The sequence below is a fragment of the Saccostrea echinata genome, unplaced genomic scaffold (assembly GCF_033153115.1).
Source record: "Saccostrea echinata isolate AGI-Se365-2 ecotype Australia unplaced genomic scaffold, CSIRO_AGI_Sech_v1 ptg000009l, whole genome shotgun sequence".
NCBI classification, from domain to species: domain Eukaryota; kingdom Metazoa; phylum Mollusca; class Bivalvia; order Ostreida; family Ostreidae; genus Saccostrea; species Saccostrea echinata.
The window spans coordinates 40,339,187-40,483,365 of record NW_026889758.1 but is presented as its reverse complement, the minus strand read 5'-3'; the positions used below and the strand labels follow the sequence as shown (position 1 = coordinate 40,483,365).

Genomic DNA, 144,179 nt, shown 5'->3' with positions numbered 1-144,179 from the left:
CATTCAGTAATGTCAATATGTCATAAGATACCAAAACTTCTCCTCTGCTTTTAAGGGCTTGGAACCTTCTGCTTGAAAAAACATGCAAATATGTTAATTCAAGCAGGCAGCATTAAAAGTTTTGTGCCTTTTTGTTTTGCTCCTTTATATATATTTTTTTCTTTCAAATCTGTTTTTCTTTGTTTTCTTTCTTTTTTTTTTTTTTTTTTTTTGTTTTTTTTTGTTTTTTGTTTTTTTACTATGTTTTTTTTTCTTTTCTTTTCTTTCTTTCTTTCTTTTTTTTTTTTTTTTTTTGTCTTTTCTTGTTTTTTTTTTCCTGGCTTTTTTTTTTGTTTGTTTTGTTTTCTTTTTTTGCACAATGAAATCAGACATTAAATTCACAAACGTTCACAAATCACTATTTTACATAAACAAATCATTGACAGGTACAATTTGACATTCAAAAATCACAATTTGACATTCAAAAATCACAATTTAACATTAACAGATCACAATTTAACATGTTCAGATCCAATTACTTTACATTATTAAATACAAATCATAATTTCACATCAAAATTTATAATCAATTACTTTTACTGAAGATTTAGTCAGTATATAATGCATTCAATTTCACAATAAGCTAATAATCAGAGTTGACTATACAAATTATTACTGGTACAGTAGCTGACAGAATTTGTACATTCCAGGAATACTAATTTAATATTTAACAATCATTATATCTGCAACATATATGATTCTTTGATTTTAGATAAAATGAAAACAGATTATTAAAGACAAAGCAGCCTACAACTAGTTGCGTTTTCAACCCCTCCTCCCCAGGCCAGCCTGGCAACCGTAGCGGCCAAGGATCCACGAAGTTCCAACCAGTAATGCCCCAGGGTATCGACAAGGTCTACTTAACAACTAGCTTTCAACTACTTCATCTAAACATTTTATATAAAATATAACAAACTAAGTAAAATAACATCAGAGCAAAACAATAGATAAAGATATTTACATTGGCACAGAGAAAAAGAATGGGGTCAGTGTGGGAGGAAACCGGAGCCCCCGGAGAAAACCCACGTGTCTGAGTGGGTGACCCCATACCCTCTTACAACTCAGACACCCATTTCCAAAACAAATGTTTCAAAAAAAAATTGTTTTGGATTATAACAGTGTAAACTGGATGTGCTTGTGTATGCAAAATAATCTGGCTTTCTACATGGTCATCTATCTTTGTCTTTCTCCACATGCGATCACAAGGATATGCCTCTTCAATACTTCTATTTTCTGTCAGTGAATGAGAAAAAAAGGTAATTAACCAATAGGATCAATGAAGTAAAATGAAGAACAGAGACTTACAGAATGGCATACTTGGGTGACTTAAATTATTTCCATACCTGAGGGCTCCTTGTCATTCATAATGTCAAGCACATCCACATGGCTTTATTTGAGTCTCCTACTGGATATTGTCATCAAAGCACACTATAACATAGAAGTTAATACTTCAGCATCTAAGTATAAACAGAAATTAATAAAAGAATATTAACAGACATATATCTAAGTAAAATATTATAATGCTCTAAGATAATATCTTTTTGCTGTACATACTTTTTTAAAAAAAAGATGTTGGATCATTGATTATGTCACATACCTGATCAGTGACAGTTCTCCACAGGGATAAGTCTTCCTGTTGGGAAGGTCATCATCCATCAGTTTTGTCTTTTCTAGTTGCTTCCACCAATTCCTGTCTGACTGTGGCTGTTCATTTCCACATCTTAGAGGGTCAACATCCATCAGACTTGTCTTTCCCAAGTTTTTCCACCAATTCCTGTCTGGTGTAGAAGCTCATTTCCACATTATAGAGGGTCAAATCCATCAGTCTGGGTATAGTCCACTAATACATTTAATTCCTATAGGTGACAATGTCAATGTTTTCTCACACAGCTTCTCCCCTAATTTTCATTGAAGGATGGGACACCCCTTAAGTGAAAGCTCATCAATTTTTCTCTATCTGGTTAAAATCTCAAGGTGCACATGGCATATGTCAGATTCGTTTTCCAGCAAAATGCACATTCGCAAAAACAACTGAAAATGAAAGTAAAAGTAAGGTAATTCCCAAAGTCAGGGTATGCATTCATGCACATATCAAACAATTCAGTTCTTTTTCTTTCAAAGTTACACAAAAATTAAAATGGTTTTGAACGTGGGATTTCTTCTACTTTCATACATATATCAAGCATCTTTAGTTCCAGGTTAGATTGACAAGGACAGTAGTAAACACTGAATTTCATATTGTACAAATGTAGCATTGAATTGTTTAAAATTTCATGTAGCCCAACCTGCCAAATGGACAGTTAGTGTATCTGGTCATACTTGTTCAAATGAAGTGATCAAATTCATGTGTAATGCTTGGTATCTTATTGAACATGAACATCCTAAAAATTAATATTTATCACTTGCGGTGTTGTCGCTGCATGTTAATTCTTATGCACGAGGAATGTTTTTACCGTTCATTCTGACTTTGTGAGCAATACTTAAATGTAAATAAGTTGCTGGTCATCCTAACATGTTTCCGCAATAAGTGAAATGATGAATAAAGTTACATTTTGCATCTATGTCACCTTTTAGATCTTGCATATTCTAAATGTAAATTTATTAATACTCGTTTGTTAACGTGTATGATTACGATCAACATACGAAGTTGAAGTCATAAATAACGCCATAAACACAACATTTTGGCAATGTAAAAGCAACTTTGAAATTATTTAGCAAAAAACTAGCGAGAAGACGTATTGATTTTTTCATCTCAATAGTTTTAATTTTACCTCGATCATCTTGACATTTTGAAATTCCTAATTCGTCTACATCTTTAAAAAGTTATCCAACCTTTTTTAAAGAAACTCTTTTTGCAAAATTAGCCTGAAAAAGTCATTTTTCTATATATTTCAATAGTAAAACGTAAAAAGAGTAGTAAAAACTATTCCACGTTTACAGTTACATAACAATAAAACTACGTAGGCAAATTTAATAAAAATTACACTTCATATGCTGTAAATTCTAAGGAACATATTGCATTATATCAAATTTTCAGGATATGTTTTCAGTAAACCCGCGACCTAGCTACCTTAAAATTCAAAACCTTTTTTCTTTGTAATAATACTATGAACATATATTCTAATGCTATCTTAAAAATGGTACTCATTTGCCACTTAAAATGATTTCTTTTTGATTTTCATAAGAGTAGTACTGGCTTAATGAAAAATCTAGATGTTTTTTGTTGACATTTTTAACAAGAATTAAGGATATACTTTTCTGTCATTGATTGCATTTGTGTATCTATACATATATCTATTCATGTATGTCAAAAGTAATAACTTGTATTTAAGATATTTTTCTTAGATCTAAACATCAATACACCAGTGTGCAATTTTTGTTTTCATTATTTTCAAAACATATTCAATGTATCCATTATGTATGTAAGACATCATGTATGTCAAAGAGTTTAGACAGTATTTGATGTAACTATTAATAGAATACTCAATATTCAATGTGAACATGGAACATTGTCTTTGGTATATAATCTTTCAATTTCAGCCATATAAAATGAAAAAGAAGTTGTACAGTTTTTCCAGTGACCAAGTAAATATTATGCACTATAACGACAAAAACCTCATGTAGCTGTTTAATAGTAAACACATAGTAGACTGTCATATGCTTTGCAACGTAACACATTCAATTGATTGGAGAATGGGTTTGACGAGAATATCGTCATGTGATGAAAAATACCTTCCATTAGAGGTAGTGTACTCGACCTGATTATAAGCTTCGAAGAAATTATATGTTCCTGAACCCTCTGGCATTCCCACTGTGGGAATTCCACATGAAATAATATGAAAAATTGTTTCCTCACATGTCTGACAGAAGCTACACATTTTATGCCCTGCTCACACAGGTGATTTAATTCCAATAAAATGCAAGTTACTGCGAATTCAACTTGAACCACATTCACTCGGAAAATTTAATGTGAATTAGTTTAATTCAAATTAACGGCCTATCAAATTATTTTGCATTAGCTCCATGTAAATGCTAAGCAAAGCTAATTCGAATTAAATTCTGATGCTTTGTTCAGTAAAACTCATTTAGTGCGTACATGGATGTAGTGGATTCACGTATATAGCAAAGTTTTTTGGAATCCCCAGCGAAATTCTTAACAAATCCTAGGAAAATATTACGGTTAGCTAAGATATGTTAATTTATTCTAAATTGTAGCCGTTGTAATTTGGAACTTTTTATTAATAAGATACTAGTAATCTAGTGGATCATGGATCATGATTATGTTACATACCTGATCAGTGTCAGTTATCTGCTGTGAAATGTCTTGAAAAGGGGGGGGGGGGGTAACATCCATCAGGCTTGTCCTCCTCCATTTGTTTCCACCAAGTCCTGTTGGCCATAGCTGCTGTTTCCACATCTTGGAAAGTCAATGTCCATCAGGCACGTCTCCTCCAGTTGTTTCCACCAAGTCCTGTTGGCCACAGCTGCTGTTTCCACATCTTGGAAAGTCTACGTCCATCAGGCATGTCTCCTCCAGTTGTTTCCACCAAGTCCTGTTGGATGCAGCTGCTGTTTCCACATCTTGGGAAATCAGCTGCTATTTCCACATCTTGGGAAATCAATGTCCATCAGGCATGTCTCCTCCAGTTGTTTCCATCAAGTCCTGTTGGTTCCAGCTGCTGTTTCCACATCTTGGAGATTGATTGTCCATCAGACATGCATATTCCATTTCCACCATGTCCTGTTGTCTTTTTCAATCAAAACTGAAATGTAGATATCACTGCAAAATACAACAAAGAACATTAGAAACATGCTTAATACTGATACCATCAACAAATAACTAATACTGATATACATACCAATAACAAATAACTAATAACCAATAACAAATACCTAATACTTACATACCAATAACAAATACCTTAATTATACTGACATAACAAATAACTAAAACTCATAACAAATAACTAAAACTCATAACAATAACAAATAGCTTAAACTCATAACAATTAAAACACAATAACAAATACCTAATACTGATATACCAATAACAAATAACTAGGACTCATAATAATAACAAATAACTAAAACTCATAGCAATAACAAATAACATAATCATAACAACAACAAAAAGATTATACTAATAACAATTATAACAAAATACTTAACTTACCAAATCAACATAACAAAGTACAAACAAAACTTGAATTAACAAATGTCTAACAAAAAAAAACACTTAATGTAACAAATAACTAATATAATGAACAAAACTAACAAAATAAACATTAGATAAATAATATTATCTAAAAATAAACAAATAACTAACAACTAACAACAGTAACAAAGAAAGAACTATAACAACTAAGATAACATAAACAACTTAACATTAACATAACAAAACAAAACAACATAACAAAAACATCCATTCCAGCGTTGTTGGGATGCTGTTCCAATCCAATGTGCCCAGCCGCCTCCAAGTCCTTATCCACCATCTCCAACGATGAGGTCCCGGCAAAGAGAAAACAGAGAAGATTAGACAAATCAAAAACAACACAACAAAAAAAAAAATATTACTGTACAAAAGATGTGCTGAGAGTGGGGGAGGGAAGGGAAATGTTAGTACTTAGTAGGGAGTGCCAAATTAATAATGAAACGATCTTACCTCTGCTATTTCTTAGTGACTAAGAAATACCTCCATTCCAGCGTTGTTGGGATGCTGTTCCAATCCAATGTGCCCAGCCGCCTCCAAGTCCTTATTCCACCATCTCCAACGATGAGGTCCCGGCAAAGAGAAAACAGAGAAGATTAGACAAATCAAAAACAACACAACAAAAAACTATTACTGTACAAAGGATGTGCTGAGAGTGGGGGAGGGAAGGGAAATATTAGTACTTAGTAGGGGGTGCCAAAATAATAATGAAACGATCTTACCTCTGCTATTTCTTAGTGACTAAGAAATACCTCCATTCCAGCGTTGTTGGGATGCTGTTCCAATCCAATGTGCCCAGCCGCCTCCAAGTCCTAATTCCACCATCTCCAACGATGAGGTCCCAGCAAAGAGAAAACAGAGAAGATTAGACACATCAAAAACAACACAACAAAAAACTATTACTGTTCAAAAGATGCTGAGAGTGGGGGAGGGAAGGGAAATGTTAGTACTTAGTAGGGGTGCCAAAATAATAATGAAACGATCTTACCTCTGCTATTTCTTAGTGACTAAGAAATACCTCCATTCCAGCGTTGCTGGGATGCTGTTCCAATCCAATGTGCCCAGCCGCCTCCAAGTCCTAATTCCACCATCTCCAACGACGAGGTCCCAGCAAAGAGAAAACAGAGAAGATTAGACAAATCAAAAACAACACAACAAAAAACTATTACTGTACAAAAGATGCTGAGAGTGGGGGAGGGAAGGGAATTGTTAGTACTTAGTAGGGGTGCCAAAATAATAATGAAACGATCTTACCTCTGCTATTTCTTAGTGACTAAGAAATACCTCCAATCCAGCGTTGCTGGGATGCTGTTCCAATCCAATGTGCCCAGCCGCCTCCAAGTCCTAATTCCACCATCTCCAACGATGAGGTCCCAGCAAAGAGAAAACAGAGAAGATTAGACAAATCAAAAACAACACAACAAAAAACTATTACTGTACAAAAGATGTGCTGAGAGTGGGGGAGGGAAGGGAAATGTTAGTACTTAGTAGGGGTGCCAAAATAATAATGAAACGATCTTACCTCTGCTATTTCTTAGTAACTAAGAAATACCTCCATTCCAGCATTGTTGGGATGCTGTTCCAATCCAATGTGCCCAGCCGCCTCCAAGTCCTTATTCCACCATCTCAAATTCAATGTGCCCAGCCGCCTCCAAGTCCTTATTCCACCATCTCCAACGATGAGGTCCCGGCAAAGAGAAAACAAAGAAGATTAGACAAATCAAAAACAACACAACAAAAAACTATTACTGTACAAAAGATGTGCTGAGAGTGGGGGAGGGAAGGGAAATGTTAGTACTTAGTAGGAGGTGCCAAAATAATAATGAAACGATCTTACCTCTGCTATTTCTTAGTGACTAAGAAATACCTACATTCCAGCGTTGTTGGGATGCTGTTCCAATCCAATGTGCCCAGCCGCCTCCAAGTCCTTATTCCACCATCTCCAACGATGAGGTCCCGGCAAAGAGAAAACAGAGAAGATTAGACAAATCAAAAACAACACAACAAAAAACTATTACTGTACAAAAGATGTGCTGAGAGTGGGGGAGGGAAGGGAAATGTTAGTACTTAGTAGGGGTGCCAAAATAATAATGAAACGATCTTACCTCTGCTATTTCTTAGTGACTAAGAAATACCTACATTCCAGCGTTGTTGGGATGCTGTTCCAATCCAATGTGCCCAGCCGCCTCCAAGTCCTTATTCCACCATCTCCAACGATGAGGTCCCGGCAAAGAGAAAACAGAGAAGATTAGACAAATCAAAAACAACACAACAAAAAACTATTACTGTACAAAGGATGTGCTGAGAGTGGGGGAGGGAAGGGAAATATTAGTACTTAGTAGGGGGTGCCAAAATAATAATGAAACGATCTTACCTCTGCTATTTCTTAGTAACTAACTAAGAAATACCTCCATTCCAGCGTTGTTGGGATGCTGTTCCAATCCAATGTGCCCAGCCGCCTCCAAGTCCTAATTCCACCATCTCCAACGATGAGGTCCCAGCAAAGAGAAAACAGAGAAGATTAGACACATCAAAAACAACACAACAAAAAACTATTACTGTACAAAAGATGCTGAGAGTGGGGGAGGGAAGGGAAATGTTAGTACTTAGTAGGGGTGCCAAAATAATAATGAAACGATCTTACCTCTGCTATTTCTTAGTGACGAAGAAATACCTCCATTCCAGCGTTGTTGGGATGCTGTTCCAATCCTAAGTGCCCAGCCACCTCCAAGTTTTTATTCCACCATCTCCAACGTTGAGGTCCCGGCAAAGAGAGAACAGAGAAGATTAGACACATCAAAAACAACACAACAAAAAACTATTACTGTACAAAAGATGTGCTGAGAGTGGGGGAGGGAAGGGAAATGTTAGTACCGGTACTTAGTAGGGGGTGTCAAAATAATAATGAAACAATCTTACCTCTGCTATTTCTTAGTGACTAAGAAATACCTCCATTCCAGCGTTGTTGGGATGCTGTTCCAATCCAATGTGCCCAGCCGCCTCCAAGTCATTATTCCATCATCTCCAACGATGAGATCCCAGCAAAAATGGCGGAGAGAAGATTTCAAATATTAAGTAGGAAACTGAAAATAAACAGTACTTTATTAGATGCCTGATATATGACTCTATGTTGTGGATGATTTACGTACTAGTTTAATTATGAATTGGCTTATGGATTTTAACATACTAAATTTTACATTTAAAGAATACAGGTGTTTGTATGAATTTAGGTTAATTGATGATCTAGCATATCTCACCATCACCACTACTACTAACCACACCACCACTACTAACCACCCCAACCCAACTTCTGCCCTTCTGCCAAGGACTGAATTATAAATATTTAAACCATGCATACAATTATCTCATTTTCAACTCCATGAACTAATTTTAATTTCATCACAATAAATGTTATCAAACTTCAAGCAAATTAAGTCTTACACCAATTACAAGAATATTCTGGTATATGTGCATGGGTTATTCCATAGATGCAAATCCATGCAAATGTTGTCTTTGTAGGTTTTATGGTTTATCTTGGGAATGGTCCTGCTAAAAAATTTTTGTTTTGGTTACCAGGAAAATGTATATCAGTTTATCCAGATAAGTCAGATGCTGCATCTGATGCATGTCTGGTTAATGTGCATCCCTACATAGGTCATGTATGTAGGTTCATCCATCATACAAGTGTGGTTAAGGTAGGATTTAATTTATAGTTATAATTTGCAATAAACCTACTCAAAAACTTTTAACCTGGTCACTTATCTTGACATGTAGGTCAGGTCTAGCCTGTATTGAGTATCCTATGATGCATCAGCTATATTCAGTCTTGCAAATTTGGATACAATTGTCCTTTTAGTTATTTAAAGAATGAACCTGCTCCAAAATTTTTGTTCAATCAATATCTTGTTATGTCAGACCCAGCATCGGAAGCAAATCTGGTAAGCTTCTTCCTCATTGCAAGTTCAGTCACAGTAGGGGTTGAAGTAACTGGAGAATACTAGTAGATCTGCTCCAAATAAACTTTAACCTGGCCACTCATCCTAAAATTTAGGTCAGTGCCAGCATCCCAAGCATCTCTAATAGATCATCATCCATGCAAGCCTGGTCACCTTGTGGCAATTTAGTTTGGTACATGAAGGGCTTATAGCTACTTGGATTTGAACTTTGTTACTACTATAACTTTAACCAGAACCCCAATGTCAATGCTGGCGTAAAGCAATGCTCATCTCAACTTTGTTGTGGTAAAAGAAATGAAATGTACTTACACTCATACTTAGATTTCAAATGTTAGCCTTTTCCTCTCTTTTTGTACAAGTCATTATTTTAGAGCATCATGTTTTAGCTAGTAGCTTGCATGTAACATTTTATTTGACTGAAAATGAAGGACTGTTCCTTTACTTCAGACATTAAAAATGTTATGCTTTAAGACATTCAGTAAATATGTGCTTAGTTTTAATATGACAATTTATAATCCTGGGGCCCGTTTTGTGAAAGAACTTACGACTATAAGACCAAAATTTAATTCTCCTAGTAACTTTCTAATTTACATTAAATAGAAAATGGTTTTAGGTCTTTTTAAAGGTATGTAGAAAGATACTTTTAAACTAGCAATTTTAAACAGAATCATTAATTTTGCAAAATTTACCATCAACTGAAGTTTTTGGTCTTAGTTGTAAGTTCTTTTGTAAAACGGGCCACTGTAAAACAACCAGAAGTTTCTGATGAGACTGTAGCTTTACTGATTTGTATCTAACAAAGGGAGAGAAAAGTAGCACTTGCATTGGACTTGCTACTATGCAACAGTAATAAATAGTATAATGTTGCTTGGTTTAGTTTTTTGGGGCAGGATTTATTGCAATTAGACTAAAACTGTAGGTGGGAGTAGCATTTTGAAAGTATTCCACAGAAGTTCCTATTTTAGTAACAATGGCAATGTTTAAGACTGTTCATCAAAATCTGATATAAAGAATTATGTATTTAAGTGTAGTCTACTTGTGTGCCAAGTTATAATGAAATCGAACCAAAACTAAAGAAAGAGGAGTCAAGTTTCGAAGTATTTCACAGAAATTTCTTTTTTTAGTAATCATGGTAACACAATTTTTTAAAATCAAAAACCGAACACAGAATTATTATCTTAGTATTCTTATGCGCAAAGTTATACTAAAATCAGACCTAAAGTGTAGAAGTGTTTTGGAAGTATTTCACAGAAATTTTTATTTTTAATAACCATAACAACACCATTCATCAAAATCAAAAACTGATATATAAAATGGTCTACTTATGTCCCAAGATACTGAAATCAGATCAGAACTGTTTGAGGAGTGGCATTTTAAAAAATTGCTAACAGACATACAGACAGCTAGACAGACAGATGGACAACAGACACCTTACTATCACATAAGCTCTTCTGATCCCTGACCAATAGAGCTCTACACATGTATAACAAGCAAATTCAGAGAATTCTGCTCCCTCAATTCTGGGTCTTATTAGTTAGGATGTTATCATTTGGAGCTTAATATAACTGTCTCTGTCCTGGCTTGTCTGCACATCATGCACAAAAATGTTTTATATTTTGGAAAAAAAATAAAATAAAATGTTCTATTGCAAGATATGGCCAAGAATAGTTATTGGAAGTTATTACTTGAACTGGTCTATGTCATGAGGACAAAATATCATAGTATTTCTGAAATGTCTTTTCACAAGTAATGGTTATTATGGAAAAATATGAGTATCTTAACTTCTCAATTGCCTCTGTCTTAATTGCCTCTTCAGATGCAAGTCAAAGCTAAGGTAATTTTTGAAACATAGGTCTAATTTCAAGGTCATTAGGTCAAAAAATCAATATCCATGTCACTGACTGCTGGCATGCAAAGATATGAAAGCAATATGCCTCTTTAGGTGCAACCATAGTCAAAGTAAACAAAAATTTAAAAGTATTTCAAACTTAATTAAGGGTCATGAGGTTAAAAATGGTTTTACTTCTTGGAAGTGATTTTCTTACGGGCCATCTGAAATCAATGGCCACTATAGTAAAGTATATATAATTACTGGCCTGCTCTGAACTTTCATCACATCTTGTCTATTAAAATGAAATATAAATAGTATCTGATAAAGCATTAAGGTCTGGCGACACGTTGCTCGAATATCTGTTTTGTCATCTCTTTGTAATATTCAACAAATTGATCATAATTATCATTATCTTGTGATTCTTAAACTGTTTTCAAAATGTCTAGGTAGAGAAATTAAGACACCAAAAATTGTTATATTGACAATTCAAATGATTTCTAGGATTGTATAGTAAATACTGAGGCCCTATGTTCCACCAGGAACCAAAAGGAACCATGATGATGATAGTAAATACCATCCTCTAGTATCTTGAACAAATGCCTGGTAAAGTACCTTAATTTTTTGTGAGGAAACTTGTTAAAGCAGCATTGTACTTCAGTGAGAAATTCTTGGTCCTTAGATGCATCATCCATGTAAATTTGGTCCAGATAAGGCTTGAATTATATATAATTGAGAATGGACTTGCTTCTAAAGCTTTGATATCTATGCTTAAGCTGATGCTAATGCCAATGCTGGGGGTATAGCATATAGTGACATGAGATTTAGAGCTTTCTTAACTTTGTTGCAAAAGAACAGCAGTGATTTTGATAACTACAAGGTAATAATGATACTAAATATTTTGTGGGAAATGTTCAACACCTTTAATCCCTATGTTTTGTTAACCAAGCACAGTCAGTCACACATACGTTATTGATTCCAGTGTTTTGAGAGAGAAAAATGGTGTTTCTGGTAAACAATTTGATCAAAATAAAGGACAAATGTTCATTTTCCATGAAATTTAATGTCCAGTCTGTGAATAAAGGCCAAAATTACACATTTTTTGTATAGCTGGTACAAATCAAGTACATGTCTGAGAAAAATGAATAAGATTAAATGTTCTCATGCTTTTGCAAACACATTTTGGTAATGCCAGAGAAACCCAAGAAAAAAACAATATTGTGATTATCTGTGTTCAATAAAAAATTTTCCATTCATTATAATTTCATCTACATCTACATCAGTATAAATTATTGATTAGTAAATTGAATATATTGAGAAATTTTTCAAAGTATAATAACAGAATTAAAACAGTATTTTTTGTTGGCATGAGAGGCAAGAAAAATATTCAACAAGAGGCCCATGGGCCACATTGCCCACCTAAGTACTATGGTGCTATGTTCTCTATCTGCAGATTATTTCTTTTTAAAACTTTTTTCATATATTGTAGCCCCACCCTATTCCCAGGAGTCATGGATTAAACAAATTTGAATCTACATCTATATAAGTATGTCTAATCATGGATAATTTGTTGCTCTTGTGTAAAACTAGATACAACATGAATGCCCCCTCCCCCCTTTTGACAAGCAAGTTTAAAAAATGTGAAAGTAACAATAGGTGGAAATTGCACAAACAAAACATGACAATAATAAATATTATTCTGTTGCTTTTGTTTTCTGGAATCAAAATTTCTATACCATAACATAAACTGCTTGAAATTGTGAGCATTTACAAGACAGGCAAAAAAAAGTCAATAATTAGAAATTTTCTTAGAAGAGAGCAAAACAGCCTTATTTTTCATTACCCCTAATTCTTTACTTTGAACACTGCACTGAAACTCAATGCAAAAAAAATAAAAAGAAAAAGATTTCCACAAAATATAAATATACTGTAATTTTACCATCAACAAATTAATTTGAATTTAAAACAACAAAATATAGAAGCTATATTATAATGATCAAAATTCCAACTTTCCTTAAATTTAGGGCACTCTAATTTATGGCCTTAAGAAATTTTTTAAAGATTTTCCATACATACATTTCAATGTAAAACTTTGATGATATGATCCCCTATTGTCCCCCTCCCCCATGTTTTGAACACTTTAGAATTTACACTACCTCAGAAAGCTTCCACATTTCATCTTTTCTTGTCAATTAATACTAATTCTTGTGAAGATTTTTGATTACCTCATCCCTATGGAAGGGGGATTGGTCCTTCATTTGAACAAATTATAATCCCCTTTAACCAAAAATGTTTTCTGTCAATTTTTGTTAAATTGACCCAGTGATTCTTGAGAAAAGGTCAAAATTGTGAAATGTTTACAGAAGGAAGGGCAGACAGACAGACAGAAGGACAGACACTGGACAACTGGTGATCAGAAAAGCTTACTTGAGATTCCAGCTCAGGTGAGCTAAAAAAATACTCTTGGATGTTATTGTAATTTGAAAATAAGATATTCTTGGTGTACTTCTGTTGCATCCTGTCTACACTTTCAAAGTATTTGCAATCTAAGTTTTATAAGTTTTTGGGCTTTATTGAGTAGTTGCTTAATGAAATTACTAGGTTTTCTATGTTGTTTCACAAGATAATTGACTGAACAGAAATAAATTAAAAATAAACAATGTGAAGTATTAATAAAACTTATTCACACCTCACTGCACACATGGTGAACAGTTACTCAGTGGAAATTTACATCTTTTCCTTAAAGTGTTAAAAGACAAATAGTTTTAAAATATCTTAATGTTTTTGGTTCAGGGCTTTTTGAAAGTCCTAACTAAAAATATTAATTAGTAGTCATACTCTTGCAAATTTTTGCCAATTACAAAAAGTATAATTTGTGAAAAACTCATTAAAATAGCTAAATGAAGCTTTTTGTATAGCTGAATAAAGCTATATAGCTAAATTCAAGCTTGATGTAGCTAAATCTAATGATTGTAATCAGGTAATGGACCTCTTAAACAGAGTTCAATTGTATTATCATCTCAATTACTGTTTATTGACTTCATATTTCAGTAAGTAACTGCTCCAGAATTACTAATATAGTTCGAAGTTTTAAGGCTAAGAAACTATTTTGTAATTGCCTTGCACTTCCATGGAACTTACCTGTTGAGGACATTACATATAGGACTATTGAGAAGCATTCCTCCAGAGACTGCCATTCGATTAAAGACCTTCAAAGTGAGGACTGTTCCACTGAGCATTTCCCATTTCACCACATCATCCTGGACGTACATCTGCTGAACAAGGAAAAATCATTGAAAATTGTTTTGTGTTAATATTTCTGGTTAACTCAGTATATCAAATTAACCACAGTGACACTTTAAAATGTCAAACTTGTGCTATACCATTGAATAAAATACATTTAGAGACGACTGACCTGGACTAAGAATTAATAAAAATCCATGTATTATTTAGAACACATCAAATGATTCAACTGGATATACCTCACACACACATTCAGCAAGGCAACTTTCAAGGCGGCAATATGAACAAAAGAACAGCAGAAAATTCCCACCAAAATAAACACGTGACTAAAGATCAAAGTGCATCCAATGAAAAACAAGTTCACTAACCTATATATTCTATTTATAACATAAAAGCATTTGTATGTAGCGACCTTAAACTATTATATAACAAGCCTATCTTTTAAAAAGATTGGTGAGCTAGCGCTGTAGCATAATAAAATACAGAAGAAGATATCTGAACCATTTGTTAAATTTGCTGAATCGATTAATTATTAATAGGAAGGCAGACTGGTGCACTGGGGGTTGAGTTGGGGGGAGGGGTCACAATTCAGAATGGTGAATCTAAGAGCGTGCTTCACGTCGGCTATGTCATAACTCCTAACTGTGCTTTAAGCATTCTGTATTTTACTGTAATTTCAATTTCGAGATGAAAATTAAAAGGTCAGTAGAACCAATAAGCACCTTCGGGCCTTTCCGGTGTCGCATAATATTTGGTCCGCCTCGTTTAAAGGTCCGGGGGGACCTAATACGATAACATATAAGGTCCGGCCTGCCTCTATAATAAAAGGTCCGCCTTCGGTTTAATATGCAGATTTTTCTCCTTTATTGATTCGAAATTAATTTGCTTTATTAATCTTTTTAAATTATTTAAGGTATAGTTGTTATAAAAGTGTCCCTCCCAGCAAAATGGAGTTCCAGGGACGTACATGTATGTACATTGTATATATACTAAAAGGATTAAGTCTTGCGATATCTCGCTAGTTGCTGGATTTCGTTAGCCAATTTTAATTAATTATATTTCTAATACTAGGATATATCTCAGTACAAAACCTCAAATTATCTATCAAAAATTTTTTCAAAATTTGATGTTAGCACTGATTAACTGTTAGCTCCTTATCGTAGTACATACCTCCCAGGTAGTGCACAAAACAAAAAATATAAAGATGCAAAGATCTGTTGATCGAGTTACCTTATATGAAAATCATGTACGACATGTGTCTTTTATAGTTTGAGTGATATCAATATTATCATTGCAAAATAAAAAAAAAAAATACATATATATAATACGCATACCTTCACTGGCACAATGTTCAGTATATGGTGTTCGTAAGTCCAACAATGATCATTTCATTACAGTCTATTTCCTAACAACGTTCGACTTCCACTTCCCAAAAAGAATTTTCATATCTTTCGAAATATATTTCATTATATCATTAATAATAATTATGCATAATTCTTACGATTCATATTTGTACCTAACTATAAAATCATTGGAGGGTCACTTTGACAGGGACTTGTGTTACGGTGTACTAGCCTGTCCCGTTGTTGTTAAAACTAATGTCTGTGCTTTGGGGGGTAGGCCTATTGTCTCACCTGATGAAACTTGAAGTCGCATATCCCCCGTGTTTTTATAACCATCGTTTCTTGTCCAGTTAAAGACTAACGATTATTTCATTCTACTTGATATTACCCCAGGGTTAACACTGGTTAAGGAAGATGTGCATTAATTGGCAAAATCAAACCAAAGTCAATCGAGTTGAACATTTTAAGCAATAAAACACCCCCTCCCCAAAAAAAGGAAAAGATTATAAATGGTGTTGTTGTATTTTTGGTGGGTGGGGTATAGCAAAATTATGCTGATACATGTCAAATAGTTTAAAAAGTACTGATGTTGTAGACTTTCCTACCGCATTAATATTTTTCCCGGAAAAACGAGCTTGGGTTTAAAGACCCCTCCCCTTCTGGAAAATGAGCCTAGCATAGGATTTTATTTCCGGAATTTTTTTAAAAATATTGTTTATTTCATTCCCTACATTTTGTAGTTTTCATTTCTGACGTTTTAAAATTTTCATCTCTGACATTTATCATCATAAAGTACTTTTTCGGCAATGACAACAAAATTGAAATTTCCCTTATAAAAAAATTAAAGAATAAATCAAGAATAATTCATTGATTTCCAAATAATAAGTTCTGCTTATATTTAAAAGAATCTTATGACGATTTTATCCTCGGACACATGTAAGTGTAAGTTGTGAATTTTTGTTCATCTTTTCAAATCAAGATAATCAGACTGAATTTGAGATCAGAAAGGTTTAGATAGAATTTATGACATACAGAAACTATGTTTGACGGAATAAAGTAATCAAAGTTGAGGAGATTCTGTTTTTCGGTGCTTTCAAACACATATAATTCAGTGGGCATTAAAATTTGGTGATCAAAAATTGCATGTTTTATTATTGAAATTATTGCGTTTTATTACTAAACTTTGTATTTTTACTAGACTTAGTGTTGATTGTATTGTAAAATGAAAACTAAAAATGTCGGAAATGCAATGCAAAATTTCGGAAATGACATGCAGCGAGCTTGGAAGAAACAACCCCGGCTTTATTATCCACCATAGGAAATACTCAGTACGCTTCAGTACAGAATTTTCTCCTTTTCCACCTTCTTACTAGGGAGAATCTTATCCACCCATACTATTTACAGAGCAACTTGACATGTATTTCCCCCTAAAATAAAAAGGAAAGTGTCTGTTGAGATCGTGGCTGATATAAAAATTCATAAAACACCACCAAGTCGTGTTCTTTTGTTAATATTTTTTATATTTATTTTGATTTTGGTTTAAATTAGATTTTCTACGACTTTAAGCGGCTATTTCTTTTTTATTTATGTGTGTGTGATGGGGGTGGGGGGTGGGGGTGGGGGGGTTATAGTTCTCTTGTTGCACGTCATCAACATTACTAATTAAATAATAATGTATATCCTTGGTCCCTTCAGACAGATGTTTATGGTTGCATATAGATATACAATACAGTAGACACATCTCCTGCAAACGTACATAGAGTGGATAATTAATTGACATTAAAGTTTTGTCTTTTTGTCAGCATATTAAATGAAAAAAAGTACACTACTACATGTAGTATATATGCAATTCTTATGCACAATTAGGCCATTCCAAGAGTTTTCTAAGTTAATTTAGCGTCCATCCTAAAATTAAAAACCTAATTATCTTTTTACCCTGGAAAAACACACGAACCAACAAAGAAAAAAAAACAATAGGAACTTACAGCATTTCCATAATTTTTGCTTTGTAAGTGAGATACATGTATGTGGGAAAAAAGAAAAACAGAGGGCGGACCTTTTATTATACTGCGTTTTAAGGTCCGCCCTGCCATTTAAACGAGTTTTTTTTTAAGCTACGATAACTTTTAATAAACTCTGTTCAAAATATTCGCCTTGTAATAGTAAGATATCTGAAATACAGAGGGCGGACCTTTTATTATACTGCGTTTTAAGGTCCGCCCTGCCTCTTTCTCTAGTTTGTATGCTACGAAAATAAACCCTGTTCAAAATTTTCGCCTTGTAATAGTAAGATATCTGAAATTACGAAAGCCTATTAGGATCAAACTACGGTAAGAAAAATTTAAAAGGCGTTATAACGCCTTTTTAAAAGGCGTTATAACGCGAAAAAAGGCGTAATAACGCAAATAAAGGCGTAATTACGCCTTTCCAAAAGGCGTTATAACGCGAAAAAAGGCGTTATTACGCCTTTCTAAAAGGCGTTATTACGCCTTTCTAAAAGGCGTTATTACGCCTTTCTAAAAGGCGTTATTACGCCTTTTAAAAAGGTGTTATTACGCCTTTCCAAAAGGCGTTATTACGCCTTTCTAAAAGGCGTTATTACGCCTTTCCAAAAGGCGTTATTACGCCTTTTAAAAAGGTGTTATTACGCCTTTCCAAAAGGCGTTATTACGCCTTTCTAAAAGGCGTTATTACGCCTTTCTAAAAGGCGTTATTACGCCTTTCCAAAAGGCGTTATAACACCTTTCTAAAAGGCGTTATTACGCCTTTCCAAAAGGCGTTTTAACGCCTTTTAAAAAGGTGTTGTTACGCCTTTCCAAAAGGCGTTATTACGCCTTTCCAAAAGGCGTTATTACGCCTTTTAAAAAGGCGTTATTACGCCTTTTAAAAAGGCGTTATTACGCCTCTTTTTTTTAATACATGACTTACTTAGCCCACCCTGGGGGCTGATTATAATTAGATTTCTAGGAAAAAAGATTTTTAAATATGTAAGATATTTTCAGTGTTAAACCAACTTAGTCCTTCTCTGATGCCAGACGCTTCTACCAAGGTGGATGGATTTCAGAAATTTTGTTGAAGGCTAATTGCTCATTATACCTATGCAAATACTTTCCCTGTTTTTTACCAAGAGGAAAGAAAAATATTTTCAAATTTAACATGAATTTTTAATACGTGGCTAGCAAAGCCCAAAGCTGGTTCTGCCTATATCCTGGATTTTCAAAAGTAGAGTGATGACTTCTCTTAAAATGCATGCAAAATGCAAACAACTGTCTGCGAGATGTGCAGGAATATAGATAATACTATAATTTATAATAGTAAAACTATAATCTAAATATTGCATTAATAAAGATGGCTTTGGTTCAATCTTTCATATATTTACTATTTTAAAATAACGCCTTTCCATTTTTGGATACAACTCCTTTTCAAACAGGCCGGTAGTACGAATGTGAGGGGGGGGGGGTTCCCCCCACTTTTTGGGAGAATAGTCTTGCTATAGTTTAAATATAAAAAATCATTTATTGATTGCTTGGTCCCTTAACATTTTGTTGCAGTATGGTTAAACTCGGTCAAGTCATTGCATTTAAAAAAAGTTTTACCGAAAAATTAGAAAAAGTTTCCCCTCAAGTTTAGGCAGTTTATTTTTTTCGGGGGGTGGGGGGGTGGGGGGGGTTCTTGTTTTTTTGTTTGCTTGTCAATTTTATGGGACCCCCCCCCCCCACCTTAAAAGCACGGGCTTGTCAAAAACATAATAATGGCACTTCAAAAGGCATAATAACGCCTTTTGAAAAGGCGTAATAACGCCTTTTGGAAAGGCGTTATAACGCCTTTTGGAAAGGCGTAATAACGCCTTTTGGAAAGGCGTTATAACGCCTTTTGGAAAGGCGTAATAACGCCTTTTTTCGCGTTATAACGCCTTTTGGAAAGGCGTAATTACGCATTTATTTGCGTTATTACGCCTTTTGGAAAGGCGTAATTACGCCTTTATTTGCGTTATTACGCCTTTTCCGCGTTATAACGCCTTTTCAAAAGGCGTTATTACGCCTTTTTTCGCGTTATAACGCCTTTCGAAAAGGCGTTATAACGCCTTTTAATTTTTTTTTTACCGTAGTTTGATCCTAATAGGCTTTCGTATGAAATATAGAGGGCGGACCTTTTATTATACTGCGTTTTAAGGTCCGCCCTATCTCTAGTTTGTATGCTACGAAAATAAACCCTGTTCAAAATTTTCGCCTTGTAATGGTACGATATCTGAAAAACAGAGGGCAGACCTTTTATTATACTGCGTTTTAAGGTCCGCCCTGCCATTCTGACTATTTTTTATGTTACGGAAATAAACCTTGTCCAAAATGTTTTCTTTCTAACAGTAAGACATCTGAATTATAGATGGCGGACCTTTAAATATACTGCGTTTTAAGGTCCGCCCTGCCTCTTTCTCTAGTTTGTATGCTACGAAAATAAACCCTGTTCAAAATTTTCGCCTTGTAATAGTAAGATATCTGAAATATAGAGGGCGGACCTTTTATTATACTGCGTTTTAAGGTCCGCCCTGTCTCTTTCTCTAGTTTGTATGCTACGAAAATAAACCCTGTTCAAAATTTTCGCCTTGTAATAGTAAGATATCTGAAATATAGAGGGCGGACCTTTTATTATATTGCGTTTTAAGGTCCGCCCTGTCTCTTTCTCTAGTTTGTATGCTACGAAAATAAACCCTGTTCAAAATTTTCGCCTTGTAATAGTAAGATATCTGAAAAACAGAGGGCGGACCTTTTATTATACTGCGTTTTAAGGTCCGCCCTGTCATTTTGACTAGTTTTTATGTTACGGAAATAAACCCTGTCCAAAATGTTTGCTTTCTAATGGTAAAATATCTGAAAAACAGAGGGCGGACCTTTTATTTTACTGCGTTTTAAGGTCCGCCCTGCCTCTTTCTCTAGTTTTTATGCTATGAAAATAAACCTGTTCAAAGTTATCGCCTAGTAATAGTACGATATCTGAAATACAGAAGGCGGGGCTTTTATTATACTGCGTTTTAAGGTCCGCCCTGCCCCTTTCTCTATTTTTCATGCTACAGAAAAAAAACCTGTCTATAATTTTCTCTTTGTAATAGATAGATCAAAAAGGGGGATTAAGGTTTTACATAGGAATATCTAGGAAAAAAAATTCAAAAATCTTCTTCTTAAGAACAACGTCATGATTAGTCATATTAATATGGAAGCATCATCAGTTAGTGTAGATGTACGTTTGTTCAAATCATGACCCCCGGGGTAGGGTGGGGTCACAATGGGGGATCAAAGTTTTACATAGGATATATATATATCGAAAAATTTTCTCCACAAGAACAGCGAAGCCATCTTTAGTCAGATTGATATGGAAACATCCTCAGGTATTGTAGATTCAAATTTGTTTAAACCATGATAACAGGTCATATAAAATTAATTTTCCGCCGGAATATGGCTGAAATATAGCCGACTCGGCGTTAAACCCTAATCAATCAATCAATCAAACCATGACCCCCTAGGGGTAGGATGGGCCACAATGCACTATCAGGGTTTAGCATGTGAATGTATAGGAAAAAAATTCTAAAACCTTTTTTTCAGGAACAACAAAGCCATGTCTAGTCACATTGATATAGAAGTATATTGAGGTAGTGGAAATTCAAGTTTGTTTAAATCATGACCCCGAGGGGTAGGGTGGGGCTAGCGCTATATCTATAAAAATCATGACACCTGGGGTAGGGTGGGGTCACAATAGTGATTAATGTTTTATATTGGAAGATATGTTAGAATAAATTTGCTGATGAAAAACAGCAGGGCCTTATTGACTCAGGTGAGCGTTGTGGCCCATGGGCCTCTTATTTTATGTCAAGGTCTTGGAAAATCGTAGGACGATTCTTTTATAAAAGGCAGTGACGAATCTGAATGTATAATGGTAGTACAATGTATATTTATCTAGAATATATTCACCACATACAATCAAAAGATACGTTCAGATTTATTATCCATGTATATCACAAAAATGTTATGTTAGAATGATCATTAGTTGTACTGTATCCGTATCTATAGACTTTGATTCATATAGCATGAAAAAAGAGGGAGTATTTGTTTCTGTATTCATACAATGAATTGGGAAAATAATCACCTTAAAAATAAGAAAGGGGTTCATCAACACTACGTACATAATGTATGTGGTAAATGCGTTGTGTAACAAGTAAAAAGAAATCTGTAATACACCAGGTGGTGTTTATTTTCTACGTACTTGATACGCAAGGAGCAGATGGAAATTTAAAGAAGGTGTTATTGCCACCCCTCCCCCTCTTCCTCACCTGAGATGCAATGTATTACTGGAAATTTCTCCAGCCACTACCGAAATTATTCATATAACATGCGCAGATCTGGGGGGGGGGGAGTCGGGGGGACCCCCCCATCTGGAATTTGCAGAGTTATTAAAAGTATATACTGAAGTAATGACTTTGGGCCCCCTTAGAAAACGTGGACCCTACCATCACCACCACGAAATAGGTGTTTTTCACGTTTTGGAAATTGAAATGGAATTGGATTTTACGTTTTTTTTTTCTTCCTTGACAAGAAATTTTTGGGTTAGAAATTTTTTTGACTGGGATGCCCCCCCCCCCCCCCTGGAAAAATTCTTGATCCGCGCCTGTATAATCATTATTCAAAACTGTTAGGTAATATCCGAAACAACATATGTGCAATGTATAGCATTTATGAAAATCGAACTTCAAATATTCTGTCATGACTACATGAGACCGATTGTATTATTTCCTCCATGGTTACCACGGAGAATGACTAAGGACTTCGAAAAGGATAATTTAAGGAGATTGGCAAAGTTCCCAGCTTTCGCAAAGAATTTTTCAAAAACTCTTGAGCAGGTGTAGTGGTACTAAACAATACACTTTATTGGTTTTCACCGCGTAGAAAATTCTACACGGGAGATCACTCTCAATCAAGCTCCAGACAGCTCAGTATTACTCCATATCATTATTCGTATGGAAAGAAGTCCCGGAGAGTATGGAGTATGACTCTCAGTCATACTCCATACAGTGTCAATATTTAATTCTCCGGGACTACTTGGTATGGAGTTGTAGCGTAACGTAATACTGAGCTGTCTGCAGCTTTGACTCTCATGATGGAAAACCCCATGAATTACCTTTTCTCTCCGGATAACCGTGAGTTGCCACTTTCCATAAATGAATAAAATAAATAATCATAAATAATCAGCGTTTTATAAAAGAAGTATATTTTTGATTTAAAATTAGACTGAAACGCTTCTAGTCGATATCACGAAAATGTACATATCATGTAGCTTGAAATGGGAAATATGACGCACGCTTGACAACGTCCCCAGAAACAATCAGTCAGTATATTTCTGGGTGCATTTGGGGGGGGGGGGGGTTATAGCACAAATTAATGTAGAAAATAGAAATTCCTTGATACGCAAAAAAAAAAAAGGGAAGAGGATCAACTGATGTTCCCTCCCCCTTCCCCCGTTCATACAGACGTGAGATACATAAATGACTTGTATATAGAACTGGACATTCAACTTTGCCCAAAATTCTTCATGTCGGTAAAAAAAGAAAATATTTTACAATAATGATTTCAAATTTTAATCGGTCATGCAATACAGCCTGCTGGATTATCCCACAGTCTGTCTATTATAGTCACAGTAAAATGTGTAATTTCTTTTTCATTCTTTTTCTTTGGCAAAAAAAAAAAAAAAAAAAAAAAAAAAAAAATACAAAAATGAAATATTATTTCATATGTAGTTCATTATGACGAGGAAGAGTGATATTTTTATAAGAAAGAATTAAATCCAAACCATGATTATACTTTAAATCTGATGTGTATATTTTAATATTGAATTACCTGTTTTAAGCTTTAACATTACATGTATTTTGTTTCTGCAGTAAATACAGATCGAATACAACATTAGGCTATATATTACCCTATCCACAAATAAAGGGCAAAATATTATTATAAACTGAAAACAAGTTAATTGTTAAAACTAAAGGGAAACATATACATACTTTTATTTTTTATCGGTCTTAGTATTAAACTCTACACTTGGAATAAGAAATTTCTTTAAATATTGTAATAAAAATAGACTAAATATAATTAAATAATTATATCACATTTTTGATGTGTACGCATGAATATCATAATAGTATTATAATTTGTTCTTCAGCATAATGTATTAAAATAGAGAATTCATATCTATTGATTTAAAGCAAACACATGACCATTACATTGTCATTGCTCTCTGCCGCGGGCTCTACCTGCGGGTACCTGTCAGGTATACGAATACTTCACACCCCCATTGTTTTATTGCCTATACACACCGGCAGATTTCACACCTTTAATCGTCCTAATTTACACAAAGCAAATGCTGGGGGAAAACAAACACAAGCCCAATAAATGCGACATTTTATTTTTAAATCATTGCCCTAAACGGTATTGCTAAAAGCACACTAAACATGGAGTACCCCGGTAGCAATTCCTGCCCTAAGAGATATGTTGTACAAAAAAATTAACACAACAGCTAGGGTAAATCCTTAATCTTTCTTCATATGATGTAAACAAACTCTCTTTAATTTTATGTGTTTAAGTCAAGATTAAAACATTTTGCACCACCCGGACCTTTAAACTTCGGCGGACCTTTTCTTATACGGGCCGGACCTTTTCTTATAAAAGGCGGACCTTATATGTTATCGTATTAGGTCCCCCCGGACCTTTAAACGAGGCGGACCAAATATTATGCGACAGGCAAGCTCGGAAAACATATCCGATGTTGCCGCGGTTTTCCGAGCTTGCCGGAAAGATATCCTTGAAGGTAGATTAGAAAAGCTATGTATTCATTGCAACTTTAGAAATAACAGTCTTGGTTTTATAAGACCCGAGTTACTGTTACTTTTTGTTCATTTACGTGCAGGTTAGACAACAAAACACGAAACTTCAGATCATATGTATTTTCAGATGATAAACACTAAATTGACATGTCTTTCCGACATACTCTGAAAAAGATTTTTTTTGTTGTTGTTTTTTTCCGAGCTTGCCGGAATTATCCACTAAGGTGGTAAAACTGTAAGGAAAGCTAGATGTCTAGAATCTTGGCATTATATGGCCAAATTTTTTCTTGTACTTTTATGTGTAGGTTAGACAATAAATTAAAAAAAAAATTATAATCCGGATCTAGACTGGTACTTAGTCAGCCCGGTCTCTAACCTAGGAAATGTATATCGCGCATCAGACAGGAAAGGCCAGTGTTATTTCTATTTTTGTATGACAAAACGAAATTGTTATCGTACATTCTATCTACAGTAGTTTTCCCAGAATCCCCGACCGTGAAGTCGAGCATGCGTATTTCAGAAATATAGACTAACGTAGTTGCTAGCGCTCGAGAGTGCTAGCAATAAAGATTAATAATATCATGAATTTTTCCATCGTTAACTAATTTCTAAGAAAAAAAATTCAGTCCAGAAATTTATCATTTAAAGAAAAAGGTCAACCCTCTTCCCAAACCTGCTGTTTAAAGCTATTTCGAAGGGGGGGGGGGGGGGAGTTGTGCATATTTTTACCTCTCTTCGGAGCTTTCATTCTCATCTTGAAAAAGTTATGAACTTGCAACAATAAAATAATATGGGGGGAGGGGGGCAACTTCCCAGAATTATCTGACAAGCAAAAGAAAAAAAAGCTAATTTGCTGTCCAAATCCTGGAATTTGCTAGTGCTCGTCCTTACAACATCATAAGGGGGGGGGGGAGGAGGGGGCAACCAGCATCTAAAGAGAAATTTTATATAGCAAAGTACTATACTCAGAAAAAAGGGACCCCCCCCCCACGTTCTCCGGGCCTGCATGAAAGTCGAACACTTAAACCTTCTAAAGATCACCAAACTACTTGCAAAGAAATCCAGTCTAGTCTAGCTTAAATTGGGAACAAACTCGATAAATGTGGAGTTGACGCTAATTAATGATCTGATGATGGTTTGAGATGGCAGCAACTTTGAGCGATGGATCTTAAGTTTTACAGCTTTTGCAGAAACCCCTTTTTTTAACATTAATATTATTTATAGTCAGTAGACAGTTCGAATTAATTTTCAGCTTCAAGCTGTCTTTAAAAAAAACAAAAACATATTTGAATAAAACGTATGTAAGGTTTACATGCGCGGATCTAGAGAGAGGGTCGAGGGGGTCGCTCCCCCCCCCCCCCCGGAAATTGAAGAGTTGTTAAATGTATATACATGTATACTAAAGCAACTAAAAGGACACCCCCACCCCCCGAAAAGGCGGACCCCTATATAAAGTTGATGGGAAAAGTTATAAATATGGAGTGTCTAATCCCCCCCCCCCCCAGAGAGAGACGTTTTTTTTTAAACAGTTATATAAATCCTATGATAACAAAAATCAAAGTACTGAAAGCTGGGCTTTCCTAGTTTTCTTCTTTGCTGTTCGCGAGGAGAACGAAATTTTCATCCGTCTCCGACTAACTATAAATCCCTTAATTTTCAAAAATGTCAGTTTAGGCTAGCTGTCAAATTTTGGTGACTCATTTGTTTAACTATTAAATACACCACAGGCCTTTAGATCGCTTTAATCCGACTTACAAAAATTGGGGTTTCAAACAAAATAAAGGTATGGAACTCCTTACATAGGGTACCCACCTTGCCAATAAAATACTTTTAAATCAAATGATCTAAAACTTTACTTTCTATACATTTCTATTCACATATAAACAATCTACATCACTACCAAACTTCCTTCCGAAATTCCATTTTTTTTTTGTAAAATCAACTATTTCCAGAGGAATAATTTGACAAGAAGCATCGATAAGCTATAGAGTCACCTATACCTTATGAGTTTTTGTTGATGACGCCATATTGAATCCACGTCACAGTACGCTGATGTCACAGAGGATGCGAACCACTCTTGTTGTATAGCAAAAGTGAACACACCAGTGAAAACCTTTTGAGCACACACTGAATATTCTTCTAGAATGGAAAAGCTGGGAAAGTCAACCTTTGAGCAGCGTTTAAGATCAAATCTACTACAGTACTTATCTGTTACAAACACACGGACAATGACTCCAGTGGTGAGTTTCTAAATGCTATATGTTATAAAAGCATTGGTTATTATTGTCTTCTAATCGATTTAAGAGAGGGGAAGGGGGTATTTTAATTCAGTGCTTAAATGAACCGATTACCCACTAAGTAAGGAAATATGTAGAGAAATAATATTTATTTTTGCATTATTTATTCCGTTATTTTATTTTCTAGAGACAAAACATTCTTCAACTTTTGATTTTCCTGTATGGAAAAGAAACTGCAAACAAAAGCACAGGATTTTCATATTCCGAAAAGAAAGAGGTCGCTGGTAAGACACATACATGGTTTTTACTTACCATCTCTAGATTTAATTAAGTACTGTGAAACACGTATATGAAACATATTAGTATCTTTCTAATGAATTTTGTCTGTTTATTTCCAGATCAACAGAAAAAGTATGTATTATATGCATACTTATTCACGGAGGCCCTGAAATCCAGAACTGTGACGGCTACTGATTTAAGTACTCTAAATAGGATGTGGGCACATCATTTGCTGTATTTGGTCAAAAACGGTAAGTTACTAGTATTTACTTATAATAATTATTTGAAATTCATATAGGTACATGTACATTATTTTTTTGAAGTTGTTCACTCCCCAGTAAATTGGTCGGGTTTAATGTCTCTCTGATAACTTTAAAAGGAATACATGTACATGTATATAATTATTTGGAACAAAATTATTTTCTCGTTCTCGTTTTTTGAACGTAGTTTTATTGTTGAAATTCGATAGAGTAAATCCTTAAAGAAAAAAAATCAGAAAAATTTGGAGATATGAAGACCATTATAATCATTTAAATTATTTTAATCGGAACTGTACTTTTTTGTTCAGGAAAAGAAAAGGCTGCTCGGAATTATGTCAGAATTCTGGAGGACAGCGATGAAACTATTTTCAATGTAAGTTTACCCAGCAAGGATATGATGAAGATAATTTTTTCCAGTATTTGTCATGAACCATCCATTGCTACAACATTCAAAGATTCGCGGTAAAAGTTTTTTTTTCAATTCTTTCATTACAGATAAAAAGATTTCAAAACCAATTACAGAAGACCAGAGCTGTCTTGTCAAAGAACAAGGATTGTATATCACAGGAATTGGTTTCATCTTTCTGCTTTCGAAAGCCAAGTTTTGTTGAGAGGATGTCGATGAATTTACGGAAGTTGTTTGGTCAGCGGGACCCTGATGACTTTTTTATGATAAAGTTTCAGGATGTCAACTAAAACAGAGATGCAAGCTTCCCAACGACATTCTGATTAAACAGAGACTTCAAGTCTAGAGCTGTCATTCTTGACCATTTTTGAGGAAAAATCATTATTGTAATCATCATCATTATCATCATCGTCTTCGATCGTCATCATCAGTGCCACCATCGTTATTCTCATTATCATCATTGTATTATCAATATCATCATCATCATCATCTTTTTTTTTATTCATTGGTGCATATATTGTTGTAAATATTTCATACATACATACATGTACATTCTTAGTCAACACCATTCAGCATTTTCATCTTTCGGATTAAACATATATCATGCCAAGTGTTGATTTCATTTTGTTTCTGTAATAAATAATTGAGCAATTGCAGCATTTTAGTTTTAAGAACTGATATCTACCGAAAGAAAACTCTGCAGTAAACTATTCAGTGTAAAAAAAAGGGGGGGGGGGCTAACAATTAGAAACTGAAGATGTCAGTCAGCGTTCGACTTAATGATAGATTGTATTTGCTGACAAGGTCATTGTATCGACCATGGAACTTGCAAAATATTGACTTCAATTGAGACTGTTGATATCCTTGTTTTATCACCCTGTTTGTCAATAGCTTGCCTCGTTTTAGAAATTCTTCGTACGCAGAGAATGTTCTTGCGTATAGAATCAACTGGGAGACATAAACGCCATAATATATATGCAGATGACAAGGGTATAATGTTACATGAATAAGGGAAGCTGACGATAGAAAAGTTGAAATCATCACGTTTATCATCAAGTTTTGTTGTTAGGTTACCATTAAGGTTTTTTTCCTAGTAAAATATCCAAATATGAAACAGATGTATCGGGTCTAAATTTGCAACCTTCCACCGGCAAGTGGTGGTGTCTCATTATGAGTGAACAATTCTAGAAGGGACGTTAAACAAACAAACAAATAAACATAAATCTATGTTCAGAGGCATTATAAGTTACTAGTATATTAATATGCAAGCATCCTCAGGTAGTGCAGATTCGTTTGTCCAAAGCATGACCCAAGAGTGCGGGATGGGGTCACAATATGGGGTCAAAAAAGTTTATAAGAATGTATATTAGGAAAATCTTCTCAAGAACAGCAGAGCCAATGTGTCTCAGGTAAGTATTGTGGCCCATGGGCTCTTGTTTATGTGTTCAATATTATAAACATTGAACAAAACTAATTCTAAACCTCAATTTGTTTTTGTTTATATACGATAATTAAACCAAAAGCTGAAGAAATAATATCGGCGCTTCATGAAGATTATAGCAGCTAACCTAACCGTTAGGTGCTGGATATCTAACTCTATTGAAAGTAACCCCACCTCGCTACTGGATACAAATACCATAGTGTTAATTAATATTCCATACAAAGAGAGCCACAATCAAGGGAAAATACTGTAAGTCACTTTTTTATTCGTGAGAACTTTATTTTAACGTAATTACGCGACATTGGCTGCTGAAGAAATAATTCTTTCGTATATTTGTATTAGGCCTACTAAAGATTATATAAAACAATATCCAAATTTTACGAAAATACCACATGACCCTCTCACGAAAATAAGATCTTGCAAAAGTTTGGTGATCTACAGCATTTGATTCCCTACATAATATTATAGAATCTTCCATGATGTGAGGTGTAGTGCATATTAAGTTCTGTTTGTTAAACAAACAAGAGGCCCAAGGGCCTTAACGGTAACCTGAGTTTAATGTAACACTATAATGAATCCATAGATTGAAAATAAAATAAAACAAAATAAGCTGATAAATGAACCTATATTGCCCTAAAGCAAGAGAAATAACATGATCAGGTATCGGCAAAATGATTTAATTAGAGCTCAATAACAAATTTTAAAGAAGGTCTATTTATATGCTTGTATTTTTCCCCATTGTCACTATCCCCATGCAGACTAAACAAAACCAAAGTTCTTGAGCACTTTTAGTAAAGCCATCTCATTCCCTTTCATACTAGCCTCTCTTAGTCTTTGGAGAACATTTAATGTACAAAGGTAAGGTATTCTTGTCACACTTTTATTTATCTATTATTCAAAAGCTACTTGACCATTAAAAAATACATGTATGAAGGTACTTTTTGTATTAAATATTAAAATATTCTTATATAATTCTGTTATTCAATTGACCTTTCAATTCCATTATTAATTATCATAGGTGAAAAGCAAAGGGGAATAGCTTCTTTCAGTAAAATACAAATTAATAAATCGAGCAAGTGGTGCAGAACTTCAAAAATCTGGTAAAAATACCCTTGCTTATTACTACTTTATATACTCTGTGTTCCTCCTAGATGCCCAGCAAAGATTTCCTAAAAATAATACATCTCCACTATAGATTCAACAAAGCCTGATCCTAATACCAGAGCCCCTGGCCCAAGGGCGAAGAAATTCACAATTTTGAAAGAACACCCTTGCTCATCATAACCATGCACTTAGTATGATTGCTAAATATCCATGGGCAAAGATAAAGATTTCAGAGAAATAATTCATTTTTACTATACATTCAACAGAGCCCCACCCTAACACCAAAATCCCTAATCCAGGGGTTATGAATTTCATACTTTTTTAAAAGCATTCTTGCTCATCATGCCCATACAATTAGATGTTTGACTAAATACCCAGGGGCAAAGAGGAGGATTTTCAAAGAAATAATGCATTTTCACCATATAATTAATAGAGCTCTGTCCTAACACCAGAACCCCTTACCCGACAGCCATGAAATTAACAATTTTGAAAGTACCCTTGCTTATCACTATCCACATTAATTTGTTTAATTAATACCCAGTAGCAGAGGAGATTTTCAAACAAATAATGCACTTTCATTATAATCAATAGAGTGCCCCCCCCCCCATCCTGGGGCCACAAACTCACAATTTTACAAGAGGCACTCTTAATAATCATAACCATGCACTAACAGTTTATCCACTTAACCCAGGAGCAGAGAAGATTTTCAAAGAATTCATGCATTTTTACAACTGAGGTATATAATCAATAAAGCCTTGCCCAAACATCAAATTCCCTGACCCAGAAAACATGAAATTCACAATTTTGGAAGAAGTACCCTTATTCATCATAACTATGCACTTAGTTTATCTGCAAAATAACCAGGAGAAGAGAAGATTTTCAAAGAAATAATGCATTTTCACTATATATTCAACAGCCCCCCTTGAAACCCTGATCCTGAAGGCCACAAATTTCACAATTTTGGAAGAAGCACTCTTGATCATCATAACCATGCACTTCATCTGCTAAATACCTAAGAGCAGAGAAGAAGATTTTGAAAGAATTAGTGTATTTTCACTATATAAAATCAATAGATCCTCGCCCTAACACCAGAAACCCTGACCCAGGGGCCATGAAATTCACAATTTTGGAAGAGGCACCCTTCCTCATCATAACTATATACTTAGTTTGTTTGCTTAATACACAGGAGCAGAGAAGAAGATTTTCAAAGAAATAATGCACTTTCACCATATGATCTATATAGCCCTGCCTAGGCATCAGAATCTCTGACCCTGGGGCCATGAATTTCACAATTTTGGTATGCTCAATTATAAACATGCCAACAGTTTGATTTCTTAATGTCCAAGATTAAAGAAGACTTTTAAAGATTGCATTAATTTTGATAGATTAAGCCCCACCCCTCAGGCCCAAAAGGATGCAGGGACCATGAAATTAAACCTTTTAGTTACCCTTCACTCATAGATGTTCTCTGCCAAAATTGGTTGAAATTGGTTCAGCAGTCCCAAAGAAGATGCTGAAAATGTTCAAATGCTAAAGCAAGATAGATGAAAACAGATAGCAACAACAATAGGTCACCTGAGTGACCCAATTGACCTTAAAATTGAAGAGCAACAAAAATATGTTTTGCATATCATTTTTTTTTTACTTTTCAAATATATAATGTATCATATATTATACAATATGTTGTTCATGTTTTGAGACAAACTATATTATATTCTTCATTGATTTGGTCTGACAAGATGCAGTTATATAGCTACCAATCTTTTGATTGCAGGATAAGTTCCATTTGGAATTCAATCTTCATCAATGTTTCATTCAGCACTATAATTTCCAAGTTTCTGATTTCACATGTCTGACAAAAAGAGTGAATTTTATTAACGAGGTAGTCATTAAATGCCCTGTGCATGCTCTGCACATGAAATCTAGCCCTGATAATGTTAGTTTTCTTCATTAAAATCCTAAAGCAGGGTAAAGATTTGATGTATACAGACATAGACTGATTTCACATATAATTTTTCTACATAGTTATTTTTCTTTCAATAGCCAATAGCCATTCAAAACAATTTACTATTTAAAAAAAGAAAATTAAATTAAGATGCTAACTAAAATGTTTTTTTCTTACTTTGTATGAATTATCTGTACTCATGTTTATCAGGCAATGGTTGACATTTAGAAACTCTAAGCAGAGAAAAACAAATCACTCATCTGGAACTGTCCTGATACAAACATATTGGTAGACAATGAATATAATTTACAAAGGGAAAGAAAGAAATTTGAACAATATGGAGTCTATGCATATTATTTTCTACAAAAGAAAATTACATATATTGCCAACTTATTTCAGATGATACATTACAGTGGTTGCACAGATTTGATGAATCATAAAACAGAGTACATTTGTAAAACAGAAAAATCAATCAACAATGCAACATAATATATCCACTAATCCTAGCATTACCAAGGGGCTATCAATTTAAAAATGCTCTTTGTAATAAATTTACACTGAGTGCAAAATTATTCACACTACTAAACATAACTGGCCTGAATTCTGAATACCATCTTACAACAAACATTTCAAAATCCCTCAAAATTGTTTTTCTTTCTTTATGAACATGGTATGATTTAAGATTCAAGTTCAATATCATTTTTTTTTCAATGTGAACATGTATGTTGTAGGCAGAATTTTGTGGCCTTTCAGCATCCTATAAAAGCACTTTTATTGTATAATGAGAAGAGCAGGTAAATCTGACAGACCTATCCACAGCAGTTTCTTTTCCATACAAAATGTCTGATGGTAATTTTTCAACAACTATAGAATGATAAATATATATACATCTTCAACAATGATCTATTAACCATTATATACAAAAGAAAACTGAAGAGATTCCATCACATGCAGGGTCAATGTTAAATTCTGTTTGCATCTACTGTATACAGGGAAAATTTGGCCCCCTTTTTATTTTCGCCCTTTTGCCCCAGTCACAAGTGGTGACTTTAAAAGAGCCATCATTTTAGAAAACCCGTGTGTGGGTGAATTTATAATGGGGCAAAATCGTTTTCGAGTGTGATAGGATGAACATAACAAGGGGCGAAAATAACCCTATATACAGCCCAGGGGCAGGTAACGAAAAAAAAAATCTGCTGATAAAGGGGTTTACTTTAAAATTTTATGCAGTCATTACATTACATCTAATTACAAGCTACAAAGAAACTAACCAATTTGTTTTGTTTTTTTTACTGAAATGTCTCATTTTTCCTTGTGGTTTTAATTTTTCCTATATTTATGGCAATGAAAATGATAAAATAGTGAAATTAATCTATGTATTCACAGAAGGGAAAGAAAATCTTTAGCTTTGAAATGGAGCAAAAACATATTTTGGTCAGAAAAATGAAAATCACCAGGAGAAAAATTTATACATTACTTAAACAAAGTATCTTCATACATCTTCATGAAATAAAATGATTTTTCCCCATTTTCCACTCTTTGAAATACAATTTTTTGAGAAATATAGCACTTCATTAATGAGAAATATGATCATGATATTAGACATTTCGTCTCACTCTTTTATCCTATACCCTATACGTATACTCTGCTCATTTTTTCAACTTCAAGTTTTGAATTTCAACCTCACAGTTACATTCGAACATTCTGATGAAAAAGGAAATATTGCTTTTCAACATTACCAGATGCTTACGTAGTCTGAGAATATATTTTTTGCATATCTGCGTATTTCAAGTTTGCATATAATGATCTTAATGGTTTTACTAAATAACCTGTACGAAATGTTCCACCTGGAATATAGGGGGAATAGAGGCATACTTGGAGAAGGGATTCCGGGCGTCAGTTTGTCTCAATACATATATGGTGATATACAGGTTCCGGGCGTAACCCAAGAGGAAACCAAGAGGAATTATATAGGAATTTGAGGCGAAAAATGCAAATGAGCTACGCCCGGAAAAATAAATGACGCCCGGAAAAAATTTACGCCTGGAAACTAAAATGACGCCTGAAGCAGAATTACGCCTGGAAAGTCCTTATTATTATATAATACTATGTGACCTAAAAACCTATATAACCAAGAAAAACATTTAGGTTATGATTTACAATGTTAAAGTTAAAAATTTAGCCTTTTGAACTGTAAAAAAACATAATAACAGGTCATTAACATAGTATAGAAATATAATTTATAAAAGCTGTTTCAATTTTTTGTGTAAGGGACACTGAGAACACCACCATGAGTGTAAAATAATGTTTAAGAATTCAATGAACTTTTTAAAATACCTTTTTTCCCTTCAATAATCATGACACTGAAACAAGTTACTACATGCAGTTCTTCATTTACTCAATACTTAACAGTTCGAGAGCTCTATCAGACTATGTTATTTCTCAGAAGGTTTGCAAGGAAACTCAAAATATCTATAGTAAAGAGTCATTAAGTTATAACTATCATTGTAAATAATAATTGTCAAAGGATTTACTGAAATAGGTACCAGATATTAATTATCACACCTACCAGCAGATACTGTGTCATCCAGAACAAGTGTAAAAGCCTTAACATTGATATATCTATATTTCCTATTGCACTCACACTAAACTACCTCCTTCCTGATAAATTCAAACTTAACCTCCTATCTGAAATGACCTTCAATTGATATTTAAATTGACCAATCAAGGCTTTTACTCCTCCTGAAAGTTCCAGGCGTAATTTTTGTTTCTATTTTCCTGCCATTTTACGCCAGGACAATCTTAACTTACAAGATGACGCCCGGAAAGTAGAAATGACGCATGGAAGACGCCTCTTCTACTCAGGCGCAACTATTCAAAAACTCCGTCTCCGCCTCAAGTACGCCCGGAATTTCCCAATTCCTGCTAGATTCCACCCATATTCCAGGTGGAATACGCCTTTAAAATTCACACAGGAAAGATGAGTCTTTTTCTCCAAAAACACAGGCACATTTCAAAAATATGGCTTTTTGTCTCCTCCAAAGACATGCTAATATTCAACCTTATAAAAATCCATGTTAATAAAAAACAAGAGGCCCATGAGCCACAACGCTCACCTGAGTCAATATGGCCCTGCTGTTCTTCGTCAGCAGATTTCTTCTCTATATTTCTCCTATATATTCATGTATAAAGCTTTGATTGCCTGTTCTAGGCATACCCTACCCCAAGGTGCCATGTTTTGAATGAAATTGAATATAAACCTTCCGAGGATGCTTCTATCTTCATATAACTAATCATGATTTTGCTGTTCTTTAAAACAGAATTTTAAATACGTCTAACACCCTACCCTGGGGGGGGGGGGGGGGTGTTCATGATTTGAACAAACTTGAATGTACACTACCTGAGGATGCTTCCGTATCAATATGACTGATCATGGCTTTGTTGTTCTTGAGATTGAAGAAGATTTTTAAAGATATTTCCTGTTTAAGTTCTTTTGTAAAACTTTGATCCCCCATTATGGCCCCACCCTACTTCTGGAGGATGCCTTGAACAAGCTTGAATCTACAATATTTGGGGATGATTCCATATCAATATGACTAACTGTGGCTTTGTTGTTCTTGAGAAGAAGATTTTTTAAAGAATATTCCTATATATTCCTATGTAAGAATCTGATCCCCCATTGTGGCCCCACCCTACCCCCGGGGGTCATGATTTGAACAAACTTGAATCTACACTACCTGAGGATGATTCCATATCAATATGACTAATTGTGCCTTTTTTGTTCTTGAGAAGAAGATTTTTAAAGATTTTCCCTATATATTCCTATGTAAAACTTTGATCCCCCATTGTGGCCCCACCCTACCCCCGGGGGTCATGATTTGAACAAATTTGAATCTACACTATGTAATGAAGGTTTCACTTATGTATAAACTTTTCTGGCTCAATGGTTCTTGAGAAGAAGATTTTTAAAAGATGACACCAAATTTTCACCAATTCTTAATTATCTCCCCTTGGAAGAGGGCGTGGCCCTTCATTTGAACAAATTTGAATCCCCGTCACCCAAGGATGCTTTGTGGCAAGTTTGGTTGAAATTGCCCCAGTGGTTCTGGAGAAGAAGTCGAAAATGTGAAAAGTTTACAGACGGACGGACAGACAGACAGACAGATGGACTACAGACAAAATGTGATCAGAAGAGCTCAGGTGAGCTAAAAAACATACCAAACCTACCGGTATATACATAAACTCTACTTATGTATATAGGTGTGGTACTTTTTTTTAAACATGGTAGTTCTTGTCTGAAAGTGTCAGAATCTTATTGTAACAACTTTTAAGTGTATCTAAAGTAGATTCAAAATTTTATTGATTCATTTTACATTTAACAATCCGGAAAACAAGCCCCTACATGTCTGTATACGTCAAGGGAAGTTCAGTATTTTCAAGGTCAAGGTACTACGGAAATTTTTTTTAAAAAATTTCTTTTACAAAAGAGATCTTCCTTTTAAAATTTGGTATTTTTTCTACTTCAAACTAAGTCTCTGATCAGAATTTAACTCTACTGGTTTACTTATGATAGTACTGCCAAAAAGTTGCACCTGGACTTGACATTAATTTACATTACAAAATTTTGTATTTTGATGTATTTTTTATTAAAATCAAAACCCAAACAATGTTTGGAGAGAATCTTCTACAAGTATTTGAATTTTTCCAGTATAAAACCTTTTAAACTAAATGTATCCTTGCGTAGTCTGATTTTTTTTCAATGAAATCGGACACAAAACTGTAGGAGTAGCGTTTGAAAGAATTTCACAAATAATTCTATTTTTATGTCACCATGGCAACAAAATCGTCGAAATGGAAAACTGATACACATAATCATGCATCTTATTGTAGTCTATGTACCAAATGTTACTGAAACCAAAAGTAGAAGGAGTAGGACTTTTGGTTACAGGAAAAAAGACACACGGACAATAGGCACCATACCAATGCAAAAGCTTTTCTGGTCTTTGCTCATTGGAGCTAAAAGTGAGAATTTAAGGGATGTAATGAATTTCAAAAATCTTAATATAGAGGTGTTATTTCGGAAAAGTTGCCAGCTTGCTTCCATTATCTTCTTTCAGAATAATACATCAAAATAACACATCAGAAATAGTATTTAAATTACCGTAAACAAAAACATTTGTATTGATTAATTCTATGGTCCTAGGTCAAGTTCCTTATGTAAAACCTTGCTTTATTGGGCTTTAGTTCTTGATGGAAGTTTTTAAATCAAATAAAGAATTATCCACACTATTAGCATACTTACATGTAACATCATAAACGTTTAGGGTTAATAGTATAAATTTTCAAAGACTTGCAGATCAAAGGCCAAGGTCATTGAAACATTTTTTTTTTGGTTCAAATGGCAAGAGTCAAAAGAACGGACTTCACCACTGGTATATCTTAGATAATTTATAAATTACATGTATGTGGAAAAAGTGAATCAATTTTTGCATTGCAACATGGTGTTCTTAAATTAAAATTATTGATTATTTCAATCCCTATTTTTAACACCAAATAAAAAGACTTCACATGAAGACTTGACACATATTCAGTGTCATAACTGAAAATACTTCCTCAAAACATAAACTAAGAGAAAAATTAAATAAAATTTTTTAATTAATGTTTGGCAATAAATAATTGGTTACAAAATTTAATAACTGACAGCTTTTCACTGTAAAAAAAAAGCATGTGATGAACGAGTTCAATAAATTAAAAAATAATCAAACAAAATAGACCTATATATTTGTATAAAAATCATCCTCAGAAGTCACTGTAAAATCAGTAAGTGAAACAATATATAATGGTATATTCAAGGCAAAGAACAATACACTAACAGTTCATAAACACTGGGACATTGTCTGAAGAGACTAAGCAATGAGATCTTAAGGAAGATTTCTGAAAATTCATATATATTTATATATATATAAATATATATATATATATATATATATATATATATATATATATATATATATATATATATATATATATATATATATATATATATATATATATATATAATGAATATTATGAAGTATATATATACTTGTAGTGTACTTACAATTTTAAATAGCATTTGTTTTAACAAAAAAAAACAAAAACAAAAAGGCACAAAATTAGACATCCGTTAAAATAACTGCAGATACATGTCTATTGGAAGCATCATTTGATTGTATATCAGGGGAATCAAATTCCAAAGAAAAATATACAAATATCAGAAAGAAAAATCTTACTTTCTCTTTTGTTCATACAAACTGACTTATATTAAGTTATCTGTAATAATAGTTGTACTTTCATCACATGAAAAAAATTAACTATACTGTTTGTATATGAGCAATAGTCATATGAACTATATATACGAGGGGTTATCAAAAAGTTCGTGGACTAGTGTCATAAAATTAAAACCGCTTTAGGTACATCAATGAATTTTTACACATTTAGTTAGCATCATCTTTTCTATCTATAGAATAAACCATAAATCATAATTTTTATTTTTTAATAAATTGTTAGTGTTTTTGTAAGCAAAGGTATGTCCAGGCGGCGCAACCTCTAATATGACGTTTTTTCTACCTGAGTGTAACTGAGAAAAACTCTTTAGATATATGAGTATTTGTCATCATAAAAATCTCGTTAATTCAGGCATGTAGTACGACACATTTGTTTAGTAAAATTTGCAATTTTTACCCCATTCTGTAATTTCTATGAAATTTTATCGTAAATTTTATATGGAGTGTCCAAACAATTATGGGCTTGAAAATAACGTCAACAAGGGGGAGGGGTTTCTTTTTCAAACACTCTACAGAGTTTCGCTCCTGGAAAAACTGGTATTGACCTAAGGAATGTTTAAACTGGCTACAGAAAAATAAAATGTATCCAGAGTACTTGTTTTTTAATGCCCAAAAAGATTCAGAGAGATGAAATATGCACAGTTAGTGTCGATTTGTAGTCAGGGTGTCAAAAGTCAGTCACGTCGAAAAGTGACGTTGATCATGTGTGGTAGAAATTGAACTCCAACAAGCTAAGTATTCTGGAATAATCAAGTGAGGATCTTTCCCCATATAAAGATCCATTTACAATATTATATGCATTGAAAACAGCTGCTCATGACATTGTAAATTCATATAAGTAAGACGGGTTTAAGTCCTTACTTAACTCCAGGTAATCTCATCAAGATAAGTGTATGAGGTAGAGAGAGCGGACATTAAGAAACAATGACGTAAAGCGGACGTCATGACACTAAACGGCGACAGCGCCGGGTGATCACATAAAGTCTTTTTAATTTTAGAATAATTTGGCAAACTATCAACGTATCAAACTAAAATTTTCAACATTTCTTAAACTTTCGTTGTTTTATGTTCCGCTTAAATTTTGTAAGCACAGACTACATATTATTAATTTTATCGCGTCAGTCCACGAACTTTTTGATAACCCCTCGTATATATATCGGAATATTCAGTTACTGTCTTTAAATACGATTATCAAGGCACTAGTTTCAGGTTAGGGTTCCAGACCGTGGCAACACCAATGGCAGAGGAAATGATTCCTAGAAAACCTTGGACCCCAGCACTGGCGTCAACTTTTCCTAATGTATTTAGTGGCAATATAAGGTCTGATGCATTCTTCACCAAGTCTAAAAATACAGGCTTATTGTCACAAACACATCTCTGGACAATCGACAAAGGACCAGGACTTTGGCTTTTCCTGCTGGACATATCTCCGTTGCTGTACTGAACTTCATTTTCCTTTTTATCTTGCTTGCTCATTTCTAATTTAGCAATATTTGCAATATCATAAAAATTACGGGCTAAATTCAAAACAAGACTAAAGAACCAAAACTCAGCAGAAACTTTGGACCATTTGGCCTTGTCCGTTTTTATCACACCAAGGTTATGGAAATAAATAATATGATCAAAGAACAGAAAAATGGATTGACTAATTTTTGACAAGGTCACTGTCCATCGAATGACATCATCGGTGATGTGAAGGGATTTCAGTGCCGCCTGAATGAAGTCCAGACTCTTTCCCAAACGCAGCACTGAAAAAAAATAGAATAATGGGTTTACATCAGACTTGTAAGTAACAATTTACAAATTGTTCTTTTATTATACCGAAGGAGACTATACGTAACATCACTGCAGCACACACAAATTCTCATCTTTTAAACTGTGAAATTCTCATATACCAGTAATACATGTATGTTTTTTTTTCATAAGCAAGACAATATGTAGAATTGATCAATAAGTTTAGTTGGCTTACATTTACGAGTCATGCTCATTGATGATTCGATCTTCTTAAGTCTCTCCACCACATCTTCTTTGTTTCTCAGATTCCACCAAATCAGCTTTACTGAATACTGAACCAGTCTATTAAAATTTCAAATAAAAGTAATAATCTAGCAAATAAAATTTTACTTCTGGGTTAATAAACAAGGATACTGTATTGTGACTTTTTTGGTAATATTTAAGTGTGTAATAGTCAGCTAGGATTTCATCCTGGGCCCCCCAAACTTTACACAGATGTTCTACAAAGTACCAACTGAGCTTCAATTCTGACCACTGGCGAACAAACCTGGTGATCCCTGACCAACCCAAGTGCATTTAGCAAACTTATTTGAATTCATTCAGTATCCTTCTTATTGAATTTTTTTTTTTTAAGAAACATTTAATGATTTTTAAATACAAATTCTAGAATGCTTCAGTTCATGATCAGACTATTATCCTGATTATTTTGTTATATATAAGTTAACTATGTCAAATTTTGAAAGAACCAAGGATTGCTTGATTATTTCGTGGACAGAAGAGCCAAAAACATAATATATATATACTCATCATGCTCATGTTAATCAATCTTGCAGGCAAAGTATTTCATGTAATAAAATTTTGCCAAAATCATAATGTTAATTTTTACACTGTCTATCTAAAAGCTGGATATAATTATATCCAAACTGAAATATATTCAGAACATTTGTAAACTTAGTCAGTTAGTGTCACTATCTAGAATATTCTGTGACACAGAGGTCATTAACTAGGGATATACGTAACATTACAGGATATTGAGGTCGTCTTTTCACTTGGTGATAAGAGAATGTTATGAGAACATTGTAAACCATCATCTGTAAAATATTTCAAATTGTACTGTACTAAATTCAGACTAAATGGAAGTTAATCAAAGAAGGCATAAATAATCCATAATGTTCTTTTGATTAGATTATTTTGTTTTTTTTTAAAGAAAAAATAAATGCAAAGCCCTCTCAATTCAAATTCTGTTTACATGCACTAGTAAGACAAAATTGAAATGAATTTATTTACTGATACTGACATAGAAAGCCAATTCCAAGAGAAGTTGTCATATATAATAAGATTTGTACATGCAGCTCCATTTTGTAACAGGACTGGCATTTTAATGAAATTTAGCATATTCTAAAATCTATTTATAATAGTAACCATGGTAAATTGGTAACAATTTAGTGTGTATCTCAATTGAAAACTGTAAAACTTATTGATAGAATTATGCAACAAGATTAAATGAAACCACACCAAAACTGTAAAAGAGTAGTGTTTTGAAAAATTGTTTACACTTTACAGACAAATACACATGTAGATATAGTGTATATAAAAAGCTAGATGACTAAGCATTTCCCATCTTTGACCAATAAAGGTAAAAAAAAAAAAAACAAAAAAAAAAAACAGATCTCTGATACTATGGATTCAGTTTTATGTTCAGCATGTTCGAGGGTTAAATTTTGCTAAAACATGTTAAATGTTAATAATAAATAATAATAAATGAAGAAAAAACAATCTGCAAGTCATTCCCAGATTGCTTTCCAAAACACAGTAATGGAAAATGATGCCTTACACTGTGAAAAAAGGAGCGATGTTGTAACTTGTCAATTGTATATTAGTTTAAAAGTAAAAATTTTGTCGCTATGCAGTCATCATTTTTTGTTTTTTTGTTTTGTTTTTATTTTTAACCATGTGATAAAACAATTAAAGATGTCTGAGGTTGTTAATATGGTTTGATTTTGACCTGAAAAATATCAATATCATCTCAGTTCATATGGTTTGATTTTGACCTGAAAAATATCAATATCACCTCAACTTCCCTCAAATGTTGATTTGTTATGACTGTATAATATTAATATGGCAATAATTTTTAAGGCATTGTATTATCATAACTTTTTACTCTGACAAATAACAAATAGCCTACTTAATACATATTTATATATTCAGTCTCTGACTTGCAAAATTGAATGCTTTGACTTAACATGCTTCAATGATAACAAAAATCCAATATGAATTTGAAATCAAAGGTTTGAATGGTGCTTAGACATCTCATATGGTTTTCTTGATCAATAGGCCATTTTAAGAAAATAAAAGAATCCCCACTATAATATCAATTTTTTCTTCTTTTTTTTAATTAGCTGAATATATTCTTTTTAACTTTCGATAATATGCATTCCAAATTAATAAAATTAAAAAGCTTAGCTTAGAGTCATTAATCTACACTGTCTAATACTTGTGACAATCAGTGATTTTTTTATGCTCCTGTAATCAAAGATTTGGGGGTCTATAGTTTTTGCTCTGTCTGTCCATCTGTCTTGCTGTATGTCTGCTTGTCCACAAAAACTTTAACCTTGCCCATAACTTTTGATTGGTTGGAGCTATGGCTGTCATATTTCATGCATATTTCTTGTGACAGTACCCTTCTTTGGGTACCATACATCACAAGTGTATTCCATGTGACAAGACCCTTCCTAGGGTACCAACAATTTTGACCCTTTGACCTTGACCTTTGAGTTTGATCTGGTTTTGGAAAAATTTAAACCTTGGTCATAACTTTTGAAAAGTTGGTACTAGCTAGGGCTTTCATATTTCACAGGTGTATTCCTTGTGACAAAATTTTCCCTTGGCTACCACAATTTTGAATCTTTGATCTTGACCTTTGAGTTTGAACTTCTTTTGAAAAACTTTTAAACTTAGCCAATTTTTTAATAGTAGGTGCTTAGGCTTTCATATTTCACAGTTGTATTCCTTGTGACAACTGACAAGATCTTTCTTTGAGTTCCATGAATTTAGACCCTTTGACCTTAATATTTGACCCACTTTTGAAAAACTTAACTTTGGTCATAACTTTTCAATGGTTGGTGCTATGGGTTTTCATATTTCACTGGTGTACTTCTTCTGACAAGATCTTTGTTTGGGTACCAATATTTTTTATTTTTTGTCCTTGACCTTGAAGTTTGACTTGCATTTGAGAAACTTTAGCCTTTGCCATGAGCTGCCATACAGGAGTATCAGTTTTTCACAAGCACATCTTCTTTTATTTCTTTGCATTTTTTATATAACAATGTTAGTATACCTTAACTGGGGCTGTGTTCAATATCCTGGCATCTTACCATGATATCTCGGTCTACTGAATACAACAGCACTGTATAAATTAATGCTTGTCATCCCTTCATAGCTGCTAGGCTAGCATACATCATTCAAGATTGTAGCTCCACATAGAGCTACATCGCTGCAACGGTCATGAATGCTGCCCTGCACTTCATGCTTTTGGTGGTACATAGTATTTATGACTGAGGGGAAAATGTCACAAAAACAGTTTGGGTATGAATCAAAATTTCAACAGATAATTTTTGCATTTAATTAACACTTATAACTTTTAATTTAACTTACAATAGGTATTTAAGGTTTTTTAAATTACACTAATCAGTTTCTGGGGTTCGTGTAAACTCAGCAAGATCCGTAGAGACTAAAAATTTTGGTCTGGTGTCTCTACGTAGAGACACCAGACCAAAATTTTTAGTCTCTACGGATCTCGCTGAGATTAGGGTTCGTGTTTTATGCCCTGTTCACATATTTATATTTTCCTGATTTTTTTTAACTCGATCACTGTTCGTTATCTTCACCTTTTTCATTAAAATAATAATTATCATGACTATATACTGAAAACAGAGATTTCGTAATCTATCATTTCTCCAGTTCTGTACAATTCCTTGCTTACTCTACATCATGTTATATAATATAGCTTAACTATTCAGAATAATTTGATCTCTACACAAAATAGACAAAAGATCGCAAATATGTGATTAAGAAATGGAGAGAGAGAGAGAGAGAGAGAATTCGGATTAGCCATGTAGTGTAGTTTTTTACGTTTATTACCTGAAAAATTTGTCTCTGCCATTTGTCAGGCCACCAAATTTAATTATCCCTGATACTATATCACTGCTCATACTTATAATAATTACGTACTATACTCAAAAACTTCCAGAACAAACGTCAAATCATTATTTGGGCTGAGATCAAAGTTCAGAATTTGTGTCGTGTTTCATTTATAACGATCCCGATAAGATTTCCAACAAATGACATTTTTCTCTCTTTAAAAAAAAATAAATTACGCCTAAAATGGAATTTATTTTAAAATGTATAAAAATCAATGAATATACATATTTTTGGCAAATTTTTTGAAGGATAAAAATCTTTTCATTTTAGAAATTATCTTCGTGTTCGTAATGCCACTTATTCTAAAACTTTGTTTTCATTTCCGGTAGATTGTTGTGGCTTAGAAACGAAAAAAATTAACTGTAATGACTTGAATAAGGGAACCAAAAGCGTGACTATACAATCAAGATTTTTTTTGCATAACACTACATTACTGAGATGCCTGTTTACATTAGAAAGAACGTTAATTTTACTCCGCCATCAATCGACAAGTTCCCTTTGGAGGATGACGAGGACTACATCACAGATCCCGATCAACTGGTCGATAGACTTCCACAGCCATATCGTATGATAGACAAGGTTCTTACACAGTGGTATGATGAAGTATGGGAAATCATAGAGAAGCGTGAAAATGAGCGTTTAGAGGAGAGCCGCAGAATCCGCCCGCCACAGTATGACTGTTCAAATCAAATGAAGGTGTCAATGTTTTAAACGTTACTGTACAGTTGCTGAGTGTATTGACAGTGTTGAATGCATATATTTTTGTTGTTATCTTTGATTTAGCTTAACAGATTTTGTCCGATGTTATTTTCTTTTTCAAACTGTCACTTTTTTCTTAATTTTAAAATAGATCTAGTGAATATATAAAATAGATCTAGTGAATATATTAATATGAAAAAAATACGTATACATTTATTCAGGCTTAAATTTAAATTCTTCACAAAATATTAATTTGTTTTTTTTTTAAGACATCAGAATTAGTTGTAGGAATGATTATTTGCAATCAAAATGGGTAAAGTAGTACTGATCTGTAATTATATTTATATAGACTGTTTTAAAAACTGTAATATTAAGGAGGATTGTTTAAAAAGTATGCTAAAAATGAATGTTCATTTGTAGAAAAACCTCATATACTTAAATTTCACTGGTGTTAACCACTTAACCAGTTGATCCTTTGACCTCCACAGAGTCATGGAAGGGCCTGCTGTATATGTGACAGTGTTGATGGACGATACATTTTCATTGGACTTCCCCGAGGATTGGCAGCAGTGGATTCATTGACACAAGAAAGAATAGCCACTTGGGAGGAAGAGAGTGTTGATATACACTATGTGAAGGCTTATTTAATTGGTGTTCAGGTCTATCTAGTTACCACCATCGATGATATGGGTATATATACAAGTCATTAATATTGAGACAGAATGTGTTGATTATTAAGGTAAAGAATTGTGTTGGTTTCATAATCTTATCAATAAATCTTGAATTGCAACATGTAATACAAACAGATTTATACCACATTTGAATTTAGTCCTGAACATTAAAAACATCAATAGATTAAGTAACATTACAGTTACCAAAATGTTAAATATATATTTTACTTGCTGACACATTTTATTTTGATTACAGGTTTTGCACGATTGTTCATATTTGGGGGTGACAAATTTTACTTCGTAAAGATTTTGAACGAGTTTCAGGTAAGAAAGTGTTCAATTAATATTTGACTCAGAGGTAGAATGATGAATTGAAACAGTTATCCTGTCTTTTATATTATGACCAATTTTATTTCATATTTTATCTACATCATTATTTTGTACAAAAAAAAATGTTTCTTTGTAATTCGAGTTCTTGAATACAAAAACTAGCTGGAATTTGATTTGATACATGTAGTATATATATATTTCCTGATTTGATTTGATTTCATTTGAGAGAGAGAGGGAGAGAGAGATGCTCATACATGTACAATTGTTTACAATTTCTACCCATTCTTATAGTCAGATGATTTTGGAAGTGAATTACAGGTATCCAGCAATGTCTGTGACTCAAAACTTGCTAATCAACAATTAAGATAAAAGTACTGCTTAACAAAAGAGCTGAAAGGAGAAAAGGCTTGAATAAAAAAGACTAATTAAAGATATGTCAGAAAACAACATAGTTTTTCATGTCAATAATAACTTTTAACATGACTTGTAAAAATGTGCAGTGAATAATGGTTAAAAGAAGTTGCTGAGTTCAAAAAAGATCATATTATCATGATTATGAAAAGAAATATTTATCATATCACTTACCTATATCTGTAAATGTTTTGATAAAAACATAACACTGCTTTATTATTGGGGGGGGGGGGGGTGCATGCTTTAAAAGTTAAAATGTAATAGATTTAGTTTAGATAGATATGCTCAATGAGAGCCTACTTGGGTACAATGCAGTTGAAAATGGAAATTAAGTGCATGTGTAGTACATGTATTACTATGATCTTTGGGTTATTATGTGTAGTGCATGTGTAGTACATGTATTACTATGATCTTTGGGTTATTATGAGTAGTGCATGTGTAGTAAATGTATGACTATGATCTGGGGGCTTTGTGTGTAGTGCATGTTGCAATTTATTGTAGATTTAGACAGAAGTTTACTCACAGTAGTGAAATGAGTTTAGTACTGTTATATGACAAGCTCAACTGACTTTTAAGCACTTACTCTAACTAACAATTTTGCATTCCTTCATTAATATTGACAGAGAGGTAGAGGCGGGGCACATAGGCCTATTTTCTCTAACCCCGCTCATGCAGTGAGTAATGTGTGTAAAGAAGAAGCTAGATAGAATCTGCAAGTTTGATGTGAAGAAATTTAAAGATGTATAAATTACTGATTGGCAACAATAAATTTGTTACATACATATTTCCAACATTTAATGATAGTGTATACTAGTACATATTTAAAAATGAACTTGAAGTAAATTCTTATGAAGTATTTTCCCAATTGTGATATATGTATAATAAAATATTATCATTAGTCTGTACACAAATTTTCTTCTTGTGATATATGTGTATAAACATTTACATACTGTAATCATACTTTTTTTCCATGTGGTCATAATTCTGCAGAATTAGAATTTTGGTTTAATCCATGTGTGAAAAAATAAATAAGCAAATACCCTGTATGCTAAAAAAGATTATGTTATCATGATTTAAGTACACTATGACAAATTTCCCTTGAAAAGTTGCAACTGCTTTCTTAGTGTAAATTAATACCTCGCAGAAAAAAACTAATTTGTACATATCTACAGTATATGCTTGAAGCTTTTCAGGATTATATTTACAAAATTTATTACACAGTATAGATGTGCCCATACTTAAAAAATGCAATATGCTATTTATAGTCACATTGTAATGAATATTTCTCTTGTACTTAGAAAAAGACAACAAAGTTAGAAACCTTGTACCAGGAACAACTTTTGCTTAAGCATCTATTCCTTTTATTTGCAATATCTTTTTTCTGCTTTTGCAATAGTAGCCATGCAAGCTTTGATAAATGCAGAAGCTTAAATACAGAGTGACAGTCATGGAAATAATATCTTTTTTTAAATTAATTTTATGTACACCTTGCTCATCTCACTTAAAAAAATGTATCTATATGCACACTATTTCTCTTTTTAATATAAAATTACAAAACATCTGAATATAGGAAAAGTAGAGTGATTATAATATGTATAATGAATTTTATTGTACGTTTTCTCACAGGAGGGTGGAACAAAGCTGATCATAACTAAGTGTGAGGCATCAAGAAATGGTGACTATCTCGGCGCAGTATTTGAAAGTGAGTATACATGTTGTAAATTGATAATTGCAAAATATGTAAGGCCTGAAAAATGAGATGTAGAAATTGCCTTATGGAATATAATTAACAGAAATATATATTTTTTAATTTTATAATTATCAGCTAGAGTTTGTAATCATGAACAACATCAGCTGGAGCTTACATGTGTTATATACTGATAAAGATTATAAACAGAATTTGTATCCTCATTACCCAGTAAAAATTCGTTTATTTACATGTATACATGAAAGCTCAAATTACTATAATTCTATAAATTTTGCTGAAATGAAAGAAATGAGTATTAATTCAAAGCTCATTTAATTAAGTTAATAGATGCATTCAAATCATATTTTAATTAATCCTCCCTGTCTTCAGATCCAGAAACAGCTGAAGTATGGCTGGAGGTTTACAAACTTCCTAGGGATGCGTGGCTGAGTGAGTTAGAATCAGTTCTAGCACAGGCAAAGAAGGAAGAAAAAACAGTAAGTTTTCATTTGAAAGATATTAAGATTGTGAAATAAATGTGTGATTGTGAAATAAATGTGTGATTGTGAATTAAACATTTATGTGGGACAAGTCAGCTAGATGTTAAGATAATATTTTATTGGCAGATAATCATTTGTGATTGTAAATTAAGTGTTTGAGATTGTAAAATAAAGATACTTGCATGTATTTAATTTTCTTTAATAAACTTACATTAATAGTGATTGAAATTATAAACATATTGGCGATTGTTAAAAAATCTATGTAATTGTTAAATAAACATGTGTAATTGTGAAATGAACATATATGTGATTGTTAAAAAGATAAACATATGTGAATGTTTGATGTACATGTACTTTAGGAGGATCCTCAGGAACAAGGTACTGAACCTGTAGCCACAACAGATGAAGAAGCCCCCACTCAAACTGAAGTGGATCCTTCCCCACCTGTTACCCAGGTAGTTTACACATCAAAACAATATAATGGATATTTAATATTGATTTTCTGTGGGTGTGTTACTGAGTAGTTTTAAATGTATTTAAAGTTTTACCAAAGATTTTGAATTTCTTAATCAGCCCAGAAATCGCAGTATTAGTCGAACATCATCTAGGCAGTCTGTTAACATGGCGGCTTCTGTAAGATATAAATTATTTGTTCCCATTGTTCCATCCCTAAAAGTCCTGTAAAATATCTACTTTGAGATCAATACAGGTGGTTTGGATTATGATGTTAAGAGTTAACTCGCGACTCTTTTTCGTAACTTTATTGATTCATAGTTTAATATAAGTTTGTAAAATCCAGAAAGTCGTGTGAATCAAATTACAGTTTTTTTGATGATTTTGGAAGTTTGAAATTTGATCCTTGAAAGATTTTATGATTGAAAATAATGTTTTTTGTGCATTTGTTATGATTCAAGGCAATCATTTGTTATTTATTTTTCTTGAATGATTTTGATTATCATCTGCAAATTACTAGGTGTATCTATTATATGGTGTATCTTGATCTCAAAGTATCAGTCTTTGTTTTTTTGTCCAAAATCTGCTAACAGTGAATGTTTTAACCCATTCCAAATATTTGGCATGGAGAACTTCTCTCTCTCGTCACTTCTGTTGTACTGTACGTGCTGAATGGAACGCCTTACTTCTCAGAACATCCACACCTCATTATATGTTGTATTATATACATGTACATGTCTTGGATACTCTAACATGTATATACATGTGTTAAATTGCAGGACACATTACACATTTGTTCTCTATTCTCTTCATATTATAGAGAAAGAGTTTAATTATTGCCCTTAATTTCCTTATTATTGAACATTGCAAGCAGGGTTCTCTTTAACAAAATTTTGCTAACATATTATACACATACATGTTCATAGAGCAATATTAATTTAATTGATAGCAGTTACTGATTCATTTATTGAAGAAAATCTCTCATTACAAAACACGTGTACTCTTCCAAATTTTACACTGAATGTGCTCAATCAAAATTATATTTTGAAAAGGGTTCTTTTATCCAATATTGATTTTAATCAGTCTGAACAAATTTGATATTCAGTATGTGCATTTTTATTAGTTTATCAAATTATACACTCTAATAGATAATAGAAATATGCTAATAAAATTGATTGAAGGAAAAAAATATCCTTTTAAATAAAAATTATTTGTAAATAGTTTTTAAATTGTAAAATTTTAACTTGAATTTTGATAAAGAGTCAAGAAGAGAGTCATGGAGAGAAACAGATGCCTAAATTGTCCCCTACCTCTGTGGTGATGAAACTTAAACCTCCTCCCTCCATCTCGGGTAAGTCAGTAATGTAGGTCAACAGGCTTGTGGGTCACAAACAAAACAAAAAAGAAATGATCTGTGGAAAATGCTTTATGTGGATGATTTTTTTTATTATATATTTATGGTTGTGAATGGTAATTGTAAACCTTACAATATGGTACAAAATAGATATAAAAAATGCAAGACCAACTTTTCAGAACTTAGACAAAAAGGTAATTTCTCTGTATTATCAGTTTATGTTACTACTTTTTTTATTATACTCTGTCAGTCAGATTGTGAAGCAGATCGAATGTTTCCATGCATTGTTGATGTCTTAACCTCTACATGGTACATGTACATGCATTTGCATCAAACTTCTTTGTTTGGCCATTGCAATTCTGTCCATTGTACATGTAGGTGACTGAGTAATAGTTTAATATCAATGATATGTAATTTGGACAGTCTAATTTTTTTTTTGGAGCAAGAAGTTTTATGCTTATATATTTCACATGACTATGTCATGATAATTTTAGCATGATACCTTAATGGTTTACATTCACCTTTAATTTGGTATTTGGTGAATAGTTAGTGTTTGCCTCATGCATGTGGGCAAAAGATTATGAAATTGAATGTCTATAATTTCAAGTATATGTAGAATACAGAATAAAGAATTTAATTTTCTGGCTATTGGTTGGAAGGCCTGGGGCATGCTTCACGGACCAGCTTATACAAATACAATTCATTTTAGCATTGCTTCACAATCTGAACATTTTATTTTCAGCTGTTTTTTTTCTTTTCTCTCTCTCTTTTTTTTGCTAAGATTTTTCATATCTTTAAAAATGTTCAATTGTTTTCCATTCCTAGGTGAAGGTGATTAAAATCTCTTCTCCTTTTTCTTGTATTCTTCCTGAAAATTCCTTTTCACAAGGCCTTTTTAATATTTATTTTTTATTACATTTGCTACTAAAATAATTTATGATTTTTCCCTTTTATTAGCTCACCTGAAGCTCAGGTGAGCATTTCTGATCAAAAGTTGTCCGTTGTCTGTTGTTGTCATCATTGTAGTGATTGTAAACTTTTCACAATTTCATATATTCTTTTCCAGAACCGCTGGGTCAATTTCAATCAAACTTGGCATAGACCATCCCTGGGTGAAGGTCAAATGAAGGACCTCCCTCAAGAGGAGATAATTAAGAATTAGTAAAATTTTAATGGCATCCTTCAAAAATCGTGTTCTCAAGAACCAATGGGTCAGAAAAGAAGAAACTTTCATGAAGCTTCATTACAGAGAATATAAATTCAATTTTATTCAAATCATGACCTCCTGGGTAAGTTGGAGCCAGAATGGCCAATCAAAGTTTTACTCAGGAATGTACAAGAAAATATATTTAAAAACTTCTCAGGAATAGCAAAGCCATATTAATTAGTCTTATTTATACAAATCATTCTCAGGTAGCGTAGATTCAAGTTTGTTCAATTCATTACACCCGAGGTAGAGTGGGGCCACAATTGATGATCAAAGTTTTACATAGGAGTATATGGGAAAAAATCTTTCAAAATCTTCTCAAGAACCAAAGTCATGATTAGTCATATTTATATGGAAGCACCCTAAAGTAGTGTAGATTTAAGTTTGGTCAAATCATGAATCTCTCCCCCCCCCCCCCCCCCATAGGGTGGGGCCACAATGAGTTTAACATAGGAATATATAGGAAAAAATCTTAAAAATATTTTTTTCAATAACAGCAAAGCTATGATTAGTCATAATTATATGGAAGCATTCTGAATTAGTGTAGATTCAAGTTTCTTCAAAACATGACCACCAGTAAAAAAGAATACATGTATATATATATATATATAAAGGGGCAAAATTCTGCTGATGAAGAACATCAGAGCCATATATAGTGACTCCGGTGAGCGTTGTGGCCTATGGACCACTTGTTATTTAATTCACCACTGACTTTAAAGCAAATGCACTTCTGATTCACCTGCACATCTTGTTTAAAAAAAAAAATCCATGCTATTATATATAAAAACAAGTTTGCAGTGTTAGTAATTTTATTTTTCATCATTTCTCACTCACTAGCTTAACATCTGAGATTCTGAAAGACAAAGTTTCCACCCACAAAAATGTCTGATTATTGTCAGTGGCTACACAAAAATTTTTAATTAATTACACTGAAATATTTCATTTATTACATGCTCAACAAAGGCTGAAAAGGGGCAAAAGTTGACATGTATTACTTTGACTTTGCAAATATGTAGTTGCCTATTGTGCATGTAAATAACATTATCATTAGTCAGGGTTATGTCATCAAGGTTGCAGGATATTGACTGGGGATATGGAATTATCAGGAAAGATGCTTGAAAAAACAGTAAACAAATAAAAAAAAACTAGAGATACTATGAGCAAGCTCATAGAATTACCCCCTTCCTCCATGCTGCAATCTTTTTAAAGGGCCAAAGTGCAATTTTCCTTTTCTTTTAAGTGACCTTGAACTTGTCAAATGACCTTGGTTCAAGAAAGTAACATTCCTCCTGGTCATACATAATCTTTGTGTGAGGTATGAACTTCCTATGATTCTTTACAATTTTACTGGCAATGACATGGCCTTGGGTCAAGGATATGACATTCCCTCAGCTTACATGTAATCTTTGTTTGAAGTATCAACTTCAAATGTCTCTATTAGAAAGTTGCTGGACACAAATTATACAGTTTTTCTGCCTGTTACATGTACTTTGAACTTGTGCAAATGACCTTGCATTAAAATCATGATACATCTACAGGTAATGAGCAATCTTTTTCTTAAATATGAGCTTAAATTGTTTCTCCATCACAAGATATAGTCAGAAAAGGAATTTTATAAGTTGAGAATTTAAAAATGACCTTGAACTTACCACAAATGGCCTTGGATCAAGATCATGACACATCTTCATTGGTAATTTTTGTATAATATATGAACTTCCAATGATTCTCCATAAGAAAGTTATGAACTGGACACAATTTATTCACTTTTATGCAAGTGACCTTGGTCTTGCATGAAATGACCTTGGATCAAAGTCATGACACACCTTCAGGTCATAAGTAATCTGTGTCAAGTATGAACTTCCAATATTTCTCAATTACAAAGTTTATATGGCCCATACATGAATGCTGAGAGATGAACAAAGTGATTCCTAGGTACACCCCCATCCCTACCCCAAACTTTGTTTGCTGAGGGTAAAAAACCCCCACTAACAATGAAATGTAATTGGAATTGAAATCAAGTTATTGTAAATTTATATGAATAGCTAAGTAGGCTTAGTTGAGATCATTATCCAAGCACTGAAAATAAGGCTTTCAACATTAAATAGAAAAGATTTAACAATTAGAATATAAATAAAAGTGATGAAATATCATGTGACAATTAATTGACAGGTAACACCTCCTCCTCAGTGTATTCAGCTTGTCAGAAAGTGGATGCAGGGGAGGTTATCGGTACAGGTATAAATCATATATTAACTCCCAGTCACAAAGAAATGAGGAAAGAAGTGTTTGCTCATCTCCATGACAACCTTATTGACTATTTACCAAAGGAAGAGGAACTGGAATCACTCGAGTAAGTGTTCATAATTTGTAAAAATTAGGGAATCATATTCTTCTCTCTTCATTGTATACATGTAATTTGTTGGGAACTATTTTGATTCACTGGTAAAGATAAGAGAGAACTGGATTATAGCCATGCACAGACACATTGACTTGTTTTTTCTACATTAACGTACTTTTATCTTTTATTTTCTGACAGGGATGTCAATTTCCATTTTATGACAGCTGGGCGATTGGTTCCCTTTGGTCTGGAACAGCAGAGTCAGATAGGTATTATTAATTATGTGTATATCTTTACAATTGTCTATCCATTAAATATTAGTCAATCAAAATCAGATTAAAAGTGCTTTATTCTTTCATGGGACTTATTTCATATATTATGTAGTTATACTCTGTACATTATATAAACTTTCTAACTATTATTTAATAATATATGTAAGTCTATTTTTTCTATTTCTCCTTGTGAAAGTCTCTCATTCCTTTTTCTGACTGTATGTTAATCCTGTAATTTTATTTCAGGCAATGAAGATGAACTAAAGAGTAATATTTTATAAGGGTGACAAAATGATATAACCATGCTTTTATATTCCTTGCAATACACCTCAACATCATGCTTTTTTCTTTAGTTTATTAAGGTAAAGATCTAGTAAATGAGTTAGTTAAGACTGTCTTTTCGGTGCTACATCCATGATGAAATCTTAATTAATTTAAACTCACTTTTTCCTGTACCTTATGGCTATAAGTGAATTATGTAGAAAATGAAACATTTTCATTTGAAAAGTAATTTGATTACAATCAGAATACCCATGTTCATTTTAATTTCATTTTCACTCAAAAATTCAAAATATAAAAATTATCATTTTCTGAGAGACAGTAGGCAATCTGAATATATTTCATTTGGCTGCTAAGGGATTACTTCCACTTCATAATTGGTTTTCTTCTTGAAAATCTATGTTAAATGCAGATTTTTTTTCATTGTGTTTTGCTAAAAATTATTTTTTTTTTTGATATTTGAGCAAGCTGTTATTAAGTATCACTGAAGGAATTTATGTCTCAAATCTGAGACACATGCCCATTTCATTTACTGGGTCTTTACCTTAACCAAAAACTTTTTAGTTACATGTTAACTTTGTACAGTGTATAATGTAACATTCTGTTGAATTTGAAAGTTTACAAAATGCATAACACACAGTTGCTTTTAAAAGTTTAGATTGATATAAAAATTTAGTCTCCTTCAACTGAAAGTTTAAGAGAATTAATTAACAATTAATGAAATGGTATATATACTAGCTCATACGTTAAAAAATGCAAGACATATAGAGTTAGATAATAGAATAGTGTTAAGTTTAGTTCAAGAATGATTTCCCCGCAATTTATTCAGCAATTAACTGTTTTAAGGTAATCAAGAAAAAAATAGTTCTGAACTAGAATAATTAAGATATATAGATCCAATACATGATTTTAAACATTTGAACTTACCCTGGTACGTTACAATTACGTTACAATGCTTTTCAAAGGTAAACTCTTGAATTACATGTAAACTAATATTGTATGTGTATGAAAGTATTATCCTCAGTCTGTTTTTTTTTTGTTTTTAGAAATAATACTGTATTATACTAGCAATCATTTAAATAATTTTTTAAATAATGCCACACATAATAAAAGGCATATGCATGTTATTGTTTCTTAGTTATTCATAAATGTGTTATGAAGTCATTATAATATTTTCCAATCCTTAATTATTTCAGGATTGCCAACAACTATTGCTGTGTGGTGGAAGGGATCCACACATATGGTACATTACTCATTGCTCAAACAACACAAAGGTATATCTTTAAAAAAAAAGTGGTTACCTGTTACACGAATTAATAGCATTGTTGTAGGAACCTTTTTTAAAAATGAATTTAAGGTATGTCACTCGTCAGCTTTTTAGAAAAGTTCAGTCAGAACCTTTAACTTCAAAACTATTTACTACAATTCAATTTTTATAACATATTTAAATTAAACAATGCAAATTATTCCACATTCAATTAAAAAACTGCTCATAAATTCATAAAGAAGCAAGATTTATGAGGGACTATTTCTTGTGGTGGAAGGATATTTAGAAGATTAAATCCTTCAAATCTACACATTTGTCAAATTTAGTATCTTGGAACTTTACCCCACATATTTTTACTTAGAGAATATTTTTCATTCTGATATGCTAGGAATATTAAATAAAGGTCCCAATTTATATTTTTAGAACAAATTTTGCACATTCACTCAACAGACTTTGTCAAGAAATGAAGATATATTAGAGAAGTCAAAATAAAATTTACACCGTTTTTAGCCTGAAAATCGCACATTTTAACCAATATCTCAAAATTTACATCACTGACCCCAATTTTTTCTTTCATTATTTCAAACAACACAATACCTCAAACCGATCTGCACTTAATTCATAAAAAGTTTGATACAGGAAAATATTTTATTGCCTACTTAGATTTTTTATACCCGAAATATGATACTTTTTAAGTGCAAAAAGGTCATACAATAATTTAAGCGCATTAATTTGCATGATATGCTCAATGATAAATATTATTCAAACTATTTTACCTAAAATAAGATTATATTTATTGCCATAATTACATCTGATGAAATATGATTAAGATTAAAGTGATTAACCAATTAGTTACAATTTAAGTGCAAAAAGGTCAACTTATTTGTACCGTAGCTCAGTAAGATGCACACTGACCCCCCATTTTCTTTGTGATTTTGAAACATGCTTTATGAGTACTTATCTAATATATACTTCTCAAAAAATCCTTGATATAACAAATTTCACGAGTGACATACCTTAAATGTGTTTGCAACAATATAAACTTGTAAAAGTGAAAAAAAAATTATTGCAACAGTGTCATGGTTAAAACAAAGTAATTTCCATATTTCAATTAAGTTATATTCAAAGAAAGTACAAAATTTTTATTTATAATCAGATATCTTGACAGAACTTTATTAGATCTGCAGAAATTACTTAAAAAAAAACAAAAAAAAAAAAAAACAAATGAAAAACTAATATTAGTGTCCTTTTCAATCCTTTTTGGGGGATAGAAATTATGCAATATTTGAATTTCTGTTAACAATTTGAAAAAAAAGGTGATAATATCATGTCAAGTAGATTTTATCTATTCTTATGACTTAATACATTTAGGCATAAAAGAAAAATAATTACTGTGTTTTAGAATAACATGTTAAGTATCTAATTTCCACTTTCCTTTTGGTGATGTAAATGTTTGCAATGAATTGTAGATTTTGAGGTTAAGCCTGATTTAGTCTGGCCATTTACTAGCCCTGTGACCTCATCTTCCATCAGCGATGATTCCTCCTTATTGGCTGTTGGATTTGAAAATGGGAATGTTGTGATCTGGGACAGATATTTAGGTATGCTGCTAAAGTAAAACAAAAAAAATCAAACATCATTGTCATAAGAGCAAGGTTCTTTTTTGGCCCTGTGAATTTCTGAAAAATCAAAACTGCTCAGTTTTAGTTGACAATGCATTAAATACCGCTTGGACCCTTGGTGACTGCATAGTTATTGAAAATGATGAACGGTAATTGTTTTGCTTTGCTAGTCAGTGCATTATGACATCATGAACATTTCTTTACAAGTGGTCAAATTTTAAGCTGTTTTTATGCCCCCGGATCGAAATATCCCGGGGGTATATTGTTTTTGTCCTGTCTGTCTGTTTGTCTGTTTGTCTGTTTATCTGTTTGTCTGTTTATCTGTTTGTCTGTTTGTCTGTCTGTTGTCAACTTTAACCTTGCCCATAACTTTTAATTGGTTTGAGCCATGACTTTCATATTTCACATGTGTATTCCTTGTGACAAGACCTTTCTTTGGGTACCATCATATTTGACCTTTTGACCTTGACCTTGGAGTTTGACCCACTTTTGCAAAATTTTATGAGACTTTAACCTTGGCCATAACTTCTGAACAGTTGGTGCTTGGGGTTTCAAACTTCACATGTGTATTCTATGTTACAAGGCCTTCCTTTGGATACCAACAACTTTGACCTTTTGACCTTGACCTTGGAGTTTGACCTACTTTCGAAAAACTATAACCTTGGCCATAACTTTTGAATGGTTGGTGCTTGGGGTTTCAAACTTCACAAGTGTATTCTTTGTTACAAGACCTTTCTTTGGATACCAACAACTTTGACCTTTTGACCTTGACCTAGGAGTTTGACCTACTTTTGAAAAACTTTAACCTTGGCCATAACTTTTGAACGGTTAGAGCTAGGGCTTTTATACTTCACATATGTAATCCTTGTGACAAGACCTTCCTTTGGATACCAACCACTTTGACCCTTTGACCTTGACCTAGGAGTTTGACCTACTTTCGAAAAACTTTAACCTTGGCCATAACTTTTGAATGTTTGATGCTAGGGTTTTCTTACTTCACATATGTAATCCTTGTGACATCACCTTCCTTTGAATACCAACCACTTTGACCCTTTGACCTGACATAGGAGTTTGACCTACTTTTGAAAAACTTTAACCTTGGCCATAATTTTTGAATGGTTGGTGCTAGGGCTTTCATTCTTCACATATGTAATCCTGGTGACAAGACCTCTCTTTGGATTCCAACCACTTTGACCCTTTGACCTTGACATAGGAGTTTGACCTACTTTTGAAAAACTTTAACCTTGGCCATAACTTTTGAATGGTTGGTGCTAGGGCTTTTAAATTTAACATTTTTTATCTTTTGCCTGGATTTTGACTTGCATTTGAGAAACTTTAACCTTCGCCATAAGCTGCCATACGGGGGCATCAGTGTTTCACAAACACATCTTGTTTAAATATTTTTTATAGAGCACAACCTCTATTCCAAAATGTGAGATTACATAATGATAGATTATAAACCATGTTTTATTTTTTGGATCAAGGGGTGTGCTCATTTTTAGCTCTACTGGTTACTAGTGGCCAGAGACCAGAAGAGCTTATGCAATTGTAAGGTGTCCGTGATCTGTCTGTTCGTCTGTAAACAATTTTTCAAAAATGCAATTTCTCTTACAGTTTTGATGTGATTTCAATATATCTTGGCTCACAGATAGACTACACTAAGATACATAATGCTTTTTATTGGTTTTTTGATTTTGATGAATGGTGTTGCCATGGTTACTAAAAATAGAAATTTCTGAGAAATACTTTCAAAATGCTATTCCTTCTGCATTTTTGGTCTGATTCAGATTGCAATAAATCTTGTCACAAAAAGAGACTAAACCAAGGATCATTTTTCTATTTATTGCTATTGCGTAGTTTCATGTCCAAGTGCTACTTTTCTCTTCTTTTGTGATAAGTACAGACCAGAAGAGCAACAGTCTTGTCAGAGACTTCTGGTTTAATTCTTTGCTGAAGGTACTCATACACTTGTTTTCTGCAAAATTCAGGAGCACTGCAATTTCACAAAGCCCGTTTTCCAATACTTGGACTCTCAAAAGAAACTTGCTACAGAAAATGAAAACACCAAGTCTTTTCTTTATATTGATGCTTAATTAGGACATAGGGTATTAGTCTATTATATGTAAATGGTCAGGGTCATTTTATGCATAAAGTGAACCTATCTCTCTGTAAGCTTCTTCACAGCATCTGGTTGTAAGTTGTGACTTGGATAGTTTCAAAAAGCTTTTTATGTGGAAGAATATCTATCTTGGAGGGATATAACTCTTTCAGGTATACAGAGAGGAGTTGTTAACATTGTGGACCAAGTTAAGATTGCACAGCTGATCTTCTTGGATCCCAGTATCTGTCCCCAGACAGTGGATGATTATAAGCCATACAGAACTAAATCCTCCACCTACTTGTTGATTCTGTGTGACAATGGGGCTCTGTTTGTTATGATGACGGGGCCTGGTCTGGAACTAGACCCCATCTGTGTCACACCACGGTAAGTAACTTCTATATATTAAAGTTATATTTAATGATTTATAGTTCTCACACAAAATTTAGTTTTTAAAACCATTTCTTGAGTATTTTATTAAGATGTGTACAAAATTTTTACGAAACACAATACATCCTATTACATGTATGATAATTATATAATTAGACATATTCTTTATCACAGAGTAGAGAAAGAAGATGATATATTTACACTGGTGCAGCCTGTACAAGGAATGCATGATTTGGTAAGTATTGCATACCTTTTGTATCTTACGTCTGATATTAACTAAACTACAAATATCATTTGAGTGGTATAATGTTAAATGCCCCATATTTATAGACATCATGATCACTAACCATAAGTGAAGATCTTTCACATTTCCTATGAACCAGGCCAGATGCAGCATCATGGTTCATTGTTGTTCCAGTGTCTTATATAACATGACCTTACTTCTTAAAGTCTAATGTGACAGAAATATTCATATGCAGTGCTTATATTCTTACCAAAAAAAAAGTCATTGCCTTTTGCAGAATGTAAGATTTGATATAGCTGACATGAATATCACAACTTTTTTACGTACAATGAACATTCATCCAATGAGCCAAGCTATGCCATAGCCATATACACAATTGTAAGAAATGAATGATGAGTTCTAATACCAGAAAACATTTTCTAATATAAGATATTGATTTGAGGTTAAACACATACTTCTTGATTGATAAACAAAATATCCTTGTTCCTCGCCATTGTGGCAGTGATATTTATGCCCCATTAATTGACGATTCATGGGCATGTAGATTTGCTCTGTCTGTCTGCCTGTCTGTCTGTCTATTTGTCTCCGCAAAAACTTTAACCTTGCCCATAACTTTTGATTGGTTGAAACTAAGGCTTTCATATTTCAAATGTGTATTTCTTGTGACAAGAACTTTCCTTGAGTGCCAACATATTTGATCTCTTGACCTTGACCTTGGAGTTTGACCCACTTTTGCAGAATTTTACCAAATTTTAACCTTGGCCATAACTTTTGAACTGTTGGTACTAGGGATTTTGTACTTCACATGCATATTCCTTGTGGTACTGGAGCACTTATTTTACATGTGTATTCCTAAGACCTTCCCTTTGGTATTAACAATTTTGACCTTGACCTTAGAGTTTGAGCTACTTTTGAAAAATTTTAACCTTGGCTATAACTTTTGAATGGTTGGAGCTAGAGCTTTCATATTTCACATGTGTATTCTGAGTGCCAGAATCTTCCCTTTGGTATTAACAATTCAGACCTTTTGACCTTGACCTTAGAGTTTGACTTACTTTTGAAAAAAAAAACTTTATCCTTGGCCATAATCTTTGAATGCTTGGTGCTGGGGCTTCCATATTTTATAGATGTTTTCCTTGTGATAAAACCTTTTCATAAGTACCAATAATTTTTACCTCTATATCTTGACCTTGGGGTTTGATCTACTTTTTAAAAACTGAACCCTTGACATAGTTTCTGAATGGCTGCTGCAAGGGCTTTCATATTTCACATGTGTATTCCTTGTGATAAGACCTTTTCTTGTATACCAACATTTTTTATCGGCTGACCTTGACCTTGGAGTCTGACTTCCATTTGAGAAACTTTAAGCTTGGCAATGAGCTGCCATTCAGGGGCATCAGTGTTTCACAAACACATCTTGTTGATTTTTGTTTTCAGCTAATAACAATCCTGAAATCTGGGAAAGTTCAAATCAGAGATACTCTACAAGGAAAGGTTCTTTGTGAACCTGTTCTACCAAAGTCCCATGAACTTATGACCCCCTGGGACCCTGTTGTTGCTGTTGGAGCTATGGGGCAACTTTTGTTTCTGAAAGGTAATGGAATTATAATGGATTACTGAAAACATACAGATCTATAGGAATGTTTTATTTCTCCACCATACAAAACAAATTAGCCTTACCTGTCCTATCATGAGCAGGTAAAGGTGTTGTTTATGTATTGATAACAGATTTCCTGTCATCAATCAATCAAAAGGAGATTTAGAAAAAAAATTATTTGTTTTTAAAATAGAAAGATGGGTGTTGGGTTGATACATGCTTGAATAAATCAGGTAGTTCTTTTAGTGTATAAAATTCTACTAGATTTACAAACAGTAGTTGTCAACCTGTACTTATGTAAAAACCTCCTTTATCCAGGAAACAATAAGGACTATGGAGAAGAGGAAGGAGGGGATCAGTCGGAGAGTGCGGGGGCATTATTTGTATATCAGATGAGATCCTTCCCCTCCCTAGACTCCTACATGACCAAAAAGAGGGACAAAGTACAGCAGACTGTCCATGCTAAAATAGAAAATAGGATTGAAGAATTGATGAAAGAAAGGCAAGTTTACTCCAAGATTATAACTATGTGTAGTGGTTGTCCTTCTTGTTGTACAGGTAGTTTTAACATCCTTACTTCTTTCTCCTGTGGTAATGAAATCTTTAAACTTTAGTCTAATTAATTAACTGCTAATGAGTTCGACTTTCTTTATAGGATTGCCATGCAGGGTCTCAGAAAATCCCGAATGCAGGAGAGGTGGGGGAATTTAAAGGAGGAAATCTGGAGCATTCTGCAGTATAAGGATGAGGCAGAGAAATTGGCAGACGTTAGACCTGAAGTCGTATGTATCTGTAAACTTAAAGCTGTCAAATGTGGTAATGAAACAAGATAATATTAATTACCAGGTAATGTTAGTATGAATTTAGAGAACATATTGCTTTCTAAAACACAGGACATATTTTTAAAGTACAGTAAAAACATAAGGCAAATGTGCATGGAGTTTTAAATCTAGTTTTTAAAATAAAAATATTAACTGTATTCAAAAGTCACATTTAGAGAAATGTTTTTTTTTATGTTTCAGCATTATAAGTATGTGAGGAATTTCTCTCAGGTATGTATTGTTATCTTCATATCATTACATAGGTACTGGATTAAAAGTTAAACTGCTCAATTAAAGTATAATATTTATTTGTAAAATTGCAAAAATTATAGTTTTGTTTATTTAGAGCATTAAAGTTAATAATGCTCATGCAGACCAAAGTTTGTTTTAATAACATGTGTAACTAGGACATACATTAAAAGTAGGTAAAAATGTGATTTTTTTATCTTAAATATTCATTGGCATTAACATTTTTAGGATTGTTTAATCATTAAAATACCACTAACAGCGGTACCGGTATATTCTGTTCTAATTCTGATGAAAATGTCCCAAAGCAGAGCAGGTATTATTATTATGCAATAAAACAGAGAGCATGTCTCTGACAGAGGTAGACATTCTACTTATTTAACAGTACATTTGTGCATTTATGAATTACCAGTAGGTCATTTTGTGAGGAAATGTAACAATTTTACATTGAAGATGAACATTCTACAAAATTACAAGCCATAAATGTCAAATAAGCATATACCAGTACATGTATTTCATTGAATGTATGTTTTTCTTAAATTCAAATTAAGTACAATGCCAGTCGCACTATTGCAAAATAAACTTCTAAATTACATAACCTTTTTAAACAAATATTTCTTTCAGTGAAAAAACAGTTAACTTTCATAATGGATTATTGAGTGATATCAGGTTTGTTTCTAATACAGCTAGGACCTTTTGGATGTTGTATATCCTGCCTGCTTTTCATTCACTAGGCTATATATGCTTTTTCATTAAAGAATCAAAAAACTTTACTTTCACATTTTTGTAGTAATGCTTATAAGTATAAGCATTTTTTTAGTCTTTCTATTGTCAGCATGACTTGCAATGTTATTGTCATGTTCTAAATTTTGAATTTACTGGGTGGGAGTAAATTCAAAATTTAGAACATTATCTTAGTACTTTACATAAATCTACTATTATTTTCTTGCAAAAATTAATCTTTCAGTTCAGGGCTAAAATATCCTATTTGTATTTTCATTTTATTCATTCCAATAATAGTTTAAGTCTTGCCTAGTTAATTCATATTTTACAATATGATTGTAATGAAACTGAAAACTCTGTGGTCAACTAATTTAATATCGAAAAAACGTCGTCTCGGGGGGGGGGGGGGATTTTTGAATTGAAATCATGTTTGTAAATCCAATAAATATATAACACGCACTTGATTTCAACAAAAGGTAACTGAAGAAATATGTATTTTTATGGGAAAGTTTCTCTCTGTCTATGTTAAATTATGTCTTTTAATTCAAGTTATTTCAAACTCTTTGAATTAGAATAGATCGGTCTTTTTCACCATTCAGCTCTGTATCCTTTTTTTCTTCATTGCTTTGGACTGGACGCCACAATTCTAGTTAGAGGCGACACCGTGTTGTGTTTTGTAATGTGTATGATTTATGGGTAACACATGGGACTTTCAATTTTCCTGTCCAATAAACTTGGCGCGACACGATCGGAAAAAATGTGTGCTATATGGAATTGGTTTTTATTTTTGAGCAGAGTGAAAGTGTAATATAACCGACATGAATGGACGGAAATGCTTGAAGTTAAGATCTGCAGCCAAAAATACGTGTGTTCGAACAATTGTTTCATTGACAGGTGGCCAATAAATGTTGATTAATTTGTTCAAAGTACTGAACTGACACAGTTCACAGAGCTTCGTCGAGTTTATTTCTGTCGTAAATTACCGGCAATGTTGGTTCTCTCTATTTGGCATAACCACCCGCTATTGTCAGGGGTATGTACGTTGGAATAGTTAATTCCGTTACCAAAAGATACATTATTGCTTTAATTGCATCTAAGCTTGACGCCCACGTTTAATGGTGTTAGTTTTGCTTTTAAAAAATGTAGCAAAATTATACATGTAAACAAATCTGCAAGGTTTATACATTTCCACTTCCAAGTTTTTGGGGGAGGAAGGGTGGGGGAGAGGGGGGGGGGGGGCAGCTATGTAGTAAGTTTTGGTCACTGGTCCATATATTTGTGTAAAAAAAAATGATCATTTGTATTTTTCCTTCTCAGCCAAAGAATGGAAGAATGGTGATTAATTACAAACTGATTTAAAACCGCAGATTTTATGCAAGAGGCGAAATTAGTTAATAATTAAAATGCCATTTGGCAAGGTCTTAGCTCTAGCTACGCATGTACATATATAGATCAAAGAGTATGCGTCCAAATTCAGTGAAGTTGTGCCAGTCATAAATTTCAATGTTTTTAAAGTGCTTGATTGCAAACTACCGAATATTAGGTATGGAATATAGTGAACATTTTGTAAATGACCATTGGGGCAACTTAATTGAATTTGGGCGGTGCACGCGTCGTTTACCGACCTTTATTTGAAAATTAAGATAAGTACACGATTTTAATTTTCAAATAAAAATCGGTAAACGACACATGGACAGAATACCGTAATACCAGAATACCTAAATATAAATTCTGTTTGCAATAGAAACCGTTCTATGCGTCACTGTCCGTACAGGAATTTTCACTTTTGAAACGTCAGCAAGATTATTTCAAAAATAAAGTTATCAATGTTTTCTTTGCAATCTAATAGGTAGGTAGTTCTCTTTTTTTTAAAGGATGACACCTCTTAGTCTCAATTTAATATATTATTAATATATTATTAATTACATTCTGTATTTTAAGTGTCCTCAGTCTGTTGGACGTTTATTATTAATTTTCAGGCGCCTACTTCTGCAGTTTTTATGAGGGATTTTACATATTGTAGGAAAGTCTGCATATAACTTCACAAAAAGCAACATTTCTCTACAGATTATATCTCATTTAAACAAAACAATTTTTTGCATGATTGAAATAAAACTCATTAAGATTTAATGTAATTATTTCCTATTTCATTTTGCATAGATACATGTATGTGTATATAAATATTATCAACCCTTTTCGTTTCCTTAGTATCATTCTTATAAAACAAACCAAATAATAATTTACATTAGTCTGAGTTCGTATGTACTAGAATGTGCACCAAATACAAAAAGGAAATCTAATTTCTTATTTCAGACACCAGGATCAATGGGATGGTCGCCATTTTTCCAGAAATAACGATTATGTGTTTGGAGATATTTTGGTTTATGACTTTTTAACCGAATTTTCCGTCCAGTGTGATATTTCTTTATTTATAATTATCTGTAAATAAATTGATAAATTTTCCTCGCTTTCACTTATTTGTACACTTATTCCGTCAACATATTCTAACAGAATATCCAGCATTCTTCGAGCAGGTGTATCTATGGTTATTATACCCAGACGCCCCATGAATGTATAGACTGCTGAAATGAAATATGTTTGTATTTATCTTTAATAAAGGTAAAAGATGAAAAGAAATAGTGTAGATTGCATAGACACAATAATTCTTGGGGTAGTAAAAGTTTGCAGATATTTTTTAGTCTTAGAAAATTACATGGCAGTTGCAGATTGTGTGATCTTTGTTGTTGAAGAGTGTCTTTAAATCATATTAAAACTGATTCCTCGAAATTGCGAACTTGCCAACCAAATATCAAATAAAACAACTAAAAGTTGTTTTGAATAGGTCTTCTAGATTTAATTGAGGGGTAAACTAATATCATGGCTTGGTATACCCAAGGTTAGGTAAAATAATGACGTCACAATCAAGAATTGTTGTTAACGTAACAGTTTCCTGACGTCATAAAGGTACTAGTAGAATGGAAACCTAACAATGATTGCAAGAGCCCATCAATCTAAACCCAGAATGCGAAAAACAACTTGTTATTCGTACAAAGAGTTGTTAATTGAAAGGCGCCGGCAAAATAAAGTAGTTGAGGAACGCGGACGGAGAACAAAAAATGTCCAAAATCTGTCAGAAACTGTCCTGAATGGATTTGAAGTGCTTTGGCGACAGAATATTTTGTGTGACATCATCATAATTTGCCAGGGTCGAGCATTTGATGCCCATCGTTCGCTGTTGGTCACTTGCTCTGATTATTTTTACGACATTTTCGTCGATCAGCTTTACGATGAAAGAGAAATGGACATCAGTCATCTTGAAATCGAAGCAAATATATTTCAGAATATATTGTTATGTATGTACACAGGAAAACTGCAAGTGTCGGAAGAGACCATTGAAGGAACGCTGCATGCTGCTTCTCGACTAGGTTTTTATCTGATACAGGATGCGTGCGAGGAATTTCTAGTAGAGAACACACGTCTTAAGAATTGTCTGAAAATGATTGACAGAGCTTTCAGTTTTAACCTTGATAAACTTACAGAAAAGGCTTTAGAACTAGCGGCAAAATATTTTAAAGTTATTTCAAAAAGATCAAGATTTAAAGAGCTCCCGGTTGAACAGATGATTGCTTTGTTGAAGGTTTGTAAATTCCATTTATTATACATGTGTTACATTAAAAGTTTAAAATTTATCAATTTAAACTTATCTATAACAAGAAACCAAGTCTCTAGATCAGAGGTCAAGGTCATAGCAGATTTCTGTGTGAAATCTCTGTCCGGAGCATTTCTTATCTCCCCTTGGCTTTATCTTGCTCATAATTCTCCCAAAGACTACCCCTTAGTAAAGATGTAAGTCGTAGGTCAAGACAAATGCAGATTTTTGTGTAAAATACTTATCGGGAGTATATCTTCTCTCTCCTTTGTTCAGTCTGTATCATACTGCTTGCGAGAAAAAAGTGTGCATTTATATTTATATTTCAGGAATTTTTTTTTTTTGCGGTGTGTGTACTTTTTTTGTCGATCGTTTGTTGACCAGGTGGGTGGCAGTAAGATTTTTAATAGGATATGATATATTTCGCATCACATTTACCAAAAAAGAATTTTAAAAAAATGTCAATGTAATGATAAATAAATTTTATTATTCATGCAACGTTTTGATTTTATTTTGACTTTATATTGTGCAAGTTTGATTAAATTCGATACATATACGCTTATTCATAAAATTCATCAATAGAAATTTGAATATGATGGCAAAATGTATTCTGTTGGAAAGCCTAGCAAAACTAAGGGAACTGTTTTCTATATTTCTTGATAAATGCAGCTACCATTAATAAATTTTTGAAAGAAATCTTTCGAAGATAAAAAAAATCCACTCATCAGTCAAAAAGGAGTGTTCATTTCTTCTGGATCTTTTGCGCATACCCAAACTAGTCATTCGATAAAAAAAACAAAAAACAAAACAGAACCTAAAAAAAAAACAAAACAAAACAAAACAGCAACACGTAACTTTGCGAAAGTCCTTCGACTTAATTACTGATTGTTAATTTTGATTCATATCAAAGAAAACAAATATTTAGAATATGAGACTAAAAGAAATGCTCTCTAGTCTGTTTTTGAAACCTTTTAATTTTGATTGGACAATTTGGCAGGCATAAAAATGTATCGCATTGTATTGCAGCAGAGTGCAGTGTGGTGCAATTGTACTTGAATTTAAGCAAGCACAATTATTTAACTTGTCAATGTATTAGGAATATTCCCCACCATCCACCCTCCAAAGACAGCTTTAATATACATTTTGTCCTTGTCATTGAATGTTTATTTGGAAATTTGCATAATGTAAGTTTTGTTTCAAAGTTCGATAACTCTAATTAGGTCCCTTTGAACAACGTAGACAAAACGATCATTGATTTCTGCTTTATATTATGTAAATGTTTAAGCAATGCTAACGAGTAACAGGCTTGTATACTATATATAAGACGTTAGAGAGACATTCACAAACGACCATGTGTTAAAGTCAGAGTAAATAACGGTAATGTCGCGTGTAAAGGACTTAGTGTGAGCTTATCTCACTAAACAAGTACTGCTGAGCAGTATTGAAAAGCGTCTTTGATTGTTCTACAAAGTCATCGGCGCTTTGTTTGAGTCTCAAAATATTCACTCATCAGTCAAACAGGAAAGTTCATATTTTTTTTCACTGTTTTCTCTAAAAATAAGAATTGACCAAGTATGTTTTAATTAGACATTGCATCAGGCATTACAATGCAATGTATTGTAGGACAGTTATATTTTTATTTAAAAGCAAAATTAATTAGCTTGCAATTAAAGAACTTCACTCGACACTCCAATTTTCCTCGGGATGTTTCGCATATATCCATATCAGTCTTTCAATAAAAAAAATCAGCAAAAGTAACTGTTCTTTGATGAGACCTTAGCTCTAAGTACTGTTATCAGAATATATTCTGTTTATCCTTCCTGGTGCTTATCTGCATCACTCTCAAAACTTACACTCATCAGTCAAACACGAGACTTCTCTCTTTTTCAATCTTTCATATACCCAAACTAGGCGTTACATAAAATAATAAACAGCAATGAAAATAATTGTCGAAAAATCCTTCGACATTATTACTGCATTGTTAATTTAGATTCATACGGAAGAGAACAATCATATAAGAAAATGTGAATGAAAATATTCCATCCAGTCTGCTTTTCAAAACTTTTTTAAAAATAAAAATATATTAGAAAATATGTTAATTTACACCTTTTTATTCAATACCATAATGTAAAACAAAAATGGACTTCATTTTATTGATTGACATTGCATTGTAGTGCAGTGCAATAAAATGCAGTTAAATTCTTAGAATGGTAAACAATATAAATTCTCTTGCAAACAAAAAAAATCCACTCATCAGTCAAAAAGGAGTGTTCATTTCTTTTGGATCTTTTGCGCATACCCAAACTAGTCATTCGATTAAAGAAAAAACAAAACAGCAACACGTAACTTTGCGAAAGTCCTTCGACTTAATTACTGATTGTTAATTCTGATTCATATCAAAGAAAACAAATATTTAGAATATGAGACTAAAAGAAATGCTCTCTAGTCTGTTTTTGAAACCTTTTTTTTTTCAAAGCATAAAATGAAAAAAAAATGTGTGTATTCAATCATTTTTAAAATTCAATTCAGAAAAAAAAATTGACTAAGTTAATTTTGATTGGACAATTTGGCAGGCATAAAAATGTATCGCATTGTATTGCAGCAGAGTGCAGTATGGTGCAATTGTACTTGAATTTAAGCAAGCACAATTATTTAACTTGTCAATGTATTAGGAATATTCCCCACCATCCACCCTCCAAAGACAGCTTTAATATACATTTTGTCCTTGTCATTGAATGTTTATTTGGAAATTTGCATAATGTAAGTTTTGTTTCAAAGTTCGATAACTCTAATTAGGTCCCTTTGAACAACGTAGACAAAACGATCATTGATTTCTGCTTTATATTATGTAAATGTTTAAGCAATGCTAACGAGTAACAGGCTTGTATACTATATATAAGACGTTAGAGAGACATTCACAAACGACCATGTGTTAAAGTCAGAGTAAATAACGGTAATGTCGCGTGTAAAGGACTTAGTGTGAGTTTATCTCACTAAACAAGTACTGCTGAGCAGTATTGAAAAGCGTCTTTGATTGTTCTACAAAGTCATCGGCGCTTTGTTTGAGTCTCAAAATATTCACTCATCAGTCAAACAGGAAAGTTTATATATTTTTTCACTGTTTTCCCTAATAATAAAAATTGACCAAGTATGTTTTAATTAGACAGTGCATCAAGCATTACAATGCAATGTATTGTAGGACAGTTATATTTTTATTTAAAAGCAAAATTAATTAGCTTGCAATTAAAGAACTTCACTCAACACTCCAATTTTCCTCGGGATGTTTCGCATATATCCATATCAGTCTTTCAATAAAAAAAAAATCAGCAAAAGTAACTGTTCTTTGATGAGACCTTAGCTCTAAGTACACTGTACTGTTATCAGAATATATTCTGTTTATCCTTCCTGGTGCTTATCTGCATCACTCTCAAAACTTACACTCATCAGTCAAACACGAGATTTCTCTCTTTTTCAATCTTTCATATATCCAAACTAGGCGTTACATAAAATAATAAACAGCAATGAAAATAATTGTCGAAAAATCCTTTGACATTATTACTGCATTGTTAATTTAGATTCACACGAAAGAGAACAATCATATAAGAAAATGTGAATGAAAATATTCCATCCAGTCTGTTTTTCAAAACTTTTTTAAAAAGTTAGCCTTAAACTAGCCTTTCAGATGGCGATCTGAAAAAAAATCTTATCAATTTTTAAGGATAGAGCTTTCTTTGCGAGGACATCTTTAAAATACATAAATACAGAGGATATCTTTAAAATACATTAATACAGTAAACCGCGATTAAAGCGAACACACTTTTATTATAAATTCACGCTAACAGTAAAGTGATTTTCATTCCTAGTTGTTTGAAAACGTATAATGAACTTATCGGATATAATGAATTATGTTTAATGTTCATTCCTGGCACTTTGTTATAAGCGTGTTTTACTGTACTTATGTTAAACATACTCTTAATTTTCTCTTCAGAGAGATGATCTGAATGTAGACAGTGAACTTGAAGTTTTCAAACGATTTATAGAATGGCTGGAGCACAGGAAAAATGAACGCATCGAACATGCTGCCGAACTTATGGCAACCATTCGACTCCCTCTACTTTCACCTGCCGCCATTATGGATTCTGTGGAAAGCATCGCTTATTTAATGGATATCCCAGAATGCCAAGGGCTTGTTCAGGAGGCGCTACATTATCACTGTATTCCCTACAGACAAACAGTTCTACAGGTTGGCATTCAGCAATGCTATTGTATATCACATTTCCTCTGCAATGTAAAGCTTCCATAGAACTCTTAGCAACATACACACTACTACATGTACATTCCCTAAATTGCTGTAAAAGAATACAATTTATGTAGCTTTATGAAGATCTTGTGAGTAAAGCTTTTTAAAAAAAAATAATTCATTATATCAATCACATAAAATACTCATAGAGATAGGATGCATATTATGAAATTTCTCGTTACAGTCTCCACGTACGGTTCCCAGAAACCAACATGTTTCTAACCTTTTGGTGGTCATTGGCGGTGCACCGAGATACAAGTGCGACTCGGTCAATGATGATGTCATGGCATTTAATTTGACGTCAAACACTTGGAAATCTGTTGCCACCTTACCAGAGCCACGACATCATCATGCAAGTAAGTTTCTATTAACCCGTAGGCCTGTAAGGGTAAATTCATTGGATGCTACGGCATCATGCAGTCACATTTGACGCGTCATTTTGCCTCTTCTAACACTCTCCTTTCCTTCCCCTTGAAACTATTTCAAAATATACCTGCATAAGAAACATATTCGGTAAACTGAATTACAAACGGCTATTCCTTAGATATCTTCATATAATTCTTATCGACCCCCCCCCTCCGCCCCCCCCCCCCCAATTTCTTAGGTTTCTTCGAACAATTCCCATCGAAGAGTGTTTTCTTTAAAAAATATAATTATATATATAATTGTGAAGCTGTACAAATTTTAAACTTTAATGTACCAAATAATATCCTTGAATTTCACACATCATCGACACGATAGAGCTATATATACGATAGAGCTATACCTGCAGCAGCCTTTTATTCCTTCAAAGGGGACTCTTCTAAAATGGCCAAGTCAGGTTTTAGACTACAAATGGTATGCAAAGTTAAATGGGATCAAATATAAATTTACAAAAGTTATTTTATGTTTAACTTGAATAAAAAAAATAATAAAAGTGGATAACAAAAAATGTTATTTTAACAGTTGGATATGAAAATACTTTTAGGATAGGCAAACATGGAACCTTTCTTGATACATGTATATTGACATATATACAAGTTGTATATGGATAATTAACAGGCAAATTAATGATTATAATGAACAATTCGTCTTTTAATAAATTTGTGAAATTTTATTGCCCCTATGCCCATGGTTGAGGTTCTAGGGTGGGGCTAAATTGGTCATATATATGAACATTCATTACATTTCCTCGAAAACCTTCTTCTCTAAATGACATATAGTCGGCAATCTTGTTAAATGATTACAATGAGTGCATAACCCTTTACCAAAATTTTATCAATGTCCCTTTGTTCTAGCGTTCAGGTCCCATGGTGAGGTTACTAGTATGTTGGTTAAATTTTGAAAATACAAAAAACTTGAAAATATCGTTCTTCTTTCATGAAATTCATGAATATATAACAAATAAACAATTTACATGATTATAAAGAGTACTTAGTCCTCTACCAAAATTTTGAAATTCATGGCCCCATTGTAGCAAACAGTTTTTGCCCTAGTTAAAATGGTCATAATTATTTTGAAAATACATTACAAGTTTCTTCTTTACCCATGGGTATGTATCATACAGAGTGTTTGTATGACTGCAGTGATACTCTACCCTTTACCAAAATAGTAGTCGCTCGCGTGGCGCAGTGGTGAAGCGTTTGCTCTAGATTCGCGGCGTAAGGAGTTGATCCTTACCTCGCGGGTTCGAATCCCACTGTGCGACGTGGAGACCCGTCCTTCGGATGAGATCGTATAAACCGAGGTCCCGTGTCGCAGTAGGTGCTGGCACGAAAAAGATCCCTCACTGCTCAATGACCTAGGTGCCGAGTACCAGTAAGTGGTGATGTCTCAATATGAGTAAAAAAATCTTGAAGGGAAGTTAAGCAACCAATCCACCAAACAAACAAACCAAAATAGTAAAATTTATACCTCCTTTTGTTTAGTGTTCAGGCCCAAAAGTGGGGCTAAGTTAGTCATGTATTGAAATATATTACACCTTAAAAAATCTTATTTATTTACGCGGGGACATGTAAAAGGTAAATTGTTTGCATGATTATATATAATAAGCAGCTAGCCCTTAACAAAAATTATAAAACTGATGCTTCTTGGTGCCAGGCATCATCACAAGGATGGCGGTTAAGTTGGGCATTTATTGAAATTTATTATACAGTATACTTTATTAACTTTGCTCCTGTACTTCTAGGAGACAAGCTTCATGAATATGACATGATTAAACGAATCCTCATCAAATGGTAAAAAGTTTGTCACGTTAAGTCCAGACCAGTACTGGTCCAAGTGGGCTCAAAGTGCTCATTGCCGGAAAAACCCTTGATACTCAGGTGACTGTCAAGGCGTATGGGCCTCTAGTGTTAACATAGCATGATTAACGTTTCTATCAGTATAACCACAACACAATACAATTACATTTCAAAACAAGAATGGGTTTTCAACAACAAGAATGATGGAATAATTAAAAAAAAAATAAAAATACGAGGGTTATCAAAAAGTTCATGGACTAGCGTTTTAAAATTAAAACCGCTTAAGATACATCAATGAATTTTTAAACATTAAATAAGCACCTTCTTTTCTATCTGTAAAATAAAATAAAAATCATAAGTTTTACTTTTTTTTTTTAGTGAATCGTTAATGTTTTTGTAAGCAATGGTATGTCAAGGCGGCGCAACCTCGAACATGACGTATTTTCTACCTGAGTGTGACTGAGAAAAACTCTTCTAAAATGAGCATTTGTCATCCGAAAATCCCATTAATTCACTAATGTGATATGACAAATTTTTCCGTAAAAGTTGCAATTTTTACCTTATTCTGTATATTCTATGAAATTTTATCGTAAATTTTATAGGGAATGTCCAAACAATAAAGGGGTTAAAAATGACGTCGAAAGGGGGAGGGTGTCATTTTACAACATTCTATACAGTTTCAGCCCCTGGAAAACCTGACATAGACTTAGAAAATGTTTAAACAGGCTACAGAGAAATAAGATACATCCAGAGTACTTGTGTTTAAATACCAAAACAGATTCAGCAAGAAAAGAGACACACGGTTAATGTCGATTTGTAGTCAGGATGTCCTAAGTCAGACACGTCGAAAAGTGACGTTGATCATTGCTTGAACTCCGGCAAGAAAATTATGCTGGCAAAATCAAGCGAGGATTTTTTCCTATGTATAGATTTAATAATTACAATATTAATACATTGAATTCAGGTGTTCATGACATTGTAAGATCATATAAACAAGACGGGTTTAGGTCTTTACTTTTCTCCAGAGAATCTCATCAAGATATGTGCATTGAGGCAGAAGGAGCGGGTATTGAGAAATAATGACGTTGTCGGACGTCATGAAACTAAACGGCGACAGCGCCGGGTGATCATATAATGCCCTTTTTATTTAATGATAATTTGGCTAATTATCAACACATCAAGCTGAAATTTTCAACACTTCTTAAACTTTTGTTGTTTTATGTTCCCTACAAATTTTTTAATCAACAACTACATAGCATTAATTTTATCGCATCAGTCCACGAACTTTTTGATAACCCCTCGTAAAGTAAAAATAACTTTTTAAAAAGTACAAATCAATTTACCACCGTGGTTGTGGTGATAAGTTGTGAAATCAAATACATGTGAACGTACAGATGTATTCCGATAGCTTATCAGTGGGGCTTTAACTTAGAAACATTGAATTGTATGTATCGGGATTTCAATTTGGCAATCAATTGTTAGGCCACAGCAATTTTGTTTTGTTTCTGTCAAAATTTAAAAATCTACCCGCCAGGAAGAAAAAAGCAAACAAGAAATATAATAAAAAACTAGAAACTCATTGCGAGCAATGAGAGGTCTTCCGTCCGATTTTGAAAGTAAAAATGTAAATTCAAGCTGAAAAGGTGATAAAAGAAAATCAGACACTTTGGAGATTTAACCCTGGTTGTCAGGGTGAAAATCCAACGTGCTAACCATTAACCATTCACTTTTTTGCATCACTTCCTGTCACGACCAGAAGTAACGGCGATACAAGATTTCCTCGCGATTCAAATAAACTGATGACTGACTATCAGTTCTGAAAGTTTTAGACTTCAGTCGTTTACTGTTGCCGAGCAATTTCTAATTCTGAGGACAGGTAAACACGCGACCGGAAGTGAATTTTATAAAAAATCTCTGACGTTTTTCTATACATTTGCAGTATCTACAAAATGCATAAAAACATTTCAAGTACTTTATCGATAAGCAATATTTATGAGAAGGTTAAATATCGAAGTAACGTAGCTTATCACCTAAAACCGGAAGTAGACGTTTTTGTTTCCGGTGGAATCTAACATGTTTCAAAACAGCGAAAGAGATGCAATAAAGTGATGCAAACTTTAATTTAAAAAAGAAAAGTTAAAATATTTGATTTCTTTGATCACTTCCTGTGACGACCGGAAGTTACGACGGACGTTTACCAAAATGGTTTTGCCTACTCCTCAAGGTCTGCTACTCATAAGAATTTGGTGTTTTAATCTTTTACCTGTTTTTGAGATCTCGCTCAGACAATTTTTCATTTTGAGGACAGAAAAACACGCGACCGGAAGTGAATTTCTGAAAGATATTTAAGTTTACTCTAGACCTTTGCAGTCTGAATAACATATTTAAAATTCATTTCCAATACGTTATCTATAAAGAATATTTATAGGAAAGTAAAATACTCAAATTTTGTAGTTTTTCTCTTATTACCGGAAGTTGTCGTTTTTGTTTCCGGTGGGACCAACATCTTTCGAATCTGCGAAAAAGATGCAATAAAGTGATGCAATCTTTAAATAAAAAAGAAAAGTTGAAATTTTCGATTTCTTTGATCACTTCCTGTGACGACCGGAAGTGACGGCTGACGCTCTGAACCCAAATGGTTTTTGCTACATCTTAAGGTCTGTTACTCATATAAGTCTGGTGTCTTAATCTCTTACCGTTTCCGAGATCTTGCTCAGACAACTTCTCATTTTGAGGACAGAAAAACACGCGACCGGAAGTGAATTTTTGAAAGATATTTGAGGTTACTCTAGACATTATCTGTCTGAATAACATGTTTAAAATTCATTCCAAATACTTTATCTACAATAGATATTAATGGGAAAGAAAAATACTCAAATTATGTCGTTTTCCTCTTATAACCGGAAGTTGACGTTTTTGTTTCCGGTGGGACCAACATATTTCAAAACTACAAAAGAGATGCAATAAAATGATGTAAGAATTGATTTAAAAAAGGAAAGTTGAAATTTAACGATTTCTTTGATCACTTCCGTAAGCGACCGGAAGTGCCGACGACAGACGAAAAGGTGCCCTCTCCAATCTAAAAGTCAAGTTCTATCATCTCTAACAAGTCTCCAGTTAATATCTTAAGCCATTCTCGAGAACACTCGCGGACAAAATTGCATTTTAAAATCAGAAAATTGTCCATAACTTGGCACTGGAACCGAGTTTACCAAAAAACGGAATTTTATATAAAATTCATATAAAAACCTTTTATCCCTGAAAATTTCAAGGAAATTCATTGAATAGTTTTCGAGAAATCGCGTGCACAAAATTTTGTCTAAAAAAAAAAGAATAATAATAATAATAATAATAATAAGAAACAATAGAATCACTATAAGGTCTTCCGTGAAGACGGAAGACCTTAATTAACTAGTTATAATTGTAACGGGGACCGTTACAGATGTTCCCCAAACGCTCCCCAACACCCTTTTGGTGTCTTATTTCCTGTAAGCTTCATTAAATAAGCCAATGAAGTATATTGATAGTTTTTTGCATTTCACGCGCGCGCACGTGCATGCATGTGCAGGATGACCATGTCATCTCATCTATACTATTAATGCATCTTTATATTCTCAGTATTAAAACATTTCATCAAAAAATAAATAAGTTCCGGCTATATCAAGTATATTGGTCATCTTAGCATTGCACGCATGCGCACCTGCATGCATGTTCATAATGACCATGCCATTTTGTCAACACTTATAATATGTCTGTTTATTCTTAGTATCAAAGCTTTTCATAAAAAAATATAAAAGTTATGGCTACATTAAGTATATTGGTCATTTAACCCATTGCACGCGCGCGCATGTGCATTCATGAGCATGATGTCCACATCATCTTGTATACACTTTTAATATATCTGTATATTCTTAATATCAAAGCTTTTTATAAAAAATATAAAAATTACGGCTATATCAAGTATATTGGTCATTTAACACATTGCACGCGCGCGCACGTGCATGCATGCATGCATGTGCATGATGACCATGTCGTCTTGTCTACACTTTTAATATATATGAATATTTTGAGTATCAAAGCATCTCATCAAAACGTATAATAGTTACGAGTATATCAAGTATATTTGTCATTTTACGCTTTGCGCGTGCGCACACGTGCATGCATGCGCATGCTGACCATGTCATCTTGTTTACACTTTTAATATATCCTTATATTCTGAGTATCAAAGCATTTCATCAAAAAATATAAAAATTACAGCTATATCAAGTATATTGGTCATTTTACACATTGCACGCGCACGCACGTGCATGCACGTGCGCTCAAAATGACCTTGATTCCGCAAATCTACATAACATGCCCATTAACCCTAAAAAGGTATCACCTCAATCTGATGAGTAGTTGACGAGATCACTCGCGGACAAAAAAGTACCCAGGAAGAAGAAGAAGAAGAAGAAAAATAATAATAACTAGACTCTTGTTGCCATGGCAACAAAAAGGTCTTCCGTTCCTATATGATATCGTTTGCATTGTTTTTTTTTTCTGTAGAGAAACGTGTACAGTATGTAATAATTAAGTTGTAAAGAATTTAAAATTTGTCCTTTCGGTACTTGTCATCCATTGATTTTTACTGCAAAAATTAATGTATCTGTTGTCCTTATATATGAAATTGTATGCATATTTTTTCATTAGTAGAAGCATATCTAAACTATTTTTAAATTTAAAAGTTAAAGGGGGGGGGGTATCTAGAAAACAACCTGTCAGTTGATTTTCACTGCTAAAATGAAAGTATCCACCGTACTTATATATAAACATGAGAAATTATAAAACATGTAGTGTATGAATTGAATTTTGCATTTAGAGAAACATCTTTATATAAGTCAAAGTAAAAAACAATACTAAATATCCTTTCAGTCCTTACGGTACTTTGATTTTTAATGGATAATGAAAATAGCTTCCATAGATAACTTATTGTGTGCATTGATTTTTATGTATAGAAAAACATGCTTGTTTATACTATACTGTAGTAAGAAAAAAAGTGGGTATCTAAAACAGTCCTCTCAGTACTTCAGGTACTTTGATATTTACTGCAATTAAATGTGGTCTTCATTCTGATATATGATACTGTATGTATTGATTTTTGTATGCAGAGAAACATGTAAACATAACCTTCATGTAAGTTAAAGTAAGAAATGCCCTCTCAGTACTTTCCGTACTTTGATTTTTTTAAATAGCTGAAATCTACAAAACGGGTGATCTGATTTCAAAACAAATCAAATATTTGGCACTTATGGACGTATCTCTATTATGCCTAAAAATATCTTGAAAAAATATTTAAAAACAAAAAAGTCGAAAATTAACTGAAACACAAATTCAGTTCCGGTTTGGACAGGAAGTTCCAGACACAAACAAAAATCACGTAGAAACAAAAAGAATGTGATGATCTATTATTTCTGTAAATTTCACATCTAAACCTCAAACCCCTTCTGAGAAAAACACCGGACAAAAGTGCATTTTAAAATTTGAAATTCGGTCAAAACTTCGGACCGGAAGTGAATTTTTCAAAAAACGGAATTTTATATAAACTTCATATATCAACCTATTATCCTGTAAAAAATTGTGAAAATCTATCGAAACATCTCTGAGTAATCGCGCTCACAAAATTTGGGAGGAATAATAATAATAATAATAAAAAGAAACAATACAATCACTATAGGTCTTCCGTTGTGAACGGAAGACCTAATAATAAGAAACAGAGTAAAAACAATATGTTCCCCAACTTCGTTTGGGGAACATAATAATAACTAGAAACTCATTGCGAGCAATGAGAGGTCTTCCGTCCGATTCTGAAAACAAAACGAAAATTCAAGCTGAAAAAGTGATAAAAGAAATTCAGACACTCTGGAGATTTAACCCTGGTCGTCAACGTGAAAATCAAACGTGCTAATCATTAACAATTCACTTTTTTGCATCACTTCTGTTACGACCGGAAGTAACGGCGATACAAGATTTTCTCACGATTCAAATAAAGTGATGACCTTTTATCAGTCCTGAAAGTTTTAGATTTCAGTCGTTTACTGTTGCCGAGCCGTATCTTGAGAACAGATTCTAATTTTGAGGACAGGTAGACAAGGACCGGAAGTGAATTTTAGAAAAATCTCCGACTTTTCTCTAGACATTTGCAGTATCTACACATACATATAACTATTTCAAGTACTTTATCGATAAGCAATATTTATGAGAAAGTTAAATATAAAAATAACGTAGTTTATCTCCTAAAACCGGAAGTTGACGTTTTTGATTTCGGTGGAATCTAACATATTTCAAAACAGTGAAAGAGATGCAATAAAGTGATGCAAGTTTTAATATAAAAAAGAAAAATTAAAATTTTGATTTCTTTGATCACTTCCTGTGACGACTGGAAGTGACGGCTGACGCTCTGAACCCAAATGGTTTTGCCTACATCTTAAGGTCTGTTGCTCATAAAAGTTTGGTGTCTTAATCACAGGGCTCGACATTAACTTTTTTCCCTACTTGTCCATTCGGACAAGTGACCAGGACATTTACTTGTCCGAACTTCAACTTCACTTGTCCGAACATTGTTCAATAAAGATAAAATACTGTCAACTTGAAAACTAAAATAAAGTCCATTACATGTGATTGATTAGTGATGTTATCTATAAATACAAAAAACATAAAAACAAAATTTTATCTAGACTTTCTATCCTGACAACAACATAAATGTTCACAAATGAAACTGTCAACATCATACAGAATCTAAACTTCGTAACTCGGCGTAACTTCCATGCCTTTGCAGTAGTATGCAATTAGTGAACTTCGATCCCGATCGAGTGTGAACTCAATTACATAGCAATTCATATCGGGATCAAAGTTCGTTTTTTATGTACTGCTTCCGTCTTTACCGATGAACTTTCAACAGTCGTTCTTTTTATTATTTGAAGACTTCTTTACATTAAAATGCACTTGTCCAATCGGACAAGTGCCAAGCAATATTCACTTGTCCGTATTTTTTTTTTCACTGATACCGGACAAGCGGACAAGCGTTAATGTAAATCTCTTACCGTTTCCGAGATCTTGCTCAGACAACTTCTCATTTTGAGGACAGAAAAACACGCGACCGGAAGTGAATTTTACAAATCTTAAGATACTTGACGTTACTCTAGACATTTGCAGTCTAAATAGCACATTTAAAATTCATTTCAAATGCTACAAAAGACATTAATTACTACAAAAGATATTAATGGGAAAGAAAAATACTCAAATTATGTAGTTTTTCTCTTGTAACCGGAAGTTGACGTTTTTGTTTCCGGTGGGACCAACATATTTCGAAACTACAAAAGAGATGCAATAACGTGATGTAAGTATTAATTTAAAAAAGAAAAGTTGAAATTTTACGATTTCTTTGATCACTTCCGTAAGCGACCGGAAGTGCCGACGACGAACAAAAAGTAGCGACCCGGCTAGTATCTATCACGAGCTATAATCCCTGAAAGTTTGACATTGATATCTCTTGTCGTTCTTGAGATTATCCGCGGACAAAATGTCATTTTGAAATCAGAAAATGGTCTGTAACTTGGCACCGGAAGTAAATTTCCAAATTTTCTCTCAGATAGATCAAGTTCATTTTACAACACACTATTCCTGAAAAGTTCATGTAAATCCATTCAATGGTCTTTGAGAAATCGCGTGCACAAAATTAGAAAGTGACTTAAAACGAAAAAAGCGAATTCCTAGAGTATGTTTGAATCAACATTAAAACAAATTATATATTTAGTAATCCGATAAGACGCTTTATTATCCCTACTAATATCGCAGAAAAATATTTAAAAACAAAAAAATTGAAAAAATCGATTTTTGAAAGCCACTTCCTGTAGCGACAGGAAAGGCCGACGGCGTACAAAAATAAGCTTCCCTGCAAGTCTTTATCACGATCTATTATTCCTGAAAGTTTTACATTGATATCTTTAGCCGTTCTTGAGATTATCCCTGGACAAAATTTCATTTTAAAATCAGGAAATGGTCCATAACTTGGCACCGGATGTGATTTTTGGAATTTGCTCCCGGATAAAATAACTTCAGCCTACGACACATTTTCCCTGCAAATTTCATCCCAATCCACTCAATAGTCTCTGAGAAATCGCGTGCACAAAATTAGAAAGTCAAAAAAAAAAAAATAATAATAATAATAATAATAATAATAATAAGAAACAGTAGAATCACTATAAGGTCTTCCGTGAAGACGGAAGACCTTAATAATAATAATAAGAAACAATAGAATCACTATAAGGTCTTCCGTTGAGACGGAAGACCTTAATTAAGACATAATGAAAAGATGAAATTCATTAAGATATACTTGTATTTTGAAATAGAATGCGAAGCTCTGTGTTTGATAGCACAATTAATAACAAAGATGGTATATTCTTCATGTTAAAACAAGCAATTTGAAGATGTTTCAATTTAGTACAACACATCTTTTAGACAACTTTGGCGAAATTGCAAAGTTAGAAAAATATTTTGTTTCCTCGGCATCGATTTCAAAAGACGAACCCAGTGTAAATATTAAATACAGTAAATAAATATATAATGAATAAAACGTCATATCGTTTTGTTGACCACCAACATAATAGTAACGTTGTATAAACATGATATCTGACATGCAATTGTCATACGGAATATCTATATCATATTAAGCTTTTCCGAAAGGGAAGATATTTTATTTTTTGGAAGTGTAATTTTTATTTCAACTAAGAGAACTTAAGGACTAATGCCACAAACTTTCTTTCAAAAAATAAATAAATAAATAAAATTATAAATAAATCTAACTATGTTTATATACATTTAAGTAAAACGAGTAAGGCCGGGTAGCCGCATATTTTTTTAATTCAAAGTTTCTCAACAATGTCATATAAAATGATAAAATGTTGCATAGAATTTAAGGTGATGGCCAAAAGACAGAATTTTGAACATTATAAAAAGTTTACAATATCAAATTATTAGAAATTTGATATTTGCATAATTCGTGAAATCTTTTTTTAAAAATATCTTCCTTGCAAGAACAGCAGGACCACAGTGTTGTTAATATTTGTAAAAATAAAGGGCTGTTACCCACAAACTGAGGTTTGTACAATTCAATGTTATCCTGAGATGTATTCGAACTAATCAGGAATGTCATTGTATAAATATGTTGCTATTCCTGATCTTCTCTCTGTCCGTTACTCCTCTTATCATTGCTTTTCCTTCTATATTTTAAAAGCTATTCATAAAAAATATCATGGATCATATTAAGAGGCATGACATGAAATTCATTGCGCAAAAATATTTCAATTTTAATCTTCATTTTGATACTTCAAAAATCAAAATTTTAAGAATTACTTGCTGAGCAATGGGCATGTTCAAAATAGTTCCAGTGACAAACTTCATTTTGGCAACACACCTTTTAGACCCCTGAGCATTCTTTGAGGTCAAAAGTAAAATGTCAAAACCTTACTGCACATCTGTGTATAATATCAGTGCATGAACATGTACATCTGTTCCCAAGTGCTAGCACTACCATTTCTGTGGTTAAACAAAGTTGCAAGAATACCATTTGAATAATGCACATTATCAAGCTAAACTGTTTACTAGTATTCAAAACTGGGCCTGCCTCCTATGTCTTACAATGACCAATTCCAAAGTGGATATATGTTGTATGTATTACGAAGACTAACCTTGCATCGATTATAACATTAAGTATAGATATTTTATTTTGGATGTTGCATAAACTGTAACGTATACCAGTATATTCCATCTTGGGATGAATAGTAGAAATGATTTCGGATTCATTTTAATAAACTTAGTACACACGCAGAACACTCTTAGATACATGTACATATTTCTGTGTATTGGTAATTGATTTTTGTTTTTGCAATGATGCTGCCAGGCTACCAAGCCTCTGTGAAACTCTTTCAAAAATGCTTCTCCTCCTACAGTTTCGGTCCGATTTCAGTACAAAAGTGGACAACTCTAGTTGTTCTTCGTATATTTTTTTCTTATTTCTACGGAAGTTGTTGCCATGGTTACTAAAAATAGAAATTTGATTTCTTTTCGAAAAGCTACTCGTCTGATTTCAATAAAACTTTGATTTGAGATAAGACATACATGTACCAATACTGCACCAAAATCTGACTTAGCTTTGTATTTTTTTTTAAATTTAGATAAAGATGCAGTTTTGTAATACTGTATACAGGGAAATTTTCGCCCTCGTTTTATTTTCGCCGCTTTCGTCCTAATCACAGTTGGGCGAATTTAAACGGGGCGAATTCAAAGAACACAGTATAATTTCTTAAACAGAACTGTGACTGGGCGAATTTTAAAAAAGGGGTAAATTTGTTAGCAAGTGCAAAAGGGCGAAAATAATACGGGGCGAAAATAACCCTGTATACACAAAACTGCATCTTTATCTAAATTAAAAAAAAAAAACTTAAAATTTATATGAATATGACTTCAGAATTTTTTCTTAACTAAGAATTTTTTTTTTTGTACTTAAGTACAATTTTTAAGAAAATCAAAGAGTGTTTATGAATCCCGCTCCAGATGCTGACTGACGTTTTACATACAAATTGTTAGGCCATTATTTACACACTGAATTGTCTACGGTTTTTTCCTTGATCATGACAAGGAGCACATGGCGGGTGTGACCGGTCGGCAGGGTATACTCACGCCTCCATGGCACCTGATCCCACCTCAAATGATTTGGAGGTCCGTTTTTGCTCTTCCCCCGATTTGTATTGTTTATATGGACTTTGAGCTTGAATACTATTCGTTATGTCCATATTTCATTGTATTTTTAGCTTATTATTTATTACATGTAAATTTGATGTGTTTGATAAACTTATCTACATGTATATTGCTTAGAATGCTATCCAAAATTATGTACATTTTGCATTAGACCGTAAGCTCTGCAACTGGGTGAAGCGAAAGTGTCAGTTTCAGTTGTTTGATTTATCGCAACGAAGTGCGAGTGTTATTGCTCCATAACAATTAAATAGATTTATCAATATGAGAAAATTGGTCATTAGCCAGATAACGTGAAAATTACCTGGGTACAGGCCCACCCCCGCGCCAAACTTAAAGTGTATCGGGTGACTAGATTATGAAGAACTCGTTAATTCATGAAACTAAGTATCCTTGTAATTATATTGGAATTTATGTTACTAAACAAATGGTGAATTATCGCAGTTAGAAAAAGAAAAGAAATGTAATAGATTTATTGTTGCTGCTTGCGTATTGGTCCGTCTGGAAAATAATATCTCTCTCTGATGAAAAATACACGGAAACACAGTTTGATACAACGTCACGTGCCAGGTTTTTCTGTAAATAGAAACTTTATCATCCATTGATCATAACAGTAATTGTCATATTTCCGTCTTCCTTCTGTATTTTTTATATCTGTATTTGTTTTTGTTTTGTTTACTCACACATTTTTTCAAACTTCAATGGGAAAACAATCTATAAATATCAAAAATAAATTCAAATTGGTTATAAGACCAATGATTGGTTGATATCCAAGTTAAAGTGTTGCCATTGGTATGCACTTTTCCTTGAAATCAACCAAATATTTTCATAGATATGTTTACTAAACGTAAATACTACCGAACATATCCCAATTTTGATATGAACAGAAGTTCCTCGACAAACCAAGTTTTTTTGTTTATAATAGTGGATACATGTAGATAGATGTTTTAATTAATTAATTTTAATTTAATACTTTTGCCGTTAATGGTCATTTACCTATTCCATAACGTTGTGTCCTACTCATACAAATTCACAAAAGTGAACTAAATAAACATATTTCTATTTCTACATATTTCTATTGTAAATTATAGTTTACAAGGCGTAATGCTTACCATCTTGTTTCACAAATGTAAACTACTGTGGAAAATATCATATGTTTCGCAATATTTTTGGGGAATTAATGTCCTTGGATTTCATGAGTCTCCCGTACCCACGAATATGTTGTAAGCATATTGATTTATTGAATCTATCGTATAAACGAGTAACCCACGAAATTACGTCCCCCTGAACAAGTCAAATTTTGCTTGCACACGAACATTGATCCCCCACGAATTAAAACGATTCCACATTATACTTAACAGTGAAAACAATTACTTGGAGGCGCAAAAAATATTTGATATATATATATATATATATATATATATATATATATATATATATATATATATATATATATATATATATATATATATATATATATATATATATAAATTGATATATTTATTTGATAAATATGGTTTCACAATTAATATATTAAAATATAGGTAACAACTCTAAACTGATTAACGAATATTAATTATACATTGCAACTTTAAAATTAAGTCTGCAACTAAAAAGGGACCAATTTTACAAATTGAAAAAGATAAGCACACATGAACTTTGTCATTTGAGAAACACAGTTTAACCACAAATCTGCTTTTTTGTATCTAAATTGCATAATTTCCTTTTGAGCTATATTTAACGACTCTAGGATATAGCTTAGTTTAAAAAAATAGTTAGCAATGGGTTCGTTCGTTCATATAAAAAGAGATTATTTCTCTGGAGATCGCCCAGTGATTGTCCAGTGTTTTCGCACCCCCTTCCCAATCCCAATTCTAGCTAAAACTTTCAAAATATAAGCACAAAGTATAAGGAACGGTGATCTACCAAACGCAAACGCCGTATGCAATGCGTATTCATGTGAACACAAATGTTTTCTGCGCGTCATCTAAGACAAAAAAGCCAAACACAGTATATGAATACATGTAGTTGAATACCAAGCTTTAATAGTATGCCTACTACGGTTTAAAAGTTGAAAGTTTTTGCAGACAGAACAAACAGAATAAAACACTAGATGCCCCCAATCTTCAGACTTAGGGGGCATTGAAACTAGACTATTATACTTTTAATGTACAGATCTAGATAAAGTATACTTCCTTTAAAATGTAATTACAAGTTATATTTAGGATTACAACTCTCAATAAATTTAAGTTCCATTCTCGTATTTTTTTAAATTTCTCTCATAGGTGTTATGTTTGGAGGCTTCTTGTACGTTGCTGGTGGAGAGAGATATAACAACAGTATGGCACCTGTTAACAGCGTCTTCCGGTATGATCCAAGAAATGGCGACTGGTTGAAAGTAGCCAACATGAAGCACAATCGCCAGAGCTTTAGTTTGGCCGTTCTTAACAACATGATGTATGCTGTAGGTAATGTTGATTTATCTCACTCACTATCTCGGTTTAGGAACTTCTTTGTCAATAGGAAATGAGGAAAATTGCAAGTGTTGTTTCTATAGCTGGTACAAACATTATTCATTCACGTAGAGCTTATCTAACAATTTTAATTGCTTTTACCAAATAATTTTGATAAAACATTACTTTAATGACTGGAATATTAATATTTCATAAAGGACTGTGTAGATTACAAATCATTGTTTGAATTCACGGTATAAGATTTTAACAGATAACATTTTACAGAATTGCCTGATAAACAAAAATTATTCTGGATTCTAAATTGTGAAGAACTAGATATACTAAACTCTTTTGGAAGATTTTTACAAAAAACATTACCATGTTTTTTTTTTTAATTATTATTATTAATTATGTAAAAGTATGATATTTTCAAGTATATGGTTTAGTAATGAATGCATATATATATGATGTACTATATATATACCTATAAAACAAGTCTTATGTATTCCCCTACTTGTATGTCTTTTCTATCAATCAAGCAATTCTTTCCCTCTTATGTATATGTATATTGTATTTCGTATGTATGATCATAATCATTATATACAATTTAACAATGTATTTTCTTTTTGCCCCATGAGGGCCCTTAATTGGTCAATAAACGAATTGAATTGAATTGATTTAGCCAAGGGTTTGTTGGACAAGTTTTTGAAAGGTATTTGTGTAATAGCTAGGTCCTTGGAATAAAAGGATTTCTCGGAAAGTTGCTCACGTCCAACCGTGATCAGAACATGGGACTTAAAAACAAATTTATCTTGATACCATTACTATCATATTAACCATTTCAGGTTGCGTAACTTTAACCCATTCTAGAATGCATCGTTTATCATGGTAATATATTTCATGTACAGCTAATCAAGGTAGGAATAATAAAACTGGTAAGGTCAAAATCTTGTTGAATATCTATTGAAAGTTAATTGCTCTCTGAATTTAACTCTTCATTTATTAAGCAGAGTAAAGTAAATCAGAGTTAATGAACTACAGAAGTAAAACGTAAATGATGTTTTTTTTCTGTTTTTTTTTTTTTTTTTTTTTTTTTTTTGATGAACTTTAAAAAATTATAATTGTTTTTTTTTATTATTTTTTAATAAACTTGAATAATGAGCCAATTCTTTAAATCCTTTTACATGTATCTTAAGATTTAGTGTGTGTGAGTTTTTTGTTTTTAAATTTTAATGCATCGATATTATCCATGAAATTTCAAGATAATAAACAGTAATAAAAAAAATAATTGATAAAATTCCATAAAAGAATACAAATTATGAACAAAGCAAATTTATCTTGATACCATTACTATCATATTAACCATTTCAGGTTGCGTAACTTTAACCCATTCTAGAATGCATCGTTTATCATGGTAATATATTTCATGTACAGCTAATCAAGGTAGGAATAATAAAACTGGTAAGGTCAAAATCTTGTTGAATATCTATTGAAATGTAATTACTCTCTGAATTTAACTCTTCATTTATTAAGCAGAGTAAAGTAAATCAGAGTTAATGAACTACAGAAGTAAAACGTAAATGATGTTTTTTTTCTGTTTTTTTTTTTTTTTTTGATGAACTTTAAAAAATTATAATTGTTTTTTTTATTATTTTTTAATAAACTTTAATAATGAGCCAATTCTTTAAATCCTTTTACATGTATCTTAAGATTTAGTGTGTGTGAGTTTTTTGTTTTTAAATTTTAATGCATCGATATTATCCATGAAATTTCAAGATAATAAACAGTAATAAAAAAAATAATTGATAAAATTCCATAAAAAAATACAAATTATGAACAAAGCAAACACAATCCTCTGACAACATCAGATAAGGGTTCGGGTAACATTGAGGAGTAAGCTTCCCCTGTTGAGCGGTCCCTTCTGTCAGGATCAAGTAAACGGAGAAATCCATAGTCAATTCAGTATGAAAATAATGGAATAACAATTTGTTTGAAAGACGTCGCTCAACATTCGACCTAACGACAGACTGTATTTTGAAACAAAGTCATTGTATCGACCATAGACTTTGCAGAATGTTGACTTAAAACGTGACACTTTAAAAAGAAATATATAGCAAAAAAATTCAAGACCTGGCCCCAGGATCATGAAACAGACTTAGACTTAAGACAAATTTTCAGTTGCCTGTAAAATGTTTATCAATTATTGAATTAAGCTTTAAATTTGCACATAAAAACACTTTTTTGAAGCAATATTGAAAAATATTTTAATTTTGGTCTGCTTAACTTTAATTTACAACATTTTGATACAGCACAAAGATTTTGACTTAAGCTTAAGACGTTTCGTGATCCCGGGGTCTGGTCTCAGATTTATGTTGATAACGCTGAGTTTTTACTTTTTTTTAAATTCTAGGCTAGAAATTAATTTGCTCACGTCAGACAAGTTTTTTTTAAAGAGATGCTAATACATGCACTAAGTGTTTCTGTAATGCTTAATCAACACGTGATCAAATTTGAACTTCCACCTCTTGGACTTCGGGTGCAAGTAAGTCCATTAAGTAAAAGTTATTTCGAGTTAACAACAATTTACTGAGAAAAATTGATGACTCAAAAAAAAAATATATATATAAATAAAATAAAATAAAAAAGGAAAGAAAAATTGTCCTCGTTTGTTATCTTTTCAGAAAAATAAGGTAGCATAACATACACTTTCTTTTTTCTCTATATTCACTCAATTGCTTTGGCTAATTCTTATTGTGCTTTTGAAAACTTTTTACAGAATTGTTTACTGGATATTTTGTAGCTGCTAACTGTATCAGTAAATTAGTATTGAAAACTAGACCTTGATAAGAGGTCATATTTTTTTTAAAATTAAAGTATCCTTATGAAGGGAATTTCTCTGTGCTTTCTATATTAATATTTCTTCACTTAGGGCAGTTATGTTAGTTTAAGAGTTACTGTAAATTTAACGTGCTTTAAAAATAACATTATTTTTATTGCAATGTGTATCGGTAACGATCCTCAATTAAAACTAATGTCCAAATAACTCTATCTCACTTCCATTCTCAATGACCTTGTAGTGTAGGGCAGCGCCGCTAGAATTCCATCGGCATCGAAAACTTTGACGTGCGTAGATGGCCGATCGGTCTAGCGCGCTGTTCCTGTACTGCTAGGAGATAGACTCCGTAGATGGAGAGTTCAACCAGGGGTTGGGGCGGAAGTGAGTATCCTTATAAAGTGAATTTTTCTGTGCTCTCTCTCTCTCTCTCTATATATATATAAATGCAGCTTCTACAATTTTTTGCAGGAATAAACACAGAGATTTAATAAGCTGTATTAAATACGTTATATCGATAACATTGTGATTTCCTTATGTAAGTAAACCATGTCCAGAACATGTGCTATATAATCCAGAATTTGTACCTTTCATCTTTTTGTCCTAAAAGAGATACGTAAAAAGTTCTGATTGATATTTCCTCTTATTAGTATTTGGCGACAAAGACGGATGCAGAATCAAATAATTACAAACGGTTCTTAATTTGTCTGATGAATGAAATAAAATAATGCAGATCTAGGTGTTTCAATTCCGGAGTGTAAGGTACATTGGATTGCAGGATATCACCGTAACAATCCCCGTCAGGCAATAACCTTCCCTACTACTTAGGTAGACAAGGTTAAATAGAGAGTTTTCAGTGAGTAGATATTGTCTCACTCCTACTATTTCGATCAGGATAAACATATATGGTTTGGTGTTCACGATGTCCCCAAATCTTTTATGTATCTTAACCCGAAGTCCTAACTCGGCTGATATTGAAAGTCTCAAATGTCAATCTTTTGCTATGTAAAAAAGAGCCATTTATTTGAAAGTTCTCGATTTTTTTACTCAAAACAATTTTTCCACCTGGGCTTTGTATAGTTTTGAATTGTACATTGGCTAAAAAGTCGTCATAGCAATATGTTGAACATCAGTTTTAATATGTTGTACTTAAGACAATTTAATTGCCTTCCTCATCCTGAGAGAGAGAGAGAGAGAGAGAGAGAGAGAGAGAGAGAGAGAATTAGGCGTTGGATTTCATAATTTAATTAAAAAGCATTTATAAATTTTACTAATAGTCCTGTAGAAGGTTTTGTACAGCTTTAGTAAGACAAAAACTGAACTCCGGAGTAACATTCTTCTTGAAGGCTATGTAGAGCTCTAATAAGACAAACTTAACTTAGGAGTAACATTCCTTTAGAAGGGTATGTTCACTTCTAGTAAGACAAAACTCTACTCGGGGACATTCCTCTGGAAGATTAGATCAGCTCTAGTAAGACAAAATCTTAAGATACGGAGTAATTTTTCTCTAGAAGGCTTTAAGACAAAAACTAAACTCCGGAATAACATTCCTCCAGAAGGCTATGTACAGCTCTAATCGATGCTAAAAAGACATGAACTTCACTCTGGAGTGATATTTATATGGAAAGTTATGTACAGAGCTTTAATAAGATAAAATTAACTATTAGTAACATTCCTTTTGAAGGCTATGTACGTCTTTAGTAAGACGTTAGGATACCGATCTAGGAAGACGAAAACTTTACCTCGGAGCTGAATTCCTTTAGATTGATTGATTATTGCTTAACGCCAAGTCGCAATATTTCAGCCATATTTCGGTGGAAAATTAAGTACATATGACCGGTTTTTGAAAGTTTTGGTTTCTGGTTTCTCTGGAGGCCCCTAGTGAGTCTAATCTTTCTCGAAATCCAGAGAAGGCCAAGGGAGTTGTAATCCTTGACATGGGGCACATTCCTTTAGAAGATTATACACAGCTTTAGTAAGACGAAAACGAAACACCAGAGTAACAATTTTTTAGAAGGCTAAATACAGCCCTAGTAGGACAAGAACTTCAGTACGGAGAAACTTTCCTCTAGAAGGCTATGCACAGCTTTAGCAAGACAAAAACAACTCCGGATTAACATTCCTTTAGAAAGTTAGGGACAGTTTTCATACTAAGGGGTACCATTCCTCTAGACTGATTGATTGTTTGTATGTTGTTTTACATTCCATTCGAGAATTTTTCACTCGTACAGAGAATCCACCATATACCGGTGAAGGGCTTCAAATTTAGACCTTTACTCGGCACTCAAGGCCATTGAGCAGTGAGGGTTCTTTATCGTGCCAACGCCTACCGTGACTTTCACTTCAAAGTGCCAAGCGCTTGGCGAAGGAACAGTTGCTACCTATTTTTTATCGACTTAGGTCAGTCGCGGCCTTGATTCGAACACACGACCTTTCGATCACGGAGCAAGCGCTCTACCGACTGAGCTACCGTGACGGTCCATTCCTCTAGAGGTCTATATACAGTTGAAGTAAGACAAGAGTAACACTCCTCTTAATGGGAATGAACAGTTCTAGTTAATTTAACATCGGAGTAACATTCCATTAAAAAGTTACGTAAAGCTGTAGTTAAAAATGTCTCAATTACTGGCCCAGGAGGACTATTAACAAAGGTTTTGGGAAATGGTTTGTTGTGGAGGTAGTAAAAGAATATGCTAGAAACACACAACTTTTAATACGTTGAGATGGTAGCTTAGATATACAGAGAAATAATTTGCGCAATAAATATACACTTTTTTCAATGGATGGTTCTGTAGCTCTCTTGTCGCCCATTCCATTTTTTTCAAACCAGCAATCTTCAGATCTGCGGCCTATTGACTCTATAGGTAAAATCTTACAGTACCTCAAAACTTTTCGTAAATGATTTATTTCATAAATGATTGACAGTGATTGGAATTCTAATGTAAATGCTATCTCTCTTTTTAGAGGTTATGATAAAGTTGGCTTTGTCTCCAGAACAGCTTTCATAAGTCATCCAAACTTAAGAAGTTCTTTGGAATAGTTTTCACTTTTTAAGTTATCCTTTTTTTCGGTGGTCCCGAAGAAAAAATGCTAACATTTGGCATTGAAAACTAACTGCTTTGCTAGAAGGGCTAGATGTCCTCATTACACTAGTATTTTTTAAGTCCTTCAATTTTTTCTTTGAATTTACATATTACAGCGATTTATGGCCTAAAAATACAAAAATTATCCGACTTAAATTTTTACTAGTAATCCTTTAGTGTGTGGATCTTGTGTTGAAATGTTTTTCATTTTTTCTTCGATATTTGGAACATTTTCGGTTGTGCTTACTCTGTAAAATACACATTTGATTCATTTCTCGATTTAAAACCTGGTTTATCCGACAATAACTATTGCAAATGATTTTGTAGTACATCTGACTTGTGTTAAAATTCTTCATATTCTCTGTAAGTTTTTTTTGTAGGTACTGAATTATCAAAAACTCACTTTGTTCAAAGCATCACAGGGTTAAATTGATATTTCTTTTTGATAGGTGGACGGTTAGACGCATCAGAGTCACTGGCCTCTGTGGAATGCTACAATCCACAGTCGAATACATGGCGTGAGGTGGCACCACTCAGTACTCCAAAGAGGTGTGTGGCCCTGGCCACACTTCACGGCCGCTTGTACGCAGTAGGGGGCTCTGGTGAGTTTACGAAACGTAAGAAACTTAATTGCTATTCTTCACATGAAAGAATCAAGTAAAATACTACGAAAAAAATCTCTTATGAAAGCTAACAGAATTGATAGTTCAGAATTGTCCTCGCACGATTAATTGACAAGCCATAGCCAGGTGACCTTTACATTGATAAGTACATGTACGGTTCCGAAACTGTGTAAAATAAGTGTATTTTTATTAACTTTCTGCATAGAATACTTTTCAAAGATTTCCTTTTTGGGGGCTATATATATATATTTTTTTTTTGAAAATAAGTAAATACATGTAGTCAGTATAGTCAAAATTACATCTGCGTCAAATTTTCCACATTTACAGGAGTCTTCTGAAATGTCCACGTGATAGATTTTTTCATGACATTTGAAGTACATTTAAGACAATCTACTTTTTATTTACAAATACAAACCTGATGTAGTGGAAGCATAACAAGGTCAGAATTAAAAGCTCATAAATTATAAAAACAGTGCAAAGTTCCCTCCAGGAAATACAATTGGTGCAATTTAGCTGAGGATTCTATTGAATAAAAAATTGAGCTTCAATTTAATTTTGTTTACTTTTTTCAAAATATGTTTAATTATAAATCAAGGACATGCTTTAGGAAATGTATTTACTTGGTTGTTTAAAATCAAGGATAGCATTGATTAGAGAAATTAAGATTCTATTTATATTTCTTAAGTGTATACCTTGGACTTTTTTTTCAGGTAAAATGTGAAACAATTACCCTTCTTTGCAGAATTAAGTAACCTTCTTATTAGAATAAAATTAAGAAATTATAACTAAGAAACACTTAAGATAATCTCATGTGATTCAAAAACCAAAAATCTGGTAGTTCTGCGCTATGCAATTTTTATGCAGCAAATGTATGGAAATCTTTTTTATGTTTTGGTTATTTTGGTATTCAAAGTTAAAATGTGGATAGATAAAAGTATTTTAAAGATATCCAATCCCTTACAAGGCTTAAACATTGAAAAGTGTGTTTTGGGAAGGTATAAACGATTTAGAGCTATTTTATAAAGATTGCAGAACAAAAGGAAGGATGAAGACCTAGATACTTTGCCAGAATGGATTAAGAGCATCAGATGGATGTTGAAATCTTGCATTAAACCATTAAAGGGCTGTATAAAACTATTTATCCTTCTGTCCTTAATAATTCAGAAGTGAAAAAGGAATTAGATATATTACACGAGCAGTATGTTCTGGTCCCAGCTGACAAAGCTGGTAATAACAACAGTCTTTGTTTGTAAGGCTCATTATTTGAATTGTATTTTAGAGGAACTAGGATTTAATTCTGCTGGTGGAAATCCAACTTACACCCATAGCTCCCTTTCTAAGGAGAAAATTCTGCAAAATCACATGTCCGTTTTAGATATTTCTGATATTCCCAACAATCAAAATGAATTTGAATTACCATACCTTTACAGGGTTCCTAAACCTCATAAAAATCCTTACAAACAAAGATACATAGCGGGTTCCAGTAAATGTTCTACCAGGCCTCTTTCTTTACTCCTCACTAAAATATTTACTGTAATGAAGGAGAAACTTCAGGAGTACTGTACAACAGTATATTCGAGAAGTGGTGTAAATCAGATTTGGATACTTAAAAACTCCAAGGAACTTTAAGAAAATTTGAAATCACAAAATTTTACTAAAATCAATAACATCAAAACGCAAGATTTTTCAACACTTTATACAACCATTACCCACGATAAATTGAAATCCAGACTTTTTGATATCATAAACAGCCTCTTTTTCAATAAAAATGGAACTCGTAAATATACTTACCTTGTCATTGGTCTTTGCAAAATTATTTTGATAAAAAGCATTCTGATTGTACACACAAATACTCTAAAGTTGATATTAAAAAGATGCTTGGGTTTCTGATTGACAATATCTATGTAGTTTTTGGAGATCAGGTCTTCCAACAATCTGTTGAAATTTCCATGGGTACCAGTTGCGCTTCGTTATTAGCAGACCTATTTTTGTATTCATATGAACCAGAATTTATTCAAAAACTTCTACATGAGAAAAAGAAAACACTTGTTGTGGTCTTCAACTCGACATTTCGATATATCGACGAGGAATTATCAATTAACAATAGTTAATACTTCCATTCATATGTCGACTCGATATATCCCAGTGAGCTTGAAATAAAAGATACCACAGAGTCTGAACATCTGTTTCATATTTAGATAATTTACTAGAAAAAGACGTTAATGGTATCCTACATGTAACAATAAAGCTTTATGATAAACGTGATGACCTAAATTTTTCAATCGTTATTTCCCTTACTTATGTAGCAATATACCCTTATCACCAGAATATGGGGTTTATGTCTCTCAGTTGATTCGATACGCAAGAGCATGCTCTACGTATGAACAATTTCTAAAACGAGGCAAGCTATTGACAAACAAGTTGATGAAACAAGGACATCAACAGTCTCGTTTGAAGTCATCCTTTTGCAAGTTTTACGGTCGATACAATGACCTTGTCAGCACATACAGCCTATCATTGAGTCAAATGCTGACTGACGTTTTACATACTTATTGTTAGGCCGTTATTTATACACTGAACTGTCTACGGATTTTTCCGTTTTTCCCCCAATCATGACAAGGAGCACACATCGTTTCATTGGACTTTCGAGATTGAATACTGTTCGTTAACATCTTGTAACATGTAATAAAATGGGTTAAATTAAACAGTTTAGAAGAATTCTACAACGATTAAATTTTTTTAGAAAGGAAAAGTATGAATCTGTTATAGATGACCATTGATTTAAATAACATGCACAGGTACTTTTCCAACATTTATAGTTACATGACCATTTAACGTATTTATATGTTTTGGTTATTACTAGACATTCACTTACGTGCAATTTTAGTGACTGACTTACTGGTGCTAATTCAGATTCTTACATTTTTTCTTTGGCTGATGATAACATATCTTATATTTTGAATGAAAAAGGTGAAGATGATGAACAGTGATCGATCTCATAAAATCTACCAACAATATGAATTTGTGAACAGAGCATAAAAACAGATCCCCGAAAATTAAAGAGTTGGGATCAAGTGCTTTGGAATAGTAAGCATCCCCTGTTGACCGGTCACACCCGCCGTGAGACCTATGTATTGATCAAGTAGACGGAACAATCCGTAGTCAAATTTAGTATAAATTCAAAGGCCTAGCATTTGATATGAAACAGCCAAAATACGACCCAACGATATAGGTTATATTTGATAACAAGGTCATTATAACGACCATAGAATTTACGAATTGCTGACTTTGATGAAGAAGGTGAATATAACGAACAGTGATCGATCTTAAAAAAATCTACAAGCAATAATTTGTGAACAGGGCATAAAACACGGACCCATGGAAATTCCAGAGGCGGGATCAGGTGCCTAAGAGGAGTAAGCATCCCCTGTTGACCGGTCACATCCGTAGTGAGCCCTATCTATATATTGATTAGGTAGATGGGGTTGTTGAAATCCCTATGATATCAACTTATTTGTCAGTTGCCGGCTTCGGTTTCAAAATTGATCGTACTCGGAGCATGCTCTTGAAATCAAATAAGTTTGGAGACGTAAACGCCATATGCAAAAATGATATTGTAACATTACTACATAAATAAGGAAAGTTGTCGATGGAAAAGCTGAAGTCATCTCGTTTGTCATAAAATTTAGTTGTTAGTTGGTCCTTATCGTCTAGAGTCAGTAAAACGCAGATGTGACAGACTTTCTGGTGTCTTTTATTTCCAGTTCACTGAGATATATTGAGTCGTAGAGATATTAATGGAAGTAACTATTGTTAAATGATAAAACGTGTCGTTGATATTGCAGAAAGTCGAGTTGAAAGCCACGGTATATGTTATCTTCTTCTCATGTAGAAGTTTTTGAAAAAATTCTGCTTCATAGGAATATAAAAACAGGTAGGCTAATAAGGGAGCATAATTAGTGCCTCCGGTATTCCAACAGTTTGTTGGAGGACCCAGTCTGCGAAAACTACTTAAATGATGTCAATGAGAACTTCCAGCATCATTTCCGAGTTCCATTTTTATTAAAGAAGCAGTTGTCTTTGATATCAAAAGCTTTTTTTATTTATCTTGAGGAATGGTTGCATAAAGTGTAGAAAAGTCGTACGTTTTGATATTATTATTTTTAGGAAGTCAATTTTCGTATCAATCTTGTGATGTGATTCACGAAAAGGAATTTAGATCCTTTCCTTATAGAAAATAAATATTTTTCAGGAAATAAGATGATTTCGAGTCGTGTAGAAAGTTACAATCCATATGATGGCAAATGGGATATTAAACAGCCAATATCAACCCCTCGATTCTTTGCTCATCTTGTTCCCGTAACTGGGTCATTATTATTAATTGGTGGAGCAACAGTAAACCAAGATGGCGTCATCAGTTGCATGGATGCCATCGAAAGGTACACTCCTTCTAGTGATTGCTGGACAGTTATATCTCACATGCGCACACCAAGAGCAGAATTTGGTTGTGCTGTTCTGGGACTCAAAATTTATATTGCAGGAGGTTATAACTGGGACAAAATGGAGAGACTGAGATCGATAGAATGTTTTGACTCAGATTCTCATACTTGGACCGAGCTGGATAAATGCCTTCCACTGGAACTCACTGGTCTTAGTTTGGCCTGCATGAAAACATATAATGGGAACGACTCTTAAAACATTTCTTAATAAATGCACATGTATCTTAATTGTTTGTGAATATATATATATATATATATATATATATATATATATATATATATATATATATATATATATATATATAACATTTAAAATTTGTGAACTTATTGCATTTTTTTATCACTTCAGAACTTTGTGTATCCCAATAGATGTTTAAAATGATTTTTTAACGATTATTTATACGTATTTTACAAAAAGCTGATATACAATTTATATAGTACAGTGTGGTGAAATCATGACATCATGTTGTCCAAAATTAGATGTAAAATTCATGTAAAATCGTGAGTAATGTTATGTAAAGGAAAACATTTTCAAATGTATATAAAAGCAGGTAAGCAGGTATGCAATTATTTCATATCAGAGAGTGGAATTATGGATATTTAAAAAATCATCCCTTTACATTTGGAAATGCATATCAACATTTGTCAATTTGCTACTACAAGGGGGCATACAATTAAACAACAAAGACCCATTTTAACCTTCCGTTTAGTCATTTAATACATTTATACGCATAAGTGTTGTTTTGCAATGTACAAATGTATTTGCAATTTGAGAAGATGTATTGAAATATTATCTCAGCATATGATTCCAATACGGTTGTTTCACTCTTACTTTGGTTTCTATTCTTATAAAGTATGAACTACTGGTAAATCTGATGGTTGAAAATTAATTGTATTATACACATGTATTTTATTTTCTCAAACCTTAGTGATGATAAATCTTTTTTTTATTTGTTTGAATATAGGGTGTTTACTGGTAGATGGCAGAATAAGCGACCATAATGGTTTGTGTCCTAAATAAGCCTAATACCATTATGTATGGAAAAAAATTCACTTATTAGTCCTATGCCTGATATTTTTTCGTAGATAATGATATGCTTCAAACAAATATAAAACACAAATCGACACAGATAATACTTACGAGAATGCTTTTAAGGTGTGGCTTACGATGAAGAAAACGATTTTTTAAAAAATAAAATGATACCTTTAGTTCGCTTGATTTTGTAATAAACTGAAGGTAATGATGAATCTCTCAAACTAAAGAAAGACCCTATTGATTTTAAAGACAAAATGTAAGGTAAAGGTGAATCCTTCTTTTCTTTATCCATCTGCATCTCCGACTCACTTATTTTTAACTTAAGTTTGAAACATAAATTCCTTATATTAGGCATTTTTTTGTTCTACATCCAAGAAGTAAATGTAGAAATGAAAATGTTACTCTTTTAGCCAATGAAATTATATCAGCTTAGTAAATAATTTGGCGGGTCTAAAATATAATCTAGTCCTTATGTAGTTTGCAAATGGTAAACAATATCAACACTGCAATAATTTTATGTTAAAGTTATTCAGAATAAATAGTTATATATCTACTTGCAATCTATTATTTGTTCGTGGCTTTCAAAACATTTCCTCTGACTTGGTATTTCAGATAATAAGTATACTGCATATCAATGTATTCTAACAATTCTACATCATAATTTTATTTGTCTTTTCTATATATTACTATATACGTACTCATAAGTATAAAAACGAACTTTCGTATACATGTACATGAATGTCTTACTAATGAACATAGATTGTCCGCTGTGTTTGGAATACTGGTCAAGATTATATATATATTTTTTAAGTGTAAAAGGCATATCTCATGCATGTGTATAAAGGCATGTATGAAACAGACATGAATCTTTTTTCTTATTTGTCGAGATTTTTCATTCACACTGGCAAGTTTTAACCTGTATACTTTTATATATATATATATATATATATATATATATATATATATATATATATATATATATATATATATATATATATATATATATATATATATATATATATATATATATATAAAATAAGAAATGTAAGCTAATCTTACATTGTACATACTAATGCTCTAAAGTAAGATATAGGTATTAATTTCTATTTGTGACATGTGTCTGTATGGTAGTTTTGAAGAGATTGCGAACATTTGTACTTTCCGGCAGGATAATGAGTGATAATGTTGGATGTAATTAATGGTTTCACACAAAAGATCGGCTGTAATTTGGCACATTTAACACTTGCCTATTCAATGAACTTTCGTCATATACTGTTGAAAGGTTCTATTCAATGGTAACATTTTGCCATGCTTTATGCAAATGCAATACTTTCACATTCACATTGTTCTCTTTCAACAATGAGTATTAGCTGAACAGGAAGACGTTACATATTATAAAAAAGACAAACACTACTTGTATATACATAATAACCATGCGTCACAGTAATATTGTATTGAAATGTTAAATCTAAATGGACATAATTGTTTATAATTTTATTTTCTTTGGTGTATAAAAAATTTCACAGTTTCTCTCCTTTTATCAACAAATAAGAACATTAAAGAAAAATGTAAATAAATAAAATAAATAAATGAATAAATTTTAAAAAATAAATAAATAAATACTATATTAATACAAGAGCCTTAATAAAACTTTCGTTTTATCCTATCGATGCTGAAGTCCTGTTTAAACAAACAATTTAAAATTAAGTCATCGTTTTGATAAAAATAAGCCAAGGAACTATAAAGCATACACACGCGCGCGTGCGCGATTAAAAATATATGTTGAATAAGACTTTTTGAGATAATTTATATATATCAAAAATTTGTATCTATCAGTTAAGATGCTTTGAAAAAATTTCGATTTACGAATATATCGTCATGATTAGGCATTCAGATGGAACAATTAAGATTTACATAATGACTATCCAAAAATGAAGAAGCTTTGCCACTGCATAATTCTGAATTTCTTTACACATCTTTATTCAAGATCTGGAGGGCGGGTCATTTCAAAGCATCTACATAATTACTTTACCATCATGGCATTGAAATATGCAGGCAACAAAGAATCTTCAATTGATTTAAATATTGTGTCTCTTGCCAACATATATTGGATTTAATTCCCAAGTTTTTAAAATATAGTTCATCTCTCTTTATCCGTCTCTTGAGAATTTTTCTATGCTATTACTTTGTAATCCCTAACTTTAATGAAGAAAATCCTTATTATATTGTTTACTTTCTACCTATGAATCTGAATTTATATCTAATTTTTTTTTTAAATGTATGCAGGTAATGATAAATATGTAAACATGCCATAGCAGTTGTTTTGCCCTTTAGAGATATCTTACTGAATGCACTCAAACAATCAGAAAGAAGTTCTATGACTTATTAAATTTTTCTCTTATGTATTAAAAATAATGCAAATTAAATCACGAGGGTTAGTCCAAAAGTAATGTAACAACTGCTATAAAATCTTTAATTATCAAATGTTATCAACAAAATTTGAAATATTAAATCCCCTGTCTTTTATTAATTTTTCCTTTAACATTCCATTTGATTATATAAAACACTAAATTTAAAATATTAAGATAAACACAACGTAAGGCTTTGTTTATCGCCGCAGCAAGAATGTTACCACCGTCGTTACTTTTCGGCACTCATTTTCAGTTCTAATAACCCTTACTACCAATTTCCTATAAACCGTCTTGTTTTGAGTTGTAATATTAAAATTATATGAACTTCGTCCAAATGTTATTTCTAAATTCACTTTCTTTTGTGTAAATTATATGTATCATCAGATTCAAAATGAGTGTCGAAGAGAAACGTCATAGCGGCATTTGCACATTCTAGCTGTGCGGCGATAGACGAGACCCAACATTGTTTTTATTCTAATATTTTATAAAGTATTGCATATATCTGAATGAAGTTTTAGAACAAATTCAAAATAGATCGAGGTATTAATATATAAAGTTTTGATGAAGTTTTTCGATTATTAAAGATTTTATAACAGTTATGACATCACTTTTGGGTCAACCCACGTAAAAATGGGAACTTGGATTTTGCAAGTAATAGGTGTTATTCATGAGGACCACGATTAGACACATAGTAACTACAATCTATAGGTTTCATGAAATGAAGATAACGAACAGGAATCAGGCTGAAAAATTCAGTAAAACAATACAAACTTGTGAACAGAGCAAATTCTTAAAAACATTAGAGGGGGGAGGGGATCACACTTGCCGTGAGCTGCTTGTCATGGTCGGGTAAAAGGAGAAATCCGCAGTTAATCCGTGTGAAAATAATGGCCTTATAATTTGTATGAGAGACATAAGTCAAATTTGACCTAAACGACAGATTGTATTAGCAAACCAGCTAAGGCCTTTTTGCATTTTATACCCCTTTCCGAAGGAGAGGGTGGTATACTTTTGTAACCTTGTGTGTCGTTCAACAAGCTTAATCTATTTGTTTGAAGGGTGTCAGCATAAATCAGTTTATTGTTAAAAGGTTTTTAATGCTTAAACGTAACATACAAGATATCATATTCATTTTATCAGAACTTATGATAAAGCTGGAGTAATGCAATTGGTTATGTTTACTTATATTCTCGCATAATATCCAAGAAAAGTAGAAGGAATGGGTAGTCTTTGGAGAAGACTGATGAAGAACAATCGTCGACAGTTTGATGACGAAATGGAATTTTGCATCACGAAGTAAACTCATGCAAATGACTTAACCCTAATCTAGACTGAGATCGTGAAGTCATTAATATCCAAGAGTCCCGAATAATAACAACAAAACACTCTGGGCAGTTAGAGAAAACATAATCAAATACAGTTTGTTTTAACAAGAAGTAAGTAACAATACAATTCGGTTGTCTGAATTCGGGAAATAATAAGTATTGGCAATTACAATAGCAATGAAGCACGTTCATATGTAGTAAAATTCTAAAGCATTCATCTATAAGGCATTTTCAAAACTGCTTATAAAATAAGTGAACATAACAAAGTGATATTGAAATCAAACACTACGGCCAATGTTAATTACAAAAAAATTGGCTAGATCAATTTCTTAGGCACATCTTTCAATACTTTCTTACGATAATACAGTAATCAATTATTGCCTACGAAACTCCAATGAAAAAGCTAAGCTGGAAAGTTCTTTTTTTTTTTTAATTTGGAAGCTTTAAAAGGCAAAAACAGGAAGTCTTAAAGTGATTCATTTTCACATGAAGTAGACTCTTGTAAAAATGAGAGATATCTATATCAAAAGTCCGTAAGGTCAATCCGTTAAATCTTCAATTGTACGCTGGTCATATACTTTGCAGGTGCACCCCGACTTTAATCTCATATAGTCCATTCGGTATGGTTGTGTAGTGTTATAATCCCTTACAATAGCATAGACATAGGTGTAGCTTTGAACACATTTAGAGCGCCGCATGCTGTCCACGTACTGACAGGGTCGGTTTAAGACCCCGGCGGCGCAAGAAGTCTCGTAAAATCTTTGAACTGTGCGAGGGTCTCTGTATAACTTAAGTAGTCTCCCTTCCCTAGAGAGGCCACCAATGGGACTTATTTTTTGTGACACTGTCGGGCAGCAGTCTGCTAATCCACTATGTTGAGGGAGTGTATGATAAGCTCGCTTTCCGATTTCTTCAAATTCCCTAAAGAAAAAAAATACGATGAAATCTATTATGCTGTCATATGTTATGCTTAACTCACCAATGCACCGTAATATATATATATTTTTGTGCGTAAATACGTGCATATCACATGTTCATGCATATATAAAACAAGCATATGCTTAGCTTTGTGATACTGAAAGGCTTATGAAAACCCATCCCATTTTAGGACGTCCTCAATATACTGTTAATGTACTGTACTATTATTTCAGGAATTTGGACATTTTTGGTGCGAAAGCGATAACGTTTAAGAAATTGTTGAAAAAAAGTCCCTAATGCATTGTTCAAATCCCCTATTAAGAGAGCACACTGCACAGTATTTTGGTAGTGTACATTGATACCAAGTTAGATTAAACATAGTTCTGTGAAAGTATCGAGGGCAAAATTTCATAGAAAAAAAGAATTATATTTATCAAAATTCCGTGGAAACGATAAATATTTTTTACATCATTGGTCTATAATGACTGTTGATAAGAAACCTTCAAAACTGTTGTTGTATGGTCTACATATCTCGAAATTCAAAATTAATACGAAATTATGGATCTACTTACTGAAACATCTTTCCCTTTGCATTTTAAAACATTTGCAGTAACATGAATTTCATGAATATGCAGACTGTGTAATAAAAATTTTGGAAGCTTTGGCATTTACTATAGACCAAAGTTTGATTGTGCAGAAAGATTAAATTCTGAAGGGAAGAATTTGTCCATGGTATGTTCACAACTTTTTTTTGCTTTATCCTGGATGGTTGCATTCTATAATTTGCGTCACCATTTACATAACCGAAAATGATATTCGACAAAAAAAAAATAAATTAAGGACACAATGATAATATTTTTTGTGCCCACGTAAAGCAAGAGGGAGACAAAGTCATAATGGATCGGTCACTTCATACCATACTCACAAAACTAAAGATACAATGGATATGCGGAAAGCTGGTTTGAATATCCGGTGTAATTACGCTAATTGGATAAATATACAAAGGACACTGTGTATGATCGAGTTGATACTGAGCAATTATATCACTGAATTACATGATCAGCTGACCATGTTTGGTAGATATAGAGGATTCAATTGACGCAGTTGCTATTAGCTTATATCAATATTATATGGGAAATTTTTGGCTTCATTAGATTCATAAAAGTTCACTATTGATAATCCACAGAATTGAAATACCCTACCGAGGAGTGAAGTTATATTAATAAAGCAGCATTCTAGCATTGCTTTCCAAATTCCTAATTTCCTTTACATTAATAAAACATTCTGACATTCCTTTCATCTGCCAATTCTAAACTTAAGACAGTAGATAAAACATGACGTGACGATGAAAAAATTGGAGAATGGAACTCACGAAAGCATGGATAAAACTGTCTCATCTTCAGTATGCTCAATTCTGGTCATTTTAAATTTTTAATCAGAAAATGATTTATATTATATATTCAAAGAATTATCAAATGAAATCATAAGATATTCTTCTTATAAAGATGTCTAACTAATTAAAATAATAGTGCAAGAACAATAACAAAGCAAGGAGAGAAAAAAGACAGACAGAAAGAAAAGATGTTGCTAAAAATTAATCGTCAAGTGATTGTTTTCAATATTTTGTTTCTAGTTATCAACTTAATTTGAAAGAATAGCACCGGATTGCTTTAACTGATTTTATAGATACTAATACATATATTTAGTAAACCAAAGTGTATGTAAAGCTCTTTTCGGACACAGGTAAGCAGGCATACTAGCATACATATTCTTATCTCCTTTTGAGTATAAGGGATTTGATTCGATTTAAACCTGTTCTAAATGTTTTAATTCTTACTATAGTTTAATGCAATAGCTTTATTTTGAATTTTTGAACGACAGGAAGGGAAAAAGTAAAAGGTGAAGATAATGAACAGTGACCCATTTTATAAGTCCAGCGAAAAACACATAGAGCTAAAATCGGAACACTGAAAACACCAGAGGTGAAATCAGATACCTAGGAAGAGTGAAAATCCCCTGTCGACCGGTCACTCCCGCCGTGGGTACTCTGTATTGATAAGGTAAACGGAGTATTCTTTAGTCAAAATGGTTTAAAAACAATGGCCTAACAATTGGTGGGAAACATGTCAGTTAAAATACGACCCAATAATAGGTTGTATTTTGCACACAAGGTCATTATGACGATCATGGAATTTACGAAAATGATTTTAAACGAGATAGTTGAAAAGCCTGTAACCTCAACTTATTTGTCAGTAGTCTGCCTCTGTTAAAAAATTAGCAGACCTCAGAACATGCTCTTGAGTATCGAATCAGTTTGGAGACATAAACACATGATTGTAGAATACTACTGAAGTTGACGATGGAAAAGCTGAGATCATCCCGTTTGTCTTATAGTTTGGTTGTTAGTTGGCAAAGGGAGTAAAATATCCAATTATGCAGCAGATACTGCAGACTTTACGGTGTCCTTTATTTCAAATTCACTTGGATATATCGAGTTCATGTATGAATGAAAATACCTATTGTTAACAGATAAGACATTGTCGATGTATCGAATGTTGAACTGAAAGGCGCAGCAGAGTTTTTTCCCATTCTCATGTGAAAGTTTTTTGAGTAGTTTCTGCTTCATAAGTATAAAATAATAGTCGGCTAATAAAGGAACACAACTGGTGACATCGAAATTCCAGTTTCTTGGAAGTCCTGGTCTCCAAATACTACATAGATATTGTCATTAAGGAACTCTAGCACTTTTTAATATCAACTTAAGAATGCCTTTGTAGAATTGAAATGATTTTTAACAAACTTGAATAATTTTCCAGATGACTAATTACAAGGTAAGAACATTTACGAGTTTTTTTTATTGAGAAAACAGTTGTCTATGATATCAAAAAGCCTGCTCTTAAATTTATCATGAGGAATGACAAAGCATGATGTAATCCTATTGCACGTGCTTTATATGGTCTATATCGGCTTTTAGATCTTATTACTTAGTTTACAATGCAAAGATTCTCACTAACATGACTATGTTAACATCTATATTCAAAACTAAAACTGCTGTTGAATGTAGACTAGTCTTATCCAACCCAGAGGAAATTTTAATCACGTCAGTTGAAAAACTTCTTTTTTTTTGAAAGTTCGATATTTCAAAAATCAGTAAATTTTTATAAGCTGTACAGTACAATAAATACTTTTCTTTACATTCATGTGGATTAATTTTTAGCAAAACATGAGCTACTTTACTTTTAGACGGTTTATTAAGGTATGTTGAGAGAGTCCAGAAATGGGCTGGGTTTCATACACTTATAATTACATGTACGAGCATTGGACCACATGTGTCAATTTTGATTTTATAGCTATTATCTCTATGTCATTCCATATTCACGACAGATAATTTATTATTATAGGAAAATAGCACTTTTTCTTCCATATGGATTTTTTTAATCAGATATCGGAGACAAATTTTGATACATATACATGTTAACAGAACTGTGTAGTTGTATTGGAACTTTAAATGTGAACTGTCAGAGGGAAAAAAATCACCTTTCTTCCCAAAGGATTGCTCTCAGTAAATTTGCCTGGGTCTGTATTGGATTTGGTTCTTCTTCAGTTTGTGCTTTTATCATAATGCTGATTGTCCATATTGTGATCTAGAAATTTATTAAAATCAAACAAATCCATGAAGAAAACTTTTCTAAACTAAAATAATCTACCATGAACGTTTTAAAAAATGGAGAGAGAGAGAGAGAGAGAGAGAGAGAGATCTTACCCATATTGACGTGATAACATGCATAATTTCAACATTGGTGATTTTGTTGTGGGTGATTGGTAATCTCGGAAGCTGAAAAATATATAAAGATATAAATTTTAACACTTTGTCAATGTTGCTGTGTACTCAATCTTACAAGTTATATATAAATAAGTTAAACTGGAGATTGCAAGGGTAACACACCAACAATATGCAGAAATCTGTGCGAATGTCGAGCATTATACATTACTTCTTAAAATTTGAGAATTAGCCTTTATGTCTGCAACACTTAGTTTTTTTTCTTTGCTAATTTTTTTCTCTCATTTCTTTTTAATAATCTTTCAATTATGTTGTTGAAATCAAATTAAATTGTATCTTTATCACTTTGCCATAATGTTAATTCAAAAGTGTCATGAAAAAAATTAAACACGTGCAACGCTGTTCATATTAGTATATTATTTGTGATGACTTAATATCGACAGTGGTTAGATGCTCGGACAGTTTTATGGTCCAAATTCACTATGTTTTTATGCACATCATATTAGGACAGCATGGATTTATGACATAATGTTATACCATTGCAAGTAGAGGAACTTAACTGCAGTAAATATTTCTTTTCGGGGTATTTTACTATTAAAGCACACGTTGGATGTCGGATTCTTCACAAGCCATTTGCGAATTAAGCTAAGATGATTTTTTTTCTTTTAAAAGTTTTATATCGATTTTGAACTATATCCCTCCTATGCTTTCGAAACAGGACCACACCTTACGATTCAATTGAAAATTAAAGTGACGAGGTTTATTAGCTGCATAGAAAAAAAAATACTTGCCACACTAATGTTTCCCCTTCCCAGTAAAAATCAGGACGATTTATTTAATGACAACACTGAAAACTCCGAAAGTCATTAGAAATAGGGAAAATGAATTTGAGCGACGCCGAAAACTCTTCGTATATGGAATCAAAGTAATGCCTTAGAAATATCAGCAGAATTTGAAGGTTAGAGCGTCACCATAGCGTTGTCGCTCAAACAAAATTTCAGTTATTTGTCGGAAGAGTGTCATTTGTGCTTAATTGCAATGTTTGATTGAAAATAATCAGGAAATTTTTCTTGATCAAGATGCTCTTTTAATTCTGGTGTTCCGATATACGTGTGGAAATTGCTGAGAATCTTATCGATTTCTTTTTAATTTTTTCAACCAATTTAAAAAAAAAACCACAAAGTCAAATTATATAAAATGAAGGACCATATTTTTTTCCAACAAGAAATACATCCATAATCCATTAAGAAAACTATAAGTTTTTAAATCCAAAGAGAAAACAATTTAGAGAGCAATAAAAATCACCGAATGATGTTCTTGAAAAACATGCCTTTCTTATCCTATACAAGAATTAAATATAAAGTTAACCGCATGATACATTTTTTTTTTATATAAAATGTGGAACTGAAACTTTCGCCTCTTTCGCAAAATGGGGACACAGATGTTAAACTAAATTTTCTAATCATATGTACAAATGTATCTGATATCATTCCAATAGTAAAATGAACGTTATCATATGTTTGGCAATAATTTAATTTTTCACCTCATCCGACTAAAAACTGTTTCCCATTTTGATGGTATTAACAATATAAAATTAAAGTGCAGTTATTAATATGTTGTCTTCCAATACCTGAAATAGCACAGGTACAGCGGAGTGTTCTGAATTGTACGATTTCCCGAGGGTAATCTTGTCCCATTTCTCTGATTACCTTCCTCAATATGACGAGTTAATTCTAAAGCACAGTCGATCTTTGATCCACTTTGTACAAGATGAAGACATTTCAGATCTTATCTTTCTTAATCTTGATAACTGTAACAGTCCTTATTGGAGATGGATATGATACTGCATACATTCTGTTTTATGCAAATTAATTTTTTTAAAGAAGACTTTCTTACCTTTTATATTTTATTACTATTCCAATTTCGTACTTCTTTGAAAAATTGATATTATATTTCTCGCATATGATATATAGTCCCTAAACTGTTAATATGTCCAAAATATTTGGATAAAGCTTCTCCATGATTTCATCCTCTAAGAGTCATCACTTTCAGCCCTCCACCCCTTTTGTGACGGTGATGTGATACGGTGTTTTGAAAACGTTGTGGTATTTATACTGTAATTTTATCGCGTTGGCGAGATTTATAACCAATAACTTGATCAGCTTTCTATTATAAAGTCTGTGCCTTACTAGGCTTTTTATTCCACCATCTAATTAGCCAACAAGCCATGACACGATATAGTGTCGCTAATACGTGGTCAGTTATACCCAGAATTATGCAATCGAGCCAATATTTAGCCAAAACCTTTCAAACATCTTGTAGTTGACTAACTAATGTTTTCTCTTTAATTACTTCAAAAGATTCTTATTTTGGCAAGTGAAATTGATCAGTTTAACGATATTGCATATCAATAACAATTTTTTTTACGATTCGCAGGAATTTGATAAATAGATACGATTTTGGCGAAAACAATGAATTAACTAAATCATTCGTCACCATCAAAGCAGTGAATGAAATAACAATGTAACCTTTGATTTACTAGTTAGGCAATGTAAATCACTTAAACAATTAGAGTAATACAATATTCTTGTGGTTTTGTCCTAAGCATCTTGGAACTTCTTCAATTCAAGTTTTCAAAAACAGTCTTTATCTGCTAGTTACTACCTTTTGTCAACATTGACTTCATTTATTTCATTAGAGTGAAACTTCTTATGATATGCATATGATTAATAGTTTATGAATTTTTGTCGAAAACTCTTTGATATATATAATATTCATGTTAAGAAACTAAACATCTCATTTATCATGATGAATGTGGAAAATAATATCAGAAAGACCATGCAGATCCGTCTTGTAGTTTGTAAATGGACGCCGTCTTATATCAATGTGTGCAGTGAGGGTACACGTACTGTCGCCAGTGACATGTACATGTATAATTATGCAGCCTGCGACAAAATGTACCAATGGACAACAAAATATGCAGTGAGGGTAGGTACACATTGTCGCCGGCGACATCATGTACAGGAAAATATGTACTGTCACAATCGCTCTATATGAAATAAGCTAAGAGACACGTCTGTGTGATTTACACACCAATAACATTCACAAAACTGCAACAACAAACAAGTAAATTCAAAGAATTGTGGTCCTCCGATTTCGGTGTCTTAGTGGCTGGGATGCAGTTATTTATGGCATATTGTAACTGTCTTGTTTTTGTGCCCTGTCTTGTCTGTCCGTCGTTCAAAAAAAATTATAAATTGTTTAATAAATAAAAATTCAGATTAAAGCTTCTCAAAACTGCATCAAACTTCAAGACCAAGGTCATGAGGTCAAATATCATAATACAATATACAAAAACATTTAGGCCAAGGTAATGAAGTGATATATCTTTCTGAAAGATGTTGTCATAGGTAATGTACATGTAAAATATGAAAGCCCTATCTTCTCTCCTTCAAAAGTTATTAACAATGTAAATAAAAAATCGAAAAAGACTGTAGGTTGAATTTCAAGGTCAAGGTCACGAGTTCGAGGTAAAATACCAGAGTAAATTTGGAAAGGTCTTGAAAGAGGTAATGCACATGTCAAATATAAATGCCCTATCTTCTCTCCTTCAAAAGTTGGCAACAGTCATAAATTTGTGAAAATTAGGTCAAACTTCAACGTAAAAGTCACAGGGACAAATGTCATTATGCATTCAGAAACGCCTTGTCACAGGAAATGCACTTGTCAATGATGAAGGCCCTGTCTTCTCTCATTCAAAAGTTATCACCAATGTTAGCATTTTTGAAAATTAGGTCAAACTTCAAGCTCATGGTCAGAAGTCGTTGCATGTTCGGAAACGTCTTGTAAGAGGTAGTGCACATGTCAAATATGAAGACCCTTTGTTCTATTATCCAAAAGTCATAAGCGATATCAAAATTTTTGAAAAGTTGGTCAAATTTCAAGGTCAAGGCCACAGGGTCTAAAATCATAGTAAATTTGGCAAGGTGTTGTCACTGGCAATGTACTCGTGAAATATGAAAGCCTTATCTATTCTCATTCAAAAGTTAGGAGCAAGGTAAAAAAAAATGTAAATATTTTTGAAAAGTAGGTGAAACTTCAAGGTCATGGGTCAGAAAAAAATCTTAGTATATTTGGAAAGGTCTTGTCACATGTAATGTACATGTGAAATATGAAAGAACTAATTTTTCTCATTAAAAAATTATGACCAAGATTAAAGTTTTTGTGACAGACAGAGAGAGGATAGACTGACAGACAGAATGACAGACGAATGAGATTTAATGTCCCCACGCTTTCGCGAAAGCGGGGGACAGAAAATACCTTAAGCAACCCTCACTGTGGGGCGACAATATGTGCAGTGAGGGCCAGCAACAATATGTTCATGTAAAATTTTTCAAACGTCGACAATATGTGTGAATGGACGACAAAATGTGCAGTGAGGATGGGTACATATTGTCGCCAACGACAATGGACAATATGTACCGTCACAGATATTCACTATAAAGTTAATCGAAATATTTACTTTGACACTATATGAAACTAAAGCTTAAGTTAGTGAACTGTAGTTTACTATAATAAATAATAGTTTAATATAATCAACTAAACTATGGTAAATGTACACTGTAAAAAATGTGTTTAGATGATAGACACATTTCTAAGCACATTCTTGTCACACTTTTTTTAATGCGTTTAAATCTTAAACATGTTGAATTTCAATACGCGTAATGGAAAGTGTTTTAAACCTAAATACATACATGTTTAGAGGTTAAACACAATTCTAAACACTTAGATTCGCGTTTAGAAGCTAAACATATCAATGTTTTAAACAAGGATCTGCAAGAAAACCAAACATATAACAGGTGTGTCCGTTTTAAGTTTTATTTACTTCTAAACATCATATTAAAATGATTAAAAAAAGGCCTAACACACAGTAAAGTGTTCTCACGCAGTAACGGAATCATTGTTTGGTGGAATTCCTTTTACTTGTGAATGGTTTCCATTGTTTATTACAAAGTCTTTTAGAAGTGTTGACATATAAAACTAACTGGCATCTAAAGAGTTAGTAACATCCAAGTTGTTGAATTGTCTGGATTTTGTACCAGTAGCACAATACAAAGTAAATATACATGTAAAAGACTCCAGCTATGGTGTGCTTCTTGCAGTGTGATGCAATACGGATTACTATTTCAAATTCGTCGTGATGTAAACAAAGCAGCAGAGTATCTGGATAATCTTGAAGGTATTTTCTACGGCAGTATAACTCACATCCATTATCAGAAATGAATTTTGTTCTTTCTCTCGGCTATCCAATTAAGTTAACCTGTAAGAAAAGACGTACGTTGCATTTAAGTAAAAGTATATGTGCTCCTCACTGAACATGCTGAAGTTTTACATTAATTACTAAGCATATAATAAAAATGTTTAAATAAATATTATTGCAACTATAGATTCAATATTTACTCTCATTAATGAATACATGATATAACACCGAAAAACATCCTTGGTATAAAGTGCAATGTTATTTACTTTGCTCATCATGTTTATTTAATATAAAAAACAAAAGTATACATACCCTACAGCAATAACAATGAGCCTTTCACATGTTTTTCACTATTTCTGCGGTGGTTGGCACTCAAGTTTTCATCAGCTTTCTTGAAAACATCGTTTACCGTTTTGTTGTGATTTTCTTTGTTTCGACAACCGCGCTTATTAACGTTCAAATATGTATCATTTCCGGGAAGATAACTCTGCACTTGACCGAATTTAAAACAAAAAACATGTTCAATATCTAAACGCGTATAGATTTTAAATACATTTAGACATAAGTGTTTTGTTGTTAAACACAATATCAAACACGTTTAGATCTAAACACGTAATAGAAGTGTTTATTTCCTAAGCACATTTTTTACAGTGTATTTCCATAGTTTTTGCCAAAACTAAAAGTAACAAACTTTTTATTTAAGTAAATTAAAGTTTCATATTCAAAATTCATGACTGCTATTGCAAGCATAGCGTGTTACGGACTACAGGCTAACGCAGTGTATTCATGGATTCAATATCCGGAGGGGTGCTGTTTTTCCTTTATAAAAAAATTCTTCTGCCTCAAGAACATAATGAAATATAAATTTCAAGTTTTATAAATCAGTGCCCCTTTTTACAAAACATCTTATGACTATGATTTTTTATTTTTTATTTATTTATTTATTTATTTATTATTTTTTTTTTACAATTCTGTAATTTTTTTGTTCAATAAATAAATAAATATATTTTTTTGCTTAGATATTTTTACAATGTAATCAAATGTGATAGAAATATAAAACTTTTTCGTGTCCTGCTCAGCTTAGATACCTGTTGAGGAATGGGAACTTTTTTTTTAATCGTTAGATGTATTTATTTATTTATTTTGTGAAAAGGGACACAGATGGATAAATAACCTTGCAATAAAAAGATTTCTCGAACACAGTAAAATTCCGAAAAATTTTGACCCAAATTTAAGAATTTTAAAATTTAAATTCAATCAATCAATCATTCGAAGGGATGATGTGTGGCCGATAACAATGAAGTAGTTGTTAGACTAAATGTTTAAGCATTTTTATAAAACATCCTAACAATTTGTAAAAAAAAAAAAAAAAAAAAAAAAAAAAAAAAAGAATTTGCGCATCAAATCAAGGCATCAAAGGAATTAAAAAAATTAATTTTTTTTTAGACTGTACATTTTCAACAAACGTCAATTTTTGAGTTTGGACAAAAAGTATTTTAATTATTACATAAAAATAATTTTATTCGGAATAATTATAAATTAAATTTTGACATTTCAATTTCCTTCTCCATTTTTTTTTTTTTTTTGGTCTCTAATGATGGGTGAAACATTTTGCCAAAAGCAAATTTTCCATCGTTATATATATTACAAACACAGTTAAAAGTACATTGTTCCAGTAACAGAGACGTTGCTCAATCTATCTAAACTGATTGATTTTTTTTTTTACTTCCGTTAAGAAAAAAAACGCCTTATATTATTTATATTTCTTAGGGTACATGACGATTCAAAAATGAATTTATACATGTACATTGTTGGTAGAACAAAAAAGGATTTTTTTTAATTAAATACTTTAAATAATTCGTGATTAGAATGCATAAGTCTAGTGTACGCTTATTCATAACTTTACCATAAGTATGGTTTCATGTTGTTCATCAATTCAGCTCATCTACTCTGAAAATGCTGCATTCTGTATCAATTAAATTTCAACACTTTTCTCTTTGTAATTAAAATCGATATTTATATATGAATAAATATTTTTTTTTGTATTCGAAAGTGTTCGATACTTAAGTGAAAAGCTTTGCAAAATAAACATGATTACCAATATTTTATGGAAAATGTATTACATTATTTTATACATGCATATCCTAATCAAATTGACAATTGTCGACGTTAATGAATTTTTTGTAAGATTTCCAACGATCTGCCAACTATAGCATACATGTTTCTAAAACTGTTGAAAGAATTTTGAATTTATTCAGTTTTCTTCTGAGGAAAACATTATATTGATACATTGTTAAACTTCATTCAGACATGATATCAAAATAAATTTAAAGATAAAGAGTGAGATTATGATATTAAGAAAATGGAAATAATTATAATAAATATTCATTCTCCAACGAAAATAAATTAATGGGCAGAAAAATCTTGGAATGAAGTACGATAAAGGTAGACTATGTAATGTAACAAAACAGTTTCATTTCGACTTATTTAATGAGATTGTTCAAACGATTTTTTTGGAAAGAAAGTTAAATGTGAATCTTGTAAGCTTCTCTATTAATTATTTAATTAATAAATAAATAAATAAATAAATAAATAAATAAATAAATAAATTAATAATAATGATGATAATAATAATAATAATAATAATAATAATAATAATAATAATTTCATGGTATAGTAAATAAACGTTATCTCATAACAATTCAAGTACAAGTAAGAATTATGTCAAGTTGGTAACAAGAAGAGAAATAAATAAAAAGAAACAAAAATAAGTAATATTATAAAATAGGGTACAGGGGCAAAATAATTGGATTTTAAAATGTAAAACAAGCAAATTCAGAGAATTCATATCTAACATAGGGACAGGATAAGAGAGTTGAAAAGTTTTTTTAAAAAAAAAAAAAAAAAAAAAAAAGGTGATGGAGAGAGAAAATAAAAACTGACTTTTCATCTTTTGGCCTCAAAATCAATAGGTTTCTTTTTTTAAGGTAGCTCATCATCTGAAAATCATTTAGGCAATACATGAACTTCTTACCTTGATCTTTGAACTATTGACCTCAAAATCAACAGAGGTCCTTTTATGTCATTGACAGTTATGAAATCTTATTTCAATGCAAAAGCTCAAAGACAACTTGTTTTCTGAAAACCATTTTATGCAATACATGTATAGGCACAGTAGCTCGGTCGGTAGAGCGCTCGCTCCGTGATCAGAAGGTCATGTGTTCGAGTCATGGCCGCGAATGACCTAAGTCGATAAAAAAATAGGTAGCAACTGTTCCTTCGCCAAGCGGCACTTTGAATTGAAAGTTGTGGTCCTTCGGATGAGACCTTAAAAATCGAGGCCCCGTGTCACGGTAGGCGTTGGCACGATAAAGAACCCTCATTGCTCAATGGCCCTAAGTGCTGAGTAAAGGTCTAAATTTGAAGCGGTATATGGTGACATCTGTGACGGTACATATTGTCGTTTTGTTCATATTGTCGTCGGCGACAATATGTACCTACCCTCACTGCACATATTGTCGTCCATCGGTACATTTTGTCGCCGGCTGAAAAGTTACACATGTACATATTGTCGCCGGCGATATTATGTGCCTCACCCTCACTGTACATATTGTCGCCCAACAGATATTGTCGCTTAAAGATTTCTTTTGTTGTTTTTTGGTAGTTATAATTGGTGTGTGAATCACACTGACGTGTCTCGTATGCTATTTCATGCTGCGTGATTCTGACGGTACATTTTGTCGTCCTGTTCATATTGTCGCCGGCGACAATGTGTACCTACCCTCACGGCGCATATTGTCGTCCATCAGAACATGTCGCATGACATGCACGGCAATGCTCCATATAAATATGACTTATCATTGCTTTGCTTTTTTTGAAATGATAATTCTTATGTAAAACTTTGATCGCCCATTGTGGCCCCACACTAGCCCTGGGGTCATGATTTGAAGATACTAGTACTTGAATCTACACTACGTACCAAAGGATACTTCCATATAAACAGCACTATTCACGGGCCTACTGCTGTTCCTCAGTGGTGGATCTAGAAATTTCAGAATGGAGGGGAGGGGGGGGGGGTGCGCGGTTAAAAAAAAAGTCATTTTTATTTAAAGGTGTGTTACTGTATATGTTAGGTAAATAATTTAATTATGAAATTTTATCTGTGGACTAAATTGAGAGTATATACAAGTTAAACAAACAGAATTTACAAAAGAAAAAAAATCTAACCACAGGCGGGGGGTTGGAATGGGGAGGGGTGCACCTGTGCTTCATCTGTCTTGTTTTGGGAAGATTTTTAAAGATTTTCTGTATATATTCCTATGTAAAACTTTGATCACCCATTGTGCCCTAATATTACCCCTGGGGTCATGATTTGAACAAAATTGATTTTGTTTTTGTTTGTTTGTTTGTTTGTTTTTGTTTTTATAAAGTCCATCTCAAGAATTTTTCATTCGTATGTAGACGTCACCACTTACCGATGGAGGGCTGCAAATTTAGACCGATACTTGGCACTTAGGGTCAATAAGCAATGAGGGATATTTTTCGTACCAGCACCTCAAAATTAACGTACGCTATGTAATGAGGCTGTCACATTAGCAGTAGTTCTTGAAAAAAGATTATGAAAGAATATTTTCTAAATATTCTATGAAAAACTTTGATCACCTATTGTAGCCACACCCTTCCCCCGAGGGACATTATCTGAATAAAACTGAATCTACACCTCATAATGAAGCTTTCACATAAATTTCAACTTTTCTGACACAATGGTTCTCGAGAAGATTTTTAAAAAAAAATCACTAAATGTTCACCAATTCTTAACTACTTCCCTTGAAAGAGGGCATGACCCATCATTTGAACAAACTTAAATCCTGTTTATCCTCTGATGCTTTGTGGCAAGATTGATTGAAATTGACCCAGTACTTCTTGAGAAGAAGCTGAAATTGTGAAAAGGGACGGTCAGACAAAATGTGATCAGAAAAGCTCACTTGAACTTCCAGTTCAGGTGATCTATAAATGTCAACCCCAACACCAATTATATCGGTACATAATTGTATATAAGAATAACGCAAAAGATAATTTCCAAATAATCATTAGTACTGAACAAAAAAAAACCCCAAACAACTCATACCTGTATTCAATCTCCAAGTATATATTACAAGAAAAAAGAATAGGCTGATTTATCATGTCTCAAGAATTGTGGTATCTTGACACATCATAGTGATGTTCATCAATCCTGAACACAATTTTCTGACCAAAAAGTTTTCTACCTACAGTATTGTGAATAATGCTGTCTGTCTCCCTCCGTGCGTGCGTGTGTGTTTGTCAATCTCTCTTTCCTTTCTCAAGTAAATATGCCTCAAAACAATATATCGACGACAATAAAGCCAACCTTGACTGTACATATTGTTGCCGACGACAATATATGCTGGTGCTTGACTGTACATATTGTCGTCCATTTTGCAGGAGGAAAATAAGGCTCGTCTCGGTACATATTGTCGCCGATGACAATATGTACCGATGGACGACAATATGTGCAGTGAGGGTAGGTACATATTGTCGCCGACGACAACATGTACAAAACGACAATATGTACCGTCACAGACGTCTCTTTATGACAGAAAAAATATCAAACTGGACGTAAAACAAAATAAACTCAATCAAACAATAAATGTATACAGATTTCTGAGCTTGAACTTTTGACCATGAAGTTAAAATGGATCTTCTTTCAGTCATAAAAAATTAAGGTATAAAATTTCATTGCAAAAGCAAAGAGGGAAGTAAATTTATCATCTTAAAACCATTTTGTGCATATATGAATTTCTCATCTTGACTTTCGTACTTTTGGTGCAAAATCAATGGGGATCTTATTTATATCTTTTTGAATTGCATAACTTTTTAAACTCCTCCTTTTCTTAAAAAAAAATCTTCAAAAAATAACATTTATCTCCAAAGGAAATGGATTGAACTGGAATAAAAAAAAATGCATAATTAAGTCATCTACCTGACAAGATGAATAATTTTTTATGCATCTCTAAAGAGTCAAAGACCGTGATCATAAAAATAGTACTTCATTTTTTTATGTATCTTTAAGGAGTCAAAGACCTTGATATTAAAAAAAAAATAGTCGTTCATTTTATGTACTTGTTTAGTACGTCTAAGCAACAGGTTTCTAACATTATTTAGAATATATCGAAATGTCGATAGAGAAGAATTGCTCCGTATAGTGCCTATAGGAAGTTTTCAATCTTCATATTTAAGGGTGCATTGTTCTGTCCCTGACTGGAAATTTTTAAGCACAAATAAAAATAGATAAGTGGACATGTATCTTTTTAGTTAACAGTATTTCAAAATATGATTAAATTTTGAAAATGTACATAGCAAATTTATTATTACTGACTGCAAACAAATGTTATAAATTACTTTTTCGGACAATAATAATAATAATAATAATAACTAGAGCAAAGCTCGTTGCTAAGCAACGAGTAGGTCTTCCGTCCGATTTACGATGTTGACTGTGATAGATTTACTCAAAAAAAAAAGAAAGAAAAGAAGGAAGAACAAGTATATTTGAATAAAATAGGCGATTGAATTATTCAAAATATGTTTAGAAACACATGAAAGAGTGATATCTTTTAATTTCAACCCAATTCCGGTTCTTTTAAATTTACTTCCGGTATGACAAGAAGTGCTCAAAACGACTTAAAACTCCATAATGAGTGGGTACAAATCTTTCCTAAAAGTTTGGATGAAAAATACTCATTTTTTGGACAACTTCCAGTTTAGAAGTACAACTTCTTGTGGAAATGAAATGACTTGAAACACTGTATATGTCAATGTTATAAACATTTAAAAATGAAAAAAAATCAAAAATTGCATATTTTTAAACTATTTCCGGTGGACAACGGAAGTGACGCCGGAAAAAACAAAACACCGGAGACAAATTTACAGATCATGATCTATTATCCCAGAAAGTTTCATGACTCTCTCTTTAACCATTTTAGAGGAAAGACCCGGACAAAATTTCAAGATAAATAAAGAAAATCAGGAATAACTCGCGACCGGAAGTGACATCATCAAAATAAAAAAAATGCCTTAAGTTCGTGTAATTTGCCATCATTGCTGAAATTTTCATGAAAATCCATCCATGCATCTACGAGAAATCTCGTGCACAAAATCGGTAAGAATAATAATAATAAAAAAAGTTGAAAAGAAACAACAGAATAATAAGAAGGTCTTCCGTTGAGACGGAAGACCTTAATAATAATTAGGGATGTCAAATTGGTCAATAATTCATATTCGAATATTCAATGAAAGTATTCGAATATATTCGAATATTCGATAAAATAAATAAAATCTGGTTTATTTTAAATATGCATCATCCTACTCTCATGAAAGGTTTAGGGTAGGTATTCTTATATTGGAAGTAAAATTGTGTGAAGGCTTTTGTAGGTGTACAATAAGGAATTCCATTTGATATTTGTCAATGTTTGAAATAAGTAATTGATTTAAATGTAGAAAAATATTATTTTAACAAATTTGATAATTTAATAAATTTATAGTAGCTCCAACTGACGAACCAGTCGTCTTACCAAAGGCAGGATAGTCGTATACTGTTTAGATTTCAATACGTGTAATTAATTACAATTATCAGCCTACTAAGAGATGCGATAATAATCTTTGATAAAATATTTTAAAAATAAAAACAAATATTTCCATAGACAATTTTCCTAGGTAATAATTTACCGATAATGAATATAAAATTCAGGATTATGTACAACCTAGATAATCAAGTAATTTACACATTTATTCTGAAATTGAGCCCTTTACAATATTAATTACGGAGTAATTCTATCAGACATTCATTTAAATTTATTTTGATAAGTATACTCTTCTCGCCTTTTAGTTTTAGGTTTTCATTTAATCAAAATTTATTAATCACAGTACTTCTTTTTATAAAATATGTATCACCGAATATTCGAATCTTAAATCTATATTCGAATATCAACCCATCGAATGAATATTCGAATATTCGTTGACATCCCTAATAATAATAATAATAATTATAACAATAATAATAATCTTCATCCATGTATTATTGTATGCAAGTGAACATATTTATATATGCTGGTAATAGTGACACATACAGGAAAAGAAATGCTTATTAAGGAAAATATCACACGAAATAGTTGGGTAGAACTCAACGCAGAAGTTTGAGAAAACGTTAGATCAAAATTATTGTTCAATGTTCATTTTAGTCCATCTAAGTTATTCTCATACGCACAATATAAAAATAATAATGATAATGATAAAGTTAAAAAAAAAAAATCGTCATTCAGTATTTCAAAATTTAAGTGGAACTAAAGTCCATTTTGTTATTAATTACAGTAGAAATTAGAAATATAGAAAGGTGAAGCTTACCTTAATATTGGACAGGACAATAAATATTTACATTTTCTAAGTACGGGAAACACATAAATTTTATGACGTTACAAGAAAACTTTGCAATTGAGATAGAATATAAATAGTCATCCCTTTTACTAATACCACCAAAAATATTCACTTTGTGTATAAAATGCATGATTGGTTCGCTGTTTCACAATATACCTCACGTATCATGTTCTGACCATGACCTTCTTTCATATATTAAACCGGTTAGATGTAATTACTTGCAATTGATCTTTTTGTACTAACATTTACGACGTCATTGACTTGCGATTGGAGTAAGTCAATTTTTTCATAATTTGTAGATATTGGCATAAACGTAAAAAAAAAACTTTAAAAATATTTTTATTACATGTTGAAGCACAGCATTTTGTTCAATTTACCTAAGCATGGATGATTCTAATAAAGTTAAGCATCTATATTAACAACGCCTATTACGTAGTCAATATTAAGTCATGTGCTCATGTGTTCTTATCCTTAAAAAAAATAATAAATGAGCATCTTATTAAAAGCCAGCTTCAGCTCAATCTTTTTATAGTTCTTTCGAAATAGTCTATATCCTCTGACTCCCTTTAGTTAGTTTATAACTAGCTAATACACAATTAACCTAATTCTTACTTTACTTTATAGTTATGAACGATCTTCAAAAACTATTTTTTTTTTTTTTTTTTTTTTTTACATATGATCCTCTCTATGTTTAATCATTGACAATTATAAGAAATATCTGTTTTCCATTGTGACAATGGTGACGAGATATAATAAAATTTTGAATGTAAATCAAATTTCACTACTTTTTAACTTAGCTTTCATTCATTATTTGTTGCAGACAATTTCAGTGGCGACAAGATGTAAGCAAAAGTTAAACAGGAGCAAGCCATGAAATTCAAACCATATCAGTGTGTTATGATTATGTATTATGAGGGTTTATAAATGAAAAAATTATTAGTTATCAACGTATTTCTATATATTTGTTCTATTAATTTTCGGTCTTGTTTGACATCTGTAGTTGAAGGTTAATTGTTTCTATTTGATGTTTAGAAAGGGCATTTTTGCACATGGTAGCAATATCTAATTCTTGACATCTCTTTCCTATCTATCAATGTCATTTACTCATACGTGTTATCAACTTTATGGTTACATCTTAGGATTGTGTTCTTTGAATAATAAATTCTGAACTCTAAAACCGTTTTTTATCATTTGGCAACAATAATACAAGTGAAATGTTATTAAAAAATAGGGAACTCCAATATAGCTCAGACGTATAATTATGAATCAGAGAGCAAGTTCTTTGGTATTCATGAGCTTGTTATTAACGGAGAGTTGAGAAGCTGTCTTTGCAAGTCCCCGTCATAAACGAAATGTAAGATAGGTTTGAGAATTAGCTTCCTACAAGAAGTTTAATTACAATCAGTCTTATATACTTACATGGCCATATTGAGATAGAAAGAAAAGACCTCACATCTTCATTATAAGATTGAATTTATTGAGTTTTTACTATAATTTACTGTTTAACAGTGATGTGTAGTGTTTTGGAAAGGAAGTAACGACTACTGTATATACGACTTATCAGATGGTACATATATAAAAACCGATTTATTTCGTATCCGTTTATTAAGATAATCCAGTAAACGATGACGGTACGTAAAAACAGCATATCTTTAATACATTATTGGAGTTAAGGTCTTCAAAAGATAGTTTTAAAAGTGCGATGCCCAATGCGCTAAAAACATGCTTGCTGAACATGCACATATATCACGGTCTTTATCTTGAAACTAAAAGCATATAGAAATTGAATAGGTCATGTCATGTTATTTTTTTATGACTTTTCGATAACAACAAAGAGTGAAAGGACATAAAATTATGATAGAATTGTTTTATTATGCAAAAGAGTTTTATTTCTTTAAAATTATTTTTTAGCAAAACTTCATAGTTAAAGCATAAAACCACGCAAATCTAATAACCTCGGGGTGCCATGAATGTCATCTATGATTGCCGCTGACGAAGTAAGATAATACAGTGAAAACTTGACAGGTGTACTAAATTTGATATATGAATTTTGTCAAAATTAGGCAGAAATCGCTTATTTTGCTCTTTGATTATTGGTATTTAAGTATCTTACTGACAATAAATTGCATGCTTAGAGACACTCTTGGCCAATTTACTAGGTTACATTTCGTTGATTTAATTTGTGTGTACTCTTGTCTCGTAAATTGTAGGAATACTATTTCATATCTAAATTATGCGACTCCAAGATTCTTACTTTTGTTTTGCTTTAATGTCATTGCTATGAAATGTTCTTTTAATGTCCCACCAAAAAACGCCAAAGAATCGCAATTATGCAAGTTCAAAATTTGTAAAATATTCCATTAAAATGTTCAAATAAGTTCAAATTTAATGAAAATTCTAATTCTTAAAGCATGTCACAAAATTGCTAGGTGACAGAATAATGAATTATTATTAAAGGTCTTTTTTGATATATCGAAGTTAATTGACGTTATATAATGTTTACACACATTAAGATAAGCATGTTGTTAATTTTTAATATAACACGGTATCCGTAAAAAAAAGCATGTTGTTAGCTTGTATTTACTGCCACCCGATTAATTTACTATTTACAAAAATGATGAGGATACAAACAGGGTATTGGACTTGCAAGGGGGGCATTAAATCTCGATTTTAAATATATTTTCTTTATGCAAGTTAATCATCAAGGATTAAGCCTAAATATCTGATATCTTAATAAGCATTTAAGATATAGTTCTTGGTTTGAAATGAAATTTTTTCTGAAGACCGAACGATTTTTCAGAGAAGCATACCTTGTATCCGTACTGACGATGCTTGGCTATGCACCTAAAAAATTAAGAGCAGCAGTCCTATGAGTTTAATTGGCCCAGGAATTAATCATAATGAATCAACAATATGTACCGCATTCTCACACATGGAATGAAAAAACTCTTTCTCAATGAAATAGATGAAAATAACGAACAATGATCGATCTCTGAAAATCTACAAGCAATTCAAATCTGTGAACAGGGCCTAAAACATGGACCCCTGGAAATTCCAGAGGTGGGATCAGGTACCTTGGAGGAGTAAGCATCCCCTGTTGAACTGTCACACCCGCCGTTAGCCTTATGTATTGATCAGGTAGGCGGAATAATCCATGTCAAAGTTGGTATAAGAGCGAAGGTTTAACAATTGGTATGAAATATGTCAGTCAAAATATTACCCAATGGACTTTTACGAGAAGCGCTGACTTTTACAACTTTTACACTAGGACAATATATGGAAGCTCTTTTGCGATATAAATATTAAACTTAACAGTTAATTAAACGAAATGATGTGCCATTACAAATCAAATACCAGTATTACGTTGTCTAGGAAGAGAACATCAACCACCCTACCCTCAACCCCTTCCCTTCCCACATTAACCAACTCTTGCTTAGTTTTCCCTCTGGAATGTTTTTCTTTCTTATTTGATTCCTTCAGAAAATGAGCTTGAAAAGAGATACTACCCCTCACGAGTAAAGTAATTTAATTTACATTATTCTGCCTCCCATCATCTTTCCATTGATTGCATACCGGTAAATCATTTCAGTGCTCCTAACACCATACTTATAATCACTAGTAAGGTTTTCTTGTCGATTATCAATTCCGTACTTCCGCACATAAGACAGGTTTAAATGTCAAAGTAATTCGTCGACGGTAAAAGTCAGTGCTTCTCGCTAAGTCCAGTGATAGGTTGTATTTGCTCATAAGGTCATTTCAACGACCATTGAATTAAAAGAATTGCTGACTTAAAACGAAGTTGTTGAAATCCCTGTATCGTCAACTTATTTGTCGGTAGTCTGCCTCGGTTTAAAAACTGATCGCACTCAGAGGATGCTCTTGAGTTTCGAATAAGTTAGGAGACGTAAACACTAGGCCTATATGCAGGTGATAGTGGAATAAGGGAAGTTGACGATGGAAAAGCTAGAGTCGCATCTTTTTGCCATTCAGTTTATTGTTAGTTGGCCTTTGTTGTCTATAGCCAAACAATCAAATATGAAACAGAAGGGCAAACTCTGGTGTGTCTTTTATTTCGAGTTCACTGAAAAATGTTGAGTCGACATATGAAGCAACTATTGTTAAAAAGTATTGATAAAAAGAAGTCGATATATCTAAATGTCGCTTTGAAGTTTTTGAATAAATTCTGCTTCATAGGAATATAAATGTAGGTCGGCTAATAAATGAGTAGAATTAGGATGACTGGGATGTTGGATGACTTGGTCTTTAAAGACTTAAAGAATAAAAAAATCGGAGTTCTTTAGTTGTAGTAAACTCATTTAGCCATCAGCCAAGTATCAAAATACTGTATAAGCTTATATCAAACTGCCTTAAGCATTGTAGTAGGATATACAATTATTGAAATTACGACAGTATGAATGAAAAACTTAATGAAACAACGACATATGAATTAAAACTACGATTTCAAATTCGATGAAAACCATGCCTGTTTTGAAAACTATAAAAAAAGTCATGGGTGATGATATCAAATCTGTTTAGAGTATTCAAGAACTCAAATTTATAAATGTTCAGTTCCTTTCAAAAATAATATCACCTTATGAATGTATAGATTTCTGTACAATGGAGTCTATTGATTTCGGGGTCTTTTATTATATTAGCACAACCCAAAACAAATTCGTCATGACTTCAATGTAAACCCACACCTTGATGCCTTCGTAGGTTGTAAGTACGAGATCCTTACCTTTCAAAAAATTGCAATTGTCATTTGTCAAATAATTATTCTTTGATATGAATGAACTATGCTACCAGGCAAAATCAGTCATGTTATGCTAAACGTTTTCCTCTAAACTAGAATTCTATCATTTTAGATAATTGAATCATCTTCCTTGCAGTAAAAATGCATGAAATGGAACCTCTGTAATCTTATTTCATCTTGTATCGGAGATCTAGGAGTGGCGTGGATTTCTTCCCTTAATTACTTTTTGAGTACTCTAATTTAAGACGATAGTGACAAAGAAAAATGAATGAGAGGTTTGTTTTTTTTTCTAAGAATTTCAAACTTTCGATGGATTATAGGCGCATGAATCTGTAGAATTCAACAGAGTATTTATGACTGGAAGCTATATAATCAAATTGTGTAATTTTCATGGTCCGTCTTTAATGATATATAAATGATAGGGACATTATACATTAAATCTCATAATTACCACTGTTACGATGTTAATGTTATTTTATTGGGAATATCACCAATCAGTGAATGTTGTTTCACTAGCTACCACCGACGCAATCTTTTCCCCCATCACTTGGATGACACAAACACTGGGCAATTACGACATGTGAGAGAATGACAACGATAAATGATCGCTGAACACTCATTATTGACTACCAAGCCCAGTATTTGACTATTTCATACAATAAAGCATATTACTTTTTTCACTTACTTTATGGACGTAGGCTACTAAAATAATATATGATATAGAAATTTGTAAAAAAAAAAAAAAAAAAAAAAAAAAAAAAAAGTGTATGCACGGGCTTTATTAAATTAAAAATTATTTAATTTTTAAGTTTTCCTTCCAATTACATACACACACACACACACCCTTGTTTGTAAATCCAGCCAACTGACTACATTTGAAAATTTACCTTCATCTCGCTTCACTGATTTAGAGGCTTGAAAAAGAGAAAGTAAGACCAGAATATACCGAGGTTAACCTTGGGATTTCTCTGTATCTACAGGAATTTTTGATATCTTTTACTTTAAGTATATTGAAATTCGACATGAATCTCACTACATTTTTACACTTATTGAACACACACGTGCAAATCAGTACAGCTAATTCAACCGTCAATTCACTACAAGGTTATAAACACACAGGAAAATCGCTACAGCTAGTGATCATTTTTAATTATTTAATTGCACCTTTTATTTTATTTTATTTACTGGTATAAATGGTGTATGTATGTACAAGGCAGTACACAAGATCAAAGGAAAAGATTGGACATACGCCAAAAATGTATGTTATCCGAGCTGTTCCCATGTTGACATATGCATGTATACAGCATGTACAGCGCCGGTCTAACATAAACTCTAATTAACATTAATCTCAGAGTCGATAATTGAAGATATCTTTAAATAATCAAGGACATCATCAATTAATTTTTTATTATTAATAATGGAATGAACGAAACTTTCGTTTAATGAAAGAATTGAAAAAAAAAATCTTTTTTAAAGACAATCTCTTAATTGATTCTTGCGAGTAAATTTTCCGCCACTGTATTGATAGGCCTATCTTCGATTCAATTGATAAGCACATCAAATCAATTATTGCTCCCCTTTATTGAATAGTTGCGCGTATAAATTCAGCTGATGAGAGCAGTGGCGTAGCTAGGGAAAAAATTACTGTATTAAAAAAAAAAGGCAAGGGGTCTGGGTCCGACTTGAGGCCCTCAGCGTGTCCAGGGCAAGCAGGGCCCTGGTTGGGGGCCCAGGGGGCGAAGCCCCCGGAAGCTCCTGTAATATAATGGTTTTCTATTTTTTATTATGGTAATTTTACTATGTATGAAGAAAAAAGCTGAGTTTTATGGGTAATTGAGCTTTCGAAACCATTTGTTGTTGAAAATTTGTGTATTCATTTGCGTTGTTGCGTAAAGGGCGCTACGCCACTGGAGAGGAATAACTGATTTGATGCTCTCACTCATTCAGAAAATGTATTTCAAGCAGTATCCAAAGCATGTCTTGTTGTATCTTTTCTTTCCATGTGACATCTGTGCAAGATTCGTTAAGCTAAAAACTAGTCCCCTACTGGTAAAAACGGTTCTTCTTCAACTGTCTGCCTGTCTGTCCCTCTGTAAGTCTGTCCCATGGCACTTGGTTTTCCGCTCTTTTTCTACAGCTTGCAAATATTGAACTGATGTTTGGTATGTGAGTCTACCTTTACTAAGTTACAGATCAAGTTTTAATTTCCGCTTTCAAGAGCTTTGACGGAATTACGGGCATTTCATTTTTTAGGAGAACCAGATAACATTTGCTAGCATTGCATATGCAATACTCTCAAATTGCTTGTTAAAGTTACGAAAAAAGCTAAGCACCTAAATGGTCACTTTTGCTGATAGTGAAGGAAAACGCAGCATCCGAAGCAAGACTGCTATTATCAGCAGTCAATATTAGTTGCTCGGCATTAAGACCGCGGAACATTAACTGGCAAAATTGGAAATATGCAGCATACACCATTTCCATCTGTTGCAGTCAAAACATTTAATGATAGACAATGAAATGGGCGGGTACAATTTGACACGGACGTCCGAGAAAACATTGGATTGAAATTCTAGTTTGAAATTCATTTTCAATCCACCTGAGCTGGTTTTCAAACGTAAAGTGTGAATGTATTATCCAAATGACAAATCATTTCAATTCCGAACTACCTGTGGTTTGAAATTCATATTTATATGGGTTTTTTAACCTATAATTTTAAGGACACGTAAAAGTAATAGAAGACAGAGATTATTTTTTCAGGGGACGGTCATTTGATTCTAGAAGGGGGGGGGGGGCTGCCAAAAATTGTGAAGTCAGATCATGCCTTCACATGACAGAATATATTTATTTCTAGGATGACAAGAGCTTTTTTTTTTTATTTTGTTTTGTCTTCACTGAAAAATGTTTGAAAAACAAAAACAGGGAGGGGTAGTCCAAACTACAAGAAAACTTTCTTATTTATTTCTGAGATCCCCCCCCCCAGCACACACATGCACATACCTAACAGAAATCAAATATTTGTTCCTTTATATTTCTTTTAAAACACTGGACAGAAAATTCTGATTTATATCAATTTCAACTATCTCCGAAATTGAAATTATTTGTTTTCTGAGTAACACCGTGCATTCTAGAGTATCTGAGGTGGATTGAAAATTAATTTCAAACTCGACTTTCAATCCAATGTTTCTCGGACCATTTCATCGTCCATCATTAAACGTTTTGACTGCAACAGATGGAAATGACGGAAGCTGCATATTTCCAATTTTGCCAGTTAATGTTCCGCGGTCTTAAGCTAGATAACTTGCGATTTATAAGTTCTTTCAAAATTTAGAGTAGTGGCATGTTTGAAATAAACGTTCTTTCAGCTTCGAATGTTCTTTAAATTTTTCCCGAAAAATCCCTGTGTCAAGAATCGTGTGGTCAGTTAGTTAAAAAACAAACTCGAACGTCAATTCATCATAGTTTCAAAACAGTAAATATTCCGTGATCTGGGTAACATCAGTTCAAAAGTTAGTGGAATTAACTGTATTAATGATAATTCATTATCATTAATACCCAATGATAATCCCCCAAGTTCAAGTGCAAGTTCAGTTTATTCACCCAACCCGAAATAATATACGGGTTAATATGGGATACATTTATAACATATATATATATATTTCATATAAACTGTTCAGAGGTACAATATCTATATATACAATGCAAAAACATGATATAAAATGAATAATGATAAAAAATACTTCGCCGTTCCATTTTTAACCATTCTCAAGAGAAAATTCTTAAAAGATTACATATAGTTATATACCCTAATGTATAGTTAAGAAGATGCGAAGACTCCCTGACCGCTTGGTGAAATTGTGTTTCAACACCCTACTGCTCAGATTGACCGGTGGGGGAGACTTTCAATGATTTGAAAATACGCTATCTAACAAGAAGCGCTATCTGTGGTTTAGCTAGAAAATGCTAAAATGCATGCTCTAAACGGACAGGGTGTCTCAAGCCGCCTCAATACCCTTAATAGATTCAGGACAAAGCCCAGATGATGGCGCAGAGGAGTAAAGTCCCTGAAAGCTCCGGAATTTTGATGATGCAAAGCCAGTTTATTCATAGAAGAAATTGGAGAATAGATATATTTTTGTTCTTATTCTAGTGAGGCGTACAGGGCGACTCAAATTTCTCGGTACTACATTAATAGAGTATTTGAAAATTTTTTAAAGAAGATAAATCAATCATAAGTTAATGAAATAGGTTATAACGTGTACATAAACAGAAAATTTAAAAGGGCGTTTTGGGGATAACATTTTTGTATCATGTGTCTACAATAAATTTCAGTATAAATATGAAAGTAAAAATTAAGAGAAAAATTCATATACGAAGATGGCTTTCTATGCAAACTTCGTGATAATTATAGTTTTGTCAATGATAAAATATGTACAACCTTTGATTTTGAGTATCCAATGCCCTGAAGGAGTATTAATTTTTTTAATCAATTTATTTTGGGGGAGACTAAACGATGTGCATGCTTGAGCATATAAGGAAATATGGAAGCTCTGCCATACCAGCCAAATTAACATACTTTTTATGTTACTTGTGTTAAAGATATATTCCAATAAAGTATGTAAATTGAAATGATAAAAAAAACATGTGATAATTGGTTACAAATTTTAAATATTTCAGCAATATTAATAATGCCATCACATTGTTGGGGCTCGAGTTAAATTCTACTGATGAGAAGAATGAATGAATTTAATTGCTGCTAGCATCAAATCAATTACTGATCTCATCAATTCAAATGATGCACGCCTTCATTTTTCTAATGTTTGCCAGCATCAATAATTCGCATTAATTCAATTGATGAGAGCAATAATTGATGGGCACTTCAATTCATATGAGAGCAATGATTGATTAAATAATATATTTCAAGTAATCTAAGATGACTTCACTATTTCCTGTTTAAGAAACTAGGGGATAAGCCGAGCCATTTTTACACTTGCAAAAATTTGGTACGTAGACCCACTTTATATATATATATATATATAAAAATAAATAAATTTGAGGGTGTTGCAGTTCTTTTGTTATTTTCCCTAAAGTTGTAGCAGTTTAAAAGAAAAAAAAAATAGTAACAGAAAACGAAGTTAATTTGTTTCAGATCCAACGGTATAATTATACTATACAACACAAAGTAGAGCAATATTTGAAAACTGCATATCGACTTCCAGTTTGCCATTAAACCTCATTAGTCACATAGCAAAATAAGTATCCTTTTCTGTTTTTCAAATAGGGAATCCCCATTGTTCTGAAAAATTGCCTGCTTGAAACAGAATATATTTGATATACGCATAAAGAGACAAGAATTTTCTTCAAAACTACCATTTCCGATTTTTGTTTAAAAGAGGCATATTTTGAAAATTACAAAAATCGAATAAAAATCATTATCAATGCGAAATACAAAATGTGTACATAAAATACCAAAAATAAATTTAGCGTCGGAACTGGTCTAGTGGTAAAGCGGGTGGACTCTATACGCATATTCTTTTACCTGAGAATGAGTTCGAAACCTGGAAGGGCTGGTATATATACGAGGGTTGTCCGGTAAAATCGTGGACAAAGCGTTTTTCTCGAAAAATAATGGGCGTACTAAGCTGAAACTTTCAGCAAATGTTTATTTATCATATTTAAGTGCATCTTAATTATTTTGATAAAATATAGACAAAAATAAAGATTTTATAATGCTTGAATGTGCACAGGGTACGGTCCTACGGCGCACGATCAAAAAACCAGGGTTTCATTAGCGAATACAGGAGTATTATTTCGAAATAAAAGTATTAAATAGATAAGGTTGGGGTAAAAATTATCCTATTTTTAATCCACTATCTATTATTTCGTCTTTTATAAAATATCAAGGCATCTGCTTAATTTTTGGCAGTTTCCCAAGCATTTGAAATGGGAAAGTAGTAAACGCAACACACGAAAAATGGCGACGTTCGGTGACGTTACGGCGCACAGGAGAGCAGTTAAGTTTGATTTAGATGTAGTAATGACACCCTAAGAACCTTTAAATGACTACAGAAGAAAAAAATATATAAAAATATCACTAGATCTTTAGTATACAAGTGAAATGGAAGTTTTCTAAGCGGAAGCTTTTTGATCGGGTCCCCAGGTAGAACAAAACATACGGACAAACAGCTACTGGCAATAGCAAAAGACGCTGTCACTGTAGACCGTCGATATAAGATAGCCTATATAGTTGAATGATAGAGAGAGTACTGTCCATAACTTACTAATAAATCTTCAGAAGGTCCAATGTGTGCGCGAGATTGGTTCCTCGACTGTTTATGGAGGAAAAAGGGAAAATTAAGTATGTGTATCAATGAAATCCCCGAATTTAAGTGGGGTTTATCCAACTTTTATTTAGAAAAGAGGAAACGTGACGCAGCTTTAGACACTTTGACGTTATCATCCGTGCGCCGTAAGGCAATACCACACATAACATAAAGTCTCATATTTTGTTTATTTGAGCAGATATCTATTTGAAATTTGCTATGTATATTGATGAAAAATGTACTAAAAAGTAGTGAAAGTTTTAGAACGCAGTGACGATTATTTTTTCAATCTAGACAACTTGTCCACGATTTTACCGGACAACCCTCGTATTCTTTTCATTATAAAGTAAGTCCGGTTTATTCCCCGAACGTCTACTCGCTAAATCAACAATATAATTATAACACTCAATTAAGAGACCCTCTAAGGGACACAGGTAGGTAGCGTTTACCTGTGTTACCTCGATTCAGTCTAAATTAAATAACATTTTTTCCCAAAAATTAATCAATACCTTCTTAAATGTTTTAAATACTGCAAGGAATGTTCTGTCAGAAACGTAATCGAAATGCAAAGAAGGGGAAAATCTACTATATCGTACGTTCTCCCCGTAATGTAATGTACCTATAAAAGGGGGGGGGGATTCCAAAATAACCAACCCTGAGGGGTAGAGTTTTACTGGGGGGGGGGGGGGGGCAAGGGATTAACGTAGTATGGTAACTCATTTGATGGGGCCTGGAATTGGAATTCTATAGTGTGCGGTGCATTACTCATGTCGAGTCACTACACTACTTACACACATGTCGAGTCACTACACTTCTAATATATACATTACAAATAACAACATTAAATCACATGATGAGTTATACCAGTAACATACATAAAATTATACATTCCCAACACAAGCGTCACCATACTACATGTACAACACGCATAACAAATAACAAAATTAACACACATAATAAGCAACACTACTAACACACATGTCGAGTCACTACACTACTAACACACATGTCGAGTCACTACACTACTGATATATACATTACAAATAACAATTTTAAATCACACGATGAGCTATACCAGTAACACGTATAAAATTATACATTCCCAACACATGAGTCACCATATTACATAATACAACTCACATAACAAATAACAAAATTACCACACATCATAAGGTACACTATTAACACACATGTTAAGTCACTACACTACTAACACACATGTTAAGTCACTACACTACTAACACACATGTCGAGTCACTACAGTACTAACACACATGTCGAGTCACTACACTACTAACACACATGTCGAGTCACTACACTACTAATTAATATGATTATAATGGCAAAGTCGGGGGGGGGGGGGGGGGGGGGCTAGGGATAAAGGCTACTACATGTATATAACACCGGTCATATTTCATTAAAAACATATACATGTATATGTACCTGGACATCATAAATAACTGTTTAGAATAGTGAACGAGGTATAAATGTTTTATAAAATACAAAATATTATATATGTATTATCGAAAAATTTTAATCATATCTAGCTGCAGATCTAAAGTTCTCCAATGGTCCGGAAAAAAATTGAATGGTTGTTCATATTGACTTGATGAGAAAATCTGGGAATAAAAGGGGGGAAATTATCATTTCCTGGAGGTTAAAAAAAGGTTTGAGTCCGGCCATTTTGAAGCAGTCGGTTGGGAGAGGACAAACAAACAATTTTTAAAGTTGACCACATCATATTCTGTATGGCCATGCCATACAGGTTTACGTATGAATTGATATTATTTAAATATCAGAAATGAGCGATATTCATAAATCATAGCATGTATGTTAATTAAGTTTCTGACTGAAGCATACCTGAGAATACAGAGGGGATATCTTTTATATCAAACTGAGTTTTTAAGTCCGTCCTGAGGCTTTCTCTACGTTGCACACCAGTATCAAATTTCAATAATTATATATTAATTATTACCAAAATTACGAAAAGTATAGAAGACATAACTCGTCTAAAACAAACTCCTCGAGAAATTTCTTTTCAGACTTTATAAGACAATGCTTTCTAAGCATACAAAAAAAAAAAAAAAAAAAAAAAAAAAAAAAAAAAACATCCAGATAGGCAAGCGAGTTTATTGTCATCGAAGTCGAACAGGTGCTTGAAAGTGATGCATAGGACTTAACCACCCTTCCTTAAATACGGTATACCAAAAAAAAAATCAACACGACTGCTATGATCTCACATCTGGTAAAATCAGAAAGCCAACATGTTGTTCTTGACCTCATAAAGAATATCAGATCCTTCTCCTTAATTGTTGAAACGGCCGATTTCGAGGGAAGTATTGAAAAATAATGTGCGTTGGCCACGTTTTGACGTAAACCTTTAGTTTTTACGCTATCGAATAAACTCTGTCCATAATTTTCACTTTTTAACAGAAAGATACACTGTATCTGAAATACAGAGGGCCGACCTTTTACACCGTGTATATCCCAACATACGGGGTGTATGCTATGTTGTGCACGGGGTATATGTTTTCGAAGCGATAAAAAGGGGGTCAATGTATGCTTTTTGTACAGTCAATATTTCAATTTATAGATATATTTCGCCGGAAAGCATATGCCTACGGAAGAAAGCATTATGTAAGAAGTATATGGATACCTATGAATCCACTGTATACTTTCTAGTTTTATCAAACACCTCAACACAATTCCGAGGATCAGAGCAAGATTGACGCTACATTGTGTTTATGATCAATTGTACCATAGTTAGCTGGGTTTTTTTCTTTTGTTAAAAGTGTAGGTTATCTGTTCATAACCAACAATACTATATGAGGTAACTACTACATATCAGAACAAAGCTTCGCTTTATCATCACTTTCATATTACTGTTAAATACACGTTATCTATATAAATGTATGTATAAATTGTCTGTTTATAAAACAGTTCGTATTCAAAGATATTGACGAAAAGTCAATGTTGTGCCCGGGGTGTGTGCAGCATGTTGCACCCGGTTAATCCAGATAACCCGAATCGTATCCTGCTGATGTCTGTATCTCAATGATAATGTTCAGAAAACCTACAGGTACAGATACAGGCTCACACATTGAACTAATTTTCGGTTAAAGGGGGGGGGGGGGGTTGCAAATATAAGAAAGTCCTCGATACGCCAAAAAAAGAGGATCAACTGATCTTATTATCGATCGGCCCAACTGTAAATATGCTTTATTTTCTATTCTTGAGTATATATTCGCAAACTAATAGCCCCTTCCCTCCTTCCCCATGCTTCAAAGAATTAAATCTATTCAACCATACTTTAATTCTGATGTATTTTTTCAACATTGAGTTACCTGTTTTAAGCTTGAGCATTAAATGTATTTTATTTCAGTAGTAGATATACATCGAATACATCATTAGGCAAATGCTTATTTTACCCTATCCATAAGTAAATAATTAAAATGTAATTATAAACTGAAAACAAAAGGCGAATGTTAAAACGAAATTGAAGAATAATAATTCGTATATTTTTTAAATCGGTTTTCGTATTGAAATCTACGAAAGCCGGATAGGCTCATTTTTGACAAGATAAAAAAATAATTAACTCCTTATAGCGAGATAGTTCTCTCGTTATAACGAGTTAGTTATCTCGTTATAACGAGATAATTATCGCGTTATAACGAGTTAGTATCTCGTTATAACGAGTTAGTTATCTCGTTATAACGAGACAGTTTTCTTGTTATTTCGAGACTTAATAGCAATATAGGAATAAAAATGGCTGTAGTTTTAAATGTTATTGAATTTTTAGCAAGTAATTATCAGTCAAATTTAACTTGAACAATTGATAAATGGTTGAAAATTTAATTTGCTCTGGGGTTTACTTCTGATTAAATCTGATTAAATCTTGAACTATCTCGCTGTCAATAATCATAGCAACTCTAAGGCGAACACATTCTCCTCCTCAAATTGTTGCATTAGGACGCGATATATTTCTTAAAATAATATTGCCAAACATACTTGCTTCAAACTTTGGCAATTTATTTATGACAACTATTTCTGATGAATGACACTATTTCGATATGTTTTGGACGACTTATACACTTTCATATATCAATTTCTATACCGCTAAAATTAAATATCAGAGACAATATAAGTGCAACATATCGTTTATGCAACATATAATATATAGATTACAGTGTTATACATATGTTACTTCTGAGATTCAGAAATGTTTTGAAGACTGGGGATGGTGAGACATCAGCAGTTAGATCATAGGCGTAGTAATAGAGGGGCTAATGTCCACACCACCACTTTTGAAAAGGGGGAAGTCAAGAGTATCTTTGTGCCCCTTCCTCCATATTTTTTTTACCTGAGTAAATATCTCCCGAAAATAATGGCGAATACTCGTAGTTGGAATATCAAATCTATTTTTTTTCTTTTTACTTGTCAAATATTTTACTTGGTTTACCCCCTCCCCCCCTTGAACTTCGTGACTTAGCTTATGCATATTGTCCACGATAATGAGGAATGGTGAAGAAAAAATGATATTACATCCTTTTAAGTAATAAGACTTTAAATCTGATCTGCTGATATTGACATTTTATCTAATATTCTGTCATGATTCACTGTTTATATTTTTTGCGGGGGGGGGGGGGGGGTCCAAGTTGTGGAGATTCACGGAGACCTATTTGAGATTCACGTCTATTTGGCGGATCCTATATGTTTACCACATAGTGTCAGAACGTCAAACCAGAGTTTACAAAACAAAATAAAAAAAGTTTACGGAGTTTACAAAGCCAGTTCACTTTTATAATCTTTTTACTTAGGATTGATCAACGAATAGGCCTAATACTACATATGTACATTTATATTATTAATACAACATTGAAGCAATGTCGTTAATTATTTTCCTCATCACAATATTTATTATGTATACTTTACAAGCATATAATTTTTATTTCAAAAAGAGATTGATGACTTTTTTTTGGGGGGGGGGGGGTTAATAAATAGAGGATATTCAATGTTTTGTAGTTGATATGGAATTTATTTCACGAGTGGGACAGGAATTTTTTTTTATATTTTCATGAGTGCGAAGCCCGAGTGAAAATATCAATAATCCTGTCTCAACATACAATACATGTACATATTTCTTGGCAAAATTTATGCTTGAACTGCACCTTAAGTAATGCTTATCATATTGTAAACTTTAGATATTAAACTTTCATTCTATACCCAAAAAGGATCACATGTCAACTGTTTTTACTAATGCTGACCTTCACCTTTTATTGTGGCTTCCGTAGAATAAAGAGCTCCAAAAGTTTTTTTTAATTCTACCACATTGATAATAAAAACGCAAAAATTACATATTGTAATTTAAGATTCCATGCCAAATTTTTAAATTAAAATGTTTCTTTCTTTTAATAAACAGAAGAAATATATAAATTTTAAAGTGATAAGTACAGTATTAGTTCTTGATATTCATCATATTTATTATTGAGGGGAAGGGGGGATTGATGATAAAAACAACGTGAATTTAGTTTTTTGTCAGACATTGAATTTTGATCTTGCCCCTTTAAGACGATAAAATTGAACTGGTATTCCTTGTTCACAGGCAAAGAATTATCAAAATATGATCGTTAAAGCCTAACAAATAGTTTCATATCCACATGATTTATTCGGAATATTCAAAATAATGGGATTATTTCTATGCATTTTTATTGCGACAAATATTACGCAAACATTATTATAATTTTAACAAATTCAAAAAAGCTTGAACAGGGTGTGCCTGAAGTGTGCCTGAAGTGCCTGAAGTGTGCCTGATAAAGATTTTATGGAACAGCATACTAGTTTTTTTGTGTTATGCCTTTGATTAGTATTGTTTATTGGAAAGACCGAAGACAAATATACGGAAACTTGTGACCGCCTCATGTTGTTGTGTTATACCTTAAAATTGCAAAATAGAATTAGTGTCATCTTCAAATGGAATGTATATAACATCAAAATTTTGTCAACTTGTACAAGGAGATCAGAAAAAAATGATATACTCTGGCTGATTTAACAATTTCTTATAAAAAACTAGTATGCTGTTCCATAAAATCTTTATCAGGCACACTTCAAACAAATTTGATCGACTTGCTTCTGTATATTTCTTATAAATAATGGTCTATTCTTTACTTAGATATATCAATTCTAGATCAATTTTTATCTCGTTATAACGAGATAATTATCTCGTTATAACGAGATAACTAACTCGTGATAACGAGATACTAACTCGTGATAACGAGATACTAACTCGTTATAACGAAATAACTAACTCGTTATAACGAGATAACTAACTCGTTTTAACGAGATAACTAACCCGTTATAACGAGATAATTTTCTCGTTATAACGAGATAACTAACTCGTAATAAGGAGATAACTAACTCGTTATAACGAGATAACTAACTCGTTATAACGAGATAACTAACTCGTTATAACGAGATACTAACTCGTTATAACGAGATAACTAATATATATATATATATATATATATATATATATATATATATATATATATATATATATATATATATATATATATATATATATATATATATATATATATATATGTGAAGGAAAACTGCATGTTGATAAAAGTATTTAACCTCACCCTTATCCCACCTTTTCGTCCCCCACGAAATATATTTATAATTACATGTACATGTAAATGAAAGTCAAACAAAGTGAAGAGAATTGACCCACTTTATTTTTTCATGGTTCTTTACGTAGTAGTATAGTCGGTGTTAGAAACATGCATTGCATTTGAATTAAGAAAATTGTAACAATCTTTCATTTAGGCGCAAACTGAACATAATCTGGTATGACGTATTAAGTTATTTAAAGTTATTTAAAAAGTCATACAAGAATTATACATGTGCTACATGTAGTTAAGGCATCGATCGATGTGTATTATTTCCGAAGCCCTCCGTAAACTTATTTCCGTGATTTTTTTTAAAATCCAGTTCGACTAATTGGAAGAAAACTCAACTCAGCTCAGAGAGACAAGAAGGGCGTTCTAATGAAATTTAAGAAAAAGGCAGCTACATGCATGGAAGCAATCTATTCAGCTAATCCTGTTTGTATCTTAATCTAATTAATTGTGTAATTTATATTTTATCTATGTACCAGTGATCCACATAACATATTTGCGGAATCGTAATACATTTTCCCCCTTTTTATGCGGAATCGTAATAAAAAAATATTCGAGAAATTGTAACTTATTTTTTGCGGAAAGATATTATCAATATCCGAAAACGTGGAACACCGCTTCACTGAAAGATGGGTGATATCCAACAAGAAGACAAGGGACAAAAAGATATATATATATATATATATATATATATATATATATATATATATATATATATATATATATATATATATATATAATCTCGTTTTCCTACGCATGTTCAAATGGTTGGGGTTTCTCCCTCTTCTTTGTGGCCCGAATGTAGAACACAAATTTCAGCAAAATGTACCAGAAATTAGGGAAAGGGCCCAACCACCTAACCCCCCAAATAAGATTTTCTAGTTTAGTCAATAGGTTAAGGTTTTTTTCCTGCTTGTCAAATTGTTTTGGAGCGACCCCCCCCCCCCCCGTTAAAAATCGATTTTTAACCAGCAAAAAGGAAGAAAAAATAACAACAGGCCTTATATTAAAATTTCCTATGTACATTAACAACAGTTATTTTCTCGGGAGAATAAAAAAACACTAGGGGGCATCCCTGTATCCCTTCGATACTGCATGCTCCAGATCATAGTAGTATTTCCCGGTTTAATATCAAGGCTAGAACGTAAACGTTAATGTAGAAAGGAAACTTGTCCCATTCATATTCAAAAATCATTTTGTGTGGCTCCAAAAAACCAATTTCCCACTAAATATGCTTTACTGACAACTTTAAAAACAAATCATCAACCAGTACCATTTAATAAAATAAATGAATCAAATCTGTTGAAGATGCCATTCCTGAAAACATAATTTTAGAAAAATATAACTTTTCCGTGAACTTTAAAGATTGAGAAAATTATTATCTCAGAGCGGGGGATTGTCCCCGCCTTGTACGCCCCGTTTCTTTTAAGAGGTCTTTTAGGTAATTTCACAATAATGTGCATTATAAAACCGCCATCGTTATTTTGATCTAACTATACCATGATATTTTAGTAGGGATATTTCCTACAGTTGATTGATTGATTGTATGTTGTTTAACGTCCCATTCGAGAATTTCCTACAGCTGAAGTCAAACTTTTATCATTTAAAATTTACAGCATGCGACCGACAAACATTTATCTGCTTTTATATACACTGTACATCAGTTTGCATTGGTCTATAATTCTTACCCAATTTGATCTTCCCAGAACCCCTTCTCCCAAGCAGGATTACACGTTATATACTTTTATCATACCTCTACTGGTTTTTTCTCTATATAACATTAGATCGTTAGACGTGACTAATTCCCTAGAAATCTTTATGAATGGACTAATCCCCGTGCGTTAGTCAAGTGAGCTAATCCCTGCATCAAAAGCTAATTCCCGGTTATCTGTAATCCTCTAGATTTTACTTTTACATTGGTATGATATGTGAATGGACTAATCCCCGTGTGTTAGCAAGTAAGTGAGCTAATCCCTGCTATGAAATCATACTACCTGAATCCTTTAAATTTTACGTTTGTATCAGTATAATAAAACAGTTGAAAGTATACCATTGCGGGAGTTAGCAAGATTTTAGTTCCTCTCGACCAGGACTATTTCCCTCGGCTTCGCCTCGGGAAATAGTCTTGGCCTTGGGGAACTGGAACTGGTCATGATTATTAAATTTTGATAATATCAACATTGTAATTATTATCACCATTATTATTAATTGATATTATTTCATTATTCACAAAACAATTGTTTTTGTTCTTCTATGTACATATATATATTATTGTAAAACTTGTAAATGTTGTATGGCTATTCAGATTTTATGTATGGGAGAGGACTATCTAAGTTTTTGGAACTTGTGTCCAATCCCTTTGACATATTGTCAATTAAAAATGTTCAAAACAAAAACAACTGGAATCTTGCTAACTCCCTCAATGATATAATTTAACTGTAAAATAAGTATCCACCATTCTGGTCATAAAAGCATTTCTAGATATTTAATACTGCAAAAGTTAGTTCTATTCTGCAATCTAATGAAAAAATAAACATATACAAGGAAAATTAAATTTCTGTTTATTTCAAAAATTAAAATCACAAATTATGCTCATTCAAATTCAGTCAAAATATGATCTATTCATGCAGCTTACATTACATTAGAAATTCAAACATAAGTTTATCAATGGAGGTTGATATAATATTATATTTAGCATTGTTTTAATAATTATATACACATCATAAAAAAAGTGTCTTTTTATATTATGCTCACATATAGCAAGAGGCTACTCTAACTTACACAATAAGTCAACACTCTTCTAAATTAAACTAACTCAACATGAAAACACATAATGAGCTACACTACTTACACACATATTGAGTCACTACATGACTATTACACATAAAAAAAAACATTAGCACACAAAAATGAGCTACACTACCGCAGGTAAAATTCTACATCCCCAACACAAAATGAGTCCCATGCTACATGTATAACACACATACCAAAATAACAATACAATAACAAATATGTATTACAAATAACAAATAATATTTAAACACACAATGAGCTATACCAGTAACACACTTAAAATTATACATTCCTGACATATGAGTCACCATACTACATGTACAACACACAAAACAAACAACAAAATTACCACACATAATAAGCTACACTACTTACACACATGTAGAGTCACTACACTACTAACACACGTCGAGTCACTACACTACTAACACACATGTCGAGTCACTACACTACTAACACACATGTCGAGTCACTACACTACTAATACACATGTCGAGTCACTACATTACTAACACACATGTAGAGTTTCTACACTACTAATATATACAGTGAAACTTTTCTAATCCGAACACCACTGGTTCCAAAGAAATTGGCTGGATTAGACCACATTCCGGATTAGACAACATTTAATACAATTGAATCTACTGCAGGTGACTTAAAGTTAACACTGTACTAGTCAAGATTTTAGAGTACACAACATCTGGATAAGACAAGTTTCACTGTATATTACAAATAACAATATAAAAACACATGAGGAGCTTTACCAATAACACACATAAAATTACATATTCCCAACGCATAATGATTCAAAATACTACATGTACAACACACATAACAAATAACAAAATTACCACACATAATATTAGCAACACTACTAACACACATGTCGAGTCACTACACTACTAACACACATGTCGAGTCACTACACTACTGATATATACATTACAAATAACAACATTAAATCACATGATGAGCTATACCAGTAACACACATAAAACAAGTTCTGTGAGCCAATGCTCACTGGTAATCCCCCCACCGTGATGTGAATATACATTATCATGTGAATATACACAAGTTCAGCTATGGACAGATGCACGGATAAACAGGAAGTTGACATCAGATTCATACAAAAATAAATCCCACCATATGGCATGCCTCAACAAGAGTGTGCTAAAATTTCAAGCATCTGCAATGAGTTGTTGCTGAGAAAACTTTGACAAAAATTTGTTCCATATTATACAGACAGATGCACAGATAAACAGGAAGTTGACATCAAATTCAGAAATGAATCCCATCATATGGCATGCCTAAACAAAAAGTGTGTAAACTTTCATGCATCTGCAATAAGTAGTTGATGAGAAAACTGCAACAAAAATTTGTTATGTTTGGTACAGACAGACACACAGATAAACAGGAAGTTGACATCAGACTTGTACAAAAATGAATCTCAAAATATGGCATGCCAAAACAAAGAATGTGCTAAAATTTCAAGCATCTGCTATGCCTATAAGTAACTACTGAAAAAACTGCAATGAAAATTTGTTATGTATGATACAGACAGACGCACAGATAAAGAGGAATTTAATTGGCATCAAACTCATACAAAAATGAATCGCACCATATGGCATGCCTCAGCAAAGAGTGTGCTAAAATTTCAAGCGATAAGTAGTTGCTGAGAAAACTGAGACGAAAATTTGTTATGTGTGGTACGGACAGACACATGGATAAACAGGAAGTTGACTTCAGATTTGTATAAAAATGAATCCCACCATATTGCAAGCCTAAACAAAGAGTGTGCTAAAATTTCAAGCATCTGCAATGAGTAGTTGCTGAGAAAATGTGACCAAAAGTTTGTTATGGACAGACAGACACACACACACACAGCTAGACACAAAAGGATAAAACAGTATACCCCCCTCTCCTTCCGAGCGAGGGTATATATAATTATACATTTCAAACACATAAGTCACCATACTACATGTACAACACACATAACAAATAACAAAATGACCACACATAATAAGCTACACTACTAACACACATGTAGAGTCACTACACTACTAACACACATGTCGAGTCACTACACTACTAACACACGTCGAGTCACTACATTAGTAACACATGTCGAGTCACTACACTACTAACACACATGTAGAGTCACTACACTACTAACACACATGTCGAGTCACTACACTACTAATATATACACTACAAATAACAATACTAAAACACACGATGAGCTAGTAACACACATAAAATTATACATTTCCAACACACGAGTCACCATAATACATGTACAACTTACATAACAAATAAAAGAATCACCACACATAATAAGCTACACTACTACATGTAACACACATGTCGAGTCACTACACTA

The 144,179-nt window shown here is 32.7% G+C and overlaps 5 protein-coding genes and 1 long non-coding RNA gene across 8 annotated transcripts; 3 read left to right on the top strand and 3 right to left on the bottom strand.

Annotated features, from left to right (window-relative positions):
- Nucleotides 1–433: 433 nt before the first annotated feature.
- On the bottom strand, nucleotides 434–2,067 carry LOC133183720 (uncharacterized). Its single transcript, XR_009720707.1, has 3 exons — nucleotides 1,636–2,067; nucleotides 1,382–1,466; nucleotides 434–1,271 (listed from the first exon to the last, which is right to left on the bottom strand). It is a non-coding gene; the product is annotated as an uncharacterized LOC133183720 (long non-coding RNA).
- Nucleotides 2,068–26,592: 24,525 nt separating this feature from the next.
- Nucleotides 26,593–28,245, top strand: LOC133183719 (uncharacterized). The gene is made up of 5 exons (XM_061318642.1): nucleotides 26,593–26,720; nucleotides 26,905–27,001; nucleotides 27,116–27,247; nucleotides 27,565–27,629; nucleotides 27,752–28,245. Exons 1-5 carry the CDS (start codon nucleotides 26,625–26,627, stop codon nucleotides 27,950–27,952), a joined length of 591 nt encoding a protein of 196 aa, XP_061174626.1. The 5' UTR covers nucleotides 26,593–26,624; the 3' UTR covers nucleotides 27,953–28,245.
- An 11,395-nt stretch (nucleotides 28,246–39,640) lies between these two features.
- LOC133183718 (peroxisomal membrane protein 11A-like) lies at nucleotides 39,641–44,492 on the bottom strand. The gene is made up of 3 exons (XM_061318641.1): nucleotides 44,353–44,492; nucleotides 40,448–40,554; nucleotides 39,641–40,226 (listed from the first exon to the last, which is right to left on the bottom strand). Exons 1-3 carry the CDS (start codon nucleotides 44,421–44,423, stop codon nucleotides 39,670–39,672), a joined length of 735 nt encoding a protein of 244 aa, XP_061174625.1. The 5' UTR covers nucleotides 44,424–44,492; the 3' UTR covers nucleotides 39,641–39,669.
- Nucleotides 44,493–44,729: 237 nt separating this feature from the next.
- Nucleotides 44,730–66,091, top strand: LOC133182377 (WD repeat-containing protein 93-like). Of its 3 annotated transcripts, XM_061317204.1 has the most exons (22): nucleotides 44,730–45,108; nucleotides 45,600–45,801; nucleotides 46,039–46,106; nucleotides 47,147–47,197; nucleotides 48,150–48,225; nucleotides 48,601–48,707; nucleotides 49,070–49,165; nucleotides 49,284–49,343; nucleotides 50,424–50,514; nucleotides 50,697–50,711; nucleotides 53,894–54,074; nucleotides 54,261–54,331; nucleotides 54,581–54,601; nucleotides 55,810–55,887; nucleotides 57,350–57,481; nucleotides 59,774–59,987; nucleotides 60,165–60,225; nucleotides 61,672–61,828; nucleotides 62,150–62,333; nucleotides 62,487–62,613; nucleotides 62,854–62,883; nucleotides 65,935–66,091. In XM_061317204.1, exons 1-22 carry the CDS (start codon nucleotides 44,851–44,853, stop codon nucleotides 65,974–65,976), a joined length of 2,322 nt encoding a protein of 773 aa, XP_061173188.1. In that variant the 5' UTR covers nucleotides 44,730–44,850; the 3' UTR covers nucleotides 65,977–66,091. The 3 variants fall into 3 exon arrangements, with proteins under 3 accessions (XP_061173188.1, XP_061173189.1, XP_061173190.1); XM_061317205.1 differs by lacking the exon at nucleotides 47,147–47,197; XM_061317206.1 differs by lacking the exons at nucleotides 47,147–47,197; nucleotides 49,284–49,343; nucleotides 50,697–50,711; nucleotides 54,581–54,601 and having other exon boundaries at nucleotides 44,731–45,108.
- A 529-nt stretch (nucleotides 66,092–66,620) lies between these two features.
- On the top strand, nucleotides 66,621–98,292 carry LOC133183717 (kelch-like protein 9). The gene is made up of 6 exons (XM_061318640.1): nucleotides 66,621–67,258; nucleotides 71,259–71,513; nucleotides 71,755–71,926; nucleotides 86,869–87,051; nucleotides 93,402–93,554; nucleotides 97,828–98,292. The coding sequence occupies exons 1-6, from the start codon at nucleotides 66,644–66,646 to the stop codon at nucleotides 98,268–98,270; spliced, it is 1,821 nt and encodes a 606-aa protein (XP_061174624.1). The 5' UTR covers nucleotides 66,621–66,643; the 3' UTR covers nucleotides 98,271–98,292.
- Nucleotides 98,293–102,911: 4,619 nt separating this feature from the next.
- LOC133183716 (uncharacterized) lies at nucleotides 102,912–109,734 on the bottom strand. The gene is made up of 4 exons (XM_061318638.1): nucleotides 109,442–109,734; nucleotides 107,528–107,599; nucleotides 107,302–107,408; nucleotides 102,912–103,767 (listed from the first exon to the last, which is right to left on the bottom strand). The coding sequence occupies exons 2-4, from the start codon at nucleotides 107,549–107,551 to the stop codon at nucleotides 103,386–103,388; spliced, it is 513 nt and encodes a 170-aa protein (XP_061174622.1). The 5' UTR covers nucleotides 107,552–107,599; nucleotides 109,442–109,734; the 3' UTR covers nucleotides 102,912–103,385.
- Between the last annotated feature and the right edge of the window lie 34,445 nt (nucleotides 109,735–144,179).

Coding starts and splice junctions, on each gene's coding strand:
- LOC133183719 (XM_061318642.1), top strand. CDS start 26,625: ATGGAAAAGCTGGGAAAGTCAACCTTTGAGCAGCGTTTAAGATCAAAT. Junction 26,721..26,904: donor CACGGACAATGACTCCAGTG/GTGAGTTTCTAA, acceptor TTTATTTTCTAG/AGACAAAACATTCTTCAACT. Junction 27,248..27,564: donor GCTGTATTTGGTCAAAAACG/GTAAGTTACTAG, acceptor TTTTTTGTTCAG/GAAAAGAAAAGGCTGCTCGG.
- LOC133183718 (XM_061318641.1), bottom strand. CDS start 44,423: ATGAGCAGTGATATAGTATCAGGGATAATTAAATTTGGTGGCCTGACA. Junction 40,555..44,352: donor GGCAGAGACAAATTTTTCAG/GTAATAAACGTA, acceptor AAATTTTAATAG/ACTGGTTCAGTATTCAGTAA. Junction 40,227..40,447: donor AATGAGCATGACTCGTAAAT/GTAAGCCAACTA, acceptor ATTTTTTTTCAG/TGCTGCGTTTGGGAAAGAGT.
- LOC133182377 (XM_061317204.1), top strand. CDS start 44,851: ATGCCTGTTTACATTAGAAAGAACGTTAATTTTACTCCGCCATCAATC. Junction 46,107..47,146: donor AGATTTTGAACGAGTTTCAG/GTAAGAAAGTGT, acceptor TAATATTGACAG/AGAGGTAGAGGCGGGGCACA. Junction 57,482..59,773: donor GATCTGGGACAGATATTTAG/GTATGCTGCTAA, acceptor TAACTCTTTCAG/GTATACAGAGAGGAGTTGTT.
- LOC133183717 (XM_061318640.1), top strand. CDS start 66,644: ATGCGAAAAACAACTTGTTATTCGTACAAAGAGTTGTTAATTGAAAGG. Junction 67,259..71,258: donor AGATGATTGCTTTGTTGAAG/GTTTGTAAATTC, acceptor TTTTCTCTTCAG/AGAGATGATCTGAATGTAGA. Junction 71,514..71,754: donor ACAGACAAACAGTTCTACAG/GTTGGCATTCAG, acceptor TTCTCGTTACAG/TCTCCACGTACGGTTCCCAG.
- LOC133183716 (XM_061318638.1), bottom strand. CDS start 107,551: ATGCATGTTATCACGTCAATATGG. Junction 107,409..107,527: donor ATGTTATCACGTCAATATGG/GTAAGATCTCTC, acceptor ATAAATTTCTAG/ATCACAATATGGACAATCAG. Junction 103,768..107,301: donor GCAATCCTTTGGGAAGAAAG/GTGATTTTTTTC, acceptor TTTTTTCTTTAG/GGAATTTGAAGAAATCGGAA.